This window comes from Nicotiana tabacum, chromosome 7 (assembly GCF_000715075.1).
Source record: "Nicotiana tabacum cultivar K326 chromosome 7, ASM71507v2, whole genome shotgun sequence".
NCBI classification, from domain to species: Eukaryota; Viridiplantae; Streptophyta; class Magnoliopsida; order Solanales; family Solanaceae; genus Nicotiana; species Nicotiana tabacum.
In genome coordinates this window covers 134,973,953-135,118,131 of record NC_134086.1, presented here as the reverse complement: position 1 = coordinate 135,118,131, position 144,179 = coordinate 134,973,953, and the positions used below count along the sequence as shown (strand labels likewise).

General features: G+C 36.8%; 2 protein-coding genes, 1 long non-coding RNA gene, 1 other non-coding gene and 1 pseudogene across 5 annotated transcripts; 1 reads left to right on the top strand and 4 right to left on the bottom strand.

Annotated features, from left to right (window-relative positions):
- The first annotated feature begins 45,449 nt into the window (after window positions 1-45,449).
- LOC107820407 (branched-chain-amino-acid aminotransferase-like protein 1) lies at window positions 45,450-64,743 on the top strand. Of its 2 annotated transcripts, none has more exons than XM_075217676.1 (20): window positions 45,450-45,898; window positions 46,678-46,776; window positions 46,961-47,032; window positions 48,098-48,190; window positions 48,468-48,605; window positions 49,556-49,614; window positions 51,189-51,291; window positions 53,068-53,256; window positions 53,363-53,463; window positions 55,982-56,036; window positions 56,155-56,241; window positions 56,398-56,449; window positions 57,033-57,118; window positions 58,503-58,556; window positions 60,380-60,463; window positions 60,773-60,844; window positions 61,938-62,018; window positions 63,456-63,491; window positions 63,947-64,090; window positions 64,392-64,743. In XM_075217676.1, the coding sequence occupies exons 1-19, from the start codon at window positions 45,818-45,820 to the stop codon at window positions 64,073-64,075; spliced, it is 1,671 nt and encodes a 556-aa protein (XP_075073777.1). In that variant the 5' UTR covers window positions 45,450-45,817; the 3' UTR covers window positions 64,076-64,090; window positions 64,392-64,743. The 2 variants fall into 2 exon arrangements, with proteins under 2 accessions (XP_075073777.1, XP_075073778.1); XM_075217677.1 differs by having other exon boundaries at window positions 45,451-45,898; window positions 64,299-64,743.
- A 3,412-nt stretch (window positions 64,744-68,155) lies between these two features.
- Window positions 68,156-70,273, bottom strand: LOC107827037 (GDSL esterase/lipase At5g03980-like; annotated as a pseudogene).
- A 1,651-nt stretch (window positions 70,274-71,924) lies between these two features.
- Window positions 71,925-79,753, bottom strand: LOC107820782 (aspartic proteinase 36). Its single transcript, XM_075217678.1, has 12 exons — window positions 79,365-79,753; window positions 79,060-79,180; window positions 78,071-78,498; window positions 77,808-77,964; window positions 76,889-76,971; window positions 76,676-76,772; window positions 76,461-76,533; window positions 76,172-76,384; window positions 74,523-74,647; window positions 73,710-73,811; window positions 73,533-73,630; window positions 71,925-72,444 (listed from the first exon to the last, which is right to left on the bottom strand). The coding sequence occupies exons 1-12, from the start codon at window positions 79,631-79,633 to the stop codon at window positions 72,264-72,266; spliced, it is 1,947 nt and encodes a 648-aa protein (XP_075073779.1). The 5' UTR covers window positions 79,634-79,753; the 3' UTR covers window positions 71,925-72,263.
- A 24,634-nt stretch (window positions 79,754-104,387) lies between these two features.
- LOC142161853 (uncharacterized) lies at window positions 104,388-107,808 on the bottom strand. Its single transcript, XR_012693550.1, has 2 exons — window positions 107,567-107,808; window positions 104,388-105,968 (listed from the first exon to the last, which is right to left on the bottom strand). It is a non-coding gene; the product is annotated as an uncharacterized LOC142161853 (long non-coding RNA).
- Window positions 107,588-107,690, bottom strand: LOC142162494 (U6 spliceosomal RNA). The gene has a single exon (XR_012693754.1). It is a non-coding gene; the product is annotated as a U6 spliceosomal RNA (small nuclear RNA).
- Window positions 107,809-144,179: the final 36,371 nt, after the last annotated feature.

Here is a 144,179-nt window from a genome sequence, read left to right as displayed (position 1 = left end):
ATTTTTGTATTTTCAACTATTGCAAGGTGAGTGTTTACGGACAGAACAATTATCAAAATGTCACGCATATTCTCAAAATTGTACCCGAAGGTAACTTGTTTTATTTACTTATTTTTTATATTTTTCGATTTCATTTTTTATATATTTTTCGATTTCTTTTGGAGTAGTTTTCCGTGAAGCAAAAATCACGTGCTCACAGCTGCCCCTCTTTGTCTTAAAGCACAAAGAGCTTTCGTGCAAAGATAAAGTGAGCGGATACGAGCGATTTTTGCCCTGTTGGAGTATTCTATGTGAAGCATTTTTTTTTGTTTTTTCTGATCCACTCCCAATCATTATCGAGGAGGACCAATAGAAGGTAGTTTCCTTCTCCAAACAAAGATCTCATCCCAGTAAAGGCAACCCTCATCCCAAAATCCCTACTAAGAAATTTGATTATTATGAAAACGTTAGTACCAAGGCTAAAACATCCAATGCTAATACTGGGAAGTCTACCAACACCCAAAACTTCAAATACAGAGGAAAATCTTCTTCTAATACAAACCCTTCTCCTACCTCTAAAAATCCTGTATTATGCAATGATAATAAATTCGACCTCCTTGACACGGTGGATGACAACACTCTGACACAACCCGTTACCAATAATAAAATTGGAATAAACCAGAAGAGACAAAACCGCTCTTCGACATTCTCTATGCAAAATCCATTTTGCATGGATGATAGCTCTAGCCACGTGGCAAAAAATAATATAGTAATTTGCCCTCTCAGCCACTTGGCTTCCCCTAATGCCTCCAAATCACCTACCACCCACGGTTTTAAGGACAAACCTCTGGTGAGTAACACCATGCAAACTAATCTCTCCACTCCTCAACAAATGTGAGTCGACCTCTCTTCTCTCCAAAATGATAAAAACCCTACGCTATCCCAATCGGACTCCATGCAAGTGGATACCATATCTTCCTTATCTATCAACCACGATACTATTACTCAAGTACCTCTCAATTATTCAAATTTCCATCACTCCTCACATCCTTATAATGCCTCGTCTACCACTCCTCCTTCAAAGCAGGACAAACCTCTTCAGAATACCACGCACAAATCACCCTCAAATGGACAATCTCCCTTCACTCCCACCCCACAACAATCCTCTCATCTACTCTACCACCCCACTACCAATGAATCATCAACCCCAATCTTGGTTGGAAAGAGGGTTCTGGGCCATGCAACTTCTTTTAGTCTGGATATAGAGGGACAAGAAGTAGTTATAATCCTCTAAAACTCCAACTTCTTAGCCCAACTATCACACCTCCTTTTTCCGCCCCGCGCGAGGGGTGAAGGAGCTTTTCCAATTAAAGGACAATCGAAACGGGATTTATTTATTTATTCAGAGTCGCCACTTGGGAAATTTAGGGTGTCCCAAGTCACCAATTTAATCCCGAATCCAGGAAAAGAATGACTCTGTATTACAGTCCGTGAACCAGAAATCCGGATAAGGAATTCTGTTAACCCGGGAGAAGGTGTTAGGCATTCCCGAGTTCAGTGGTTCTAACACGGTCGCTCAACTGTCATATTCAGTTTGTTTATCTGATTTTATACAATTATGAGCTCATGTGCAAATTTTAACTCTTTACCGCTTTTATTATTATATTTTAAAAAAGAATGTGAACATCGTTTAAAAACATGTCTTTGGATTGCGTCACATGAAATACACCCGCACTCCGGAACATATTTTTATTCAATGTTTTGGGATTTGGATTTGGGTCGCATGAAATGCACACCCGAGTTTAAGAAGGTAAGATTATTAAAATGTGTGCCTAAAGCGATTAGCGTATTATTATTATTTCTGGGTAAGGCCGTGAAATTTTGCTAAACGGTCCATCCCGAAGTCTAAGCAATTAACACATACATTTTTGTGAGGGCCCCGCAAACTGTGCGTTTATTTGGCGAGGCTCGTCTCATTTTTATTTAAAAGGATAAACCTACAGTGACTACATTTTTTCTATTAAGTTCGTCTCTAAAATAAAAGAAAATCTCCCGATTAATTACATGCTAAAAAACGTAACTCATTAGTTATTAGTTTACGGCTAATGCGAATGGAAAATTGCAATCGAGTTTGTACAAAGAAAGATTGCTTTCGTTCTATATTCTATTATTTAATAATACTAGAACATGATGTAAGCACGTGATTTTTGCTTCACGGACGATCGCTCCAAAAGAAAATAAAAAATAGTGACAAATGGCTTCGCTGCACAATTTTTCGATCTTTCCGTAACATGTGTTGTTGGTCATTTGTGTGTCTGCCCATTTTGCATCCAGTCACTATCAAACAAAAATACAAAACTATGTGTCGGTAAAAGAAAATTCAAAAAATATATATATGTGTGCATCGTTCGTTCTAGGCTTTTAGTTAACTTACTTAAATATTTTTGTGATAATTGTGTTAAAATGTTACATTGTTGTTTAGTTTTAATTTCGTTGTTTTATTATCTATTATTTTTATTTTGTTGTAAAAGAAAAATGAAAAAAAAAGAAAGCAAAAGAGTGAAGGATTAAAATCGATTTGGGCCCAGAAATTGAAACAAAAGGGGCCCAAAAACGGCACTCAGACCCAGTCCAAATCCAGCCTGCCCAAGCAAGGACTCAAACGACGTCGTATCGGCATCCCCATTTGAAGCCGTTGATCTGATTCAAAGGAACGGTCCAGATCAGGCTGTTCAACTCACCTCAACGACGCCGTTTCAAGCGAAATGATCTGAGACGTCTGAGCCTCTTGATCCAACGGTCCACACACGCACCCGTGACCCAACCCCTCACTTAAACCAAACGACCCCGTTTAACTATCAAACGACCCCGTCTCATTTTCCACCCTCAGATCCAAGCCGTTGAGATCATCTGATCTAACGGCTCAGATCCAATCAGCCTCCCCATATATAAACTCGACCCTTACCCCCACGCCCCAAGCCGTACCCCCCTTCAGCCACTGTTCACCATCTTCCCCAGGACCCCTTTCCTCTCAAACCCTTAGCAGCCTAGGTTTCCCCCGTGAGCCCGGTAACCATGGTTCCGATGACCACCAAAATAACATCCCCGATGCACCCAACCACCCCGAACATGAATCTGTCAACCGTTCACCTCGAATCACTCCGAATCTTCTCGAATCTTCAAACGAAGATTCGAGCAAAAACTAGATCTACACCGATTGACCCCAAACTCACACCACAACCCCTCCTGACCTCCCTCACCCCCGGAGTGGCTTTGGTTCCGTTCGAATCTGACAGGGATTGAACGGTTCCCAAATCGAACCTCAAGAGCCCTAGGATTCAGATCTATGGGTTTGTCCGAATCAGTGGCAGGATCAGGGCCTAGCAGACTTTTACCGAAGTGTTCTCAGTTGAGAACGCTTCGGTTAAAGTCCATTAGACCCCAAAATCACCTGGCCCGAGTTCGAACTTGAATCGATCTTAGTTTCATTTTTCTGAGGTATTTTTCCTTTTTCTTTTGCCCTCCTAAAATCTATCTGTCGTTCGTGTTCTGGTTTGTTTGTTCCGCGACTCGTCTGTCCATGTGTGTACGTTTTAAGTTAATAATGAGTTGGTTGTTGGTTTTATTGGTTGCTTACTGTGTATTATAGCTTGTATAGTCATCTAAATAAGTGTCGTCAACTGAATTCACTTGAAAGATGTTATAGCTTGTGTAGTCATCTAAATGAGTCTACATTTCAGTATTGATTACTATGCCTGTTTCTTGTTGGTGTTACTTGTATCGGCATGACCAACTTGTACCCTTTAATTGACACCCTGTTTGCTTAAAGTTTGAATCATTGCCTGAACTTAGGCAGAGAATTGGCAATTAGCTTCAGAAATCTAACAAATCAGCCTGAAAACAGTTTGAGTTTAATTAGCTAGTAGTCAGGTATTGGCTGAAATTAGAGAGGTCTATATACTAACTATTAAGAGTTAGGGTAATACAGTAATATGCAAGGTGTAAGGGTAATCTTGGCATAAGACAGGGTCTGATTAGGGGATAATTTCAGAATGTGTCAAGTGGTAATTAAAATAGGATTAAATTAATGCTAATGGGGGACCAGACCTAAGAGTATGGGAATTAATTGAATACTTAACTAAACTCATAACCCTTGATTAGAGTAATATAGACAGGGCATGGGGGCTGATTAAGGATTCCAAGAAAGATGCCTTTAGGCATGGGGAGTTAAGGGGTATGGGCAGTCTGCAAGTAGGAGGGAGGCAGCTTAGCTGCCCTTGGTCATGTGGCTTATAAATAGGCCATTTGATAACTTAAACGAAGCTGGACTTTTAGTCTTCAGAAAAAGAGAAAACAAAAGGCTGGAATTTTTAGTCTAAAAGCTGAAACTTTTAGTCTGAAGGAAGGTTTACTGAGTTTAAAGAAAGCTGAAAAACATAAGTTAGTTTCCAAATAGATTATAACCAAACACCATCTGAAAGTTGAATAAGAATTCATATTGGTCAAGCTGCCTTGGCCAAGTTCTGTCAGCTACACAGACTGAGTTGTTTGTTGGTTGCTGAACTGTTGTTATTTGCTGCATCGAACTTCTTTTACTTCTGGTGTTCATTACTCTTCGTCTGGAATTATTGGTTTGGCACTCGACTATTTGCTGGTTTCATTTATTCTGGGAATCATTGTTGGTTGTTCGTGGACTGTGGAAAACAATCTTGGTTGTTGGTTTGTTGCTGTGCTGTTGCTGTGTATCTGTTGATGCTGTGATTACTGCACACTACTCAACTGATCACTCTCCTTCTTCCTTTCCTTTCCTTACCAGGTACACAATTGATACCACCAATGTAACTGAGAGTTTGAGCATGAATGCAAAAGAGAGGACCTGCAGATTGTTTTTATGTATACATGAACTGTTACATTAAATGTCATAAAATAGTTACATTTTCGTTTGTATAATAGAAGTAGCCTACATGCTCAGTATATCAATGTAGGTTAATGAATGATAGTCATGTATGTATGTTGTTAGGTGAAAAACATTCCCAGGGTAATAGATTGTATTTTAGACTTAGTCTGATGGTGTAGTACATTCTATAATGTAGGCCAAAATAGGTAAACTACCCACATGAATTAAAGTTCTTTCCCCTTTTGCTAGTTTGTCACATATAAATTGATAAAGAACAAAGAATCAGTTCTAGGCCTCAACCTCAGGAAGGCCGAGCCCAAATCGAAAAATCAGTTAGGCCTGTATCGGAAAAACAGGGCCCGAGTCTGGCCATCTCGCATGAGCTAGGTTTGGGCCCATAATTTGCGGCTAGTTGTCCATAAGTGCAGTCACGTTTTATTATTCTGTAAAAGCACTTTAAATCCGGTTTTATAATCAACTAAGGCTATTTACTGCTTTCAATAGATAGAGACAAACACGACAAGAAACGTAGTTGCTATAGGATATCCTTTAAAAAATAACAACGAGATGAGCCTCGATAAAAATAAACAAAACGCAGATGCGGGGCCCTTGTTAAATGTATATTAGTAAAGCATTTAGCTTCCAGGACGGGTTGATTAGCAAATCTCACAACCTTCCTAAAATAACAATATGCTAGACTCTTTAGGACGCGCCTTAATAAATCTTACCTTCGTAAACTCGGGTGCACATTGATGTGACCCAAATCCAAATCCCAACGGAATCGAAATGTGTTTCTAATCACGGGTACATTGATTGTGACGTGGTTCGAGATGCGTGTCCATGACGTTGCAAATTTATTTTAAAAATAGAATGAGATGAGCCTCGCCAAATAAAAATACAAATTGCGGGGCCCTCAGTAAATATTTGCTTTAAAAATTATTTGGACTTCGGGATGGACCGTTTAGTAAAATTCCACGGTCTTACCCAAAATAAATACGCTAGTCGCTTTAGGCGCGCCTTTAATAACTTAATTTCCTTAAACTCGGGTGCACATTGATGTGACCCAAATCCAAATCTCAATGGAGTCAAAGGGTGTCGACGACCACGGGTACATTGATTGTAACGCGGTTCGAGATACATTTTCACAACGTTGCAAGTCCTACAAAAATAACAGTGAATGATAAAAGCGGTTAAAAGTTAAATTTTGCACATAAGTTCACACTTGTATAAAATCATATAATCAAGCCGAATATAACAGTTGAGCGACCGTGCTAGAACCACGGAACTCGGGAATGCCTAACACCTTCTCCCGGGTTAACAGAATTCCTTATCCGGATTTCTGGTATGCAGACTGTAATACAGAGTCATTCTTTTCCTCGATTAGGGATTAAAATTGGTGACTTGGGACACCCTAAATCTCCCAAGTGGCGACTCTGAAATAAAAAAATAAATCCCGTTTCGATTGTCCTTTAAATTGGAATAAACTCCCCTCGCGCCCCCTCGGGCGCGGAAAAAGTAGGTGTGACAGCTCTGGCGACTCTGCTGGGGACCTAGACCCAGAACCACTGGGTTCAGGGTTAAGAATTCGAGCTTAGAATAATTGTTATTATTCGGCTTTATTTATTATCTGATTATTACATGTTTTGATCCTAGTGTGCTAAATGTTGCTGTCACCGCTTTGATATTATTTGAACTGTATATAAACTGTGTCGAAACCTTTCTCTTCTTACCTCCGGGGATGTGCTCACTGGTTGAGACTCCTTATTCTGTTAGTGTCATACCCTAAATAAAAGAGGCTCGGAAAGTTTCTAAGCCGGCTGGCCTTTTGGTTACGGGAGCTCCTTCCTCAACTCGAGTTGTCCGCTCGGGTACACTGTCTAGAACACCGACCCAGGTTTTGAACATAGAATAACGTGACTTCATGCCGGATCCCTAGTAGGAACGTTTATTTGCATCACGTTGCATATGACTTAGGGGACTCAACACAGGGGTTGGGTCCGTCTAGGACTAGCAACCTGATATGAAAAGACCATTCTGGTGCATCCTATTGTTTTCCGTGCATTTATTTGTCTCATGCCCGCATGCTGACCGGTGTTTGAATATTTGGAATATCGTGAAAAAAAAGGGAAATAACGGTTAGGAATTGATTGTTTATTGTTGAAAAAAAAAGAAAAAAACAAATACTGTCAAAACTCTGCCAAAATTTTGAAAGGTCGTTGTTCTGTCTTTCAAAAAATAAAATATCAATAGAAATATATAGTTTGTCTTGTCATAAAAAAAATATATGTATAACTTAAAATGGTTTTTGTCTTAACTTTTATTATTTGTTAAATATATGTAAAAGTCTTATTTTGTCTTAACTTTTATTATTTGTTGCAAATATATGTATATATATATATAAGTGAAAAATTCAAAAGTTTTTCTTTACTTCAAAATGTATATATATCTTTATTTGTGGCAAAAGTATTTGTCTTGCTAAAGGTCTAGAAAAGTCCTTTCAGGCTCCCAGTTTTCGAAACAAAAATCCAAAATATTTTCTGTTATTAACTTCTTTAGAAAGTTTTTTTATATATATACGAAAATTCAAAATTCACAAAAAATCGCATATATTTTGTTTTTATCAGGACAAGTGTCGTTTGTTAAAATCTTATTAATAAATGTGCAGAATGAGCACGATGCCGAATGAACCCTTTTTAATCATGAGTAAAATTCCCCTCCAATTGCGGCTTTGGTGGAATGATTTGGGCAAAGAAGGGCATGACGAAATCAAGAAGTATCTGAAAGGCCTCACGAGTTTGTTGGATATCAGGCCACGAGGAGATATCATAAGGGCACTAGTCCCCCACTGGGATCCTGCGCACAATGTCTTCCGTTTCTCAGATTTTGAACTTACCCCAACTTTAGAAGAAATAGCAGGGTATATCGGCAGCGCTGAGACTCCTTTGAGATACAAATATCTGATTGCTCCAAGAGCTGTAGCAATACACCGGTTCCTGGACTCCTTAAATATAGTCAGAACAATCCATAACCCTGACTTGGCAAAAGGTTTTTGCAGCATGAGTTTCATATATCAAAGATATGGTCACATAGGAGGATTCGACAAGCTAGAAAACCAGTTGTGCAGCAAAGGTAATCGCCAAAAGTGGGAAGAACATAGACGGATTGCTTTCATGATAGCTTTCTTAGGACTACTAGTATTCCCAAGAAAAGACGGGAATATTGACATAAAGATAGCAGGGGTCGTCAGTACGTTGCTCACACAGAGTGATAGTACGTTGGCGCCCATGATAGTATCTGATATATTCCGGGCACTCACTTCTTGCAAAGCCGGAGGAAGCTTTTTCGAGGGTTGCAATTTGTTGTTGCAAATGTGGATGACCGAACACCTATGTCACCGAGCCCAGTTTCTGAGCCATGGATCCGCTGGAAAGACCTGCATAGAGGAGTTCTATACCAGAGTTAATGAAACCTACCTACCAGAAGGAGTCACAGCATGGACCTCATATTTCCATACCCTCAACGCCAGTCAAATACAGTGGGCGCTAGGATGGTTACCGATCGACGAAGTCATATACATGCCAGCAGCCAGGCCCCATTTTCTCTTAATGGGACTTAAGAGCATTCAACCATACGCGCCGCATCGGGTTTTAAGGCAACTTGGGAGGTATCAGATAGTGCCGAAAGACGAGGATCTGAGCATCCAGGTAATCGAGATCAGTCCCGACGGCCAGTTTCCTGAAGCAAGGGTTCGTCAAATTTGGAGCCAATGTCAATACTTAGAAGCAAATACTTGTGTAATGAATCGGGCAAAAGGGGAAGTTTCGCCCGGGTATCAGGCCTGGTACAAAGGGGAGACATCACCTGGAAGACCGACCAAAAGACCTCACCTGCAAGAATTTGCCAAATCTTCACAAGAACAGTGGGGCTGGTTGGCCAAAGAGCAGGAATATCTTGTCAAAGCAGGCAAACTGAAGCAACAAGTTCAGGATATGAGATTTGAATGCCAATTACAGTCTGCTGCCCACAAGGGAGAAAAGAACAAGTTAATCAGAGAAGGCGAGATCCTCAAAGCTCAGATCCGGAGAATGAAAAAAGAGGCTAATAGCCAGCTGAGAAGCCGGGCGGATAAAAGATTGATAGCAGGGTTAAAGGATCAGGTTGCGGAATGCCAGGAAGATTTGGAAAAAGCCAGGGCCAGCACAGCAAAATTGCGAACCAAGTGGGCAAAGGGTGCGATGGCTCGGAGGCAGCGCCTGCAACGAGTCATAAGGGAGTATGAACTGAGCATCGGGACATTAAGGGAAACGAACGCCTCTCTTCGAGAAAGGATCCTCAAGCAAACACGAGATGCCCAAGCCGACAGAAGGCAATGCTACGATGCAATGACCAGAATGGAAAGGCAAATAGAGATGTTCCAGGATCAGCTTGCCAACAATGCGCAAACACTGGGGTTGAAGAACCAACAGATAAGGCATTTGTTCGCAGAAAGGGACAACATCCGGGGAAAGATCGACGAGATTGGGCATTACATCTACATGAGATGCCTGGCATGCGAGCAAAAGCCTCGAAAGACCCTCCTCGTTTCCATCATGGGTTGCGTCCATCGAATCATGAATGAGTTGAAAAACCTGCAGAGGGACCTCACACCAAGGGCCGCGGAAAGGCCGAATGATGCCTCGCGGGTCCCTAAGTTGGAAAATTAATCTTTGGTTGAGTCCTGTTTATTTGGCTTTGTCGCTTTTCCATATGCTGTTTTCCTTTCTTTTAGTCAAAACGGGTTAAGAACTGTGGAGTCTGTACTATTGCTATTCCTCGCTTGATGTAATTTGTAATAGCAAAATTTTGAGAATGAATTTAATGATTTCACAAGAATTGTGTGTTTCTTTACTTTAAGGCAGAACTACGCCTGGTCTGATTCACGCGGGGACGTGATACGTAGGCAATCCCCATAAGATTCGACCGCTTTTAATAAATAAAGAAAAGAAAATGTAAATAAAATAAAACGCAGAGTTTCGCAAAATACTTTAAAAGAGACGAATGAACAAGCCGGGATGACGCATGTGGTTTGAAGCAAAGCATGTAGAAACAGTTAACTGCCTAGGTGCATTGCATCCTCTGTGTGTTACGATCAAATCTGTTAAGCTCTAACACTAACAAAGTTTGTTGTTGTCTGATACCAGACAGTTAGTGGTTAAAGAATTCTGGCAACACATTCATACCAAACCAGATCCAAAGGACCGGTAGCAACAAGCATGACTACTTCAGAGAATAGTAATGAGGAAGAAAGGCCGATGAGCCAGTTGCTAAAAGAGGCAATGGAAAAGATTGAAAGGATGGGACTAGAGATGCATGCAATGCAGCTAGCCCTGGCCAAAACACAAAAGAGCCCTGAGACACTGGGACACATGCCGGAATACCCTCACTCTGGCCCTTCCACAAGCCGCCCAAATCCCCTCTATCATCAAGAAAGAAGCCCTCATGATTCCCAAGCTCCACCACCCCATCAACCTCTCCCAACACCCAATATTCCCATTTTTGTGGGACCTGCATCAGCCCCTTTGCAGCGAACGACCAGTGAGCCATTGTTTCAGGCTCACGATACACAATACTATCCCCTGAGCCTACATTCCATGCACCCGAACCACAGGCTTACAATCCCCATTTGGAAGTACCGGCAGAGGTTGAGAAGCCGGTTAAGGCCCCTGAACAGGATGAAGTGTTGAGAAAGTTCAAAAGCCTGGAGCAATCCTTCAGGAACTTACACGGGCTGGGCAATCAAGTCAGCGTGGCATACAAAGATCTGTGCCCTTTCCCAGATGTCCAACTCCCGGCTGGGTTCAAGATGCCCAAGTTTGATTTATATGAAGGGCACGGTGATCCCATGGCACATTTGCGGGGATTCTGTAGCAAAATGAGAGGGGCAGGAGGCAAGGATGAGCTTTTGATAGCTTATTTCGGCCAAAGTCTGAGCGGATCTGCACTGGAATGGTATACCAGGCAGGATTTCAGCAGGTGGTACACGTGGGATGACCTGGCGCAGGCTTTTGCAGGTCATTTCCAATACAATCTGGAGATAGTCCCTGACCGTCTCACGTTATTGAGAACTGGGAAGAAACCCGGGGAAAGTTTTCGCGAGTTCGGGTTCCGCTGGAGAGAACAAGCAGCTAGGGTCGATCCTCCCATGAGAGAGGGAGAGATGGTAGACTATTTTTGCAGACATTGGATCCAACCTACTTTGGTCACTTGGTGACAACGGTTGGAAAATCTTTCAACGAGGTGGTCAAAATAGGGGTCATGATAGAAGAAGGTTTGAGGTCGGACAAGATCTTAAACTATTCGGCACTTAAGGCCACAACCCAGGCTATTCAAAGCGGCACAGGAGGTGCGCTAAGAAGAAAGAAAGAAGAGGTTGCCACGATCGAGGCAGGCAGTTGGTCCAGGGCTGGCAGGCCGCACTACAACCAACCCAGGCCTCACAGGTCAAACTACCCATACAACCCACCACAAAATTTCTATCCACCTCGAGAACCACATTGTTCCGTACACCAAGCCCAGGTATACACTCAGCCTCCGGTTCGCCCACAATGGCACGCACCGGCTCCCCAGAACATATATGCACCGCCACAAAACACCTACCCTCCACCAAGGGCATATAGAAACCCTTCAGGGGTAGGTTTCCGAGGAAATCCAGATGCCAGGAATGACAGGTTGCGAAAGCAAAGAACCTTCACCGAACTGGGAGAAACCTACACCGCTGTGTTCCACAAGCTGCGGCAATTGGGTTTGGTTAGTCCTGTCCATACTCGGGAACCAAAACCCACTGCCAGCGCACCACGAAGCTCACATGATTGAGTTGGTGTGTGAGGGAGGAGAATTAAGAAAACCCTCACAAACAGTGATGATGATCCAAGCTGCCCCGAAAGAAATCTTAACCAGTGGAGGAACGAGTGTACTGTCGCAGGGAGAAGGCGTCAAGCCGGTAGTGATATTGGGGAAGAGCCCGTCCATCATAGCAAGCAAACCCGAGCCAAGCAAGTTGGTAATACCAGGGATCCTGCCCACACCGGCAGTCATGTTGAAAGGGGTATGTAGAGAACGGGTGACCATAAAGCCGGTGGTCCAACTGCCGATGATTGACAGCAGGGTTGTGCCCTGGAAATATGAAAAGGCAGTGGTGACGTACCAAGGAAAACAGGTGGAAGAAGTCAGTTGTGAAGCGCAAGGGCTGACTCGATCATGTCGATGTTTTGCCCCGGTGGAGTTAAGAAAAACCAACCCAATGGCAACCAAGAAGCCAGTGTCAGAAGAAGAGGCTGAAGAATTCCTGAGGAAGATGAAAGTACAAGACTATTCTGTGGTTGAGCAGCTGAGAAAAACACCTGCCCAGATCTCACTATTGTCATTACTCCTCCATTCCGAGGAACATCGTCGGGCCCTGTTAAAGATATTGAACGAGGCCCATGTACCCAGTGAGATTTCTGTAAACCACCTGGAAACCATTGCCAACAAGATTTTCGAGGTGAACAGAGTGACATTCTCAGATGATGACCTGCCGGTGGAAGGAACGGAGCACAATAAAGCTCTATACCTAGCTGTCAAATGTGAAGACTCAGTGGTAACCCGAGTATTGGTGGATAACGGCTCAAGCGCCAATATTTGTCCATTATCCACCCTGGACCAGTTAAAGATTGACCGTGGAAGAATCCGAGAGAATAGCATCTGTGTCCGGGGGTTTGACGGAAACGGAACAGCCACTGTGGGGGATGTTGTACTTGAACTGACCATTGGTCCAGTCCTGTTTACCATGTAATTCCAGGTATTGGACGCCACGGTATCTTACAACTTACTGTTAGGACGACCCTGGATTCATGCAGCTAAAGCGGTGCCTTCCACCCTACATCAGACAGTGAAGTTCGAGTGGGAAAGACAAGAGGTCGTGTTGCACGGCGAGGATACAACATGCACCATGGGCGGAACCATTGTGCCTTTCATAGAGACCACTGATGACAAGGGTCCCTGGGTCTACCAGATTCTCGATACAGGGTCGGCCAACAAAATTTCTGAAGGAGAAATCATCCCGCACCCTAGGGTGGCTGCCGCAACAGTCATGATGGTATCAGAAATGCTGGGTAATGGGTTTGTGCCGGAAAAAGGCCTGGGAGTTGAACTTCAAGGGATAGTCCAACCTGTCTCCCTTCCTAAGAATCTGGAAACTTTCGGGTTGGGGTTCAAACCAACCGCAGCAGACAGGAAACAAGCGCGAAAAATGAAGAAGAGGGTCTGGTTTCTGCCTAAACCAGTGCCACGCCTCTCAAGGTCTTTTGTTAAAGCAAGTGCCAAGGGGTCAGCGATCCCAAAGATTCGAGGACCTTTGATCGGTATAAATGAAGACCTGAATCAGAGTTTTGAGAGGCTATTCGCGGATGTCAGTATGGTGGAAGCTGGAGAAGGTTCCAGCAGAGCAGAGATACGATTTGTGGGGCCTGAGGCCAAGACCAACAATTGGACGGTTACTCCTCTTCCTGTCCGAGGGGAGTCTTGGTATTCTCTTTTTACTGGTTCTAATGACATGGCATGCACAGCGGATCTTCGACCTAGTCTAATAAATCAATCTGAATCTGACTCAATGATGCAAGAGGTCGTTTGCGATGATGAATCCGAATGTGATGAAGGTGAAGCCTTCGAAGAGATAAACCGGGAACTGTGCCAATTTGAAGAGAAACCCAAGCCTAACCTAAATGACACTGAGGCTGTGAATCTAGGAGACGCTGACAACGTCCAAGAGACCAAAATTAGCATCCACATTGAGCCGAATGTCAGAGAAGAATTGATCAAAACCCTCATGGAATTTAAAGATGTTTTTGCATGGTCATATGATGATATGCCTGGATTAAGCACCAATCTAGTGGTTCACAAATTACCCACTGACCCGGCATACCCTCCGGTCAAGCAAAAACTAAGAAAATTCAAAACATAAATGAGTGTAAAGATCAAAGAAGAAGTGATTAAGCAATTACAATCGAAGGTCATTCGGGTCACTCGGTATCCCGAGTGGTTGGCCAATGTGGTGCCAGTCCCAAAGAAGGATGGAAAAATCAGGGTGTGCGTTGATTACCGCAACCTCAACAAAGCAAGTCCCAAGGACAATTTTCCGCTGCCCAACATTCATATCCTGATCGACAATTGCGCTGGGCGCGAGATCGGATCCTTTGTGGATTGTTATGCGGGTTATCATCAGATCCTAATGGACGAGGAGGATGCTGAGAAGACAGCGTTTATTACGCCATGGGGCACCTACTGCTATCGGGTAATGCCGTTCGGGTTAAAGAACACTGGGGCAACATACATGCGAGCAATGACTGCAGTGTTTCATGACATGATACACAAGGAGATCGAGGTGTACGTCGATGATGTGATCATCAAATCTTGGCGTCAGGAGGACCATGTAGCAGACCTAAGGAGATTTTTCCAAAGACTCCGGAGGTATGATATCAAGCTTAACCCGGCCAAATGCGCATTCGGGGTTCCATCAGGAAAGTTGCTAGGATTCATCGTCAGTCGACGGGGGATTGAGTTAGACCCATCCAAAATTGAATCCATCCGAGATTTGCCACCGCCAAGGAACAAAACAGAGGTAATGAGTTTGCTGGGCAGACTCAATTACATCAGCAGGTTCATCGCTCAACTCACAGCAACTTGCGAGCCCATATTTCGGTTGCTGAGAAAGGATGCTGCGGTAGGTTGGACAGCAGAGTGTCAGGAAGCTTTCGACCAAATCAAAGGGTATCTGTCTAATCCACCCGTATTGGTCCCACCTAAGCCCGGGAAACCCCTAATCCTTTACCTGACAGTCTTGGAAAATTCATTTGGTTGTGTACTGGGGCAACATGACGACACAGGGAGGAAGGAGCAAGCCATCTACTATCTTAGCAAGAAATTCACAGTGCATGAGGTCAAGTACACTCAACTCGAGAAAACGTGCTGCGCCCTAACTTGGGTAGCTCAGAAGTTGAAGCACTACCTGTCTTCATATACTACTTATCTCATATCCCGCTTGGACCCATTGAAGTATATCTTTCAGAAACCTATGCCCACGGGAAGGTTGGCAAAATGGCAAATTCTGCTCACAGAGTTTGATATCATCTATGTGACGAGGACGGCCATGAAAGCCCAGGCGCTGGCAGACCATTTGGCAGAGAATCCCGTTGATGAAAAATACGAGCCCTTAAGAACGTATTTTCCTGACGAAGAAGTGATGCATACGAATGAGTTGGAATTACCTGAGGAACCGGGTTGGAAGCTTTTCTTCGATGGAGCTGCAAACGCAAAAGGGGTTGGAATAGGAGCAGTACTCATTTCTGAAACAGGACGGCATTATCCTGTTACGGCTCAACTACGCTTCTATTGCACCAACAATATGGCCGAATATGAGGCTTGCATTCTGGGTCTGCGCCTGGCCGCTGACATGGATGTCCGGGACGTCTTGGTCTTGGGAGACTCGGACCTCTTGGTACATCAAATTCAGGGTGAATGGGAAACACGAGATCTAAAGCTCATACCATACCGACAATGCTTGCATGATCTGAGCAAGCAATTTCGATCGGTGAAGTTCAAACACATCCCGAGAGTTCACAATGAGGTTGCGGATGCCTTAGCCACCTTAGCATCAATGTTGCACCACCCTGACAAAATGTATGTTGATCCTCTACACATCCAGGTCCGTGATCAGCACGCCTACTGCAATGCCATAGAAGAAGAAGCAGATGGCGAACCCTGGTTTCATGATATCAAGGAATACCTCAGGATGGGGATATATCCAGAACATACCTCTGGAGACCAAAAAAGAGCCCTCCGGCGTTTGTCGAATGGTTTCTTCCTCAGTGGGGGAATATTGTACAAAAGAACCCCGGATCTGGGATTGTTGAGATGCATAGATGCCAGACAGGCAACAACGGTTATGGCAGAAGTACATGCTGGAGTTTGTGGGCCACACATGAGTGGATATGTATTGGCAAGAAAAATCCTTCGAACAGGGTGTTATTGGCTCACCATGGAACACGACTGTATCACTTTCGTGAGGAAATGCCATCGGTGCCAGATACATGGAGACTTGATTCATTCTCCGCCAACAGAGTTACATACGATGTCAGCACCCTGGCCGTTTGTGGCATGGGGGATGGATGTCATTGGGCCCATCGAGACAGCAGCATCCAATGGTCATAGGTTCATTCTAGTGACCATTGATTACTTCACAAAATGGGTTGAGGCCAAAACCTTCAAATCAGTAACCAAGAAGGCAGTGGTGGACTTTGTTCACTCCCATATCATCTGCAGATTTGGGATCCCAAAAGTGATCATCACGGATAACGGTGCGAATCTTAATAGCAGCCTGATGAGAGAGGTATGCCAACAATTCAAGATTATACACCGCAACTCCACCCCATATCGTCCCAAGGCGAATGGAGCAGTCGAAGCAGCCAATAAGAATATCAAGAAGATACTGCGAAAAATGGTGGAGGGGTCCAGACAATGGCACGAGAAATTACCCTTTACTTTGTTGGGTTACCGCACTACCGTCCGGACTTCCGTAGGCACAACTCCTTATTTGTTGGTGTATGGAACTGAGGCCGTGATACCAGTGGAGGTCGAAATTCCGTCCCTCCGAATTGTCATTGAAGCCGGAATTGATGATGATGAATGGATCAAAGCTCGCTTGGAACAGTTGAGCCTGATAGATGAGAAAAGATTGGCAGCAGTGTGCCATGGTCAGCTGTACCAGAAGAGAATGGCAAGAGCGTATAATAAAAAGGTGCGCCCCAGGAAGTTTGAAGTAGGGCAGCTGGTATTGAAGAAGGTCCTCCCACATCAGGTCGAGGCAAAAGGCAAATTCGCCCCAAATTGGCAAGGGCCTTATATCGTGACCAGAGTATTGTCCAACGATGCTTTGTGTTTGACAGATGTCGAAGGTAGATGTGTCGACATGGCTATCAATTCAGATGCAGTCAAGAGATATTATGCATAATTTCTTTAATTATGGCAATTATTCGGTTTGTTTGTTTGTATTTGGCATTTATTGGATAATGAGATGACGGAGGCAATTCTTTCTTCTACCCAAACACTTTTTAACCCTTGCTTCCCCCTTTGAGCCTTAAGTTATTCTTTCATACCCCTCTTTTGGAATCAATAATGGGAAAGACATGAAAAAAAAAAAAGAAGAAGATAAAATCACAAGAAATACAAAACCGTGGGAACTACGTTTGACCTGATTCCTCAAAGAGAATACGTAGGCGCCTCATGGCTCGGTCATAGTAGGCATCATAGTAAATGTAGGATGCATAATAGTGTGCATAATAGGCACAGCGTGCGTAACGCACATAACGCAACATAAGTGTAAAAAATAAATTCCCCAAGCAAGAAAACTGGGGCAGAGGTTATGTTTTAAGTTCCAACAAAGGTTTGATTCCAAAAGTTGTAGCACATCACCCTTCAAATAGTTTTCATTTTTATAGCCTTTCTTCAAACCCACACCAAAACCAACATCAACATCCAAAAGACCTCCCGATCAATGTTCGAGAGATGCCAAGTCCGGCGAATAAGACCGAGAATAATACACTGACCCCCAGCAAAGAAGAGGATCGTAAGACTGGGAATGAATTGATAGTCAAAGGAATCTCCAGAAGAGAGGGTCGTATCTACAACGCCCCGATTCATCGAAAGAAATAAAATGAGAGAGTCTCATCGGTGGAAACCGTCGCAGGCACCGAGAGGCGATGTAAGATGAGGGATATGAAATGAGAGAGTCTTATTGGTGAAAACCTTCGCAGGCACCATAAGGCGCCGGGAGATGAGAGAAAAGAGAGAGTCTCATTAGTGAAAACCCCTCGAAGGGCACTATGAGGCGACAAGACGAATCAACAAAAGCTACCACATTTGCAACAGCATGGACAGTCATTTATCATCCCCAGCAAGTCAGACCATCCGGCAAATCGATTGATACAAATAGACTGGGTCGGGAATCTATGGTGCACGTCATGATCACGGGGACCAGTCATGTCCTCCAGATAAGTTCTTTTGATTGTCTCCTCCCACAAAAAATATTGGTTCAGAAAGATTTTCTCCTTTCCGTATCTTTTATTTCTTTCCCTAAAATGTGTCTTGAAAGGATTTTTCAAAGCTTACTACCAGAAACCAAAGGGGAATTCATCAAATGCAGGATAATACAACCAGTCTTAAAGGCCGGTCCCAGGCAATGCAGGGATTGTGCCCGGAAATTTTGGAAGAAGTAAGCTCCAAAAGGGAGTGGTTTCGGGAGTTAGAAGCAGACTCCCACATCATGTGTTTAAAGAGGAAGCAGAAAAGGGGATAAATTGAAAACCAATCCCCAGCAGGCTAGAGACCCCCAACAGGCAACTTTGCCCGCCAACCAATTATGGGGACAAAGAGCAAGAAAAGGGGAAGAGAGAAAAATTGCTCGCCAGAAAGGCACCCTCTACCACCGCGATTAAAACTGACTAAATCCTTTTGTCTATTGCAGGAGAACAAAGAACTGATAATGGCGGCAAGATGCAACGCCAGGGAAGTCACCAAAAACCGGGGCAGAAAATTTCCTGCCAATTGTCGAAAATTTTCTCGGAAGAACGGGGAAACAATTTCAATATTTAAGTTCTAGGTCGCCCACCAGTATAATGCGGGAATACTTTTAAGTTCTAGGTCGCCCACCAGTATAATGCGGGAATACATTTTAAGTTCTAGGTCGCCCACCAGTATAATGCGGGAATACTTTTAAGTTCTAGGTCGCCCACCAGTATAATGCGGGAATACACTTTAAGTTCTAGGTCGCCCACCAGTATAATGCGGGAATACTTTTAAGTTCTAGGTCGCCCACCAGTATAATGCGGGAATACATTTAAGTTCTAGGTCGCCCACCAGTATAATGCGGGAATACTTTTAAGTTCTAGGTCGCCCACCAGTATAATGCGGGAATACATTTAAGTTCTAGGTCGCCCACCAGTATAATACGGGAATACATTTAAGTTCTAGGTCGCCCACCAGTATAATGCGGGAATACTTTTAAGTTCTAGGTCGCCCACCAGTATAATGCGGGAATACATTTAAGTTCTAGGTCGCCCACCAGTATAATGCGGGAATACATTTAAGTTCTAGGTCGCCCACCAGTATAATGCGGGAATACATTTAAGTTCTAGGTCGCCCACCAGTATAATGCGGGAATACATTTTAAGTTCTAGGTCACCCACCAGTATAATGCGGGAATACTTTTAAGTTCTAGGTCGCCCACCAGTATAATGCGGGAATACATTTAAGTTCTAGGTCGCCCACCAGTATAATGCGAGAATACTTTTAAGTTCTAGGTCGCCCACCAGTATAATGCGGGAATACATTTAAGTTCTAGGTCGCCCACCAGTATAATGCGGGAATACATTTAAGTTCTAGGTCGCCCACCAGTATAATGTGGGAATACATTTTAAGTTCTAGGTCGCCCACCAGTATAATGCGGGAATACTTTTAAGTTCTAGGTCGCCCACCAGTATAATGCGGGAATACTTTTAAGTTCTAGGTCGCCCACCAGTATAATGCGGGAATACTTTAGCTCTAGAGTTTGGAATCAGTAGCCCCACCTGAAGGCGGAAGGTTACAACAGAGAGTCCCAAGCAGGAAAAACAATAAAATCCCCAGCACCAAGAAGCAGACAACTGCAGAGGCAAGCGCACAATTCAAAAGGAAAAGGGAATGCGTCTCAAAAGAAGCAGTTTGGGAACGCTATGGCATGCCCAACATAACAATTCTGATGAAAAGCCATACCGCTGAAGAAACCATTGAAAGATTTAAGGAAGAGAGCCATGTTCCCAGCAAATCAAGCAAAGTGATGAGAACTGACATTCAGAAAAGGTGAAGGACCAGCATCATCTCCAAGTTCACAAAATAAAGGCGTCAGAGGAAAGCGTTAGCCGACAAGAAAGCAAGGAAACAAGAACAAGTTGAAGATGGATGAGATTTCAAGATCCTCAGTTTAACTTAGCTTCTTGTTTTCCTTTTAGAGCAATGTAATAGGGAGATCGGTTGAGCAGTAGCATCCTACAGCAACATACAAAAGCGCACAACAACAGCAAACACTACAGTCACACGGTAGTCCCAGCTACCAAAATTTCCCGAACTACATTGACCTGATTCATGTTCAGCCCAGGATATGTAGGAAACCTCTGAAGCAAAGGTTCGGTCAAATCTTTTTCAAAAAATTCTTCACACGGAGTATTCGGACGGGCAAAAATCGCTCGCTTTATCTTTGCGCGAAAACCCTTCGTGTCTTCGTGCAAAGAGGGGCAGCTGTAAGCACGTGATTTTTGCTTCACGGACGATCGCTCCAAAAGAAAATAAAAAATAGTGACAAATGGCTTCGCTGCACAATTTTTCGATCTTTCCGTAACATGTGTTGTTGGTCATTTGTGTGTCTGCCCATTTTGCATCCAGTCACTATCAAACAAAAATACAAAACTATGTGTCGGTAAAAGAAAATTCAAAAAATATATATATGTGTGCATCGTTCGTTCTAGGCTTTTAGTTAACTTACTTAAATATTTTTGTGATAATTGTGTTAAAGTGTTACATTGTTGTTTAGTTTTAATTTCGTTGTTTTATTATCTATTATTTTTATTTTGTTGTAAAAGAAAAATGAAAAAAAAAGAAAGCAAAAGAGTGAAGGATTAAAATCGATTTGGGCCCAGAAATTGAAACAAAAGGGGCCCAAACACGGCACTCAGACCCAGTCCAAATCCAGCCTGCCCAAGCAAGGACTCAAACGACGTCGTATCGGTATCCCCATTTGAAGCCATTGATCTGATTCAAAGGAACGATCCAGATCAGGCTGTTCAACTCATCTCAACGACGCCGTTTCAGGCGAAATGATCTGAGACGTCTGAGCCTCTTGATCCAACGGTCCACACACGCACCCGTGACCCAACCCCTCACTTAAACCAAACGACCCCGTTTAACTATCAAACGACCCCGTCTCATTTTCCACCCTCAGATCCAAGCCGTTGAGATCATCTGATCTAACGGCTCAGATCCAATCAGCCTCCCCATATATAAACTCGACCCTTACCCCCACGCCCCAAGCCGTACCCCCCCTTCAGCCACTGTTCACCATCTTCCCCAGGACCCCTTTCCTCTCAAACCCTTAGCAGCCTAGGTTTCCCCCGTGAGCCCGGTAACCATGGTTCCGATGACCACCAAAATAACATCCCCGATGCACCCAACCACCCCGAACATGAATCTGTCAACCGTTCACCTCAAATCACTCTGAATCTTCTCGAATCTTCAAACGAAGATTCGAGCAAAAACTAGATCTACACCGATTGACCCCAAACTCACACCACAACCCCTCCTGACCTCCCTCACCCCCGGAGTGGCTTTGGTTCCGTTCGAATCTGACAGGGATTGAACGGTTCCCAAATCGAACCTCAAGAGCCCTAGGATTCAGATCTATGGGTTTGTCCGAATCAGTGGCAGGATCAGGGCCTAGCAGACTTTTACCGAAGTGTTCTCAGTTGAGAACGCTTCGGTTAAAGTCCATTAGACCCCAAAATCACCTGGCCCGAGTTCGAACTTGAATCGATCTTAGTTTCATTTTTCTGAGGTATTTTTCCTTTTTCTTTTGCCCTCCTAAAATCTATCTGTCGTTCGTGTTCTGGTTTGTTTGTTCCGCGACTCGTCTGTCCATGTGTGTACGTTTTAAGTTAATAATGAGTTGGTTGTTGGTTTTATTGGTTGCTTACTGTGTATTATAGCTTGTATAGTCATCTAAATAAGTGTCGTCAACTGAATTCACTTGAAAGATGTTATAGCTTGTGTAGTCATCTAAATGAGTCTACATTTCAGTATTGATTACTATGCCTGTTTCTTGTTGGTGTTACTTGTATCGGCATGACCAACTTGTACCCTTTAATTGACACCCTGTTTGCTTAAAGTTTGAATCATTGCCTGAACTTAGGCAGAGAATTGGCAATTAGCTTCAGAAATCTAACAAATCAGCCTGAAAACAGTTTGAGTTTAATTAGCTAGTAGTCAGGTATTGGCTGAAATTAGAGAGGTCTATATACTAACTATTAAGAGTTAGGGTAATACAGTAATATGCAAGGTGTAAGGGTAATCTTGGCATAAGACAGGGTCTGATTAGGGGATAATTTCAGAATGTGTCAAGTGGTAATTAAAATAGGATTAAATTAATGCTAATGGGGGACCAGACCTAAGAGTATGGGAATTAATTGAATACTTAACTAAACTCATAACCCTTGATTAGAGTAATATAGACAGGGCATGGGGGCTGATTAAGGATTCCAAGAAAGATGCCTTTAGGCATGGGGAGTTAAGGGGTATGGGCAGTCTGCAAGTAGGAGGGAGGCAGCTTAGCTGCCCTTGGTCATGTGGCTTATAAATAGGCCATTTGATAACTTAAACGAGGCTGGACTTTTAGTCTTCAGAAAAAGAGAAAACAAAAGGCTGGAATTTTTAGTCTAAAAGCTGAAACTTTTAGTCTGAAGGAAGGTTTACTGAGTTTAAAGAAAGCTGAAAAACATAAGTTAGTTTCCAAATAGATTATAACCAAACACCATCTGAAAGTTGAATAAGAATTCATATTGGTCAAGCTGCCTTGGCCAAGTTCTGTCAGCTACACAGACTGAGTTGTTTGTTGGTTGCTGAACTGTTGTTATTTGCTGCATCGAACTTCTTTTACTTCTGGTGTTCATTACTCTTCGTCTGGAATTATTGGTTTGGCACTCGACTATTTGCTGGTTTCATTTATTCTGGGAATCATTGTTGGTTGTTCGTGGACTGTGGAAAACAATCTTGGTTGTTGGTTTGTTGCTGTGCTGTTGCTGTGTATCTGTTGATGCTGTGATTACTGCACACTACTCAACTGATCACTCTCCTTCTTCCTTTCCTTTCCTTACCAGGTACACAATTGATACCACCAATGTAACTGAGAGTTTGAGCATGAATGCAAAAGAGAGGACCTGCAGATTGTTTTTATGTATACATGAACTGTTACATTAAATGTCATAAAATAGTTACATTTTCGTTTGTATAATAGAAGTAGCCTACATGCTCAGTATATCAATGTAGGTTAATGAATGATAGTCATGTATGTATGCTGTTAGGTGAAAAACATTCCCAGGGTAATAGATTGTATTTTAGACTTAGTCTGATGGTGTAGTACATTCTATAATGTAGGCCAAAATAGGTAAACTACCCACATGAATTAAAGTTCTTTCCCCTTTTGCTAGTTTGTCACATATAAATTGATAAAGAACAAAGAATCAGTTCTAGGCCTCAACCTCAGGAAGGCCGAGCCCAAATCGAAAAATCAGTTAGGCATGTATCGGAAAAACAGGGCCCGAGTCTGGCCATCTCGCATGAGCTAGGTTTGGGCCCATAATTTGCGGCTAGTTGTCCATAAGTGCAGTCACGTTTTATTATTCTGTAAAAGCACTTTAAATCCGGTTTTATAATCAACTAAGGCTATTTACTGCTTTCAATAGATAGAGACAAACACGACAAGAAACGTAGTTGCTATAGGATATCCTTTAAAAAATAACAACGAGATGAGCCTCGATAAAAATAAACAAAACGCAGATGCGGGGCCCTTGTTAAATGTATATTAGTAAAGCATTTAGCTTCCAGGACGGGTTGATTAGCAAATCTCACAACCTTCCTAAAATAACAATACGCTAGACTCTTTAGGACGCGCCTTAATAAATCTTACCTTCGTAAACTCGGGTGCACATTGATGTGACCCAAATCCAAATCCCAACGGAATCGAAATGTGTTTCTAATCACGGGTACATTGATTGTGACGTGGTTCGAGATGCGTGTCCATGACGTTGCAAATTTATTTTAAAAAATAGAATGAGATGAGCCTCGCCAAATAAAAATACAAATTGCGGGGCCCTCAGTAAATATTTGCTTTAAAAATTATTTGGACTTCGGGATGGACCGTTTAGTAAAATTCCACGGTCTTACCCAAAATAAATACGCTAGTCGCTTTAGGCGCGCCTTTAATAACTTAATTTCCTTAAACTCGGGTGCACATTGATGTGACCCAAATCCAAATCTCAACGGAGTCAAAGTGTGTCGACGACCACGGGTACATTGATTGTAACGCGGTTCGAGATACATTTTCACAACGTTGCAAGTCCTACAAAAATAACAGTGAATGATAAAAGAGGTTAAAAGTTAAATTTTGCACATAAGTTCACACTTGTATAAAATCAGATAATCAAGCCGAATATAACAGTTGAGCGACCGTGCTAGAACCACGGAACTCGGGAATGTCTAACACCTTCTCCCGGGTTAACAGAATTCCTTATCCGAATTTCTGGTACGCAGACTGTAATACAGAGTCATTCTTTTCCTCGATTCGGGATTAAAATTGGTGACTTGGGACACCCTAAATCTCCCAAGTGGCGACTCTGAAATAAAAAAATAAATCCCGTTTCGATTGTCCTTTAAATTGGAATAAACTCCCCTCGCGCCCCCTCGGGCGCGGAAAAAGTAGGTGTGACACATGAGATTGACACACTTCAAAACAAATTAACTAGTCTTTGATTAATTTAATCTAACATTATTAGATGAAGAAGTTATACATATGCAACCTCATTACTCATTAATCAGTCAACTACATTTTTATACAAAGAAAGGAAAATTCTATTCAAGCACAAATCTAAACAGGAGGAATTCAACAGGAACAAAGCCTGGTTAATACTTCATTTAGCTTCAAACCGAGAGTGTACAAATGTGTACCTGGAAATGGCAGTACAAGAAGAAAAGAAGGAGGAGTCAGCAACAGTAATAACACAGCAACGCAACAGCAACCCAACAACAGCAATTCGAACCAGATTCAAGGTCCAAAAAACTTTAAAGAAAACCAAACAAACTCAATAGAACAAACCCAAAAGTTTGTAAAAAAAAAACTAAACAGCAACAACCCACGCGTGTATTAAACCCGAAACTAAACTCGTTTCTCCCTTTGTTTTTGTTTTCTCTTTTTTAACTCTCCAACACTCTTGAGATTTTCAGAATGTCTTCCTCTCTCAAAAATGTTCTCCCCAAAAATCTTTCAAGTTCAAGTCTTCTCCCCTTAGATGTGTCAAATGACTCTATTTATAACAAGACTCTTATCTTGAATCCCCAACCCGAAATATTCCCCCAATTGCATGCTTTTCCCCACTACTTAATGTTTTCTTTATTTTAAACCCTTGTCCCTCATGCTTAACATAGATAATTACATTATTCCCCCACTAATTTATGTCTTGTCCCCCATTATATTAAACTAATATATCTACCCCACCCCATTACAACTTGTCCCCCATGCTTAACATAAAGAATTACATTATTTCCACCCCACTACATTATGTCTTGTCCCCCATTATATTAAACAATTATATCAAATGTTCAATTCCAAAAATACCCCTCCGACCTTACCGAAATTACCAATTTACCCCTGAATGTACTGCAATTTACCAAACTACCCCCATCAGCTATAACCAATTCACCTAATCGATTTCAACCAAAATACGGCAAATATGACCAATTTCTAAACAAATTCAAACAACAAATCACATGAACACAGATTGAACAACATCAAATTAATGTGAATAAGTTAACCATATTGGGAACCAATCCTGGTTAACTTAGACAAAATGAATGAGCAAAGAGACAACAATATCAACAACAAAAATAAACTGAAACAACATGAATCACAATTAACGGAAATGATGCAAACTGAAATCATACCATGAACAACAAAAAGCAGGAATTATTTTGACTGAACAAATTTTTAACAACAATCCTACTTTCAGATTTAACAAAAATAACAAATTGATCATAACAACCAAATAGATTCAAATCACTAAACTTCAATAAACAATTGAACTTCAAATTTAATCTAACAACATCATAAAAAGATGAATGATTCAAACTAAACTAAACACTCGACATTATGAACACACTTGAAAAATTCACAAAGCAACAAACTTAAAAAAAATACATGAACACAAATTTTCTCCAATACAAATAAAGAACCTGGATTCGAATGGCAACCTCGACGCGCTGTAACTCGACGAACTCGAACTGTGTATGAACTATTTCGACAAACTCCGACCAAAGCTTGAATAGCGAGATGGTGAGTCTTGTTTTTTTTTTTGGACTGGAGGCGCCGGAAAAAGGGTGAAGCAGCAGCAACGCAGCAGAAGCGATGTTGGACGGGGCTTGACGTTGACGAAACAGCCGGTGAAGGCTGGCCAACGACTGTGTGTGTGCGTGCGACTCACAGCCGAACTTGGATCGAGCTTGGAACTCACGTCGTTCATGGGAGGAGCCTTTTTTGTTGGTTCTTTTTGGTTGTAGAAGACGATGACAGAGAGGGTCTCGACGAGGCAGCTGGAGGTAGCAGCAAAAACAGCTTGGTTTTGGAGTGACGGGGTCTGTTTGGACGTAACAGAAGCAGAAGCGAGAGATGGAGGAGGCAACCATTGGAGGTTCGACGATGGGGGAAGCTGGACGAAACAGTAGGGGGTCGTTTGGGCGTGAAGGAGAAGGTGGTGGAGGGTTGTTGGTGTTGCTGCCATGGACGAGGCGATGAAGAAGATGAAGCAGTGACAGCGGGGTCGTTTGGTGTGGCTATGGAGGTTCGACGATGACTGTGTGTGTGTGTGGTCGTTTGGACTAGGGTGGTGGTGGTTGTGTCGAAGGTGAAGTCTTGGAGAAGAAGAAGAGAGGGTGGCAGATGGGATTAGCTTTTAGGTTTTAGGGTTTTTTGTTTTGTAAAATGTAAGATAGGGGGTGTTGGGTATTTGGGTTATGGACCGGGTCGACCTGGTTTGAAATGGACCGGGTCATGGGGAAGGTTGGGTATTTTTTGGGCTTGTGGCTTGAATTTGAAGAAGAGCCCCATTCCGATTTTCTTTGTATTTTTGCTCTCTTTTCTTCTTTTATTTTTCTAAAACTAAATTCTAAAAATCCTTAAATTATTATTAAGTTATAAAAGCGCAAATTAACTCCCAATAACAATTAATGCACAATTAAGTAATAATTAAGCATAAAATTGTACATTTGGACATTAAATGCTAAAAATGCAAAAGATGCCTATTTTTGTAATTTTCAATTTTTGTAAAACAAACTTAATTACTAACAATTGTAGAATTAAATCCTACATGCAAAATGCGACATATTTTTGTATTTTTTATTAATTTAACAAATAAACATGCACAGACAAATACAAATAATTATCCAAAAATGTCACAAAAATTCTCAAAATTGCACACCAAGGAAAATCATTTTATTTTGAATTTTTTGGGAGTAATTCTTTCATAGGGCAAAAATCACGTGCTTACAGCTGCCCCTCTTTGCCCGAAGACACGAAGGGTTTTCGTGCAAAGATAAAGTGAGCGATTTTTTGCCCATCCGAGTACTCCATGTGAAGCATTTTTTGAAAAATATTTAACCGAACCTTTGCTTCAAAGGTTTCCTACATATCCTGGGCTAAACAGGAATCAGGTCAATGTAGTTCGGGAAGTTTTGGTAGCTGGGACTACCGTCGAACCGCGAGGTTACTGTTGTTGCATGCTATTACCACTGCTTACCGATCTCCTTGTTACACCGTGCTTAAAAGAAAAACAAGAAGCTAGGCTAGACTATGGATCATAAGATCTCATCTATCTTCAACTTGTTCTTGTTGCCTTGCTTTCTTGTCGGCTTTGTGTTTCTTCCGGCGCTTTTCTTCCGAGAATTTGGGGATGACACTGGCCTTTTGCTTTTCTGAATACCAGTTTTCATCATTTTGTTCGGTCCGCTGGGGATATGCCTTTTGCGGTTCCTTTGGGGATACGGCTTTCTTCATCAGATTTGTTATGTTAGGCATAATTTAATGTTCACAGGCCGCTTCTTTCAAGACACGTCTTTTCTTCCTTTTGACTCATGCGCTTGAATTTGTGCTAGGACCTCCTGTTGCAACCTTCTGCTTTCCGGTGCTGGGGATTTTTATTGTTTCTTGCTGGGGATTCCTGTTGTAACCTTCTGCCTTCCGGTGGGTTACTGATTTCAAGACCTGAAGTATAAGACTGGAAAGTATTCCTCTCGTTATACAGGTGGGCGCCTGAGTGCAAAAATATGAAATGTATTCCCTCGTTATACTGGCGGGCGACCTAGGACATGAAATGAAAAACAGAAACGTATGCCCGCATTATACTGGTGGGCGACCTAGGACATGAAATGTAAAGGCTGAAATGTATACCCTCATTATACTGGTGGGCGACCTAGGACATGAAATGTAAAGACTGAAAAGTATTCCTCTCGTTATGTAGGTGGGCGCCTAAGACATGAAATGAAAAAAACTGAAAAGTATTCCTCTCGTTATACAGGTGGGCGCTTGAGCTCAACAACAACTTTGATAAATAAAACGTCTTTCCTCTCTTAAGGCGGGCTCCTGACTTCAACAACAACTTTGAAAATAAAATGTCATTCCTTTCTTTAGGCTGGCGAGATTTCAACAACTTTTTAAAAATAAAACGTCTTTCCTCTCTTCAGGTGGGCTTCTGACTTCAACAACAACTTTGAAAATAAAATGTCATTCATTTCTTTAGGTTGGCGAGATTTAAACAACTTTAAAAATAAAACGCCTTTCCTCTCTTCAGGCGGGCTCCTGATTTCAACAACAACTTTGAAAATAAAATCCTATTTGAGGGCGGATGAACCCAAAATATCCTATTTTGAGGGTGGATGAAACCAACATATCCTGTTTGAGGGCGGATGAACCCAACTAGGAAGTGCGTCTCCTACGAGTAAAACTTGTATGAACCAAAATCAGGAAGTGTGTCTCCTAGTGGTAAACTCTCATTTTTAGGAAGTGCGTCTCCTAAAGAAAAATATAACCTGAACGACCTAGACTACGAAATGCATTTTCTAGGGGTGAAACTTCAGTGATTCAAACTAGAAAGTGTGTCTCCTATAAATGAACTTAAATGAAATTAGACTTAGGAAGTGCGTCTCCTAGGGGTGAAACTTCAATGATTCAAACTAGGAAGTGCGTCTCCTACAAATGAACTTAAATGAACCAGACTAGGAAGTGTGTCTCCTAGGGGTGGAACTTAAATGATTCAAACTAGGAAGTGCGTCTCCTATGCATGAACTTAAATGAACCAGACTAGGAAGTGCGTCTCTTAGGGGTAAAATAAACTTAGGAAGTGCGTCTTCTAGGGGTAAAACTTTGATGATTTTAAACTAGGAAGTGCGTCTCCTATTAATGAAAACTTAATTTAGGAAGTGCGTCTCCTATGCATGAAATCTTAATTCAGGAAGTGCGTCTCCTATGCATGAAATAAAACCTAGGAAGTGCGTCTCCTAGGGGTAAAAATAACTTAGGAAGTGCGTCTCCTATGCATGAAATTAAACTTAGGAAGTGTGTCTCCTAGGGGTAAAATAAACTTAGGAAGTGCGTCTTCTGGGGTAAAAATAAACTTAGGAAGTGCGTCTCCTATGGGTGAAACTTTAATGATTTGAACTAGGAAGTGCGTCTCCTATGCATGAAAATAAACTTAGGAAGTGCGTCTCCTATGGGTGAAACTTTAATTCAGGAAGTGCGTCTCCTATGGGAGAAACTTTAATGAAAGATATGCTTACAAAAAAAGATTTTTTGAATTTTGAATTTTCTTTTCAATTTTGAAAGACGAATGAAAATATTTTCGGATTTTTTTTTTTTGGAAAAAATTAAAACAAAATATTTTTATTTTTATTTTTTTTCTATTTTTTCTATTTTTTCTATTTTTTTTTAAAAAAAAACAATTTAAAAGACTTTCTAAAGAAATCAATAATGGAAAATATTTTTGGATTTTGTTTTTGAAAATTGGGGGTCTAAAAAAACTTTTCTAAAAAGGAAATAAAGAAAAATACTTTTTGGATTTATATATATATATATATATATATATATATATATATATATATATATATATATATATATATATATTTGCAACAAATAATAAAACCACGTTCAACGCACGACTCTTTTTATTTTTATTTTTGGCATTTTCATAAACAAATAAATAAAAAAAACCATTTTAAAAACAAGACTCTTTTTCATTTTCATTTTCATGGCAAGATAAACTATTTTCCTTTTCTATTTGTTTTTTTTTTTTGAAAAACAAGACAGAACAATGACTCTTTTTTTTCTATTTTTCCTTTGCTTTTAATAAAACAAACTAAATAAGACATTTTTTTTCATTTTCTCAAAATTTCGACAGAGTTTTGACAGTATTTGGGCATTGGGTTTTTTCAAAACAGAAGAGTAACCCTATACACTGCTATTTTCCTTTCTTTCTGTTTTTTTTTAATTTTTTCCCAATATTAAAAAACCGGTCATCATGCAAGTCCAAAGCAAATAAATGCACAAGCAGTGAGTAGGATGCATCAAGATAGTCTTTTCTATTTCGGGTTGCTATTCCTAGACGGACTCAACCCCTAAGTCAAAAATGCACATGATGCAGATAAGCGTTCCTACTAGGGATCCGGCATGAAGTTGAGTTATTCTAGGTTCAGAACCTGGGTGTTTGTTCTAGACCTGGCTTACCCGAGCGGACAGCTCGAGCCGTGGGGGGGCAGCGTACCGGGAATACAGAAGCTTCACCGGCTTAGCAACTTGTCCAAACCTCGTTCTAAATTGGGATTTGACACTATACAGAAAAGAAGTCGTACAAAGTACACCCTTCTTCTTGATTCAGAAGACTCAGAGAGGATATGGGTTTCGGCACAGTCTATATACAATTCACAAAATATCAAAGCGGTAAAAGCAGTTAGTTAGCACATTAAGTATAGATCATGTAACAAAATCAGATAAGTTAAACATAACAATTTATTCTAAGCTCAATTTCCAACTCTGAACCAGTGGTTATGGGTATCATCCCCAGCAGAGTCGCCTGAGCTGTCACACCTCCTTTCTCCGCCCCGCGCGAGGGGTGAAGGAGTTTTTTCAATTAAAGGACAATCGAAAGGGGATTTATTTATTTATTCAGAGTCGCCACTTGGGAAATTTAGGGTGTCCTAAGTCACCAATTTAATCCCGAATCGAGGAAAAGAATGACTCTGTATTACAGTCCGCGAACCAGAAATCTAGATAAGGAATTCTGTTAACCCGGGAGAAGGTGTTAGGCATTCCCGAGTTCCGTGGTTCTAGCACGGTCGCTCAACTGTCATATTCGGCTTGTTTATCTGATTTTATACAATTATGAGCTCATGTGCAAATTTTAACTCTTTACCGCTTTTATTATTATATTTTAAAAGAATGTGAACATCGTTTAAAAACATGTCTTTGGATTGCGTCACATGAAATGCAACCGCACTCCGGAACATATTTTTATTCAATGTTTTGGGATTTAGATTTGGGCCACATGAAATGCACACCCGAGTTTAAGAAGGTAAGATTATTAAAATGCGTGCCTAAAGCGATTAGCGTATTATTATTATTTCAGGGTAAGGCCGTAAAATTTTGCTAAACGGTCCATCCCGAAGTCTAAGCAATTAACACATACATTTTTGTGAGGGCCCCGCAATCTGTGCGTTTATTTGGCGAGGCTCGTCTCATTTTTATTTAAAAGGATAAACCTACAGTGACTACATTTTTTCTATTAAGTTCGTCTCTAAAATAAAAAAAAATCTCCCGATTAATTACATGCTAAAAAAAACGTAACTTATTAGTTATTAGTTTACGGCTAATGCGAATGGAAAATTGCAATCGAATTTGTACAAAGAAAGATTGCTTTCGTTCTATACTCTATTATTTAATAATACTAGAACATGAGATTAACACACCATAATATCAAAACAAATTAACTAGTCTTTGATTAATTTAAACTAACATTATTAGATGAAGAAGTTATACATATGCAACCCCATTACTCATTAATCAGTCAACTACATTTTTATACAAAGAAAGGAAAATTTTATTCAAGTACAAATCTAAACATGAGGAATTCAACAGGAACAAAGCCTGGTTAATACTTCATTTCGCTTCAAACCGAGAGTGTACAAATGTGTACCTGGAAATGGCAGTACAAGAAGAAAAGAAGGAGGAGTCAACTACAGTAATAACACAACAACGCAACAGCAACCCAACATCAACAATTAGAACCAGATTCAAGGCCCAGAAAACTTTGAAGAAAACCAAACAAACTCAATAGAACAAACCCAAAAGTTTGTAAAAAAAAAAAAAACAGCAACAACCCACGCATGTATTAAACCCGAAACTAAACTCGTTTCTCCCTTTGTTTTTGTTTTCTCTTTTTTAACTCTCCAACACTCTTGAGATTTTCAGAATGTCTTCCTCTCTCAAAAATGTTCTCCCCAAAAATCTTTCAAGTTCAAGTCTTCTCCCCTTAAATGTGTCAAATGACTCTATTTATAACAAGACTCTTGTCTTGAATCCCCAACCCGAAATATTCCCCCAATTGCATGCTTTTCCCCACTACTTAATATTTTCTTTATTTTAAACTCTTGTCCCCCATGCTTAACATAGATAATTACATTATTCCCCCACTAATTTATGTCTTGTCCCTCATTATATTAAACTAATATATCAACCCCACCCCATTACAACTTGTCCCCCATGCTTAACATAAAGAATTACATTATTTCTACCCCACTACATTATGTCTTGTCCCCCATTATATTAAACAATTATATCAAATGTTCAATTCCAAAAATACCCCTCCGACCTTACCGAAATTACCAATTTACCCCTGAATGTACTGCAATTTACCAAACTACCCCCATCAGCTATAACCATTCACCTAATCGATTTCAACCAAAATACGGCAAATATGACCAATTTCTAAACAAATTCAAACAACAAATCACATGAACACAGATTGAACAACATCAAATTAATGTGAATAAGTTAACCATATTAGGAACCAATCCTGGTTAACTTAGACAAAATGAATGAGCAAAGAGACAACAATATCAACAACAAAAATAAACTGAAACAACATGAATCACAATTAACGGAAATGATGCAAACTGAAATCATACCATGAACAACAAAAAGCAGGAATTATTTTGACTGAACAAATTTTTAACAACAATCCTACTTTCAGATTTAACAAAAATAACAAATTGATCATAACAACCAAATAGATTCAAATCACTAAACTTCAATAAACAATTGAACTTCAAATTTAATCTAACAACATCATAACAAAGATGAATGATTCAAACTAAACTAAACACTCGACATTATGAACACACTTGAAAAATTCACAAAGCAACAAACTTAAAAAAAAATACATGAACACAAATTTTCTCCAATACAAACAAAGAACCTAGGTTCCAATGGCAACCTCGACGCGCTATAACTCGACGAACTCGAACTGTGTATGAACTGTTTCGACAAACTCCGACCAAAGCTTGAATAAGCAAGATGGTGAGTCTCATTTTTTTTGGACTGGAGGCGCCAGAAAAAGGGTGAAGTAGCAGCAACGCAGCAGAAGCGATGCTGGACGGGGCTTGACGTTGACGAAACAGCCGGTGAAGGCTGGCCAACGACTGTGTGTGTGCGTGCGACACACAGTCGAGCTTGGAGCGAGCTTGGAACTCACATCGTTCATGGGAGGAGCCTTTTTTGTTGGTTCTTTTTGGTTGTAGAAGACGATGACAGAGAGGGTCTCGACGAGGCAGCTGGAGGTAGCAGCAAAAACAGCTTGGTTTTGGAGTGATGGGGTCTGTTTGGACGTAACAGAAGCAGGAGCGAGAGATGGAGGAGGCAACCATTGGATGTTCGACGACGGGGGAAGCTGGACGAAGCAGTAGGGGGTCGTTTGGGCGTGAAGGAAAAGGTGGTGGAGGGTTGTTGGTGCTGCTGCCATGGACGAGGCGATGAAGAAGACGAAGCAGTGGCAGTGGGGTCGTTTGGCGTGGCTATGGAGGTTCGACGACGACTGTGTGTGTGTGTGGTCGTTTGGACTGGGGTGGTGGTGGTTGTGTCGAAGGTGAAGTCTTGGAGAAGAAGAAGAGAGGGTGGCGGATGGGATTAGCTTTTAGGTTTTAGGGTTTTTTGTTTTGTAAAATGTAAGATAGGGGGTGTTGGGTATTTGGGTTATGGACCGGGTCGACCCGGTTTGAAATGGACCGGGTCATGGGGAAGGTTGGGTATTTTTTAGGTTTGTGGCTTGAATTTGAAGAAGAGTCTCATTCTGATTTTCTTTGTATTTTTGCTCTCTTTTCTTCTTTTATTTTTCTAAAACTAAATTCTAAAAATCCTTAAATTATTATTAAGTTATAAAAGCGCAAATTAACTCCCAATAACAATTAACGCACAATTAAGTAATAATTAAGCATAAAATTGTACATTTGGACATTAAATGCTAAAAATGCAAAAGATGCCTATTTTTGTAATTTTCAATTTTTGTAAAATAAACTTAATTACTAACAATTGTAGAATTAAATCCTACATGCAAAATGCGACATATTTTTGTATTTTGTTTTTAATTTAACAAATAAACATGCACAGACAAATACAAATAATTATCCAAAAATGTCACAAAAATTCTCAAAATTGCACACCAAGGAAAACTGTTTTATTTTGAATTTTTTGGGAGTAATTCTTTCATAGGGCAAAAATCACGTGCTTACACCAACTGATCATGGAGGGAATGCAACTGGCGATGAACAACTTTGTCAACCAAACTTGGTTAACCAACATCCTGAATCCAATAGCTCCAAATGCCCCTCCAGCATTAGTCCAAGCAATGCAGGCCCACTGGGGTCTCCCAGCTCACTTCAACCCAGCATATGGGATCCAGCCTCTCCAAAACAAGTGAACCCAATCTTCCTAGCCTGGCAAGCAGCGGACCAGGTTCAACAGGGAATAAACCATCTAATACCACAGAACCAGGACAATTATGCTCCAATGGATGTCCAACCACCTCTCAACGCACAAAACCTGGGCAATCCAATGCCAGAGCAAGGGGAGGCAACAACAATACCTTTAAGGGAATCTCGAATAGAGTTCAAAAGCCTCAGAAAAATAGCAATACTACTCTATAAGGAGAGGCAAGACAAAAAATCTATCATCAGCTGCCCAACAACATTGTTCAAATGCTCGATGGACATCCGACCTCTCCTAAACCCTGCATCAGGAAAATACGCAATGGTGCTCAACCCCTCACTAAGGGAAGGCCCACCTTTACGTTTGGAGGAAACTCAGGGGAACCACAACAGACAATCTCTCCAAATGACACACCCAATTAACTTCATAATCTGTAATGTGAGAGGGGCGAATAATGCTAATTTTCACAGGAACTTCAGTGATATCATCGATACTCATATACCCTGCCCAGTATCTCTCTTAGAAACACGCATGCAGGATCATGTTTCTATCCAACACGACTTCAACTTTTCTGAGATGGTGGAAATTCCATCAGATGGTCGATTAGGTGGGATTGCCATCGTGTGGATGCACAACATGATAACAGTAGAAGAAGTGGTTAGGGATGATCAAGAACTGCATGCAATGATCAAGGTACTCCCTGATCATAACCCTTGGATTTTAAGTACTGTTTATGCTTGTACAAATTTTTATAAACGTAAAAAAATGTGGCATAACCTTACTACTATTTATAATAGTTATAAACTCCCTTGGCTAGAACAGGCGATTTCAATGATGTTTTTCTTCTGAGGAAAAATGGGGTGGTCGTCCTATTAATTTTAAAAAAACTACCAAGCTTTGGAATTTGGTTAATTATTGCGAACTTTTTGACCTTGACTTTAAGGGTCCAAAATATACATGGACGAACTATAGGAAAAAGAAAAAAAGTGCTCATTATAGAGCGACTCGACAAGTGCTTCGTAAATGAGGGTTGGTTTAACCAATACCCTAATGTTATAGTGGATCACTTGCCAAGGACTTATAGTGATCATAATCCGCTATTAATAAAACTCAACCTAAACTTTAGCTATCCTAAAGCTAAGAATTTCCGGCTTGAGAGTATGTGGTGTTATCATCCCCAATTTCCTCAACTTGTCAAAGACTGTTGGAATAATAGGTCTTTTGAGGAGGCCCTTCCCTTCTTCCAGTATAAAGCCATGAAGTGGAATAAGGAGACTTTTGGTAATATTTTTAAAAGAAAGAGAATTTTGCTAGCTAGAATCAAAGGTATTCAAAATTTCACTAATTACCCCAATAGCTCTTTTCACCTCAACCTGGAAAATCAGCTTGTTAACGAGTATAATGATGTCCTTAGGTTAGAAGAGGATTTTTGGAAACTTAGATCTAGAATTAACTGGCTTAATAATGGGGAGGCTAACACAAAATTTTTTCACATCTCCACCCTTATCCGCAGAAAATCCAATAAAATTTCTCACTTCAAAAACGATGAGGGCAACTGGATTGATGACCCCTCCGATATTAATAATCACACTTTAGAATATTTTAGTAACATCTTCACCACTTCTCTCTCCACCTCGGATAGGATGGATATTATTAATTCCCCAAAAAGCTTTGATAATTTGAGCCTTGATTTTCTAGATATGCTTGTCACTAACCAAGAGATATCAAATGCCATCTTTTCTTTTAAACCAATGAAAGCCCCTGGTCCGAATGGCATTCACCCCTTTTTTATCAAAAATTTTGGCCAGTGATTGGTGATTCTGTCACTACTTATGTTAAAAATATTTTTCATACAAAAATTATTCCTGATAACCTTAACTATACCCATCTTTGCTTAATTCCTAAAGTGCCTAGCGCTAACCTCCTCCAAAATTTTCGACCAATAGGCCTTTGCAATACGATTTATAAAGTTGTCACTAAAATTGTTGCTAATAGAATAAAACTCCTCCTTCCCAAAATCATTAGTCCCTTTTAATCTAGTTTTATTAAAAACAGAAGGGCTTGTGATAACAGTATCATCGTCCAAGAGGTTATTAACAAATTCAACAAGGTTAAGGGTTCTAAGCCTAACATGATTATCAAGCTAGACTTAGAAAAAGCCTTCGATTGCCTTGAGTGGTCCTTCATTTATAGAACTCTTGTTTACTTCAGATTTCCTCATAAAATAACTAAGCTCATAATGAATTGTATTACTACTAGTAGTATTGTCATACTCGTCAATGGCTCTCGTACTAATTCTCATTGACTTTGGAGGCTCGTGGGATCAATTCTTGCCTTTAGCATAGTTTTCCTACAACAACAACTACCAGTCGAGCATCCAACTGGCTCCTTACGAGGCTTTATATGGTAGGCGATATCGGTCGCCGATTGGATGGTTCGAGCTGGGAGAGGCTCGGTGGTTAGGTACGGATCTAGTACAGGATGCCTTGGACAAGGTCAGGATATTTCAAGCCTACTAGGGGTATTCGCCAAGGAGACCCCTTTCACCCTATATTTTTGTTCTTTGTATTGAGATGCTTTCTCGTTTTATAAATCACCAAATTGATTGTGCATTGTGGGACCCCATCAAGCTTAGTCCTAAAGGATCGGATCTATCTCATGTATTTTTTGCGAACGATATTACGTTAATGGCCAAAGCCAATAATAAATCTTGTGAAGCCATTGCTAATACCCTATCCCTCTTTTGTAAACTTTCTGGACAAAAAATCACTTACAAAAAGTCTAAAATCATCTTTTCCACAAATTGCCCGCAATCCCTTCAAGAAAACATTTCCAAATCTCTTAATGTTTCTACAAGTAAACATTTTGGTAGGTACTTAGGTTTCCCTATTATTACAAATTCTCCTAAGCACACTGATTTCCTTTACATCTTGGAAAACATGAGATCTAAACTCGCCAATTGGAAACTAAAATGCCTTAATCTAGCAGGAAGAGCAACTCTGATTCAATCTACTCTGAGCAACATCCCTTCTCATGTGATGCAATATTTCCTCCTTCCAAAAAATCCCTCAAATTTGTTGATCCTATTCAACGCAACTTCCTTTGGGGCTCTACATCCGAAAAAAGCGTCTCCACTTAATTAGTTGGGATACAGTTACCACTCCTAAGGGGCTAGGGGGTATTGGATTAGTCAAAACAAATGTTAAAAATCAGTCCGTTCTTGCAAATCTCACTTGGTGCCTTTATAACAATACTACTGCCCCTTGGGCTAGGACACTCACTAATCAATATTTGAATAGATCTTCTCCAAAAAATGCCTCCTTTATTTGGAAAAACATAGTGAATGGGTGGAATGTTTGCAACAAAGGTTTGGCATGGAATATAGGCGATGGCAGTAGAGTTAGCTTGTGGGATAATAGTTGGATTCCAAATTTCCCCCCTCTCAGAACCCTAATCCAAGGCCCCCTTCCTTTGAGTGAGGAACACATGTTAGTTAGGAAGATCCTAATTGATCAAAAATGGAACTTCGACAACCTCTCCTTGTCTATCACTAATGATATTAAGAATGCCATCTAAAGTATCCATATAAATTACTCAACCACCCCCAAAGACGAGCCTTACTGGAAACCAACCAATAATGACATCTTTAGTATCAAATCTACCATAACACTCCTAGATCCTCCTAAGGACCCGCCCTTAAATACCTCTTGGATTTGGAAATTAAAGGTACCTAGGAAAATATGTTTTTTCCTCTGGCTATGCTACCATAGGAAACTTCCAACTAGAACTTACCTCCTCCACATTGGGCTCAATATAGATGATACTTGTTCGGCTTGTAGAAGAGGTAAAGAAGATATCTACCACATCTTCGTATCATGCCCTATAGTTCAAAAATTCTGGTCAAATTTGGGCATCTCCCCTCCATCCTTTACCAATTTACATCGGTTAGACTTGATTAGGCTCATGCAACCCTCCATATCTTTTCAAAACCTAGAATGAGAGGAGCTCTACCCCTTCTGCCTCTGGCATATATGGCTCAATCGCAACAATAACAACATAAATAATGTCTCACATGAAGTACCAATCAAAACTTCCCTTACTAAAGCTGCGGAATTTAAATACCTCACCAACTTCCAACAACCCTCACAAAATACTAAGTTTATCTCCGTCAGATGGCAAAACCCCCCAGGGGGAGCTTTAAACTCAACTGTGATAGTGCTTTCATCAACATCACTAACATGGGCGGCTTGGGAGGAGTCATTCGAAACAACAATGACAGTTGGATAAAAGGGTACCGAAAATTAACTAATGTCATCAGCAACACTCATGCATAACTACTTGGGCTAGAAATAGGCCTTAAAGTTGCACTCCAGTTTCAACTCCAGCCTCTCGAGATAGAGATGGACTCAACAGAGGTAATCTCGCTTCTAGACAAAGACCATCAAATTTTTAACCATGTTATCTCATCATGCAGGTGGTCAATGGCGCAGTTGGGGACCTCGTTGCTCAGACATAATTTTAGAGAAGCAAACTCAGTAGCTCATCTTTTGGCTAAGGATAGTATCAAGTTACAACTAATGAATAAAACAATCATCCATCATGTATATACTCAGCTGGTGGAAGTAGCCTTAAAGGATGATGCCGATGGAAGATTGTATGGTAGAATAATCTGAGCAAACTTGTAATAAACTAGCTAGTATGGGGAACGTTAATGCAGTTAATAACGTTGTTGCTTTTGTAAATCCTCTCAGTTTCGATCCCAATGGGATGGCTGGGAAATCTCCTTATAATATTACCTAATTTTTAATAATAAATTATCTCCTGCAACAACAAAAAAAGTATGTACTTATTTGCTGTTTACACAATACATTTCTTTGAAAGAATGAGATTTTTTTTGGCAAGTCAAGATCTTCTGAGAAGAAAAAGAAGACATATAAATAATTCAACATGTTTAAAATCAAGATTATCAATCAAATAATTTTTTAAGCTAATCTTAAAGACCGAAACAAAAGATTTTACTTTTATTTAGTAAATTATTTTTTGGGACAGGAGAGGGAAGGGAGTGATGAAGTATTATTTCACATGTTCGGTATAGGAGCAAGATATCAAACGTGACGTAGGGATCTAATAAAAAAATAGCTTAGTAAGTAGTAGTACTTAATTATTTGACATTATCTAATGAGTAGTCTAATAGAACCGATCAAGCATTTTACTACAAAACTTAGCGTAAAACAAAAGCAAACAGTAAAAATCTATATATTATTAAAATGAGAGGAAAAAGCCCTCTCCTTAAGCCAAGTGGCAGCCTAGAAAAAAGCCACTTGGCATAATTAGTTATTTAGTTAATAATTAGTTATTGGTTATTGTTTTTGAATTTAAATATCTATAAAAAATGAAAATAAGAAAAAAAATTAACAATTTAAATTGGGGAGTAGTTTCTTCCTAATATATATATATTCACTCATAGATTTTCTTCTAGTAGTTTCTTCCTAATATATATATATTAATTCACTCATAGATTTTCTTCTAAATTACCTAGAAATATGGAGGTAAAAAATTAATTAAAAAACTATAATTGGAAAAAATAAAAAATATATAAAAACGTAAATTGAGATAACCTATGACTATTTATACTTTGAAGTAAGTTAAAATATCTATCTATATATTATTAAAAGGAGAGGAAAAAGCCTCTCCTTAAGCCAAGTGGCAGCCTAAAAAAAGCCACTTGGCATAATTAGTTATTTAGTTAATAATTAGTTATTGGTTATTGTTTTTGAATTTAAATATCTATAAAAAATGAAAATAAGAAAAAAAATTAACAATTTAAATTGGGGAGTAGTTTCTTCCTAATATATATATATTCACTCATAGTTCTTCCTAATATATATATATTAATTCACTCATAGATTTTCTTCTAAATTACCTAGAAATATGGAGGTAAAAAATTAATTAAAAAACTATAATTGGAAAAAATAAAAATATATAAAAACGTAAATTGAGATAACCTATGATTATTTATACTTTGAAGTAAGTTAAAATATAAAATAAAACTAAAATTTACTTATGCTATTAAAGATTTATTGACTTCAAAAATTAAAATATTAAAGCAGTAAAATAAGATCTTACATAAAGTATACAATTATTTATAAGATAAGAAAAAACTTAAATATTTGTATCTTCTATATATATTATATTAAAAGGAAGGTAGTGAGGCATGACATTAAGTCAAGGGGCATATTCAGAAAATGTCACTTAACATTTTTAAGACATAATCTAAATAGATTTTTAGACAAATTTAATAAGGATTAAAACAAATTAGATTTGATCAAATTTAATTTATGATAGAAATCAATTAAAATTGACTCACATTCTTATAGTAAATAAATTTTGATAGCTTTCCAAATATAATTATTCACTAACCACTTGATCTGTTTTCTTTTCTTTCATTTCATAATTTTATTATTTTTAGAAATAGTACATAGAGAAATAAAATGATAACGAAAACATTATCATCAATATATTATTAAAAGGAGAGGAAAAGCCTTCTCCTTAAGCCAAGTGACAGCCTAGAAAAAAGCCACTTGACATAATTAGTTATTTAGTTAATAATTAGTTATTGGTTGTTGTTTTTGAATTTAAATAGCTATAAAAAATGAAAATAAGAAAAAAAAATTAACAATTTAAATTGGGGAGTAGTTTCTTCCTAATATATATATATATTAATTCACTCATAGATTTTCTTCTAAATTACCTAGAAATATGGAGATAAAAATTAATTAAAAAACTATAATTGGAAAAAATAAAAAATATATAAAAACGTAAATTGAGATAACCTATGACTATTTATACTTTGAAGTAAGTTAAAATATAAAATAAAACTAAAATTTACTTATGCTATTAAAGATTTATTGACTTCAAAAATTAAAATATTAAAGCAGTAAAATAAGATCTTACATAAAGTATACAATTATTTATAAGATAAGAAAAAACTTAAATATTTGTATCTTCTATATATATTATATTAAATGGAAGGTAGTGAGGCATGACATTAAGCCAAGGGGCATATTCAGAAAATGTCACTTAACATTTTTAAGACATAATCTAAATAGATTTTTAGACAAATTTAATAAGGTTAAAACAAATTAGATTTGATCAAATTTAATTTATGATAGAAATCAATTAAAATTGACTCACATTCTTATAGTAAATAAATTTTGATAGCTTTCCAAATATAATTATTCACTAACCACTTGATCTGTTTTCTTTTCTTTCATTTCATAATTCTATTATTTTTAGAAATAGTACATAGAGAAATAAAATGATAATAAAAACATTATCATCAGATATAATGTGTTCAAACAAATAAGAAATTAACTTTTATGATTAATACTAAAATAAGAGTGGTAGAAATAGATACTAAATTAAACAAGCTAATGAAAGCCACATAACAATGTAATAATATTATTTATTGAACAATAGAATAGCAAAAATAAGGAATAAATATAGCGAACTTAATCAAATCTTTCATCATAAAGAAAATGATAAAACTTATTTAAATTTGAGAAGATAAAGTTGTTATTTATCTATTATGATAAGAAATATCATATTGTGGATAATACCCGCAACTTATGTCTAACAGATAAAATAAGAACTTAAAAATATTTAAAATAAATTAGAAAAATAGCATGAGAATATTTATTCTAAGAATTGGTTTAGAAAATAAAATAAAGTGAAATAAAATAATTAAAAATACTATTGATAAATTTAAATAACTTAAGAATTCAAGAAATATTTTAAAAATAAAATAGATATTTATTTTAAGATTAAAAAATTTCTGGATTATCTATATTATATTAAAGGATAGTAATGGATAATAATACTAAATAAAGTGGCACCAAAAATTAAAGTCTTGCTAGATATAGAATTAAAATCCTAATATATATATATTAATTCACTCATAGATTTTCTTCTAAATTACCTAGAAATATGGAGGTAAAAAATTAATTAAAAAACTATAATTGGAAAAAATAAAAAATATATAAAAACGTAAATTGAGATAACCTATGACTATTTATACTTTGAAGTAAGTTAAAATATAAAATAAAACTAAAATTTACTTATGCTATTAAAGATTTATTGACTTCAAAAATTAAAATATTCAAGCAGTAAAATAAGATCTTACATAAAGTATACAATTATTTATAAGATAAGAAAAAACTTAAATATTTGTATCTTCTATATATATTATATTAAATGGAAGGTAGTGAGACGTGACATTAAGCCAAGGGGCATATTCAGAAAATGTCACTTAACATTTTTAAGACATAATCTAAATAGATTTTTAGACAAATTTAATAAGGATTAAAACAAATTAGATTTGATCAAATTTAATTTATGATAGAAATCAATTAAAATTGACTCACATTCTTATAGTAAATAAATTTTGATAGTTTTCCAAATATAATTATTCACTAACCACTTGATCTGTTTTCTTTTCTTTCATTTCATAATTTTATTATTTTTAGAAATAGTACATAGAGAAATAAAATGATAATAAAAACATTATCATCAGATATAATGTGTTCAAACAAATAAGAAATTAACTTTTATGATTAATACTAAAATAAGAGTGGTAGAAATAGATACTAAATTAAACAAGCTAATGAAAGCCACATAACAATGTAATAATATTATTTATTGAACAATAGAATAGCAAAAATAAGGAATAAATATAGAGAACTTAATCAAATCTTTCATCATAAAGAAAATGATAAAACTTATTTAAATTTGAGAAGAGAAAGTTGTTATTTATCTATTATGATAAGAAATATCATATTGTGGATAATACCACGCAACTTATGTCTAACAGATAAAATAAGAACTTAAAAATATTTAAAATAAATTAGAAATAGCGTGAGAATATTTATCCTAAGAATTGGTTTAGAAAATAAAATAAAGTGAAATAAAATAATAAAAAATGCTATTGATAAATTTAAATAACTTAAGAATTCAAGAAATCATTTAAAAATAAAATAGATATTTATTTTAAGATTAAAATATTTTTGGATTATCTATATTATATTAAAGGATAGTAATGGATAATAATACTAAATAAAGTGGCACCAAAAATTAAAGTCTTGCTAGATATAGAATTAAAATTTAAAAATATAAATAAATATCTAATATAAGTAATTTTATTAACTAAAATTAAAAGTCAAATTTTGTATGTTGAAACTAAAAGAGAATTTTTTTCTATTGTATGTAATACAAAAAATAAATATAAGAAAACTTAATAGATTTGGAATATAATAATCAAAGAACTTATATATTAATATTTTATACTAATCAAAGTTACAACTTAAAGTCAAATATGATATTATTTTGATTACGGGTAAAATACTAATTAAAAATTTCTTAATAGGGAAGAGACTGTATAAAGAAAAAAATAGATACAATGTGAGAATATTTATACTTTAAATTAATTTAAAATAAAATAAAGTAAATAATTGAATTATTTTCAAAAATATTATTGATAGATTTAAATAGTAAAATAGATTTGAGTAAGAGGATAAAAGCGTAAAATATATTAAATTTCAAGAATAAAAAATATATTATAATTATTAAAAGGATAATAAGCAAAATATAAAGTCAATTAGTAAGCCGAAAAAATCACATGAAAGTATAATAATATTAAATAATAAATAATATAATAATTATAAGCAAAGAACAAAAAAAATTGTGTAAAATTTAAAAGAATAAGACTTATTAAAGCTTGAGATAAAAAATAAACTAATACTGAAAATTTTATTAAAATAATATAATTTAATATGTTCAAACGAGACAAATCACCACATGACATAGTTAGTAATTTTTAATATTGATAACGAAACGAAATTCAAGTACTAAAATTAACCTATTGGATTATATAAATATAGAAAAAGAAAACAGGTTATCCACTATGAGATTTGCGAAATGGTTTCATGTCTTGCTTCTTAATTAATATCTAATGATTATCAATAAATTTTATCTGGAAGGTTTATATTTTAAAGTTATTTATACATAATTCAAATAATCAAAATCACAACCCGACATAATTTGTGTCCGCGCATCGCGCGAGTACCAATACTAGTTGGATATTAAAGTGAAACTCGTGGCTAAGCAGTAAGCAACATTGTCTAATATTTCTTGTGCATTAGCAAACTACTAGTCCAACTGGATTCTGAGTAATGGACTACTATTCCTACCTCAATTAAGAATATCTTAGTTCAACGTCCCAAAGTTTTTGACATCATTATACAAATATTATTATTTTATAATTTCTTTATTACACAGAGAAACATGAGAAGAATAGAAAGGAAAAGAACAAGGATGATAATAAAATTTATACTTATTATTTAGGGAAAAGCTCAGATACATTAATACCACAGAGCATACACTTTTGTAGTTTCATATTTATTGTCTGCATTTACACTCAATTGATTTTAAATAACCTAATGTTTAAAGAATTTTCACACAATTAATAAATAAAAATGACTCGTTGAGTAGATTAGGAGTGCAAATTTTGTATTTTGAAATAACGGGGATTCATTTTATTCTTCAACATTTTGAAACTTGAAAGGAGGAAAGTGTAGTCTATATAATAACTTAAGAAGCCGTGTATATATTTCTCTCTTAAATTAATCAAGAATCTAGTTATTAGAGTATTTTTTTATAGGTTAATTATAACCTCCTCCAGTCCTCCTATGCCAAATTTCAAAAATTGCCGACAAGGACTATGCATTGACGATTTCTCAAATACCAAACCCCTTCAAGCTTCTCAAGTAATTATGAAGCATAAATAATTGGAGTTCGACGTCAACTTTTTCTTTGTTCTTTTTTGTGCAAGGAGATGGAGTAATACAATTTGTCATTATCGTTTAATCACATTCTTGTCCTCTTCAGCAACATGTGTACTTATGTTTTTTGCTGCTAAACCCAAGAAAACTGAACTGATAGTAGTAGTACTAGTATCTTTTTAAAGACACAATCGAAAAGCAAGTTGTGTAATTCTTGGAAAAATGGGAGAAGAAATTGAGGTGATACATTCATGGTCTGCACCCAGGTCTCTAAGTACCAGCCTCATGTACTCTTTTGCCCAGGTTAGGAGTATCTTTTGGTTCTTAAATAAATGTCTGTTCTTGCAAATTTTGCAGTGGTTTAAATAATGGGATTGTTGTATTTCTTGAATTGGTTGACTTTCTCTAACAGTATGATAATTCATATAAATACTTTGTGTTAATCAGTCTTGCTATAATGATCCTATCAATTCCCTTCAAAAGGAGGATGATGAGGAATGGGGCTCGGAAAGTTTGTTTTCTGGTGTGACCTAGTGGTCAGGAACTGGGAACCTTGGGGAACTGGGTTCAATAATTGCAGCAGAGACCCTCCCCCCCACCCCACCCTCCCCCCCCAAAAAAAAAAGCATTAGGTGATTTATTCTCATTTGTGTAAGCCTTGGTAGACAGAGTTACCCGATACCTATATTGGTGGGAGGTAGTCCTGGTGAAAAAGTCAAGGTGCACGCAAGCTGGCCTAGACACCATCACCGTTATTAAAAAGAAGTTTCTTTTGCTAGTCACATAACGCTGCAAAAGAAAATAATTACTCTTTGGAACGTCTGTTTTCTAATCCCGATTTTCTGTGAAGGTAAATGGTGCCTTTTCCAACATTAATAATACTCCTATTGAATTGGTAAATATTTAGTAAAATATAGAATGTCAAAGTAACTCCGCCTTCTATGTGCTTGAAACTGATGGTTAAGACTTAAGAAGTCTAAACTTGTCTCGACACTCATATCTTTGCTTGATTAGCTAGCATAGTTTTGATGGATTTGTTATCCGTGATCCTTTTGACATAAGAGTGTCTTCTTGTGTTACAGAGAAATGATATCGAAGTTCTTGATGAACCACTCTATGCAAATTTTCTGCGGGTCACTGGAGCGGATAGACCTTACAAGGAAGAACTTATGTCCAAAATGGTATGTAAGATGATTACCACATTCATGATTTCTATCCTTTTCCAGTATCATTATTATTCAGAGCAAAGTTGCAATTTGTTATTCCAAGTATTGCAATGTTGGTTTTTCTCAATATGGTTACATAATATATGGCAATAAGTTCTCTATATCTTGGCTTTGAGTAACTTTTATATGAAATAAGCAGGAAAACGATGGAAATAAAGTGGTGAAGGAGGTCATCTTTGGTGCCGGAGTAAAGAAGTACCGCTATTGTAAGGTAATCAAGCAGCCCATAGCTGTATGTAAGAATAAAGTTATGATTGCGCTAGAAGTTATCGTTTGTTCTTTGTCTCTCCTTGTTAGATTGTATCGTTCTTTTTCCCTTTTGAGTTTCATTCATATTCACATTCTTCTAATTCTATATCATAAGACAAGACACATCATGATGGATTTGATTTACTTGTAGAAAAACAGTGGAAATGCGTATTCAAACCTCTCATCTAAAGTGGATAAATCCAATTTCGGATCTGCTTGCTGCTAAACCCCAAATTATGTTTGTGACAACTTAGGCAACATATGATTTGTATGATTGAGACTTAGCGACTGAGTGTTAAGCCGGAAGCGTATTCAAGCCAGCTTTGATATTTGTATTCCCCACTCAGTGCTGGTTCTTATTCTTCCAAAACTTCATCTTTTTGTGATTTCTCATCAAAGAGTAGTCGGAAGAGGCATGAAATAACACTGTTCCTAATTACCGATATGATCCAATGCTAGGAAATTGTTGGCTTTGTGTAAGACTTGAGTTCTTTGCTATTATTATTTTTTTGATAAGGTAAAAGCCATCCTTATGCCAGATGTACTGTACGGAGTAGTTAATAGTTATGTAGGATCTTTTTCTATTACTTGACAAACTTGGTTCGAGCTTTCTGATGAATAAGATGAAGACCCAAAAATTGTCTAGACAACTGAAGCCAAGCATTTAACACTGTGGGTGAAACACTGAGTTTCAAGGCTTTGGCCTTTGATAAGTTTCGAACACTACATATTGCTGTAGACACCTTGTACAGGTTAATGGGTTTGGTAGTGCCGTAGACACCTCGGGCAGGTTAATAGTTTAGTGCAGTCTTTCCCCATAATTCATTGGCTAGAAAGGGAAAGAAGTTTAATTTATACATCTATCCTGTAAAAGGAGACGCCGGATTTGGGCAGCTTTATTATACATTATAGACGCAGAAAATCATTCTCTTTCCTTTCTTAACATTAACAGTCAGTTTTTGGCAATAGATATTTATAGTTTGATTATTATTAAAACTCTCTCACTATTCCTTATTCCTTCTTGCAGCATATAGCCAAACAACGTGTGCCAGGTTTGACAAATGAATTGATGAAGAGAGGAAAGCACTTCATCCTGATAAGGAATCCCCTTGATATCTTGGTAAATTTGAGTTCAAGTCTTGTTGCCTATGGTTGGCTATAAGTTCCTAATTTACTCAATCTCTGTTATTTTGTTTTATTCTTGCTGAACTAGAATAATCAAATTATTGCAAAATCCCAACATTGATGCATCACTAGCAGAAAATTCTATTAACTTTGTGAACATCGCTCATCTTATATCTCTGTTTTCTTTCATTTAATTATTTTTCTTTTTCTATGTCCTGTAAAAGTTTTATTTTTGCTTTGACTAATTTACCTTTCATATGCTATGCTGGTAGCCATCTTTTGATAAGGTTGTGCCTCCATCCTTTCTTGAGCTGGGGTTGGCAGAGCTGGTCTCCATATACAGCGAGCTATCTGAATTAGGAAAGCCCCCACCAGTTATTGATGCTGCAGATATTCAAGAAAATCCTGAGGTTTGTTGTCCCAGTAGCATTATTATAATCTCTTTTTGTTGTTGGTTTATGAAAATATGGTTATCGATTCTTCTCATCCTAATTGGGATTGTTGACAAAGTTAGATACTAGAAAAACATGGTCCTTTGGCCAGTGATACCCAGTAAGAAGGTTTTAATCACAGCTACATTAGTCTTGCTGTAACATGTAATAACTGATTATTGCTTTGAACTGACTTACAAAATTGCCAGCTGGATATTTTCATACATGTTTTGAGAACGTTTATAGAGGGCTGCTCATTAGGGCTCTAGTCACAACTTCATTGTGGCTGCTCAGTCATTTACCACTGCATTCATTGGTAGTCCCTTCTGTGTGTAGATATATAGGTATTTGTGAACAAGAACGCTATTGGAGTAATGCAAAAAGAGGAAAGGAACTGTTGTGAATCTAAAATATCCAGCTATATGGTTAAACACAGCTTACAATTTTTTTTTCAATTATAGTAAGCTTAGGTCTAATTTACCTCTCTGCTCTCATTTGGTTTTGCTGTGTGAGCCTTTTGTGTGAAACTTGATTTATTTGAACTGTGTAGGGCAGGATTAGCGCCTCCACCAATTATGACTAGTTGGTCAATTGCTATTGAAGCAATGTTAAGACCTCATTTTTAAAAGTTTGTACTGCAGAGTTCTGCAGTTAGCCAATGGTCAGTCTTCTTTATCTAGTCCAATTTTTTTCGTCACTTCCCCTGGTTCACGCCTTTCACAAGGTAAATCATCTGTGTTTTAAACGTGGTGGCCTGTTATGCCAACTGAAAGAGAGTAGGAAAAAGAAAAGAGAGTAGAAGTACCTTCCGCAAGTTTTTACATGAGGAATGATCACACATCTGAGTGCCTTGATTACTTGTTTGGGTGCTTATTAAGTCACACAAGTGAACATTTTTAAGAAGCTTTCTGCCAATTGTCTTTCTGCAGGCTGCCCTCCGTGGCCTTTGTGAAGACCTTGACATTCCATTTCAAGATTCAATGCTCGGGTAAGCAAAATTTGCGTCAGTTGATATTTGAGTAGATTCTCTACTTTTTGGTATACATTTTGTATGCGGAAAATTTTCAATTATTGAAATTATGTTACCTTATAAGAAAACTCATCTCTCTGGAGTTAAACAACATCAACTATTTAGATAATCTTCTCTCTGGAGTTATTACCTTATTGACAAAAAAAAGATATTCATCTTGCTGGAGCTGTAGCAGGTTATTTTTCCACCACAATGGAAATGCAGATTCATATAGCCAACAACCACTACTCATATTGTCATGCTGCTTTCTGTCTGTGGGTCCCATAGATATTGGCATACCCCAATCTCATACTTTGAAAAGCATTTGCTTCCTCCCCTTTATTCATACATGGCCTTCCAGCTCCCACAGGCCACAACTAACTTCTCCTTAGAATACTCCAAACCTGGCTATATTTGCCCCTACCATTTGACCAACCCATGCTGATAATGGATTGAGGGTTCTTTGCATACATTTTAACCCACAGACTCAGCCTTCTCCCAAAGAGCCAAGAGTAGGTTAAAAGGAGTTCAAGAGGCGGTTCTTGTGGTAATGTAAACACTGGCAAATTATATGGAAAGGGAAGAATACATTTGCTGCTCGCTCTTGGTTTCTGCAGGCATCTCAGTTAGATAGAGATTGCAATATAGAGGAGAATGCGGGTGACAATCCTGCCCAGCCTTTTTCCTCCTGAAAATGATGGTATTAAGGTCAGCTTGGGCGCACCTTGACTATTCAACGGGTACCTGCTACATCCCACTAGCAAACGTACCGGGGGGCTCTACCCACCAGGCTCTGGCTAAATGGGAAAAAATCACCTGGTGCTTTTTTTAATCTTTTCTGAGATTTGAACCCTACCCAGGCTTGTGTAGATGAAAGTGGAGATGTGCTGTGCAAGGGGAGGGGAATAAATCTCCAGGGAGATGTGAGTGCAGGCCGCAGGGAAGCTTCTCAAGGAGGCACGGTCTTTTTGGTCATGATGGTGTTACTTGTCATGAAAATAGTTTATAGTATCCAATCATATTACACTGCCATATCATGGCTAGTTTTAATGTTTTAATTGATTCTTGAATGCTGATCTTTTATGAACACTATGTGAAAAATAGACGTGCTAGTTTGTTGGGGCGAGACATTAGAAGAAAGATGGAAGTTCCTTAAAAAGGAAAAAGAAAGAAAGAGAACATTAAGTCAGCAGAAGATATGAAGAAACCATTTGAGTTGGGCGACGAAGAAGAAATATGCAGGGCATGGCAAATGGGGGACCGGGAAGCCAAACGTTGCCCCATCCTACCACATGTATCTGTGGTTGGAATTACATCTTTTATTTGGAAAAGGCATATCCCCTGGTAATTTTTGGTGACTCTTATTTGGAAATGGCATATCCCCTGGTATTCGTGGCGGAACCTACCACATGGACAGACTTCCCTCCCCTCTGTCTCATGTGTTTCTTTAGAATGAAGATGGTAGTTTAAAATTTTGATGACTTTTAAGTATATTTACAAAAAAAAGAAAAAAGAAAAAAAAAGAAGAAGCCAACGTGACTTTGTGTTTTCAGGTGGGAAGCTGGGCCAAAATCATTTGATGGCATATGGGCACCATGGTGGTATAAAAGTGTGCATAAGTCAACAGGTTTTGCTCCAGCAAAGAAATACCCTACGGTATATGGTCACAGATCTTTGGTTAATTTCTATTGCATGGTTATGCATATTTTGTAATGATCGAACAGGTATTATAGTGACATTTTAAAAACTAGTCTTAGGATACGCGCGTTGCGCGTGAACCTCGACTCAAGGAATACGAGATTTCTAAAAAAATCACATAACGCTATTTTAAAATTCGTATTTGAGTTATATAATAAAAATTAATGAAAAAACTGTAAAACTATGAAGCTGATGATTGTTGATTTTATTTAACTAATTTAATGAAGGAAAATGTTCCGCCACGTAAAAGTCGTCAAAATCCTTAATTTCAGTTATGCCATAAATTAATTATTAATTGTAATTTTGATTTGTCCCACATGAAAAGCATTTATGAAGGGTAAGAAAATCTATCAACATTTCGTATTACAATTTCGTACTTTTAAATAGAATGTATATACACATATATTGACAAATAGATATATTTTACCCGTCTATCAAAAAGAACTAATGCAAATATAGATCATTAAATTATATTTTATTAAAATTATAATAACACTTAATTAGTTGAATTTAAAGTTTTAAAAATTAGATAAAATTTACATTTTAATATAACTGGTTAATATAGATTTATTTGTTGAAGGAATAATTTAATTTTTTAATGAGTATCGAAACTTAAACTCTATGATAATAATTGACTTCATATAAATTACTCCATAAATTTTTAGGTTATTAGGTATCTAAATATTTTTGTTATTTTGTTAGCGTTATTCTAGAATTGAAGAGTTATTTTATACTCCCAAAGTATTCAAACTTTATATATAGTAAATATTTATTTTAATCATTTAAACAGATATTGCACTTACTTTAATATCAATTGCTATTTTCCACTTATTATTCTCATTTACGTCTCATATTGCTTGACATGATGTGCTTATGCAACACACGTAATAAAGTTGCTGGAATGATTAGATTTTTAAGTTTTAATTAGGTTAGCTTGTGTCTTGAAACATATAATCATATTTAGAAAGAAAATAAGTATATGTAATGTTACGTGAGAGAGTTAACTTTTATAGGAAGAAGCATACTCATAATGATAAGTTAATAGTAATTCACTTAAATCCAAATAAGGAATATATTTATATAAGTTAAATTTTTCTTGATTTTAAATTTCTAAATATTAGGATTTTTTATACCCAAATAAAGAAAAACTTAGTAGTCAAATTTTATTTAGTTTCAAGCTCCTAAATATTAGGAAATTAGGTAAATGACGATTTTGTTTAATATAAGTTCTATTTTAAAGGGGTAAAAAAGGGGAACGACATTTCGCTAAAGGCCTTCGTGCTTTTAATATAGTATAGATTATCTTTAGTCTATTAGGTTACTATGTGAAGAAGAGGGACACTCGCCTCTTTACTTCAGTTTGTATGACCAAGTATTATTGCCATGTGATTTTTTACTGGCATTACTAGCCCTTGGCTCATACTTTTGACTGCCAGATATCTATTAGCGCTGAGTGAATTTGAAATGGGGTAAACTATTTAGCCAAAGTCTCTTTCACGTCCCATGCCTGCCAATTATCTGCTGTTTTTCCATGTGCAGTGTGACATGATGTGTCTTTTTGCAAAATTAATCACATGAAAGTTGAACATGTTACTTATTCTCAATCGTCTCGAATGTTGTTCACAGCTATCTTCTTCCCTACAACCTTCTTAATAAATTATGAAGAATATCTAAATATTGGAGTATCCCATGAAAGACATTTGCTTATATTCTTTTCCTTCTAAAACTTTTCAGCCATTTCCAACATCATTGTATGATTTGCTGGAGCAAAGCCTACCCTTTTACAACATGCTTAAGCGTCACACAAGACGATCTTCTTATATCCTGAACTCAACTTTACCTCATCCCAGTCTTCCTGTTCCTGCTAATGAAAAGCTGCTTGCATGGGTTGGTGATGAGATTGTGCCCCGTGAGACTGCCAAGGTAAAATTGTAACGAAGTTTACTGATGATATTTGAAAATTTTCTCTTCTTTCTGCTCTCCTGCTCAACTAGCTCTAAATTTCTGATCACTGCTTTGCATTTTCTAGGTTTCAGTGTTTGATTCAGTTGTCCAAGGTGGTGATGCAGTATGGGAGGGGCTTCGAGTGTACAGTGGGAAGCTATTTAAGCTTGAGGAGCATTTAGATAGGTAAGCTACAGCAAATAGTTTTAAATTACATCCCAATTAGTTAGATATAGGATGTGGATTTATCTCATCTATACTATATTAAAAGCATGAAGGCCCTTAGCAAAATGTCGTTCGCCTTTTTTACCCTTAAAAATAGATTTCACATTGGACAAAATTATAATTATATTTTAATTATTTTCCTAACATGTAAGACTTTAAAATCAACTAAATTTTGTTTATTAAATCCTTCCTTATTTGAAATATGTAAAAACTCCTAATGTTTAGGAATTTAAAATTAAGTAAGATTTTACTTCTATAAATTTTTTCTTTGTTTAAATTGTATGACTGTCACGATTAAGTTTTTAAAATGTTAGGAATAGTAATGAAAGCTTTTCTTCAAAAAATTTATCTTAGAATTAAACACTTAATCATGAAGTATATTTTTGAGAATATCTTGTATTACTTTTTTTAATATTTAGATAGATATTAGTTTTTAATTAACTTACATACGAATTAAGAGAGGTTGTCCGTCAAGTATAAAATTAATTCTGAAAAAAATTACTCCAGTAAATATGAAACCAATTGTGGCAACTTTTATTAACAATAGTGTATTACTATATGTTATAGCCTGTCATAAACTTTATTTTAGGGGTATTAAATTATATTTTATAACTTTTTGTAGTGCGGACAATTATTTTAGACAGAGAGAATTTTATATGGTCTAATTGTCACTTTTTATAGGTATTACGTACCACTTGTCACATTTTGAGAGCAAATAATTAAATAATTTGAAAAGGCTTGAATATATGTGGATGAGCATGTCTGAAGAATATTTTCACTCTAAGCCACTAAAGTTTATTAAAATCTAAAATTTTAAGGAGCCTAGAAGGTGAAGAAAAGAAAAGAAAATAATATTCATTAAACATGCCTTAAATCATTAAAAGCATAGAAATAAAATAAATATAGTAGAGAAGGAAAATCAAATTTGAAGAGGGAGATAAAAGTACTAATTAATGAGAGAGAAGAAAATTTATCATAATTTATTCACTCATTCGAACAACCTTAACTAAATCCAAAAAAGCATATAGTTTAGAACACTTGACTAAGGATAATCATACATACTATAGTATATATAATACTTAATACTTGGAGTAGTATTTTCTACTCCAAGAACATCGTCTATAAAGAGATATTAGGTCAGATGTATTTTTTACTCCGCCCCTTCCGCGTGGGCCCGGGCCCCCGGACCCGGATCGCCTAAATTTTTTCCGGGTCATTAAATTATCTTCATAAAAAAAATACACACACACACATATATGTACAATATAATTAACCTACATAAATGTTTAACCTTTGCAAGTTCAGAAGATACCTAATAAATTTGCATTCAACTATTTTGCCAATGTAACATTTATTTTTCAATTTAAATAAATATTGTATTTATCTCGACGTCAATTGCTATTGCACATAATTCATTCTTATTCTCAATTTTATTCACTTTTTTAATAGACGCAAAAAATACGTGCAACGCAAAAGTTATATAATTAACCTACATAAATTTTTAATCTTTGCAAGTTCAGAAGATACCCAATAACTTTGCATTCAACTATTTCGCCAATGTAACATTTATTTTTCAATTTAAATAAATATTGTATTTATCTCGACGTCAATTGCTATTGCACATAATTCATTTTTATTCTCAATTTAATTCACTTTTTTAATAGACGCAAAAAACACGTGCAACGCACGTACACTAAAGCTAGTGTATATTAAATAGGCGTAACCATTATCATTAAGTTATCTATTTATTCTCTTTTTCCTTTTATTATTTTCCTCATATATCTCAAACCTCTACAATGTGGTTGACTTAAGTAGCTTTCGCCTATGGCCAGGTGGTGACATGACCGAAGTTTTCTTCTTTTTCATAGTCTAACTATTGTAGCGACCATTCCAATGGCTCAGAAGTGGTGTTGTAAAATATAGAGCGAAAATCTAAGGCTTGGATGGTTTTACATGGACATTATTTATGGGGGGAAGCATTGAAGGAAATTGCATCAAATGTCTAAAGAAGATGAAGCATGGACAAGCTCTCTGTGAATGAGTAGCTCCAAAGATAATGCACTGCATACCTTGAGAATCAGATTTGTCAAAGCACGTCTTAATGTATAAAGCAAATACACCAGATAGGGCAAATTATGCAAATGAGATAACAAGTCATAAGGGTAAGATTTGTCAATGTAGTGACCTATTCTGCCACCAGCATATGAGATGAAATATGCTTAATCAATGAAGATGTAGTAAAAGGAATCAGTTTGTTTTTTCATCCGAATCAGAAAAATGAGCCTTGCCTATGAAACACTTTGTCTTGCTCTTTGTAAATCCAGCTTGCTGTGGTATATGTGTGATGCATAACAGCTTCCCCCCACCCCCCCCAAAAAAAAGAAAAAAGAAAAACAGCTTCATTGGGCTATGCATGAATATTTGGCAACTCTAAACTCCATCCGTCACTCAACTTTACATTTTAGTTTTCTTTTCTCAGGTTGTTCGACTCTGCAAAAGCACTAGCTTTCAGCAACGTACCAACTCGTGAAGAGGTAAAAATGCTGTGGCAATTCCCTGTTTGGCTCTGGGTCTAGGTCCTCTGAGATTTTGATTTCTACTTTACGAAATCTAGTAGTTGTACAACTTGTGACTTCATGCAAGAATATGCAGGTCAAAGAAGCTATTTTCAAGACTGTTTTAACAAATGGAATGTTTGGTAATGCACATATCCGTCTAACTTTGACACGTGGTAAAAAGGTAATCTTAAGAATTGCTATTAATCTATTTATTCTTGTACTCAGTAGTAATTTTTGAAATCTGATTAAACCTAACTGGACTTCTAATCGCATTTATGTTTTTTATCTAGTTCTCTTTTCACTCTCACCTTATATTTTTTCGTGTTCTTATCATTAGGTAACCTCAGGAATGAGCCCTGCATTCAATCGATATGGGTGTACTTTAATTGGTAAGATGCCTTTTATTTATATTTTTATAGTTTGAATGCCTGCTTTTAAACTCTCTCGTTCTTCCTCTGCATGAACAATGTCAGGGTTCAGCCTACACTATTGTCTTGTAAGAATGAAAATCGTTTTATTATATACTATACTTGTTTAAGATTTTATGTATCTAAGTTATAGTTGCCTGAACTTAGTCAAATATCATGGTAAACTCATTTTAAGGCAGACTAAAAAACTGTGTTCTTTTTGTGAAGTATATTTTCTGTGTAGTCTTGTTCATTACAGTTAGTCATAATATTGTTCTGTTGTGTGCCAAGTCCTTTATCTTACAATTGATGATATGCATTTACCTTCATGTATTTTGTAGCTAAAGTATTTTCTTTTTCTTTTTAAGTATGGAATTGTCTAGAACTTGGAATAGTTTTTCCTCCAAACCAGTGTACATTTGCCTCCTTGATTTTTCCTTTCTTGTCAATAAGAAGTAACAGGAAAAAGATCAAATTACTAAATTCTGCTTTCTGTATTTTGCTGGTGTAGCTAAACTCTAATCCATCCTTCTTTCTCATATTTTTATTAAACCCTCTTTTGAAGTTCTTGCTGAATGGAAACCTCCAGTCTATGACAATGAAAAGGGCATAACGCTAGTGACGGCAACCACTCGTCGTAATTCACCAAATGTAAGATATTGCTTCCAGTTGAGTTTCATGAGATTGTTATGTTATTTCCATGCATCCTCTTTACTTATTTAATTAAATTCATTTCCTTTATACCCATATATCTAAATCAATTTCCATTCATCTAAAGACTTTTATACAATTGACCAGAGCATCTTTTGAGGCAAGTTGTGGTTTTGTTGATAACTCAGCATTCCCACAATCCTTTGTTTTTTGCTGCAGGGAGGGGGAGAGTTTAACCCTGAAACTTTAGGAAAAGACTCGAGTTCATTTTCATTAAACCCAGTATCAAATTATTGCAATTTGATTATATGCCGTATATCACCCCAGATTTAAAAATTTCTACTTTTCACCTTCCATGCTTAATTAGTTAAAGTAGCTGGTTCTTATGTAATAACCAAATCAGATTTCTACTCAGTAGCATCTTTAAGTGCAAATGTCCACTGAGACAATTTTTGCCATCAGTTTATTTCTTATAATTTAGAATTAGCCTGTTTTTGTGCTTCCTGTTTTCTCTAATGGAGTTAGTAGCTTATCCGCTCATCGGTCGGGTAACCTGGTTTAATGGTACTGTGATTAGTTAATAGTGATCATGTCTTAAAATGGTAAGTGACAATGTGACTTTTTGTCTGCTACAGTCGAGATAACCATCATAAAGCATTATCATGTTGAGGTCTCCTGAGAAACTTCAGCTAGCATTAAGGAAAAAAAAAAAGAAAGGGAGAAAATCTGACATTGTGTTATTCTCCTCTGTTTTTAGTTTATCTGAACTTCACCACCATCTTGTGGGTACCTGTTCGTCCAAGACGTGAGCCCAATTTTAAAAATCATGCCCTATTAGCTTTAGCAATACCATGTTCTATAGTACCTTCAGAACAAACTTGATATTATGTCCAAGGATGACGATGTGTTACTGCAAAAAGATGCCCTGATTCAATGTGCTTCCTTCCCAACCATGTCCAGAACCCCAAAAGATGATGTTGTTCAAGGATTGTAATCTCAGCCTATATTGCTCGGACTCTTCAAAAATGCCGCCGGGTGAGTGTCGGATCCTCCAAAATTAGTGCATTTTTGGAGGACCGGACATGGGTGGGGCAGCATTTTGGAGAGTCCAAGTAACATAGTTTTCAGCTTGTGATTATGTCATATCCTTGGTTAAGGTATCTAAGTGATCTATGCTTCCTACCTAATGATGTTGAATAACTTTCTATGCTAATGCTACTATCTTATAGCCAAAGATTGAGTAAGGTGACATATAATTGCTTGAGCTATTTCTTTTAAGGGAAAAACATTAAAGTTATATTGCTCTGAGCCTTTATCATTGCTAATAAATCTATATTTGGGGTACCTTTTGTCTTAAATCGATGACTTGTTTTGTACTCTGCAGAATTTGGATTCGAAGATTCACCATAACAACCTTCTTAACAACATTCTCGCAAAGGTATCTTTTTCTCTTCTAAGTTTGAGCTATGCAAATCTATACTTTATGTATTCACATATTCTTTTTTTTTTCTAATGTTTCTGAGAAGCGGAGCCTTGGAGCAACGGTAAAGTTGTCTCTATGTGACCTATAGGTCACGGGTTCGAGCCATGGAAGCAGCCACTAATGCTTGCATTATGGTAGGTTGTCTATATCACACTCTTAGGGTGCAACCCTTCCCCGGACCCTGCGTGAATGCAGGATATCTTATGCACCAGGCTGCCCTTTTTCTTTCTATTGTTTCTGAGCAAGTCATAATTTTGATCGTGAAATTTATATTGACGGTGCTTTATCTTATATCTACTTGCAGATTCTCATCTCACCTCTTCTTCAATTTATATACTTCGTATTAAGAACTTATAGCTTGCGATATGGAGAAGTACCTTAGAGAATAAGGGTTTTAGGATGGGTAGAACCGTAGAAGTAAGACTTAGTACATGCACTGCAAGTCTAGTCGGTATGAGAAGAGCGAAATTGAGGTGAGATTAGATAGGATTGCGGTGGAAAAATACAAATAATTTAGATATCTAGGCTCGTTGTTTCAAGAGAGTAGAATGATAGATGAAGATGTTACTTATAAGATTAAAGCGAATGGTTGAAATGGAGAAGTGCTACCGAGGTATTATGTGATAGAAGGATGCCTACCAAAGTGAAAGGTAGGTTGTATAGAACAACTACAGACCGGCTATGTTATATGGTAGCGAATGTTGGACCACCAAAGTCCAACATATCCACAAAATGAGTGTTGCAGAGATGCGGATGCTAAGATGGGTGTGCGGGCCACACAAGATTAGATAAGATTAAAAATGACAACATTCACCAGAAGGTGCAAGTAACACGCATTGAGGATAAAATGAGAGAAGGTCGCTTGAGATGATTTGGTTATTTTTCCTACTTAGACCTACAGATACATCGGTCGGTAGGTATGAAAATATGGTGAATGAAGGTGTTAAAGGGGACATGGTAGATCTAAAATCATATGGAAGAAAGTTGTCTCGAAAGACCTAAAAATCCTTGTAATCAATGCAGATTTAGCTAAAGATAGGCACAATGGAAGAGAAAGATCCATATAACTGACGCCTAACTGGGAATAGGTTTTTAGACTTGGTAGGAAACTCTAATATTATTATTATTGTTACTATTATTTACATATATTTACATATTAACTTTATTTTTCGCTTTCACTTCTATTCTATTTTGGTAATGATAATGATATGAGTTGGGCTTAAAGAAAAAAGTGAGGATTTATATCGCCGACTCCAACTTGTTTGTGACTGAAGCATAGTTGTTTATATTAAGAAATTATACCAATTTCACTTCATCAAAAAAAAAAAAATCATAGCAAATTTGCTTTTGGAGTGAAATTGATTGGTTATCCAGCAAAATTTTGTTAGATCAGTTGGAAAGTTGGAAAGTACATGAAATGCTTATCCCACTCTCTAATTAAGGTTATGAAATGCTTAAATGTCAATCAAAAATATCATGGTAAGTAAAAAATTTAGACCTCAATAGTGAAGTTCTGTCACTTTGACTGTGACGGTGGAAGAATTGTTTTGGTTTGGTAGCTGGACATACTTGTTGACAATTTCACATCGTGATCACTGTATACTATGTGAAACTGCTAATGCAACTCCTGTTTGGAGAAGTCCAGAAAAAGAGGGGTGGGGTGGGGGCACATACCTTAGAAATTGCAGTTGTTTCTTGTCTTTGTCGCACTACCACACTGTATGGTTTATTGCATGGTCTCCTGACTGTATTTGACTTCAATCTCTCTTCTGGTGCAGATAGAAGGAAATAATGCTGGGGCTGATGATGCCGTCATGCTTGATAAAGATGGCTATGTGTCAGAAACTAATGCTACAAATATTGTAAGCTCATTCACCTCCTATAGTTCCTTTTGCTCTGCGGTTCCCCGGTCTATATCCTTCAGGAGGCAAGCCACACTTTAGGGAAGCTCATTGCATGTATTGTCCGACAGATTCTCCTTTTCTTCTGTACTTTCTTCCTGCTTTTGGTGGCATAACCACGAAACTCAAAAAGTGTTCTCATACAATTCTATGGTCATTTAGTTCACTTTTTAATGGTTTGAGCATTTCTTTTGCTTTTTACCAACCATCAAATCTTGTGTTTCTTGTCAATTTCCTCTCTTCGATAAAATCTATTTTTACCCTTTGCAGTTCTTAGTGAAGAAAGGGCGCGTGGTGACACCTCATGCTGATTATTGCCTTCCTGGTATAACAAGAGCAACAGTAAGTTTCAGAAGATTTCTCATTTGATATTAATCATTCTGTTGTGTTCAATATTCTGTCATCTCTCTCTCCCCTTTTAAACAAACAGTATGGATCATGTATTATCATGCGAAACTACTTTTTTTATTTTCTTTTAGGTGCTCAGTCATGTTAGTGCATTTAACATATACAAAGTTAGTTCTTGTCCAAAACTGGAGCAGAACCCAGTCTTTTCCAGACTCAGGCTATAAATGGTTGCCATCCCCCACCCCCCACCCCCCCAAAAAAAAAAATCCCCACAAAAAGAAGAAGAAGAAGGGGGAAACAGATCTGAGACACAGTACCTTTATGTATTATGTAGACTATTTGGTTAGAAAGAAACAAAGATGCTTGAGGAAAACACAGCAACTCTCTTATATGAAAGATAGATGTTTACAGAGTCTTTTCTTTTGGCGCAAGGGTAGGGATATGGAAGATGTGAAGCTTTTTCATTTTTTGGACTCTATGAATTTGACGTAGATGTTGAGAAAGTGTTGACTTTCTCCTGTTTTGTACTCTTGCAGTACTTTCTTGATAGTCATAATAAAACTTACTTTAAAAAAAGACAAAGAAAGAAAACCACCCCCCCACCCCCCACCCCCTTCCCCCCTTTCTTTTCATTTGAGCAATGACTTTCTGAAAATCCATCTCGTTTCTCTCCTGTCAGAATAATATGGATTTTGGCACAATCAGTGCCCCTGAACTATTTGATCTGTAAATCTAATTTTCAATCTACCATCAAGTAAGCCAAAAATATCTTACCATGTTAATCCACATTACATAATATTTTGTTTGGAAGCACTGGTTTAGGAAATGATCTCTGTTTGCTGCCGACCAACTTATGATACGAAGATGTCTTAGTGATGGATTCTTGGTATTACTTTCCCAATTTATTTCGAGATGACTCTTCAATTTTAGGATCAAAAATAATTTTGTCGACAACCATCCATTGTGTTTATTAATTGTTACAAATGCAGCCAGAGTGGCATGGGTCTAAATTACATGGCATTTAGTTTTTGATGAAGTAATTAATTTGTAGAGTTATCTGCTTGATGATCAACAATCCATTTTTCAGGTCATGGAGCTTGTGCTGAAGGAAAATTTGGTTTTAGAGGAGCGACGAATTAGCTTATCAGAATTTCACACTGCCGATGAGGTGTATACTCTTAACTATGAGTTTGTTCTTTTGCGAGCCTAGGAAATTTGTTGCAAGCATTAACTAACATCTTTTCTCTTAAAGACTCGCTCCACACTTTTTGAATTATCATGCTTGTAATGTGTCTAAGGCAACTTCTTAAGAAATTAATCAAATGAAGAATTTAGTTTTAGGGAGCATTTAGTGTATGCATCCTTCTCATCACACAACTCAACCTACTCCGTTGTCTGGAGAAACCATTCCTAACAAACTTTGCTTTAACTTGAATACCTTTTTTTAAGCATCTACGGCATCTGTACTATAATTGAATAAAACAGCAGTATTGCAATAATGTTTTGGGTAGCACTGATAGTCTATCATTGTACAACCACGACACCCCCATAATGAGGAAGCTTGTGGCCCTTTTCTTGTTTGCAGTTTCATAGCATATTTGGTTTTGAATATAAAAATCAGGTGAAAACCTCTTTATTGTGCATCTCTGTGCAAAATACCTGCGTAACAACATATACAAATAGTAAAAAGAGGTTATATCTATTTAGGGGTAAATTCACTAATTTCAATATTTATTCTTCATATATACACCAACAATTTTTACAATTTCATTGTGCCCAGTGTTTTGCTTCCAACATTTCTTCTCCAAGTCAATGATACTGGTGCCAAGTGTCATAATATCATTTATTGAGTCATATTTTGTTAATATTTGTAATTCATTAAATGAGGTTTCTAAATTTATTCTAGATTCGACTTTGATAATTGTGTGTATATTATGTTGAGGGACTAGGGAGCCATTTTACCAAATGTAAGATTCATGAATCATGAGGGAATTAACCATTCCATGGGAACTATGATTCAGACGCTCATCTTATCTAGTTTCAATTTGAATTTCTTACTTGAATTCATTGATATTCAAAATACAAGCTTCCTTATTCTTACGCTTGACAGTAATGAGTTAAAGATATAAGCATTTTCAGGAAAATTAAGTTTTCGCGCTTTATGACACGCCATGATTATACATGAAAATGCCCACTTTCTTGTTCTCTTCATTCTGTTGTTTTCTCACTTGAAGCAATTAGGATATTCTTGCACTGCGCTGTTTAACAACTCTTAACTCTTCAATTTGAGCATATATTGCCCGTGCTTGGAGAAACCCTTTTAGCAAAGTTAATTCCAGCACAAGTATGCTTCTTCTGTTGTATTATCGGTCACACTGCTTGCTTTAGAGGTCCCCTCTCTTCTTTGGTTTTAGTTGTTTCTTGCTATCTTAGTCTTGAGAAATGTTTGTGTTAAGCTGAAGCTTCTCTCGTCATGATCTTCATTTTTATTGTCACTAGTGAAATACGACCACCATCACCACCCCTATTCGTTTTCATTGTTGATGATTCTTGTCATTTTTCTTTTTTTTTCTTCCTCTTAATATGAATCTTGCACTTCTTGCAGGTGTGGACAACAGGAACTATGGGAGAGCTTAGCCCGGTATGTTAAAGTCTTTGACTGATTTACAACTTTCAGGTCATCTGGCTGACTCAGTATGCAGAACTGCTTCTGTTTCCTTTATCCATTGAATTTATATGTTTGAGGCTAAAGATTGTCTCTTTTGGTACCCGAGGAACCTTGGCTTGGTTTCTAATTAGGTGTCAATCCCAATTCACACACGTTTGGCCTTTCAAAGTAGATTATTTTGAGTGTGTGGGTTATAAATAAATCCCTGGATCACTATTGCACCTCTTGTAGAATACCTTGCTGATAATGATAAAGAGAGAGTTCACTATCATCAGTTATCCTCATCACTCAAAGTGTTCCAGTTCTCTATACTGGAGTCGCACCTTCCTTTTGACATGTCGCTTAGTATCAGATATTCTCGCAGGCAACTTACTCTTTCTGGTTTACTATCATACTGGAGGGCTATCTTGATTGTTTTACATGGACAGGTTGTCAAGATTGATGGACGTATAATTGGTGACGGTCGAGTGGGACCTGTAACACAGAGATTGCAAAATGCTTACAAAAAGCTGGCAGAAGAATCAGGAGTGTCTATACCAACCTATCAAAAGAGCTAAATAGATAGTTTCCAGGTTCCCATCTTCAACTTTCGTTCGTTCATTCTCTGGTTTTTGTTTATTAAAGCTCCTAGGTAATCTATAGTCAACTATTCAGAAAAGCAAAGAGTTATTATTCCTCAGCCTTTTTTCTGCTAAAGTGTCCCCGCCTCTTCCCCTAGGCGTTTTTTTTGTTTCCTTGTGCACAAATTTCGTTCGTTTATTCTTATGTTTGCAATTTCAGATGTCTAATAAAGAACTGGAGAAGGGATGTTCTTCCATCTTTACGAAAATTTCATGTAATAATGTGGTCGCCTTGTTTTCATCTCCCTTACAGGAACTGGAGAAGGGGCGTCTTCTCGTGATTTATCAATTGTTCAAGTTCGTTGTATTAGCTTATCTATACTTCTTGAATTTGTCTCAAATTGCCTGAGGAGTTTGAAGGGTTCATGAGTTGTCATTAGGAAAGCGATCCATTGAATGCCATATTAGTGGCAACAAATTGTTATTTTCCTATCATAAACGTACGAAAGGTAATAAGAACTGTGGCGTAATTTAGATATAAAAGTCATGGAATACTTGTACCCAAAAGAGTTCAAGAACAACACAAACCAAGATAATAGAGGGGAGAGGGAATAAGTCAATGTACCTGTATAACCATGTAGGATACAACTTTTTCTTCTTTTCGAGTTATGCTTTGCAACCCTTTATCGCAAAAGCGATAAAAGAGGGTAATTACCCCCCCCCCCCCCACACACACACACACACACAAAAACAAAAACAAAAAAAAACTAGAATGATAATTTTTTAAAGTTGAAGATTATTCATTTCACCTGTAAACTAGAATTTAAAATGCTTTTTTATTTTCTGAAATACGTATAGCTTCAAATAATTGATTGAGATTTAATTAAATTGAAATTGCACTTGTTATATCGACGAGATATTCAAAGCATCTATCCCATAATAAACTTCTCCATTTCTACTTATTTGAGTACATTTTTGGAATTTTTACCTCCTATAGCAAAGGTTAACACCTTATTTATTTTAAATAAATACCATTTGAATAAATTATATTCTATAGATACTTTTTAAAGTTTATAGCAAAATATTTAATTTTGGTTACTTCCTAGCCCTAAGCCACTAAATAAGCTAATCAGTTACAATATTTTCTTTCTCTCTCTACTTTGATACATTCCATTCTCTTCCCCCATCCTATTAAAATTTCCGATTTTCTTCCTCTTCTCTGTCTAGCCAACGATTCTTTCCCTTTCATAAAACAACCAAATTCCTTACGAAATATTCGAAGACCAATAGGAGTAAACGAAGTTGTTCAACTGAAGTTGTTCAAGCCAATATCTTTCTGCGTTGATTTGAAAATACAAAAGTGAGGCAAGGCAAGGAAAACCCTACATCTGTACTTGAATTAGAATTGAAAGGCTTAAGGCTAGGGCATAAATGAGTAGAAATAGCGATTTTCTCCATTTTGGAGTAGAAATTGAGAGGAAAAGAGGGAATCTAGGGAAAAAGGGACCTTTTCTTTATTGGGTTCTTGATTTGGTTATGCTTATCCTCCAGCTCGACGAGACGACATTAGGGTTGTTCTTGAACAAAGACGACGGAGTTTGGGGCTGAGCAACTTGAATTTTTTGTGAATATATCTCAATGTATCTCGTTGTATTTCCATGTATTTCACTGTATTCATTGTCTTTTTTTCATTGTATTTCAATGTATTCCGCTGTATTCTATGTATTTCATTGTATTCATTATCTCGCTATATGCCATGAATGTATTCATAAGTTTTTTTTAATTAATATAATTTACGTATTCAGATGTATTATATAATTTCTCTGAAGATTGCTATGTTTTTGGGGTATTTTTCGGTTGAGAATCTTTTTTATAACTGAAAATACAAAATTTGTGTGTTATAATTGAGTTTGTTGAGTTATATTAGGAGTCTATTATGTTAATTGATTCACTTTTCGTTTTAAAAACAGTGTAATCCCCTATTTCACACCATGAATACAGTCGAATACAATAATTTGTCAAGCTGTAATCTCATGTTTCACTCCATGAATACAGTCGAATACACTCGAATACAACAACTGATTAGCTGGACTTCCCTGATTCACGCCTATTTTTGCTACTGTATTCATGAATACAATAGCTTAAATACATCTTATAACCACAGAAAAGGTATCTATAATCCGTAATATAGAAAATGGTATCTATAGATGACTAATTACTACTAAAAGATGGTGCTTTATGAAAATTTCTCTATATTTTTCTGCAGAGGAAAGTTGTAGGGGACTGTTTGCAACAACATGAAAAGATGGATTAACCCGATGTGCAAATATGGGAATAAGACGACACAAATGTCAGGGGAGAAACTCAAAAATAGCCAGATTTACATCTGGTCATTCAAAAATAGCCCAATTTCAAAAGTAATCGAAATTTAGTCACTTTTCATATAAAGATAAATCTGAGCGAAAACACTGTTCAAACCCCGGAAAATACGCCAGTATATTATGCTGGAGTTCCAGCATAAGTATACTTGAACTCCAGCATATTATACTGGAGTTCCAGAATAAGTATGATGGAACTCCAGCATAATATGATGTACTAGAGTTCCAGTATAATATATCGGTCCAGCATAATATACTGGAGTTTGGAGCATCGGTGCTCCAGTCTCCAGTATATTATACTGGAGCCAGCAAAGTATATCAGTCTCTGTTATATTATGCTGGACCGGTCTTACACAGGTGCACCAAACTCCAGTATATTATGCTGGACCGGACTCTGTTGCAGCAAAATAGTGGCTATTTTTTATTGACTTGGTAAACACTGGCTATTTTTGAATGACCAGTCCAACAACTGGCTATAACGTGCTATTTTTACAAATTTCAGTACCGCCCACTTTTGCATGTGATTTGCTCGATTCCAGGGATATTTTTTTCCTGTTTTAAAATACTTAACTCATAAAACTCTCCTGAAATTTAAAGCAATGAAAATGGTGAGAAATTTGTTAAATCAAAAACATTGCATGTTCACGTGATGACATTGTGCAGATTGATTATTCTGTCTCCAGTACCAACTCTGATAAATGCTTAACTAATGCTACGATGAATTATTATAAGTTCCACTAGATGCTTTTTGTCCCTAAAGATATTAAATAAAATTGAATAGTTTACTATAATGGGTGTCGTCTATAAATGCAACTACTAATCAAGAGATAACAACACTACCATAAAAATAAATTCTTCCCCATTCATCTGTAGCATCAGAAATGGTTCCACAACTGAAATTTGCATTTTTCTTGATTGCCGTCCTTGTTGCAACTACTGGTTGATAACTTTAATTTACCTTCCTTCTTTCATCGCCATTCAAATTTATACAAGCATATGTGTCTTTTCTGAATTTCTTTTTTAAAACTATTCTTGCAATTAATAGTACTGGCAGGCGGCTCACCAAAAGTGCAAGTAATGGCAATGCGAGACATTATACGCATGGATGTTGGAGTGATTGAGCTGAAACTTGTTCAAGTTGGTAAAAAGACAAGGTGCAATAGACCATGCGGATCAGACGTTGATGTTCGTTGTGCATGCATTAGGTGTAAGCCTACTTCTAAACCGGGGGATTAATTGGTCTTGTCAAAAGTGACTAAGAACTGGACTAGCTTAGCTAAAGATTGGCAATTTTTGCAGTTGGCTTTGCTGCTTACTGCAAAAATGTATCTCTTGTTTGTGTGATAACATCACCATGTCAATGTTTGAGTGTACGCTTAATAATTGATATCCTTAACCAGATCTGTCTTGTTTTGTTTATTACCTATTTCCTTTTTGGACTTTAATTCGTGTAACAATGTAGTAACTAGTGACCTTATTTTCCACAGCACATGGGAAAAATAAATACTACTATATGTTTCTACCAGTTCAAGCAAGACTATGGTCGATTGCAATTGGTACGATAATGTGTTAACTGAGATACAAGTGGAAAAAGAGAATATAGGCGTCCAACCAGGCCAATTGGTACGACAAAGTAGGCGTCCAACCAGGCCAATGTCAACGATCTAATTGACTCTTACTACAACTAGGAATAGTACTACTAGTGACTAGTAGTTAGAACAATTCTGCTTACATGAATTCCGTCCCAACTGATGTGAGCATTAGGGTTAGCGCATGCTACAACTCCTGGAGCTCCACACATTAATATTGCACTTGCGTCATAATTGTAATCTACTAATCCACAACAAGCTTTCTGTAATAAGTTTTTGTCAAGTCCTGCAATGTGTTTCAATCAAGATTTTTTTTTTAAGACATATAAAAAGATATAGTAACAAACTGATATTTTGAGCACTTACCAAGACTTGCAGCATTTTGTAAAAGCCACAAATAGGCATTGCCATAAATCAGTGTAATGTTTGGATAATCTTTCTTCAGTTCATCAATGGCTTGTTGCAAGTGATGATTGTAGAAGATTGCCAAATTATTTAAAATTTTCAAGCAATGATACTCATCGTAGGCAGTTGTGTTATTGGTCATGAATTTCGCTAGGTAAATTGGTAAACAACCAATTGGAAAATTGCCCGGGACTACCATTCGAGTTGCCCCAAAACCAATGACCCTCTGAATTCATTAGAATTTCAACAAAAAACAGAAAAATAGTCAAGAAATTAAAGTGGTAACTAGAAAACCTTTCGTCACGTAGTAATTATAAAATATAAAACTATATTCAAATACAAGAACATAACTTAAAAGGCTATCCCAAAATTAAAGTGAAAGCAAACTCACTTTAACAAAATTAATAATGGTCTGAATATTTTCTGGGACCATGACTCTCAACTCTTCCACCGTTTTACCTTCAAATAAGCCAAAATTGAGATCGTTTCCTCCTATTTCTCCAACTAGAAAAAGAGAGTTCTTTAGGTTTTCATGGCAACCTAGCAGCCAGGACAAACAAAACACAAAAATTAATGCTACTTGCTGTTAATTTCCTTGAAGTGTTTAACAAAGTAGTAATTAATTGCCAGCGGGGAAGGTGGTTTTGAAATGAGAAGACATCCGATCAAGCTGCACATTTAATGAACTATTTGTCCCCCAATCGACAATCTTATTCTCTGCCATGACTTCAGCTGGTAAAGCAGTAGTATAGCTCCTGCTACTGCAAAAAAAAAAAAAAAAAAGACTTGTATTTCATTAGCGAAACGAAAAAACCTTTTTCTATTACGTACCAATTTTTAAGAGTTTAAGTTCTATACATTAATTGTATAAAATGTATATATAATACTATCATAGATAAATCTCTATAATAAATTTTACACTAGCAATTAATAACTTGATAAAAATGGCAAGTAGTCTGAAAACTATTACTATAGGCCGAACTACATATAGTCATAGATAATGTAAAAAGTGTATATACTTAGGTGTCCTTTGGTTGAGGTTTGAAGGGATTCAATGCAGGGGCGGAGTAAGAGTGTGGGATGCGATTTCGGCTGAACCCAATAGTTTTTGTTCACATCCTATATTAATCTTAAAAAATTCATTAAATATGTATAAATTATTAATTTAGAACTCAGTAACTAAAAAGAATACAGTCCGAAACCCACAAGGTTTAAATCCTCGTTCCACCTCTGATTTAATCCCAACATTAAAGTCTAGTATTATTTTGTAGGGGTATTGCTTACTTTTGTTGTTCTCGTAAATAATACATGCATAAGTTATGTTAGGAGATATATATTATATTATGTGAGATAGAATGGAATAAGAATGTAAATCACAACATACCTAATCCCAACATGACTTATCTCTAAACCAAATGACGTTCCCTTAGTGTACTTAATTTAAGTCAACTTAGTTTATAATATTCTTGAAAACATAAGCAGAGAAGAATGAAATATCGCCAAGGAAAAAAAAAACTATATACCTATGAAATCAATCATGAGTATGCCGTTAGAACAACGTCCAGAAGGTCCCCCTGGAAATCCATTCCATAAGGAAGTCTTGCATATATTGATTGAGCACCAATGAGGCTTTCTCTAATGAAGTTGCCTGTATCAGAAAGTGACTCACGAAACTGATATATTTTATCAAATTTGCGTTGTATCAATAGTGGAGCTTGAAGCATTAGTACTTGAGCATCGATTTTCTGAGAATATTCTTGAATAACCAAGAAAATAATCAAAGAAAGAACAAAGAGATCAACAACTCTTATGGTTAGTGCCATGCTCAATTGTAATTGCAAAGGAAATTGCACTACATAAGAAAACCAAAACTCCAACTTTATAAATACCACAACGCAGCATGCATGGTCCAGTACCATTGCTAATAATAGTAGAGTATTAAATTAATTACTTAGTGTACTGTCGTTGCTTTGTCACGGGTGGGATTTCTATGAATAAATATATTGACAAAACTATGAATAAAATATGGAAGGATTTAAGATCGATGTTAACAAATATCTCCCGTTGTACATGCAATAGATCAATCAGTGAATTAAGAGATGAGGTAACAGTCGTTTTTTATAGGTAACAGTTGTTAATTTCTATTGTAAAGCCACATGAGTATGCAGTGGACCTATACATGTGAACTAAGAGATAATTAAATGTAATAGTTGAGGGACAGCAGCCTAGAGTTGGCGTTTGCATGCAAGTCTTAGTTGAAAGTATATATGCAATGTCATTCCAAATTCTTTTTTTCAATGTCTTTCAAAAGCGAATGTTAGAAAAAGACACTCATCATCAACTAGAGATCTTAGTTCCAAACTGAACAAAAGAGAGAGATACAGGAAAGTGTGATTAATTAATGGCTGTAGGTAAGCCGAGGGGCAGACTAATTAATAAATAGGGACTATATGACTGGAGAATTTATAAATTAGTGTACGTATCTGAGAGCTTACAAATTGAGCTACATCCGACTTGAAGACAACCACAGCGTGATGGAGAAACGCAATACATTTAAATATATATTCGAGCCTATGAAGACACTGAAAAGTGCGCAATTTATAAAAGACACAATATATTTGAAATGTTCACTATTTAAAATGTTTATATTGAGGTTTAAAAAAATGTTCATATTGGAAGACGAGATTATAAACAATGGCATTCAAGATATTAGCTAGTGTCGTTTGATGCACTTCGCATACAAAAAGAAAGCACTTAACTTGAATGGTACTCCCCGTGTTCCATTTTATGTGATATCTATCTCCTTTGTGTAGTATATTTCACTAAGAATGATACACTTCTATTTTTGACTATTTGATCTTAGCATTCCATTTTACCCGTAGTTATATAACTTGTTAGGATTTAAAGTTCATTTTTTTCAAAAAGAAAGAGAAATGGAACTCTCACCAAGATATATTCTCTAAAAAGATAATTCTGGTACTTGGTATATATTTGGCTTACAAGTCAAAAGTTCTCTTTAATTTTTTAGATCTCATATTTAGTCAACCATCTCCACGTAAACTGAAACGAAGGAAATACTATTTTAATTCAGCCAGAATGTAGTCAATCAGTGATCTTGGCTATCAACTAGTATATGCTTTTTCTATCATATTCCGTGCATACATGATACGTCCAAACGACGACAGCGTCTTCACTTTGCTTAGCTATATGTATTGTTACTACTACTACTGTATTATAAATGGGGAGTTAGCAACGTGTAAGGGTCGATATGCTTAAAAACTTTGGTGGCATTTTCAATTCTCAGGTTATTTGTGCTTGGCTGCTTTGCACATTAACATTTGAAAGTTTTGGACTTTTTGCTGCATTTCGGGCAATTTTGATGAATAGGCCTAGAGCGGAGAGAGTGTCTGTGCATGCGCGTGATTAGAGTGACCCTGAAGTAGAGAGAGGAAGAACGTTAGAGTGAGCCTCAAGTAGAGAGAAGAAGAGTATCCTCAACAAGCTGAAGAATGGAACGGAAGCAACACAGAATGAGAGAGAGTACAACAGCAATGGCAACCTATTTCGTGTCATCTAAAATATAAATCTAAAACATTCACATATGGAAGTGACATTACTCGAAAGCAGCAGTTCCTTTTCTTTTCTTTAACAAGAATACATCTATTCCCGAAGGAACACTGACATCTGTGACCAGGTATAATTCTTCACGTTTGACCATATTTGTCAACATGTAAACTAAGGTTCAAAGATCGGCACTTCCACTTCAAAAATTCCTTTTTAGCATGATGAACCATCCGAGGCAAATAATTCATTTCATTTTAGCGGCTGCAGTTCTTGATCATGAGTAACAGTTTCAACTCTTCCTACTGGTCCATATGGAAGAGTGGGTTCTTGCCTCCGCCTCCAAATAAACCATCCAACTGGAGCTGCTAATCCAACTACCAAAACAACTAATGCAACCACTAGAACCAAGTAATTTCCCGGCCAAAGCTTCCTAAAACATTAGAACCATGTCAAATCAAGAATGTTATATCATACTTAGTAGTTAACTTACATAGGCCACTCTAATTCTCACCAAAATATTCACGGACAATGCAAAAGGACAGCCCTGATTTGCACCTAGTTTTGTGATTCCAATAAATCCAGATTTTTAATGCAATATTATCTCTAATTTCACTGTTCTTGCAATAATAACACAAGCAGCACTTAACAGAAACAATGTTAATTGAGAGACACACTCTTTAGGGAAAATGAAAACATAGAGGAGGAGAAGATAAAACAAAGTGCCACATCCTCAACAGGTAATCATTCCATTTGAAATTAATTAAATTTAGTGATTTCAATATGGGCCTCAAGATGCTGTCCAATTTCTTTACACAATTTTTATAATACAGCTCAAAGCATACATCCTATTAGAGTCCCTAATATCTGAAATTCACAATTTAAACTATGGCCTAACCTTTTATTCAACTTCATATTGACCATTTTACTAAAATTAGAACTGGTCAACTGGGAACTAGGAATACACGTTAACATATTTCTTCTTAGAAATCAAGCTAAATCAATACTCCAAGTATTCAATTTCAGTCAAACCTGATAATCATCGTTGTGGCTGAAAAAGTATACTTCTCATAAAATACTAGAATCAATTAAGATAGCATGACCTCTTTTATGCCTTCATGTCTATTATATAAGTTCCATAGAAATAGTTTAATGTTACAGCATAGAGAAGTACTGGACAATCTTGTTTTTTGTCTGGCCTAATTTACATGATAATAGTCTAGCAATATTTTTAATGAAAATTTCAGACAATCTCTTCCGAGTTACTTTAATGTTTGTAGACAAAAGAGGATAAACAAGAATGCAGATACCCAAGCACACAAAATCATCTTAACCTGCACAAACAAGCTTTAAAGTGACAATTTAGCAAGTCAACTTCACCACTTCATATTTATCTCCTGGAGAAGGAGATGGATCTAACATGGAAAAGGAAGGGTAAACAACACTAAAAGAGAAAAAAGACCAGAAGGGGAAGACAAGCAGATGAATTAGTGAGAGAGGCAGCAGTAATTGCTTGTATACCTTTTTGGTGGAGGTTCAATGACCCAGTCAAACAATTTATAACTTCCGAAGGAATGCTGTAGATGGGGATGATTTTCAGCCAACCTGCCAATTATTTCCTGCGTACAGATATCAATGAATAAATAAACATTCTTCAACTCAAAGGATAGCAATAAATATTCTAGAATGCTGAGTCACCATTGCAGTGGCATTTAGCATATAGTCTGCAGATCCTGCTGGAAAAATGGCCCATTTAGTGAGGGAATCATTTCCCTTCGTTGAAAAGTTCATTAAGCGAACCTGCAAGGTAAGTGACATTATCATGTGTAAGAAAGCTAACTGCACTTACTTGAAAGCATAATCAGTCCAATCCAGTAAAAGAGTTGAGTTGCTGAAGGTTAGTCAATCTTTGATAACTACTCTAACCGATGGTTACAGAGGATTCGTACAGCTTTCCAAACTTTGCTTGAGATTAAGGCATAGATGAATGCCATATCAGTTGTAACAAAGTTAAAACTCAAGACTAGTTGAGCAACATAAACAAAACTAGACATTCATAGTTAAATTGCACCACGATAAGATAAGGTAAGCTTTCAGAGGCTCTAGTATTGAAGAACCAAGCTATACCATACTAATAAAAGAGGTCTTCTGAAAACTAACTTCACAAACTACTAGTTCTGCACAGCCCTTTTCTGCGCTATTGTGCCATAGGTTGTCAAAACTTGCTTCTTAACGCTTGAGAGAAAGAGAATTTACCTATTCAACCCCCCCCCCCCCCAAACCTCACTCCCACAAACTTCTATTAGAAACTCTTACTTCTCAGTCTAATTTGGACTACTCCTATAGCAGCGCTGTGAAGAGAGCCCAATTCTAGACCCCTTTAGAAAGAAAAATATCTGAGACATTCAGCTTATGTCAAAATATCGGCAACTCCATAATGCTGTTTGATTAAATAAAAGTTTACTTCACAAAAACAAAAGTTTTTGCCAAAATTATCACAATAAAACCAACCTGTGAGACATTAACATCCAACTCTTGGGCAATGAAATGGGCAAGTTCTGGAATGCGAGGCTTCAACTCTGAGCAGTTGACACTTAGTGACAAGTAAAATGTAATGAGCCCAACTTTAATTTCCACTGCAAGTCGACATAAAAGATGAATGTGATTACAACCATAAGTCTTTGTAATGGAATTATCTAATTTCAATAGCCATCATATCTGCACCGAAGCCTAGCTCAAGTTTGTGAGAATAGATGTAGTGAAGTAGAAAAAGGGGACTAATACTTGCAAAACTAAATTGAAATCTTGAAAAGTTTTACAGCAGATAAAAGTCAAAGCATTTGAGATTATGCAAACCATTGAAGAGGTACATCAAATTGAAATAATACAAAACAGGGCTATGTTTCAACAATGCAAACAGGAAATATTAGGCAGGAAAAATTTTGCGATTCTGTCATTACTTTAAGGTCTTGCCACAAATTTCTCATGCTTGTCGTTGTCCAGTCACAAAATTCACTAGAAATTTGACAATTGATTACTATAACTTAGTGGATGGATTTTCAGATAGTCGGTATATGGTCAATGCATGTTCAATTGGTATCAGTTGTCGTAGTCCTTAGAAATAACTTTTTGGTCCCTTGATTATACCATATTTGTACTTTAGATCCCTCAACTATTCAGCTTTACACATTAAGCCTACAATTTAACGAACTTTACAGATGTAGTCCAATAATAAACAAAACTAACTAACCCACGACATATTCATATTTCAAGTCTCCTTTTTTAATAATACAAATTTCAAAAGGAGCATTAATGTTGTAAAAGTACCGTTGCCTACTAAAATATCCCAAAAAGATGAACACGCTGCTTTGGAAATGGAACGCACCAATCACACGAGTTGCGGATTAACAAAATCTAAAAATTCTAGTTCTAATTAAGATCTGACTAAATCTGCAAACTCGACAAATTAAAAGGCAGATGTCAAAGTCGGAGAGTTGGACTAAAAGTGGAAACAGGGGGATAACAGGGGACCAAAGATTTTCTCAGTATTCCTTGAAGTTATTATAATAAATTTCCAGTTTAAGTAAATCTTTCTCAAACTACAAGAAGGCTGAGAATGCTGTGACATCAGTACAATTTTATGCAGGCAGTTGCTTCTTAGAAATTTTAAAATACCAGGGAAACAAGATGATTACAAGATTAATTTCAGAGAAAGGTCAGATGTCAACTTGAATAGGATTATAAAAAGGGATCTTTACACAAATAGCCGGCTATATTCATTGTTTACTTTTTCTAGCCATATACATAGATTATACACAATTATGCACATATAATACATAAATTATGCATTCACACAAATACCAGCATTCTGGACATAAGAGACAGAATGTTGATTGCCCAAAAATGATCTAATCGAAGGCAACACATCAAAATCAGCATGATGCAATTCTAATTTTGATTCTCATTTTCATAAAAGAAACCACAAACCATTATAGTTCAAAATTGAAGGGAAAATTGAAAAGGGAATTGTATTAATCTATTAGAAAACAGAGCTAGTAGAGATGCGAAAAATGAAACCAGTTCAGGTTATGACAGCATTCTAATGGGCAGAGTAACCTTACAGTAAAAATACTATGTGAAGAAAAGCTGTCCCTTCATACCAGGTGTGTTGTACCCAGGGGGTCCACTAGGAGCTGATGAAGGAGACAGGTGCGCACTGGAGTTTGTGTTATCCAAGCTTGAGACCGATGGTGAAGGTGGAGATGGAGGGGATAAATTGAGTCTGTCCCATAACTCAGAACAATTAGTTTTCCAAAAACCAATTCTTTTATTTTCACGATCGTAAGTAACAAGAGTGTTGCGAACAACGATTCCTGTTGCAATTAAAAGCACGCATGTTACAGCACCGAAGACCTAGGACGATGAACTTTGTCAAGTAGTTAGAAATACCTCCAAGAAGACTAGCTGGATTCTTTCCATTCGGGAAAATTCCTAGGCAATAAGCACCACGTACTTTGAAGTGCTTTATAGCATACAAGTTACAATGAAGAAGGGGGAAATTAATCAATACTAAATCTTATAAAGAAAAAGAAGCCAGTAGATGTGACGCCAAAATAGTGTCGGCAGATAGTTAAGAAAGAACTAAAACAGAATAAAATGCCTACCTGAAACAAGTAATTTTCAGGAGAGAGAGTTAGTTTCTTTCCATCGCTGAATACCATATCGACACGCGGAAAGTTCTTTGAGAGTTCTGATATGTTGCTGGAATATATAAGACATTAAATAATAAGGGTAACACCAACAATAGGAAAAAAAAACAAATTTAGACAAGAAAATCATAGACGTCTAATTAATTTTGGAACTCTCCTTATAAATACCTTCCAGCACCAGAAAAGCAGATATCTTTAAAACTAGGATCTGGCCCTTCAATCTGTTTTAAAGAATGAAGCTCTTTCACTACCTGAAAAGAAAAGTTGAAGAGGTTAATCCCAAAAAGGAAAATACTTAAGTTTATCTAAAGATAATCGCCACAAGTTACATACTGTATAAATTCACAACCAGTGACTCCACTTTTCCTTCGCTAAATGTAACATAGCAAAAGCAATGAAAGACAACATCAAAGATATGCAGAAACTTGCAAGGAACTCTGTATATGTAGATAATTACTACCTGCTAACATCATTGGAAGAAAATGTTGTGTGGTGTATTACCAAATTCAGAAGTTTAAAACAGGAAAAATCAACTATTATAAGTGGTTAAGCAATCTAATTAGGTCCTTTAATAGCAGAGAAACTAACAACAAAAGAAGGGATAGAGGCCATAATATAGCCTTCCTTTCTTTTGATAAAGTACATAGCCTCCAACTCATCACAGGAATAAGTTAGGTGGCAGAGTTATAGGATCACAAGATACCTGGTTCTTACTTTTCTTCAAAAACATGTTCTAGATATCAAAGTGTTAGCTCTCAAACTATTATTGACCAAGATGTTTTAGTTTCAGTCCCACTCATGTACAGGAATCTCCAACTATATATTTGATCCACGTCACAATAGGACATGATGGTTTGTTTCACCAATCAGTGGTGTAAATAGAACTTTGAATGGCAAGAAAAATTTAACAGATTGAGTTACATATAGAAAACACATTATTCAAATGAATATCTTTTCACATCTAATTTCTTCTAGGACATTCTGCTCATCAATAGCGTGCTATTCGCCACTAGTCACTTTCTCAGACAGAACGAATCAAACAAACAGACAGAAACATTGGCAGATATGTAGATAAACTATATCTTACAGCATTCTTGAAAGCTGCAAATGCTGCTTCTGGAAGGTACGCATAGGTGGTACCACTATCAAGTATAGTCCCATGTTTTCCACCAAAAACCCGTGGATTTAGGTTTAGCGGCTTCCCAGCGACATGTATCTCCTTCAGGTCAATATTGTAGTACGGGCTGTTGCCATCCGAGACTAAAGTAAATGCGTAAGATTTATCAAGTGTATTTGCTAGGAGGAGACCTAACATCACTGTGTCTCTAAACAATTGTTTCCTATACATACCTGTGACCAAAATCTGATTTGGTAAATGCCATGTCAGCAGGGGGTTTTACTCCACCAAGAACCATTGCCCCGCCACCAAAATCCATCCCTCCATAGCACAAGGAGAAAGAGTCACTAATTACATGTTTCTCCACAAGTTGATCAACTATACTAAGATCACCTCGGCCCAAGCCCATTATACCATCAGCACGTTGGCTGTAAAGATCACCAGTTTCCGCAATTTCACATCCAAAAACAGCTCGTTGTGGTGCAAGCTCACTTAGATTTCCAAAAGAAATGATGTCCTCTCCAAGCAACCCATAACTTGCACTCATCTCAGCATACCGTCTCTCATAAATACATTGCTGCCTCTTATGGTCGCAGGGACAAGCCTTATTGCATTTCACAGATTGATAAGTGCTTGACATTTCCGGCTGAAACTTAGGATCCTAAATAAGACATCATACAGAGTACCACCGATCAAAAGACAGAAATCTAATGCCAAGCAATTCTAAGTGCTATATTAAGCATTTCTCACAAAATTAATAGGCTGACTCAAAGTAAAATTACTAGTCATGAAGTTTCTTAAGCGCTCATATTTTCTCCAATTAGGAGATCCTTTAAGATTACAAGGCAAATTGAGCAAGAATCACATTTAAAACATCATGAAAATATACAATGGATTTGTACAGCTTATCAACAAAGAGAGGCTTAGAACTATTTGTATCCTACTTAGATTGGTCTGTTCTTGTTTACCTATCCATCTCCTCTTTTCCTTAATCCTTATAAATAAATGTATCCTACTAAACGAGTTCCTTCCAAACAAAAAGTATCTTAAAGTAATGTTTATGAACTTATACCTATACATAAACATTTTCAAATTTTAATTTCCATATCTAGCTACCAAATACACAACTGAAAAGTTAAGATAAATATGTAAACCTTCAATATTATCCAGAAAAAGAAAAGAGGGAAAGAAGGACAAAGAGATAGTTGAGAAATGAGCAAACCTGATGGCTGCCACACTTTTTACACTCAGAGCAAGGGACATAGGTAACTGTACTCCCTGTATCAACAATAAGAGCGAACTTCTGCGGTGGTGTTCCAATCCAAATATGAGTTGTATAGTATCTGCATCACAAGTTACTTGGAACCCATTCAACAAAATAAAAAATACTAATAAAGAAATTAGTCTGAACTAGAGGTGTAGAAATATATTCCACAGTGAAAACGCAAAATACACATGTGAATCAGTAGTCAAAAGAGTTAGTAACAGTGAATTTAAATTTTCTGAGCAAAATCTGCGAATTCGAACCCGTTGAGGAGGAGATCATCATGGAGAGACATGCGAGCACTGGCAGGACTCTTCTGGAGGTGGCGACGGGAGATTTCCGCACGGCGTGAAGTGTCTTTCGGAGGAAAGAGCGGCAGCAGCATGGTTGTGTGACGGCTGCCGTCGGCCGGCGAAGGGAGGAAAACGGAGCTGCCGTTAGTAACATCAGATAATCGGAAGCCGGAAACGACACCGTAATGGATCAACAGAGAGATGATCGCGAGAATAACGGTGAACTGTGGCCGTGCCATCTGAGATCAAATTATCAGTAACAGTTGACCTATCAAAGTGATGTGATGTTATTACCAAAATATAGAGGGATTAAGCTTTAAGCAAAGGCGCGAAGGAGATGGTAGTGGGTCGGTCATGTGTACGTTTGACTTCAGATATTCTTTTTTCTATCTTAAGTCGAATTAATTACGCCTAGTATTTTGGGGTATCATTTCCTTCTCTCCGATTTTTTTTATTTGGTAAGATGAACTATGAAATAAAATTCTGACTCCATCTGAATTAATGCACATTTTTTTGCTTAAATTTACAAATTTTGTTGGTGTTTTGGCCAATATCTATAAGGTGGCCAATATCACTTTTGCTTAATTCAATTAAAACCGATTAAAGCAAAAAAGAGAAATAATGTGGATATGTTTCTTAAGTGATCTGGCTTACAATTAATATCCACACAATTTTATGGAATTAAAGGGCATCAATAAGTGGTGCTTTTCTTGCAATTTTTAACGGTTTCAAGCCTCGGTTTAGGAGTAGCATTAAAGTTGACCCAGATTTCCATAACTTTATTAGTCTGCCTATACGTATTTCATACACTTTGTAATTCACTTTTTATTCGTAATTTATTGTTTAAACTGCTTGCTGACGTAAAAGCAAAGGGAGCACATGTCATCCAATATTAATGACCGTTGACCCTTGGATAGGATATTAATGCCACTGTGGATGAGACTTTGAAGTCCTTATTCGAGGAAATGGTTCGAGTGCATTTAATAGCTGCCTATATCTGACAAGGCTTTGTGCATCCTATATACTCATTATAAGAGCCACATTTTGAGGTATCGATTTGTCTTTTTTACTCGAATCTAGTAATGATATATATTAAGGGTGTCATACGGGCCAGGTTGACCCGTTTTCGGACCGGTCCGAATCAGTTGAAACTCGGACCAGACCGGACCGGTACTAAGCGGAGTGGGTGGGCTGGGTTAGGGGTTGGTTCATTCACCTTAATACATCCGGTTAATCGGATCGGTCAACCAAAATTTCTGTTGAACCGGTTAACCGGCCCGGACCGGTTTAAGGCTAGATTTTTTACTTTCTTTTTTTACATTTTAGACCATTGGCAACGGTCAGCTGGCTTTTGGCCGTTGCCCAACGGCTGGATTGCACAAATAGCCCTTTTTGGGCAAATTTTTTTTTAAAAAATACTTCTTGTAATTACTAATTTAGCTCTTTGAAAAAACTATAAATACACCCTCCCCCTCTTCTTCATTTCTTCACTCATCTCTCATTTCTCAAACTCATATTCTCAATTATCATTCTCTCATTCTTCATCTAAAGTGCAATCAACTATTTGGCTCTTATTTTTTTGGAATTTAATTTATCCTATTATTTATTATTTGAAGTTTGAACAATTGAACTTCAAACTTTGAACAATTGATGTTTCTTCATGGTAACATTGGAGTTGCGAAATCATCAAGGGTTCAATTTACTGCCGAATTCGGTGCACTCCCTCTAACTCTTTTTCTTTTTTACTTTTTTATTTGCATATTTAATTTTTGCTAGTAGTTAAATTTTTACAATATGTTTAATGCTGCAAAAAGAGTTTGTAACAAGGTTACTAATCGGGGTAATCGGGGAAATAGAAAAAGAGCTACTACTTCAACATCTGGTAGTAATTTTAATGACTCTACACATGTTTCTGAAACATTACCTGATAATACTATAGATTATGAATAATTACAGGAAGATTTCGATATAGAAGATGATGAATTAGAAATTGAAGATGAGACACCACTTACACCTAGTAGTGTTGGAGTTGGTAGCAGGGGTGGTGGTCATGGTGCTAGTAGTAGACCACATGTGGCCCCGACTACTAATCGGAGAAAAAGAAGTAAGGTTTGAAATTTTTTTGACAAAATAGTAGGTACTGATAGAGTTAAATGCAGACTTTGTGATGATGATTTTAAACATAATACTAAAGGACAATTAGGGAGGACTCACCTAGTAGACATATGAGAATTGAGCATCCTATAGAATGGGGCTCTGATTTAGATCAAATTCAAGCAACTCTAAACCCTACTACTAGAGGACTTATGAAATATGATAAAATGAAGGACCGTGATGAGTTAGCAAAAATGATTGCTTTGAGTTATCTACCTTTTTCTTTTGCTTCTTTATCATATCTTATTATGTATATTCAAAGGATTTATAATCCTTTATTTAAAGGTATCCCTAGAAGTACTTATAAATCTGATATCTTTAGACTTCATGGACAATATCAAACATACACACGTTATTTATTTGACCACCTTCCTTGTAGAGTTTCTCTAACTTCTGATATTGGTCATGCTGTTAATAGAAATGATTATTTGACAATCACATGTCATTGGATAGATGATAATTATTGTATGCAAAAATGTATTATCGCTTTTAAATATGATGAAGATCAGAGTCATACTGTTGTGTTTATAAGTACTACTATTTGCGAAGTTGTTGAATTTTATAATCTTAAGAAAAAAGTATTGTGTATGTCTTTGATAATGTTTCTAACAATAATGCCGCAATTTCAATATTAAACTGCATTTGCAACCACCACTTGACAAATTTTTCATGTTAGGTGTGTATGTCATGTTTATAATTTAATCGTTAAAAGTGGCCTTGATTTATTTTCAACTGAGATTACACATGTTAGAAGAGCAGTTTGTGTTATTCAAGGAAATAATAGACAATCTAGAATTAGGGAATTTAAGAATAAGTGTACCGAGCATAACCTTAAGCCTAGATTCATGCTAGACGAAATTGTTACTAGATGGATATATATAATGTTGCTACAAATATAGATTGCAATAACTGAAGTTGCTAATGCGCACTGTACAAATCCAAACCGTATGTTAACAACTACCACTTGGGAGGCCATTAATGATGTTGTTAAATTTTTACATAAATTTTATACAGCTACTGTTGAGTTCTCTAGAGCATATTACCCTGTTGTTACTATGACTTTAGTACATATAGATAAAATTTCTTTTCTACTCTTTGAATATAAGAAGAAAGAAAAATATAAGGATGTTGTTCAAAAAATATTTCTTTCGAATTTCTCCGATTTACTTAATTGGTGTTATTTTAAATCCTTCTATTAAGATGTCTGATTGTCACCAATTAATCAATACTTTATATACTTATATGGAGATTGGACCAACTGAAAACTTTTCTTTCTTCTTATATTCAAAGAGTAGAAAAGAAATTTTATCTATATGTACCGCCCGGTCGTGAAGCTTATCCAGGAGATGTTTTTTATTTGCATTCACGCCTTTTGGAAAGAGCCGCTAAATTAAGTTCAAGTTTAGGTGAAGGAAGTATGATCGCCTTACCAATAGTTGAAACCCAATCGGGAGATGTTTCGGCTTATATTCCTACTAATGTAATTTCCATTATTGATGGACAAATCTTCTTATCCGCCGACCTATTCAATTCTGGAATCAGACCTGCTATTAATGTGGGTATCTCTGTTTCCAGAGTGGGGTCCGCAGTTCAAATAAAAGCCATGAAACAAGTAGCTGGTAAATTAAAATTAGAACTGGTACAATTCGCAGAATTAAAAGCCTTTGCACAATTTGCTTCTGATCTCGATAAAGCTACTCAGAATAAATTGGCAGGAGGTCAATGATTACGTGAATTGCTTAAACAATCCCAATCAGCTCCTCTCACGGTATAAGAGCAGATAATGACTATTTATACCGGAACAAACGGCTATCTTGATTCAATTTCTTAAGCCACGATCTTAATTCCTTCAGATGTGTCAATTGGGCAAATACGTCCATAGTGACTAGGATGGATATCTCGTATCCGAAAACTAGCAGTGAATAGGATATATATATATGTGTGTGTGTTTGTATCAACAAGCTAAATGATTATTTACAATAATTATATAATTATTATGCAAATATATTTGATGATGATGCTCTTAATGTAGGCAATGTTAATCCCACTTGTCACACCTCCTTTTTACGCACCCGAGGGGCGCAGGGGAGTTTTTTCCAATTAAAGGACAATCGAGACGGGATTGGTTTAATTATTTCAGAGTCGCCACTTGGGAGATTTAGGGTGTCCCAAGTCACCAATTTTAATCCCGAATCGAGGAAAAGAATGACTCTATATTACAGTCTGCGTACCAGAAATCCGGATAAGGAATTCTGTTAACCCGGGAGAAGGTGTTAGGCATTCCCGAGTTCCGTGGTTCTAGCACGGTCGCTCAACTGTTATATTCGGCTTATTTATCTGATTTTAAATACAATTATGAGCCATGTGCAAATTTTATCTTTTACCGCTTTATTATCATTATTTTTTAGGAATGTGAACATCGCTTAAAACATATCTTTGGACTGTGTCACATGAAATGCACCCACAATCCGAAACATATTTTATTTGATGTTTTAGGATTTGGATTTGGGTCGCATGAAATGCACACCCGAGTTTAAGAAGGTAATTTAATTAAATCGCGTCTAAAGAGGCTAACGCGTTATTATCTTTAGGGAAGGCAGTGAAATTCACTAAACGGTCCATCCCAAATTCTAAGTATTTATTATGACTAATTATTGAGGGCCCCGCAATTTGCATTTTTATTTGGCGAGGCTCGTCTCATTCATTATTAAAAAAGGGAATTCGCAACGTCATGGAAATGCATCTTATACCACGTCACAGTCAATGTACCCGTGATTAGAGACACATTTCGATTTCGTTGAGATTTGGATTTGGGTCACATAAATGTGCACCCGAGTTTAGGGAGATAACATTATTAAAGGCGCGCCTAAAGCAACTAGCGCATTATTATTTTTGGGGAGGGCCATGAAATTTGTTAAACGGCCCATCCCGGAATCTAAGTATTTAATACATATATTTTGTGAGGGCCCCGCAATTTGTCCCTTTTATTCGGCGAGGCTCGTCTCATTTTATTCTTTATTATTATTATTATTATTTTTTATATTTTTAAAAGGATGCCATTTTTACGTCTTTAACAATACTAAACTTACGGCCTCTTTACAACTAAAATCCCATGACTTGTTAGAAGTTTAATAAAAGGAGTTTAGTGAATGAGTGTTTCGGGAGTAGTAACAGCATGCACTAATACTATTTTTTCCGAATGACCTAACCAAAGGAAAGGACGAACAGATTAACGTCAAACTTGTGTCATAGAACGACTAGTCCAACTTAATCAAATGACATCAAATAAACAAGAATAACATAACATGAAAATGAACCAAAATTCAGACAATGAAACATAGGCAGAAAATTTCCATACCAATTTTATATTGCATCTCAAACATTCAACGTAAAGTTTATTTATCTAATACATCGAGGTTTACTGACCTTTGCACCTCGACAAACTCAGAACGACAAACACGATTCCGACGGAACTCAAGCCGGACCTCTCTGAACGAAGAACAACGACGGAACCTCGGACAACACCTCAACGTACCAGACCTCGACGAACCGAAGTCGACCTCGACGGAAAACAGAAAACTCGGCCAAGCAAGATCGCAGCAACCCACCGCTGCTCGGAAACGCAGCTACGACTGCTTGGCATGCAGCAATAGCTGCTCGTCGGACTGAAAATGGCGGGCTGGTTCTTGGCTACGGCGAAGGAGAAAAATGGTCGTGAGGCTGCTTGGTTCGGCAGGTGGTGATAGAGGTGGGAGTTGGTTGTGACGGGCTGGGGTCAGCTGGTGGTTATGGTGTCATTTGGTTGGTTTACCGGAGGGGTCGTGGGGGTTTCGACGAAACAGTGTTTGGGTGTTGCTGGGGCGTGGACGCAGGTGGTTTTATGGGGTAGGGTTCTCGTCAGGAAGAAGGGAAGCTGGTGGTTCGCCGGTGGTCTTGAGGCAGCAGGTTGGGTGGTTGTCGACAGTGGGGGTTTTCGTTGGTTTTGGTCCGGTGGACTGCTTGGCGACGGGGGTGCGACGGGCTGTTTGGGCAGTGACGAACGGAGTTGGGAGGAGCCGGGGGGTATTTGGACGGTGTCGAAGGGCAGTGACGAACAGGAGGGAGCTGGGTTTAGGCGCTGGGGGGGTCTCCATCGTTAGGGTTTTTAGTTGTTCTTCTTCCTTTTTTAGGAAGAAGATGAGTGAACAGTAGTCTCCACAAAAATTCAAAAGTCCTCCTGTCAAATGTGTTTGTCCGTGTTTTGTAATGTTTTTGCCAAGAAAAATGAGCCCCACGCGTGGTGGGGTTCAAGGTTTATGTCCCCCACACGTGGTGGGGTTCCCCATGTGTCCTGGACACGGTTTATTATGGGTTAGGTCCGAAATTAGGCCTAAAACCGGGTAGTTTGAACCCGAATATTATTCTTTTGCCCGGACCCGAGAAATAAGAAAACGTTGCTTAACTAGTCCTATGTAAACAAAATAACTACCAAAAATAAGACTAGTATTTAAACAATACTATATCTTTTTAAATATTTTTCAAGATTTAAAATAGCTACAAAATATTAATAAAACTATTTTTGTAATTTTTTTTTTAAATATTAAGATAAAATAGGAAGCAATATTTTTTTTTGTATTTTTCAAAGTTAAAATGACTATAAAATATTAATAAAACTATTTTTTTGTAATTTTCGTTTTTTAATAAAGACAAAAATATAAAGTAATATTTTTTGTATTTTTCCAAAGTTAAAACGACTACAAAACATTAATGGGATTATATTTTTTGTAATTTTCGAATTTATATAAAGTACCAAAATAAAGTACAATTTTTGTATTTTTCAAGTTTACTTGAAATACATAAACTAAAATTTATATATATATTTTTTGTAATTTTCTTTTTGCAACGAAATAAAGTAAAAATAGTTAAAATAGCTATACTAGACCCAATTTCACATATTTACGCTAAAAATGTGAAAATTCTCGGGGAGGGTCAAAAATCACGTGCTTACAGCTGCCCCTCTTTGACTGGAAATACGAAGAGTTTTCCAACAAAGAACGACTAGACGTGTTTTTGACCCGACCATTACTTGGACGGACTACACTTAAGGAAAGGGAGGGAATGTGACCGAGCCCTGGTATCTGAGCTGCCTACATATCCTTGGTTATACAGGAATCAGGCCACGTGTAGTTCGGGAATGGGAGAGATAGTGAAGTGTACCGAGGTGAAGAGCCGATCGAGGTGCCGTTCCGTTGAGGTTCCGGTCCGCGGTCCTGTCATTACAACAAAAATGAAAACTGAAAAAGACTAACTAAGCCTATCAGCTACTAGTTACAAGGATTCCTATATCTTAAGTCTTCTGAAACTTGGTCTTGAGTCTTGAATGGTGCTTCATACAGACTTTGGATTTGAACCTTGATACTTGCTAGTTGTAGGTGCCAGTTCTTGAGCAGACCACATCTGTTCTCAACTTCCGTAATCTGGGTTCTTTCTTTTTCTTTTTTTTTCTCTTTTTCTTCTTGTTTTTGTTTTTTTGGTGACCAGCTTCTGTTGATCATCCCAGACTGTTGACTTGCATTCTTGGGGCGAGCTTCTTGTTGCTTCTATCTTGGATTGAGTGTTGGGGATTTTTGTTGTAACCTTCTGCTTTCCAGTGGGTCACTGCTTGATTTTGAAAAATGTTTCTCCGTTCTACAGGCGGACTCCTGACTTCTTCTATCTTCGACACGCAACAACCTCCGTTCTACAGGCGGGTCCCTGACAATCAAAACAAACAAGACAAACAAAATTTCCTAACCCAGTTTGTACTGGGAAGATTTGTGAGTCGTTAGCAAAATTGTAACTCACTTACACCACTGATGCAATGATGAGAGTAAACTAAAGGCTAGGATGTGCATCTCCTATGAGTAAAACCAAAACTCTTGCTAGCAAATGTGTCTGCTAAAATAAAAACCTCAATGACTCAAACTAGAAAGTGTGTCTTCTATGGTTGAATCGGAATGAGCTAAACTAGGAAGTGCGTCTCCTAAGGGTGCAAACTTCAGTGACTAGAACTAGGAAGTGCGTCTCCTATGAATAAAATTTCGATTAGGAAGTGCGTCTCCTATGCGTGAAATCTTAATTTAGGAAGTGCATCTCCTATGGGGTAAAAGTAAACTTAGGAAGTGCGTCTCCTATTGGATACAATAAACTTAGGAAGTGCGTCTCCTATGGGTACAATGAACTTAGGAAGTGCGTCTCCTATTGGGAAAAACTGTTCTTAGGAAGTGCGTCTCCTACTGGGTAAAACTTGCTTACGATGTGCGTCTCCTTAGGAAGTGCGTCTCCTATTGGTGAAACTGAACTTAGAAAGTGCGTCTCCTATGGTAAAACTGAACTTAGGAAGTGCGTCTCCTATGGTAAAACTGAACTTAGGAAGTGCGTCTCCTATGGTAAAACTGAACTTAGGAAGTGCGTCTCCTATGGTAAAACTGAACTTAGGAAGTGCGTCTCCTATGGTAAAACTGAACTTAGGAAGTGCGTCTCCTATGGTAAAACTGAACTTAGGAAGTGCGTCTCCTATGGTAAAACTGAACTTAGGAAGTGCGTCTCCTATCGGTGAAACTTATCTTAGGAAGTGCGTCTCCTACTGGTAAAACTTGCTTAGGAAGTGCGTCTCCTATTGGTGAAACTTGCTTAGGAAGTGCGTCTCCTACTGGTGAAACTTGCTTAGGAAGTGCGTCTCCTGTTGGTGAAACTAACTTAGGAAGTGCGTCTCCTATGGTGAAACTTATCTTAGGAAGTGCGTCTCCTATGGTGAAACTTATCTTAGGAAGTGCGTCTCCTATGGTGAAATAAACTTAGGAAGTGCGTCTCCTATGGTAAAACTGAACTTAGGAAGTGCGTCTCCTATTGGTACAACTATTCTTAGGAAGTGCGTCTCCTATTGGTGAAACTTCTTAGGAAGTGCGTCTCCTATTGGTACAATGGATCTAGGAAGTGCGTCTCCTATTGGTAGAACTGAACTTAGGAAGTGCGTCTCCTATGGTAAAACTGAACTTAAGGAAGTGCGTCTCCTATTGTAAAACTGAACTTAGGAAGTGCGTCTCCTATTGGGTACAATAAACTCAGGAAGTGCGTCTCCTATTGGTAGAATTGAACTTAGGAAGTGCGTCTCCTATTGGGTACAATAAACTTAGGAAGTGCGTCTCCTATTGGTAGAACTGAACTTAGGAAGTGCGTCTCCTAATGGTGAAACTTATCTTAGGATGTGCGTCTCCTATTGGTGAAACTTAACTTAGGATGTGCGTCTCCTCTTGGTGAAACTATTTTTAGGAAGTGCGTCTCCTTAGGACGTGCGTCTCCTATTGGTGAAACTTTTCTTAGGAAGTGCATCTCCTCTTGGTAGAACTTACTTAGGATGTGCGTCTCCTTAGGAAGTGCGTCTCCTATTGGTGAAACTAAACTTAGGAAGTGCGTCTCCTATTGGTACAATGGATCTAGGAAGTGCGTCTCCTATTGGTGAAACTTACTTAGGATGTGCGTCTCCTTAGGAAGTGCGTCTCCTATTGGTGAAACTAAACTTAGGATGTGCGTCTTCTCTTGGTGAATCTTATCTTAGGATGTGCGTCTCCTTAGGAAGTGCGTCTCCTATTGGTGAAACTAAACTTAGGAAGTGCGTCTCCTATTGGTACAATGGATCTAGGAAGTGTGTCTCCTATTGGTGAAACTTACTTAGGATGTGCGTCTCCTATCGGTGAAACTTCTTAGGAAGTGCGTCTCCTATTGGGTAAAACTAAAACAAACTTAGGAGGAAATGCATCTCCTATGGGTAAAACTAAAACAAACTTAGGAGGAAATGCATCTCCTATGGGTAACGACGTGGAATGTATGCCTCTGTTATCTGGGCGGGCTCCCAACTTCAATACTTGAAACGTAAAGACTGAATGTATGCCTCTATTATCTGGGCGGGCTCCCAATTTCAACACTTGAAATAAAAAGACTGAATGTATGCCTCTGTTATCTGGGCGGGCTCCCAATTTCAACACTTGAAAAGTAAAGACTGAATTTATGCCTCTGTTATCTAGGCGGGCTCCCAACTTCAACACTTAAAAGTAAAAAGACTAAATGTATGCCTCTGTTATTATGGGCGGGCTCCCAACTTCAAAACTTGAAATAAAAAGACTAAATGTATGCCTCTGTTATCTGGGCGGGCTCCCAACATCAACACTTAAAAGTAGAGACTGAACCCAACATATCCTATTTGAGGGCGGATGAACCCAACATATCCTATTTGAGGGCGGATGAACCCAACATATCCTATTTGAGGGCGGATGAACCCGACATATCCTATTTGAGGGCGGACGAACCCGACAGATCCTATTTGAGGGTGGATGAACCCGACATATCCTATTTGAGGGCGGACGAACCCGACAGATCCTATTTGAGGGCGGATGAACCCGACATATCCTATTTGAGGGCGGACGAACCCGACAGATCCTATTTGAGGGCGGATGAACCCAAACATATCCTATTTGAGGGCGGATGAACCTGAACATATCCTATTTGAGGGCGGATGAACCCAAACATATCCTATTTGAGGGCGGATGAACCCGACATATCCTATTTGAGGGCGGATGAACCCAACATATCCTATTTGAGGGCGGATTAACCCAACATATCCTATTTGAGGGCGGATGAACCCAACATATCCTGTTTGAGGGCGGATTGCCCAACATATCCTGTTTGAGGGCGGATGAACCCGACAGATCCTATTTGAGGGCGGATGAACCCGACATATCCTATTTGAGGGCGGATGAACCCAACATATCCTATTTGAGGGCGGATGAACCCGACAGATCCTATTTGAGGGCGGATGAACCCAACATATCCTATTTGAGGGCGGATGAACCCGACATATCCTATTTGAGGGCGGATGAACCCGACATATCCTATTTGAGGGCGGATGAACCCAACATATCCTATTTGAGGGCGGATGAACCCGACATATCCTATTTGAGGGCGGATGAACCCGACATATCCTATTTGAGGGCGGATGAACCCAACATATCCTATTTGAGGGCGGATGAACCCGACATATCCTATTTGAGGGCGGATGAACCCGACATATCCTATTTGAGGGCGGATGAACCCAACATATCCTATTTGAGGGCGGATGAACCCAACATATCCTATTTGACTTGAAAATGTCTTACCTGGAAAACTTGATGGGGATTATTTACTTACCTGTTGGGGGTAAAATGTTATCAGCTGGGGGTACCTGACTTCCAGAAAATTTTCTAAATGGAAGGAAAATTTTCTGCCCCAGTTTGATAATATCCCTTGTGGCATGCGTTTCTGCATCAATGCCATTTCCTTTACCTATTTCAAACAAGATTTGTTAGTTTAAAACATGGTGGTTGGTTGTGATACTCCCAACGGGATGGCTTTTCCTTTTTTCCTTCCTTGCTTTGCGTTGCACAACTTGTTGGGGACGATTTTATTTGCTGGGTACAATCCCTTTCTGCTGGGGATATCCCTCTTCTTTTGTGGCATAGCTCGGAAACTGGCCTTTCCCCGACCTTTTAGTCTAGTATGGATTTCGCCAAATCATGCTCACTGCTTTCCTTGCTTTGTCCATGGGCCTTGGCCTTGAGGTTTATAACTTTTGATAAAGGCAACGGTATCCCTCTTGACGCTTGTCAATCCTTCTGTCAATTCCCTTTTGCTGGGGATATCTTTTTGACACTGGCTTCGCGTTTGTTCCCTGCTGACTATACCACTTGGATGTACTAGTCAGATCTCATTTTGGAAAGTTGATGGCCTATTTGAAGTCATTTCATACTTGTTCTGACCAGACAGACTCTATTGGGGATTTTCTATGAAAGGAGATAGATAAAAGGGGACAAAATAAAAGACAAAGGAAACGAATGACTCTTTTACAAAAGAAACTATAAATAAAAATCTATCAAACGCAGATACCGACTCTAATGGCCATGACATGCGTATGTGGCCTATCCTCTACCGTCAATCATCTTTCAAGATCTTCAATTGGCGATTCCCCATCTGATTCTCAATCTTATTCGACTTGTAGTGCCCGGAGGGTTTTCACTATCAAGTCTCTCTCATTTTTGGGTTCTTCTCTCAGCTTTCATCGCCTTATGGTGCCTGTGAAGGTTTTCACCGATAAGACTCTCTCATTTGTATCACTTTCCAGCTGGGGATTTGGAGTGTCGCCGGTATGACTCTTTCTGCTGGAGATTAGAGTCATTTCTGCTGTGGAACAGAATGTTATGTTCGCCGGTAAGACTCTTTATTTGTCTGTTTTGGCATCTTTTGAAGACTGATCGGAAGGTCTTTCTTTGGACCGTAATGTGGGTTTTGGATAGGGCTAGAAAGAAAGGGTATTAAAGGCTAAAAAAATGCATTAATTTTGGGTTATTAATTACAACCTTCGGAATTAGATTTATTTACATCAAACACAACTTTTGCCCCAGTTTCTTGCTGGGGGATATTTTACTTAATTTTTTTCATTTTTCAAAACTATGACCGAGCCGTGAAGCGCCTACGTATCCTCTTTGAGGAATCAGGTCAAACGTAGTTCCCAATTCCTCTTTTTGACTTTCTTTTTTTTTTGTTACCATTTTCTTTTCTTTTTTTCGTTTTGTTGTTTTCTTTTCTTTCTCTTTTTTTCTTTTGTTTACCTGCCGCGCTTGCGTATTCTATTCGTTGCTACTAATTCCGAACGAGGGGTATGAAAGGAAAATAAATAAGGCTCAAAAGGGGTTAACGAAGGATAAAGTGTTTGGGTAGCAGAACAAAATGCCTTCGTCATTCCAGTCTTCAAAACATGCCAAGTGCAAACAACACAATTAAACAATAGATTTATAGTCTCTTCCGATGGTGCTGGACTTGACAATTATATTCAACATATGTTTGTTCATTTGTCACTTCTAAAGCACCGTTGGGCGACACTCTCATTCTCATTATTATGAACGACCCTCACGCCAATTTAGGCGAATCTTTCTTTAACGGTTTTCTTTGTGTTTAACTTGCCCCAGTTCCACATGACTCGGGCTCCAAATAATCTCAAACCGTTCTTATTTCCTTTAAATGCCTTGATCACCTTCCCAGGGTTTTATGATTAACTTTTAAGACTAGGCCCAAACTAGGTGTGCATGTCATGTCCCTAGAATCGGCATTGAATAAAAATGATAAAAGGACTAAACAAAAGAAAACTGGAAATAAAAAGGACCGGATTTTGCATTAGATTACCGGTGAAATGGTTTGAATGACAAGACAAACAAAACAACCAGAATAAAATTCTAACACAGCCTCGACAAAACTTAAACAAACTTATATGACAAAATGGAAAGATAGGAAGGTTTGACACAAGACAATACTCGGATTACAACCCTAAGAATAATCCGAACAACAGAAATGACAACAAAATAAGCCACCAACAGCTTCTCTCTTGCTAACCAGGAACGGAGCGGCCTCCGATTTTATCAAGAACTGGCATCTTAGCCACTGAGCTTTGCATCAATACTGCTGAGACCATTACCAGCTTCAATATCATCAACCTCCTTCAATAAGTTCCCAATAGGATTCTTTGAGTGCTTCTGTTATCAGGCCTGATCCTAGCAAAGTGCGCACCATGATGTGCAGGTAAATGATTCTGGGTGTCATTGTCCGGCTTACCACGAACCAACCACCTTAACTTTGTGATTCAAAACGAAACAGGTTAAAATGGACTCAGTCGGTCCCCATTATTAACACATCTTTTTTCATTTCTTTTTCTTTCTTTCTTTTTCGATTTTTTCTTGTCTCTTTTTTTCATTTTTCTGTCTTTTTTCATTTTTATTTTTTTTCTCTTTTTTCTTTTTTATTCTCTTTTTTTTTTCTCTCTTTTTTTCATTTTGCTTTTTTTCCTTTTCTTTTTCCACTTTTTTTTTTGTTGTGGTCGAATCTTATGGAGATTGCCTACGTATCATGACCCCGCATGAATCAGACCTTGCGTAGTTCGGACCAATAAAAGATAAACAATAATAAACACACATTTTTTTTTTGGAATTTCCAACTTTCAAATTAAAACAAACTTGATTACAAAAGTTTAAAAACTAACTAACAGACTTTTGACAAGAGACAACAAACGGACTCGAAACTTAAAATAATTCGCATACTCTAATCAACAATTACAAACTCAAAAACGAACGACCAGTTCCTTTCCCCGTTTGCCAAATGCAACCAAACGGTTATTCTTTGCAAATGTGGCCCCTTCCAAATTTCATATAAATTTTGAGGTCGGGGAGGATTATTTTATGACACTTTACAAATTTGTCCATTCTTTTACGAAAATAACCTTTCGACAACTGAAAGATACTCTAAGGCTATTTTGGCAAGAACGGTTTAAGACGCGGCCGAAGCTGGCTCGGCTTATTATGACAAAAGACGGTATTCACATGACCGCTGACTCTTTGATTTTTTTCTTTTCAAATTACAATAAAAGACTTGGCGTTGTAAACACGGCCCTTCAGCGCCTCGGGGACGAAGATTTATAAGGCTGTGTGGGTCAACTTAGACCAAAAATTCTAAACATGACCCGAAGGTGGCTATTTATGCAAAGTCAGCCTTCCGGCATCCCTTTCGGGAACATTCGGCTATTTATGACAAAACATCATCACCTGACTTATTTATGACTCTTTTGTCGTTTTTCAAATTAGGAAACTCAATATTGCAAACACGGCCTGTCAACGTCTCGGGGACGAAGATTTTTAAGGCTGTGTGGGTCAACTGGACCAAATCTTAAAACGACCCAAAGGTGGCTGTTTATGCCAAGTCAGCCTTCCGGCGTCTCTTTCGGGAACATTCGGCTATGTCTTGATAAAACAGCATCACCCGACTTCTTTATGAAAGTTGACATATATATTTTTGCTATTTTTTTTTTTTTTTGCAAAAGGGGAAGTTGGACATCACCCGACTTATTTATGAAAAAAAATCTTAACCTGTTTTTTCATTATTTGTTTGTTTTTGGCTTTTTTAGCAAAAGGTGGGGTTGGACCCGATGAGGGTTGCCTACGTATCTCACATCCGGTGAGAATCAAACCCGCGTAGTTCGGGCAAGTAAACTATTTTTGAGAAAACCCTTTTCCATTTTCTATTCTTTTATATATATATATATATAACAAACAAACAAACTATTATTTTTCATTCATAACGAACAATCTAACTAACGTAAAACCTAAAACATTCCTTCTTTTTTCATTTGTTTTTCCTATTCTAAAGAAAAGAAAATGTTTTTTTTTGGAGTTTTTACCTTTAATAAAAGAAATGCTTGCACTTTTAAAGAAGAGTCAAAATATTTTTGCATTTTTTTTTTGGATTATATATATTTATTTTGGAACAAATAATAAAATCACGTTCAACGCTCGACTTTTTTTTTTTTTGGCATTTTCATAGACAACCAAAATAAGAAAAAAAATATTTTAAACAACCAGACTCATTTTGATTTTCATTTAATGGCACAACAAACCATTTTCTTTTTTTGAAAAAAAAACAAGACAGAACAATGATGATTTTTTCTTCTATTTTTCTTTGCCTTTAATATAACAAACTAATAAGACCTTTTTTCATTTTCTCAAAATTTCGGCAGAGTTTCGATACTACTCGGACATTGATTTTTCTCTAAAAATAAGTAGTCATATCTCTACACTGTCATTTTTCTCCTCTTTTTCACGATTTTTTTAATCTGTGGAAAATAATGAAAACATACAAAATCTTTTTGAATTTTCATGCTTTGTTTTATTTGTAATTTTTTTTTTATATATTTATTATTTCTTTCAAAAATGTGGCATGGGAGACATAATGATTTCCAAGACTTCTTGGATTCCGCGAATGCTCCCCATGCGCTTTTCCCAACATATGAAGCGTGGGGACATATGGGAATTCCAAGACTTCTTGGATTCCACAAATGTTCCCCATGTGCTTTCCCAAAAAGCAAGCGTGGGGGACATAGGGAATTCCAAGGCTTCTTGGATTCCACACATGTTCCCCATGCTTTGATTAAAATAACATCATGCTGGAAATGACCAAATGACCCATTCGCCCTTGACTGAATACAACATGTAGCATATAGCATGCCGAAAGATGGTCTATTATTTTCAGGTTGCTTGTCCTAGACGGACCCAACCCCTATGTTGAGTCCCCTAAGTCAAATGCACATGATGCAAATAAACGTTCCTACTAGGGATCCGGCATGTGGCTTTGTTATACTAGGTTCAAAAGCCTGGGTCGGTGTTCTAGACAGTGTACCCGAGCGGACAACTCGAGCTGAGGAAGGAGCTCCTTTCCGGGAACCAAAAGGCCAGCCGGCTTAGAAACTTTCCGAGCCTCTTTTATTTAAGGTATGACACTAACAGAATAGGGAGTCTCAACCAGTAAGCACATCCCCGGAGGTAAGAAGAGAAAGGTTTCGGCACAGTTTATATACAGTTCAAATAATATCAAAGCGGTAAAAGCAGCATTTAGCACATTAGGCTCAAAACATGTAATAATCAGATAATAAATAAAGCCAAATAATAACAATTATTCTAAGCTCGAATTCTTAACCCTGAACCAGTGGTTCTGGGCCCAAGATCCCCAGCAGAGTCGCCAGAGCTGTCACACCTCCTTTTTACGCACCCGAGGGGCGCAGGGGAGTTTTTTCCAATTAAAGGACAATCGAGACGGGATTGGTTTAATTATTTCAGAGTCGCCACTTGGGAGATTTAGGGTGTCCCAAGTCACCAATTTTAATCCCGAATCGAGGAAAAGAATGACTCTATATTACAGTCTGCGTACCAGAAATCCGGATAAGGAATTCTGTTAACCCGGGAGAAGGTGTTAGGCATTCCCGAGTTCCGTGGTTCTAGCACGGTCGCTCAACTGTTATATTCGGCTTATTTATCTGATTTTAAATACAATTATGAGCCATGTGCAAATTTTATCTTTTACCGCTTTATTATCATTATTTTTTAGGAATGTGAACATCGCTTAAAACATATCTTTGGACTGTGTCACATGAAATGCACCCACAATCCGAAACATATTTTATTTGATGTTTTAGGATTTGGATTTGGGTCGCATGAAATGCACACCCGAGTTTAAGAAGGTAATTTAATTAAATCGCGTCTAAAGAGGCTAACGCGTTATTATCTTTAGGGAAGGCAGTGAAATTCACTAAACGGTCCATCCCAAATTCTAAGTATTTATTATGACTAATTATTGAGGGCCCCGCAATTTGCATTTTTATTTGGCGAGGCTCGTCTCATTCATTATTAAAAAAGGGAATTCGCAACGTCATGGAAATGCATCTTATACCACGTCACAGTCAATGTACCCGTGATTAGAGACACATTTCGATTTCGTTGAGATTTGGATTTGGGTCACATAAATGTGCACCCGAGTTTAGGGAGATAACATTATTAAAGGCGCGCCTAAAGCAACTAGCGCATTATTATTTTTGGGGAGGGCCGTGAAATTTGTTAAACGGCCCATCCCGGAATCTAAGTATTTAATACATATATTTTGTGAGAGCCCCGCAATTTGTCCCTTTTATTCAGCGAGGCTCGTCTCATTTTATTCTTTATTATTATTATTATTATTTTATATTTTTAAAAGGATGCCATTTTTACGTCTTTAACAATACTAAACTTACGGCCTCTTTACAACTAAAATCCCATGACTTGTTAGAAGTTTAATAAAAGGAGTTTAGTGAATGAGTGTTTCGGGAGTAGTAACAGCATGCACTAATACTATTTTTTCCGAATGACCTAACCAAAGGAAAGGACGAACAGATTAACGTCAAACTTGTGTCATAGAACGACTAGTCCAACTTAATCAAATGACATCAAATAAACAAGAATAACATAACATGAAAATGAACCAAAATGCAGACAATGAAACATAGGAAGAAAATTTCCATACCAATTTTTATATTGCATCTCAAACATTCAACGTAAAGTTTATTTATCTAATACATTGAGGTTTACTGACCTTTGCACCTCGACAAACTCAGAACGACAAACACGATTCCGACGGAACTCAAGTCGGACCTCTCTGAACGAAGAACAACGACGGAACCTCGGACAGCACCTCGACGTACCGGACCTCGACGAACCGGACCTCGACGAACCGAAGTCGACCTCGACGGAAAACAGAAAACTCGGCCAAGCAAGATCGCAGCAACCCACCGCTGCTCGGAAACGCAGCTACGACTGCTTGGCATGCAGCAATAGCTGCTCGTCGGACTGAAAATGGCGGACTGGTTCTTGGCTACGGCGAAGGAGAAAAATGGTCGTGAGGCTGCTTGGTTCGGCAGGTGGTGATGGAGGTGGGAGTTGGTTGTGACGGGCTGGGGTCAGCTGGTGGTTATGGTGTCGTTTGGTTGGTTTACCGGAGGGGTCGTGGGGGTTTCGACGAAACAGTGTTTGGGTGTTGCTGGGGCGTGGACGCATGTGGTTTTATGGGGTAGGGTTCTCGTCAGGAAGAAGGGAAGCTGGTGGTTCGCCGGTGGTCTTGAGGCATCAGGTTGGGTGGTTGTCGACAGTGGGGGTTTTCGTTGGTTTTGGTCCGGTGGACTGCTTGGCGACGGGGGTGCGACGGGCTGTTTGGGCAGTGACGAACGGAGTTGGGAGGAGCCGGGGGGTGTTTGGACGGTGTCGAAGGGCAGTGACGAACAGGAGGGAGCTGGGTTTAGGCGCTGGGGGGGTCTCCATCGTTAGGGTTTTTAGTTGTTCTTCTTCCTTTTTTAGGAAGAAGATGAGTGAACAGTAGTCTCCACAAAAATTCAAAAGTCCTCCTGTCAAATGTGTTTGTCCGTGTTTTGTAATGTTTTTGCCAAGAAAAATGAGCCCCACGCGTGGTGGGGTTCAAGGTTTATGTCCCCCACGCGTGGTGGGGTTCCCCATGTGTCCTGGACACGGTTAATTATGGGTTATGTCCGAAATTAGGCCTAAAACCGGGTAGTTTGAACCCGAATATTATTCTTTTGCCCGGACCCGAGAAATAGGAAAACGTTGCTTAACTAGTCCTATGTAAACAAAATAACTACCAAAAATAAGACTAGTATTTAAACAAAACTATATCTTTTTAAATATTTTTCAAGATTTAAAATAGCTATAAAATATTAATAAAACTATTTTTTTGTAATTTTCGTTTTTTAATAAAGACAAAAATATAAAGTAATATTTTTTGTATTTTTCCAAAGTTAAAACGACTACAAAACATTAATGGGATTATATTTTTTGTAATTTTCGAATTTATATAAAGTACCAAAATAAAGTACAATTTTTGTATTTTTCAAGTTTATGAGAAATACATAAACTAAAATTTATATATATATTTTTTGTAATTTCCTTTTTGCAACGAAATAAAGTAAAAATAGTTAAAATAGTTATACTAGACCCAATTTCACATATTTACGCTAAAAATGTGAAAATTCTCGGGGAGGGTCAAAAATCACGTGCTTACACCACTATGTATTGTACCACTTCTACTACTATGGATGATGATGAAGGCCTTGATAGTTTTAATATTTTTCTACATTTTCTAACACTCAAACCAGTAGCAGGAACATTGGTGAACTTCAATTATACTTGCAAAAGCAAAAAGAGCCTCACACAAAGGAATTCTCACCGTTGGGATGGTGGATGAGAATGAAAAGCAATTTCCTGTTCTTTACGCTATGGTTCGGGACGTGCTGAATGTGTCAATTTCAATTGTTGCATCAGAGAGTGCATTTAGTCAAGCAAGACAACAACTTGGAGACACCCGTCACTCATTGGGAAGCAATGCTTTGGAAGCTTTAGTATGTTTCAGAGATTGGATTAGACCGAAACGAAGAAATCAGGGACGTGAAGATGTTGATAGCCCAGAAAACGAGGAACTTAGAGATATATTAACACATGGTAACTCATCTGAATTTAACACTCCAGAAGATTGCCAAGAGTTCATATTGATTATGAAGAACTTACAAAGGCAATGCAAAACCTTTGAATTTACGCTTTTTTTTCGTTAATTTACTTGTTGTTAAATGTAAACTTTAATTTGTAAGTTTGAATTTTGAAATAAAAAAGCACTTGCAATTTATAAGTGCAATTTTTTTTCAATCTTCATTGTATTTTTTTATATTTTTACTTTATATCAATAAATTACAATAGTTATACAAAATACAAAAAAAAAATACTAACCTGGCCCGGCCCCGTAACCCTTATGGTTCATTTTTTACCGGATGGACCCAGACCGTTAAGCCCGGTTAAGACTAACCCTTAACCGACCGGTTTCATTTTTTTCCAACCTGGACCGGTCCGGCTCACCCGTTAAACACCCTTAATATATATACACTTTATTTTTAAAAGAAGAGTGTGAGATACTAAATGGGGACTGAACATCCGCTATTGAGGGATGGGATGATCTCTTTGTATGATCTTGAGCAAATTTTTGGGATAGATTTAAGTTCAAGGTTCTCTTTTTTTAATTATGGTATCAGAATCAGGATTGCCTCAACTTATTGTTTACAATGTTGGGCCTCTATATAATATTGTTGACGTCTACATGTCTAATCCTGGGTGTTCAGAATGTTGAGTCCTACATCAACTCTTTAGGGATGAGATGATCTTTTCATATGATCTTGGGTTACCAGCATCTCATCATCTAGCTTTTGGGGTTGAGTTGGACCCAAAATCTCACTTTCTTTAATTTTAACAAGCATAAAAAATGTTGTAAGAGATAAAAGGAGTTTTTTATTTATATCACTAGTAAATGTAGCTTATTCAAATACAAGCATAAATGTGCAAAAAAAGATAAATGTATTTCTTGACTAAAGAGATATGCCACAACATCTTTTCTAAACTCCCTTTTATATATATAGACGATAAATTTGTTCGCGCTTCGCGTGATCATAAAATTTATTTTAATAAAATATTAAACCCTAATAAGTATAGACATTTCTAAATAATGAGTGATATATATTTATTTCAGCACAATCGCTTTCTCTAACATTGTGATCATATGGATAGATATGTAGTTTTAGGACTGCACCTGCCTCTTTTCGTATTTTATATTTCTCAAAATTTCAATCCTAAAGACAAATCTAACTGCGTAAGTAAAATTGGGCCATATTATTTCTGATATGTATAATCTAAAAGGTAAAAGACATTTCCTTTCTTTATCATTTGAATGAACCACATGGTAGTTGAAACAACCCTCTTAGCAGGGAAGGAACAATACATCGTTGAAAGGAAAATTACAGTGAAATCGAAAACTAATCAAATAATCAATATCTACTCAAACTGGGTTGAATTTTTTAGATTATTTTAAATTACTAAAAAATACCAGATAGTGCACAATTATCAATATCTCTTGTATGACACTCAATATCATACGCGAATGTCACTCAATTTAACATCTTGAGTAGAAAATTAAATTTTTGTTACTAATTCAATATTTAAAATGTATGATTAATATTATATTGTTGTAAGAATCCAAAGAAGTTTTCATGAACACGCGAATTTGTGCATGTTTGATTCAACTATCTGAAAGAGAAAAAAAATCACCATTCTCAAGCAAGGGGTAGCCGTTCTTCAAATGGAGAGTTGCATTTTCAAGCATGGGTATGTGCAATAGAGGAACGTAAAGATAAATTATAGGTGTAACATAAAGCAATAATAATACTTTGCAAAATTAGCCAAAAAAACAAAAAAGGCACAAAAAATTTAAATTATGGTTATATCGTCTGCTCATCTATAGATAATCAACTAAAGCATTTTTGCCAACCATATTTTACATATATAGTTACATATATGTAAAATGAATCCTTTGTTTTACAACTTCAAATGAAGTCTTTCCTTGAGATGGTGGCCTTTCATTGAGATATTATTGCACTCCATGGCAGAGGAAGATCACAACTTTCCATGATTGACAATCTGTAGGAATAAACACGTGTAAATAGTTTTATCCCTCTAAAATTTAGTATGCATTCCTGTTAAACAACCCCAAATATTAGGATATATTATATAAGGTGAATAGACAAATACTTGAAGATTCAACAAAAATTATAAGAAAAACCTTACAGAAAGTTAAATAACAAAAGTTACAAAATGAACTCTTTACTTACCTCTTCATATCGAACACCTTTACATTAGCGTGGAGGAAAATATGAAAATGAAACAAAAATTTAAAAAGGAAGAACATTCAAAGGACACATAATCAATTAAAACCATAATAACTATGGTGTAACAGAAAACACAATAAAGAAGAAGGGGATGTTGAATTATGTCAAATTTCCATCCCACATCGGTGGGTTAAGGAGTTGGTGGGAAACTTTTCCCCTATAAAAGAAGGCTTAATGTTTAGAATTTAAACACACCTCTCATTTGCCTTCTCATCTGTTTAAGACATTTGTATCTTCTCTCTTTAGTATTATTTCACTTGTATTTTTGGAGTGGAATAAAATATTGGTTGTGTCCGAGGAGTAGGCAAAATTAGCCGAACCTCGTAAATTCTGGTGTTCCCTTTATTGTTGCTTTATTGTCTTATTTATTATTTGGTGGCTGTCATAATTTTTGGTATAGTAGTTGTGACTTATTCACACTATATACATTTGGCTTCCGCAACAATTGGTATCAGAGCCAAGGTTCTGTCTTATTCAACAAGGGCTAGATCTGGCCATTGAAGAAAAGAAACCAGATGTTATTGGAGAAGAAGATTGGAAGATTCTCAACCGTGTTGCTTGCGGTACCATTCGATTCTACCTTGCTAGAGAGCAGAAATATCCATACACAAAGGAAACTTCTGCAAGTAGATTATGGAAAGCACTGGAGGTTAAATTTTTGAAGAAAAACAATCAAAATAAATTGTACATGAAGAAGAGATTGTTTCACTTCACCTATATTCCTGGTACCACGATGAATGAACATATCACCAGTTTCAATAAGTTGGTTACAGATTTATGCACATATATTTTGCAACACACCGCAAGCAACACGGTTATTAGCAGATACATGCACAATCCAGGGAAGGAGCATTGGCAAGTTGTGAAGTGGATTCTACGGTATATTCATAATACTGTAGATGTCGGGTTAGTTTTTGAGCAGGAAGACAATCAGTCTGTAGTTGGATATTGTGACTCAGATTTTGCGGGTGATCTGGACAAACGAAGATCAACTACTGGTTATGTGTTTACTTTTGCAAAGGCACCAGTTAGTTGGAAGCCTACTTTGCAGTCAACAGTTGCTTTGTCTACAACAGAGGCAGAGTACATGGCTATTACAGAGGCTGTGAAGGAGGCAATTTGATTTCAAGGATTGCTAAAGGAGCTTGGTGTTGAACAAAAAGGTATCACAATTTTTTGTGATAGTCAAAGTGTTATTCAATTAGCGAAGAACCAAGTTTATCATGCAAGGACGAAGCACATTGATGTTCGGTATCATTTTGTACGAGAAATCATAGAAGAAGGTGGAGTCACGGTGAAGAAAATTCATACTACGGAGAATCCTGCTGATATGCTGACAAAGGTGGTGACTGCGGTCAAGTTTCAACATTGTTTGGATTTGATCAACATTGTTGAACACTGAAGATTGAAGATGAAGACACAACCAAAATTTGTTACCGAGAGAAAATTGAAGATGTGGAATTTTGCCAAGGTGGAGATTTGTTGAATTATGTCAAATTTCCATCCCACATCGGTGGGTTAAGGAGTTGGTGGGAAACTTTTCCCCTATAAAAGAAGGCTTAATGTTTAGGATTTAAACACACCTCTCATTTGCCTTCTCATCTGTTTAAGGCATTTGTATCTTCTCTCTTTAGTATTATTTCACTTGTATTTTTGGAGTGGAATAAAATATTGGTTGTGTCCGAGGAGTAGGCAAAATTAGCCGAACCTCGTAAATTCTGGTGTTCCCTTTATTGTTGCTTTGTTGTCTTATTTATTATTTGGTGACTGTCATAAATTTTGGTATAGTAGTTGTGACTTATTCACACTCTATACATTTGGCTTCCGCAACAGGGGAAAGCAAACGGTCATCATTAATATTTTTTTAATACATATTGTGCCTTTTAATAAGTTGGATTGAATGAAAAGACAAAAAGAAAAAGAAGAAAATTCAAAAAAAGGAGAAAAAAGATAAATGTATTTCTTGACTAAAGAGATATGTCACATCTATCTTTTCTAAACTCCCTTTTATATATATAGATGATAGATGATGGGTTTACATCAGATGGAAATTTTGTGTTGAGCCTATAACGTTATTTGCCTTAGTTATGGAACACCTAACAAATATGATGAAAAATGAGTTGTAGTGCATGCATACTCTATTTGTAGATAATGAGGTATCTATTTGGTCGTTGAGGTGTCGATATATCGAATGCTGTGTACATCATCGTTAAACCTTGTGGTCACTGATTCCACGGCAACCCAGTTCATGGATCTCAGTTTTCCATTCAAACGTCACATTAGAAGCTAAATTATACAATAGTTTGAAAACCGTGGCTCAATTTTTAGTATGACACCACTAGGATAGGAGTAACTGAATTCATTCAGTTATTACCACAAGGTTTAACGATGACCACTATGAGTTGGTTTCTAGCTGCTGGAAGAAGTTGGTTAAAAGAAGGCAGAACGATGTAAATGGCGCTTGCACAAGTCGTACCTCTAAATTCACACTTCCTTAATAAGCTAGTAGTAGAAATTGGAAATTAATGGAGTATCTCATGGGCCATGGCTATGAAACAGCAGAAAGTGAAAAATTACTTTAAAATAAAGGGCTGAAGAAATTATTTTTTTGCGATAAATTACGAGATGAAATGGTCCAGTAAAGTTCAAAGTTTTCAGTCAAGAAAGAACAAAGAAAATAAAGAACCAATGGTTCATCTCATTCGTTCTCAGAACTTGCTTAAATAAGATTACAACACAAAGACAAGCTAATACTTGACAGTAAACACATCCAATACTGATATTGAGTCTCCTATGGTATTGGAGCTTCAACACCCCACTTTTCCTATGCTTATTGCCTTTCCTATCTTTGTGACCATAGCTGTGAAGCTACGGAAAAGATCCAAAGTTAGATAAAATTGCCTCCAGGCCCTAGAAAGCTTCCACTTATTGGGAACTTGCACCCGTTATCTAGTTCATTGCCTCACCGTGATTTAAGAAACTTGGGGGAAAAATTATGGTCCAATCATGCACCTGCAACTTGGTGAAGTATCTGCTGTTGTTGTATCATCACCAGGAGTTAGCAAAAAGAGGTAAAGAAAACCCAAGACTTGGATCTTTTACACTAGGCCAAAAATTCTTGCTTCAGAGATTCTAGGCAACAATGGCCACAGCCTTGCGTTCGCTCCTTATGGACCTAACTGGAGACAACTTAGAAAAGTATGTGTCATGGAGCTCCTAACTGCAAAGTATGTTCAAAAGGCACAAGCTGAGGTGGAATAAACTCATCTTTATGCTTGCATTTCTTATCAAAAGCTGCCCTGGCAGTTATGCTATTCATCATTGAGAAGAACATTTTACTTGATGGAAAAGGCACAAGCTGAGGTGAGAAAGGTACTTGAAGGGAAAAGTAAAATGGCAGAATCAGAACTTCAAAAGCTTACATGAAATTGGTTATCAAAGCAACGGTGCAAATGCATCCACCTTTACCTTTGTTACTACCAAGAGAAGCTAAAGAAAAATGTGAAATTGGTGGCTATGAAATACAACCAAAAACTAAAGTCATCATCAATGCATGGGCAATAGGTAGACATCCAGAGCAGGGGGGAAAATGCTGAATGCTTTGAACCAGAAAAATTTCAAGATTCTGCGTTTGATTTCATAGGGACTAATTTGAGTACATACCATTTGGAGCTGGCAGAAGGATATGTCCACAGAAATTATTTGGAATTGTACATGTTGAACTTCCACTTACCAAGCTGCTATTTCATTTTGACTGGAAACTCCCCCGATGGAATTTAACTTGACATGACTGACACTTTTGGGGCAACAGTTGGGAGAAAGAATGATTTGTACTTGGTTGCAACACCTTATATTTCTAAATCCTAAGAATTACTGATGCCCAAGTATGCACATGGAACTTCCTTTCATTTTTTCCTCTGTTATTTATTACTGTTATATAACTGTCAGTCTGTAACACAATGAATAGCAACACTACACTTAGTATTTAACATTTCTTATAGTCAATAATATGCCCAAGTGTAAAAAAAAAAGCACTCTTATCTAAGTGTCTGCAGTAGTATATGCTGGAATACAGAATAGGACCGAAGATTACCAGTCCATTTATTCCCTGCTCCTATATGCTCGATCTCAGGTTGATACATCTAAAACAACTTAAGAAAGGAATAATAACAATATTAATACTTCTTGTTTCCCAATCAACTGCAAGTTGCCCTTTATTTGGATATACCTATCTAGAACTGGAAACATGCAATAACCTAAAATAAACAAGCAGCATTGAGAGAGCAAAGATCAGATTTGCCAAGAAAGGGAAGCCGCAAACAAAATCTAAGATAATATGGAAATTATTGTAACCTTCTCTTGCCAAAACAGAGCACTTTGAAGATTACTACAGAACTCTAAATACATTGCTCTTAGAAGCCCTTATGAAATAAAATCTGAACTTCCCAAAATACCAACATTCGTATATGTAATTGCTGATATTAATCCTAGCAAAATAAATTAAGATAGCATAAAAATGCTTTAAAAAGGTTAAATCGTAAAAGTCTATGAAAGCATCTTCTGTCTAGATCTCTAGTTTCCTTTCTAGACCTATAAGCTTTAAACTTTAGCTTATTTGTGCTAATCAAACACATGCTTCCTCTGTTAGTGATCCCTTCGACAATATAAGAATCCTCTGTGCTACTCTCCTTACTTAAATTAGTTCATTTAAATTAGTTGTCAAACATCATAAGGAACTTGCCAAAGAGGAAGACACTAAAATGAGCAAGGTCTGTTACATTGTCATTGTGATTTACCGTGATATAAGTTCTTAGAAAAATCTGCAAACTTTGACCATAAGAATAGGATCCCTTCTCCAGAGGATCCTACAAGGACAATATTCCTACATTGCAGATTCAAACATTTATATCGTGTCCATTTGCAAGTGAAACATTACTTTGATCACACCTGATGCTGACAAATGACAGTCATCATCCTAATTCATCACACAAACAATTTTTTTTCCACAAACAAATTCCTATAAGAATTCTATATGCATTTTATAGGCATCATCCTACTTGTGTGGCAAAGATCGATATATGCAAAGTATACGACATTGTGAGCTACATATGTTTATGTGTCTGTTGTAAGTGGGGTTTGAATGTTTTTAATATAGTTTCTTTGCTGGAGGACGAGCAAGAAGTTCAAGATGACTTTGCATAAGCTTCACCTTTTTTATTTATTTATTTTAAATAAACATTAATGCTAACTAAATTCCAAAAAAAAAAAAACTTTACTCATGAGGTGGTGAATATTTCCCAATACCATATAATGTAATAACAACTCATTTCATCAACAAATGTGACACATAAATTGTACTATACTGTGACTCAACGTATGAAAGACCAAAAAAGAGTAAGAAGGAAAACTACAAAAGGGAACATCTAGCTAATAAAAACAAGGATCAGAGAACCAATACGAAAATTTATTGTCTCCTTTATGCCTTACTTTCCGGTGATAGCAATTGTACACTGCTCTTTCATTATTTAATTTGATACAGCCATATCAAATTGCAAGAATAGCTATCTAATCTACCTTCATTCTGTTCAGAATACTCATTTTACCCTAATTACAAAAGCATTATCAGTAATTACGTCCAAAAAAACATAATGATAAGCCAAAATCTGCACATGTAAGTTGAAACCTTGTACTAAAGATGAAAACTTTGCCAACTGCCCCATCTTCCTACTACCCAAATGTCATACACAACAATTAGCAGGAACCCATATACCATATAAAAACAAGAAGCTTTTACATATACACCCACAGGAAATAACCATAAACAAAAAAAAACGCTAAAACTTGAGAAACACACCGTGAATCGGAGAATGAAGAAAAAAATTTGGACCATTTCTCGATTTGTGCGTGTCATCCTTGCGCAGGGGCCATGCTAATCTTCTCTGTATCGTTCCAATTTTATCGGATGTCCCCGAAGGGACGAGCTAGCTACTCTGGTCTGAGCTGATAAACTCTTAAAAACTTTGTTCATAGACGGTGTGGTAACCAGGTTAGTTGGATCCCAACTGGACTCTTTAGGTTTCCGGTTACTACACTTGCTCAGATGGGCCGGCCTTTTTCACTTGCTGAATGGCCTTTCCTTTTGGGTTTTACGTCCAGTTCTACTAACTATATGCCCATTATTGAATACAAAAAGTTGGATGATCTTGGTTAAATAGCCACTTTTTAGGTTGGCTATTAGAGTTTAGTTATATTTTACATTGTCTTGGCAAAGTAGCCACTTATTAGGTCGAATGCTGGTTCAAAATTCAAATTTTATGAGTTCAATATTTAAAGTTCTTAGCATAAACCCATTATAGTTTTGAAGTGAAAGAGTCATATTTACTATTTGTTACAATCTTAATGAATTTTTATATATAATATATGATTCACGTTGAAAGTATAATTAGGTTTAAATAAATTCGGTACTGTAAGGTGGATTCGCCCCTGCATGGAGGTTTAAGTAATTTGACAAAAACACACCACATATCAGAAAGGAGCATCGAATTTTATAAAATGGTCAACATTTTTTAAGTTCACATCCCTCGGTGGATCAAAAATTAATTAAAGGGTAATTAGTGCGTTAAGTTTCTTGTGTACACGGGTCCGGAGAAGAAACAAATCACATTGATGCAATTTTACTTTATATTTTTGCAAGAGATTGTTTGCAATAATTTGAAAAAAATAATATTTTACTCCCATGGAAACAACTCTTACTATTACGTCAAAACTTTCTTCTGCAACAAAAATTAATTATTTACTTAAAATGTTCAATATTTCTACCTGGTTGGAGAGTCGGAAACCAGTCTACAACAACAACAACAACGACCCAGTATAATCCCACAAGTGGGATCTGGGAAGGGTAATATGTACGCAGACCTTACCCCTACCCCGAAGGATAGAGAGGAAAGATTAAAGGAAATTGTAGCTAGTGGGAATTGACCAGTCTAATTAACCAAATCCCGTAATAAATTTTTCAGCATTGTATGAAGTCCCAGAACATCCTCGAGAATCTAGTTCATTATTAAAATTTCAACTTTATATTATTGTATCCTCACTTACAAAACTACTGCAACTTGAGAGAGACCAAAGCCCTGAGAAGAATTTGCACAGTGAATGAACATAATAGTCCTGTTAGATACACTTATTAATAATGCAGATCAAGAAGATTATTGTGAGGAATTTTTTCCTTCCTATACTATATATAAAACTTTATTACCAAATACGTGCATAGTATCTAAATTACCGGCCTAGTCCACATTTTTCCTTCAATTTCTGTACCACTTGTTTATTAGGAATTAATAAGCCAGAATCTTCCCCTAATAACGCGCGAAAAATCAGGAAAGAATCTTGGGATTGATTGATTCTACATTAAATTCAAGTTTTGAAACGGAAAGGAGATTTTGCAACAATTGCAGAACATATCTTAGAGATTCAACAAACTGAATTCAAATCTTCGAGATCAACAACTCAACATTGCTATATTATGTTCTTCGTCGTTTTCAGAAATAAAATTGGCGATCATATATCTGTTCTTCATCTTTTTTTTTTCTCTCAATCTAGAAATCCAAAAAAATGAAAAAATTTAGAATAATACATCAGCAACAACACGCAATCATGTCCAAAATCGCAATCATGCTACAATTGAATGAGAATTGGGATAACTATGGCAGATTTAGAGATTTTGAAGTTGATGCCATTGTGGTAGATGAGAATGCAAGCTACAGTATTCTGATTTCTACAATTGCAGAACAACTATCGATTGATACTTCAGAAAAAATTGTAGAAATTAAATACACGGTGAACGACAATTGTCCCCCAATGGAGATTAGGAATGATATAGGGGTTTGTGTGTATATGGAGACCAAAAAGGAGAATAAAAATTTAGGTTCATATCCGTTATGTATAAGTGTACGAGATTTCAATATGGAATTGGCAATCACCAACGATAACACAAGTGCAGGTTTGTATAGTTCGAAATTGCATAGAATTATGGTTTTACAGTATTATCTACAAAATTACTACATTTACCTACAATTAAACTACAAATCAGTTTAATGAAAGAATAAAGCAATGTTGTTTTCAAAATTATCTACAAAGTTACTACATTTATACGACAAAATAAACTACAATCTATGATTAGAAATTATTGATTTCAAAATGTTATCTTCAAATAAAACTACAATCTATGTTTAGAACAAAATCTAGTCAAATAAAATACAAATCAGTTTAATTATGTACGAAACAGTATTGTTTTCACAAATTTCTACAAATTGCAACAGTTATAGTGCAATTTAACTACAATGTCTGATATCCTAAAATGGATGACTACAAAATTTTTACTATATCTACAAATTATCTACAAAGATTCTACAAAATTATAATGACACTGTTTATCTTTATTTTGATGTATGTTCGTCTGGATCCCTAAAGTTACTTGATATGTCATCCTCTCCAGCTATAGAGGAATATCAAAGTGAAATAATAACAGAATCTACGCAAACTGCTATTGAAGAAGGACAAGTGTATCAGGACAAGCCAACTATTAGCAAGAAGTCTATACCCAAGAATATATTCTGCAACATCATCATCGGGTTTAACAATCGAGTACTTTTTTTCTGGCGGAGAACTTATGAACTTCTCATAGATTTGTTTAATCTTTGACTTGAACAAGCAATCGGTTGTTGTAAACCTAGTGTTGTTGTTGTTGGGGCCATATTTGCCCCTTTTTCTCAAGTAATACATAATAACATCAATGTGCTACAAAATAAAATAAAATCTATTATAAGCTATAGTGTAACTACAATTATCAACAAAGCAGCTACACTTTAAACTACAAAGCTAGAATTCAAATAATCTAACAAATAGCTACACTTTAACTGCTATACACAGCAACAAATGGAACACAACAACCACCATAAGGTCTCAATAATATCTACATTCAAACTACAGTTAATATTATAAGTCTTCAACTTGCTCTACAATTTAACTACAATCATGAAATACAGATATACCAATTCTGTCCAAATTACCAAATATACAATTTTTACATACAATTCATCATCAAATATGGTACATAAGGTCAAACCTAAATACAATCACACTCGAAGGTCATGGAGTTCCTCAAATACAGCCTTCCTAAAATCCTCCAACTTTCCATCAACCTAAAAGTTAAAAATATAGTTAGTTGGTAATTTTATTCAAATAAATTAAAAATCAGTTTAATTATGTACGAGGCAATATTGTTTTCACAATTATCTACAAATTGCTACAGTTATACTACAATTTAACTACAATGTGTGCAATCCCAACAGGGATGACTATAGAATTATACTACAATTTAACTACAATGTATACTATATAAATTGTTATAAAATGTAGATAAATTGTAGCAAATATGTAAATATATTGTAGTTAATAATATTACCTGCTCAATTCTCTTTTCTAGCTTCCTAAGTTTCTTAGCCACAGATTCCTTGTCCTTTTGACAATCTGTATGTTTGGGTTCCAATGTTGGAGAATCAACATTTGGAACCTCTGATGATTGTGCACCTTGTTCATCTTCATACTCAATCTTGTTTGGCAGAGTAAGCACTCCAATCTCTTCTCCAGATTCAGTCACGCTTGTGAACTGAATGATGAAAAAACAGTTAGTTCCACTAAGGCAGAAAATGTAGACTAATTGTAGATATTATGAAGGTAAATGTAGCAACATATAAAACTGAAAAAATACCTTAATCCACTCAGGCTTGATCATCTTCTCTTCAAATGCAGCTAACCACATCTGCCCCTTAGTAGATGACCATCTTAATATGCGAGGTATTGAGTCAGAACACCTTGTAGCAAGCTTCGTGCTGACGGTCGAGCAACACTCATAAAGCCACACTTGCAAGGCTAATGAGCATCCCCGTATGAGATAAGAATGTACACGGGGATTTAGACGATGCCTAACGGATTCCATAACCTGATTGAACGATTTAATACCCCATGGGTATGACTCAAACTGACCAGACTCTACCAAATAGAACCTAAAGTGGTCTATAAAAGACACATGGTCTTTGTCATAAGAGCGAACAAAAAATTCCAAAAGTTAAAGAATGCACAACTTGACTTCATCCTCATCGTTTACCCAAGATCTATTTGTTACTATGTTTTTCAAATACCACTTCTCTACTCTTTTTTTGTTAGGAAAATAGCTATTTATTAACTTGCTAACATAATTAGAAGTACATCCATAATCTATAAACTGATTCACACAATTTAAACCGGTAATTAAACCAAACTCTCTCAATGAAAAATCCAATTTTTTCCCTTTCAAGTGGACTGAAAAAAATGATTCATTAGACTGAGACAGTTCATATTTCATCAGAAGATGAATAACTTGGTTTTGCATGTAAATGGAGGGGAGAGACAGTAAGTAACCAAAACAAGTGTTTTTAAAAAGCTTTAAAGCATTTGGAGACAATAACTCTTTTATCTGGCTAAGAATGCTAGGATCACACAAAGTGTGGAATCTAAGCACCCCATAATCCACATTATGTGGGGCAAAATAATGTTCATTCTGCACAAAATGATAAATTATTTCACATTAGTAAACTGCATAAAAATGAAGCATTAATCTACATATTATCTACATATAACTACACAATTACTACACAAATAGCTAAAAACAAATCAGGAAGAAAAAATACATACAAATCTGCTTCAAAAAAATACAGCCTACCCACACATATAACTACAAAACACTACAAGACGTCTACAAATATAAACATTATCTACAAAAATGCAGGAAGAAAAAAGTAACTACAGCTCTGTTTCAAAATTTAAAAGCTAACGACAATATAACTACAAAACGACTACAAAATAACTACAATTATAAACTGTAGAAAATCACAACTACAAATAATCTACAAAATTAAGACAACTAATCTACAATTTACCAAAACACTTAAAACAGAGATTTTTACATCCAAAACAAAACTAAAAACTGGAAACGAAAATAATAATGTTTACCTTCACTAAATTTTTTTTCTGAACCAATTTTGGGAGTTTTTTGGATTGTTACTTCGTTTTTTGTTTTGAGGAAGCAGGAGACAACTTGAGTTTTTTAACAGTTGGAATTTTAGGGATATTTTCAACAAAGTCGTCATCTACACATACCTCTTACCCCTTTCTTTTGAGTTGTTTGCCGCCTGTTGTAGCACTTCCTCCAGCATCTACATCGTGCATTTGCTTTATTCTCATCTCGGCACGGATTTGTCTAGGAGATGAACTGTGAGTAGTAGGTTCCATTGCATGTGTAGATTTTACTTGTTTTGTGGTAATTTTGGTGTTAAAACACCCAAATCGAAAGAGGGGATATCACCTACTGTAGATTTTTTAGGTATTTTTTGGGGAGATTTGATGTTCTTCGTGGTTTAACTTCAACTTGACTAAAGATGGGAACGAATTTTGTAGAATGATAACTTCAATATTTGGTGAATTTAAATGGAGAATAATGAAGAACGTAGGTAGCTTTTGTTCGGTAAAGAAGAAAACCGACGCTAAACATGGGAGAGTGAAGGGTAAAGGTAAAACATGGGGAGGGGGGGTTACGAGTAAAGGTAAAACGTGGGGAGGGGGGGTTGAGCTGAAAGGAAAGAGAAACGTGGGAATATACGGTCCTATAATTATGCCTCATATAAATGCCCCATTAATTATATCCCTATTTTAAATTATGGTATATAAATGGTAATTTAGTATACTAAATGTAATTATCTCTAACCTTAAACATTGAGGATAATGTTTGGAACTGAATGTTGGCCGGTAAAGAACTCACACACCCAGAAGATGAAAGTAGCAGAGATGAGGATGTTGAGGTGGATGTGCGGGCATACGAGGATGGATAAGATTAGGAATGAATATATTCAAGAGAAGGTGGGTGTGGCCCCCATGGAGGACAAGATGCGGGAAGTAAGACTCAGATGGTTCGGGCACATTCAGAGGAGGAGCATTGATGCACCTGTGAGGAGGTGTGAGCGACTGGCTGTAGTGGGCACGCGGAGAGGTAGAGGGCGACCTAAGAAGTATTGGGGGAGAGGTGATCAGACATGACATGACGCGACTTAGGATTACTGAGGACATGGCCCTTGACAGGGAATTATGGAGGCCGAGCATTAAGGTTGTAGGTTAAGGGAAAGTTGTGAATATTTCTACAGCACAATAGAGTGAGACTAGCTAGTTAGGAGTTAGACTAAGAATATAATTGGTCGTCTATTGATGCAGGGCTTTACCTGCTAGTTTTACTATACCAGCCATTTATTTCGTATTTCGTATTCTGTATTTCATATCTCTTATATTGCTGTTATTGTATTATGCATTTTTATGGTACTAATATATCGGCTCCTATTGCTTTTTTGAGCCGAGGGTCTCCTGGAAACAGCCTCTCTACCCTTCGGGGTAGGGGTAATGTCTGCGTACATATTACCCTTCCCAGACCCCACTTGTGAAATTATACTGGATCGCTGTTGTTGTTGTTGCTTAAACATTAAGGATAATAAGGTTTTATATGTGGCATAGGAAGGTAAAAATTCCTTATTTGTAAATGCCTTGAGCTTCAGAATCAATCATGATTAGCAATTATTTCCGTACCCGACCAGATTAATCTGGAAAAGGGTGATATGTTTTTAATAATTTAGCATGATTTTTTTCTCAAGATTGACCCATATGAGTCAGATTCAGTGAGATATGGCTCCTTATATCTATCCAATTAGAACGATAATATTCTCGGTGCTTGACATAGATATTCACACTAGAAGATAATATTTCATCCGTTTCAATTTAAATAACACATTTCACTTATTAATAGTTAAATTTCATCTTTTTAATTATATTGACAAGAGAAAAAGTACAACTTATAATAATTTTCGTATAATTATTGAATATCTAACTTTAAATATTAAATTAAACTAATTCAATTTAACTTAAAAAATTGTCTAAGTTAACTCTTTAAATTGAAACAAGGGGAGGGGCAGTAATAGGTTTCAATTTGAAGGGGAAAAAAGAAAAGAATTTTAGACCCCACAACAACTTTTCACATGAAAAAGTGCATTGGCTTCTAAGGTAGAAACTTTACTAGGTATATGGTCGGTGAAATGTCCCAAGTTCAAGATTGCTTATCATGTGTAGGGGTTCTTGGTGGGCGCTTGGACATAAGAATTGTAAGATTTCAAAAAAATTTAAAAAAAATATTCAAGTGAAAATAGTATTTGAAATTTAGAATTGTGTTTGAACATAAATATAATTTTGGGTTGTTTTTTTGAAGTTTTGTGAGTGATTTGAGTAAATTTTTTGAAAAACAGTTTATTTTGGAGTTTTCAAATTTTCAAAAATTTCCAAAATGCACCTTCAAGTGAAAATTGAAAATTATACGAGCAAACACTAACTTCGGAATAAAGTGAAAAATTTTTGGGAAAAAGGAATTTTTTTTTTTAATGTCCAAACGGGCTCTTGATTAGAAAATCTACTCTCGCAATTTATATAATTGAGAAAAATTGTATTTAATTTTAAATCGTTAAACTCTGATTAAAAATTTGAGCAGGACTCTCACTACTATTTAATGAGCTTTTGCTTTGTCACTGCTGAAATTGCTGGATAATAAATTGATATATACTTAACAAGCAGAATTTATTGATCCATGGGCTGTACAATTTATTGATCTATATATATTCTGATAATCAAATGTAGGGGTGTACAAAGAAAATCGACAAACTGTACTAAACTGATAATCCGAATCAAATCGAGAAAAAAATTCAATTATGGTTCGATTTAATTTGGTTTGGTGTTGCAGGAAAAAATCCGACCATAATTGGTTTGGTTTAGTTTTAACAAAAAAAATAAAAAAATAAAGTCAAACCGAAATCATCCTAACCCGACATTACATGTATAGAATTTTTATATATTTAATACCTAAAAATATTTATTGTAGCGTAGTTTATAAATACGTCTTAAATTTTTTCATAATTTTATCTTTAACGCATTATTTCAAGCTTGGACTTATAATTTTTTAATGCTCCAACAAGTTGTATAGTCCATAAATATTAGTAACTCAAAAAAAATCTCAAACCAAAATTAAATCAATACTAATGCTAACAAAAGACATTCAATTTAATTGTATTTTTGGATATAATTTTTTTTAGTTTTTTCATGGTTTAGATAAAATATATACCTTATTTTTTTAGTGTTACTTCATGTAAATAATAATATTTATTAGTCGTACTTATGTTAATAACTTAACAATTTTAGATTATGTTCATTTTCATTATGGCTTATTAATAACATTTATTTTATGCGATTTTATTATTTTTGTCGTTGAATATTTTAGTACAATGCCATGATTCATCTTATATTTTATGTTATTTTCTGAAAAAATACCTTATATAGTTCTGTCTTAGTAGGATTAAAGAAATATTTGGAGCACAAATTCTATGTTTTATGCGACGAAGACTTAATGGGAAAAAAATCCAAAAACCCGAGATTAAAAAATTCGATTTTTATTAGTTTGGTTTGATCTTTAAATTTAATAACTCCACAAAATTGATTTGGTTTGGTAATTAAAAAAATTGAACAAACCCGACCTATGTACATTCCTAATCAAATGTAAATGAACGTTAGAGAAAATCAAGATTCGTGGCCCGAGATGAATGTTAATAGTATTTGAGATTGATTAAGATTAACTCTCTTGTTCACTTTTAGTTGTCAAGTACTTTAAAAACAAATTTTTTATTTTACTTGTCATTTTTCATATATAAAGAGAAATTTTTTTATTTTTTCTGTTTTGCCCTTAGCATTAATTGCTCATTCCAAATCCATTTAGACTATACACCAATTAATATGGATATCATGATAAATTATGCATTTTATTTATTACTATTTCTTAAGGGTGTGCAAAGTTAATAGTGGACACGTAAAAGTGAATGAGGTGTACTAGTTTATTTTTTCTTTCTTTCTCTTTCATTCCCCTCTATTTTCTCGTTTCTTTATTATGTTTTATTTTTTCTTTCGGTAGAGATATTAAAGGACTCGAGCGACTGCAGAATCTTGTATTGTTCAAACTTAACAATCATGGTTGAACACTGTATATGATATGGATCTATATGATTACTTAAGTGATTACTTTGATTCACGAAGAGTAACCCCACAAATAGGGATCGTTAAAGCTTAGTACGTTGTCATGAGAACTTTCTAATAAATTATTTTTTTAAGCAATAAAAAAATTATAATTACCTGGAAACATGCACGAATTCATTGAACATCACAAGTTAATTCAATGACTTAAAAATTATCCCTGTACAATTACCTAGTAGGAATTTCGTTGACGGATGGGAAATGCACTTCTTAAAAGAAACGCATAAAGGCAGACAAGAAATTTGAAACTTTGTACATCTCTGGGTCGAAATAGCTGGCTACTTAAAATTAGTAAGGCAGTCACATCCAATTAAACTCGATCAAACCTTAAAATTCATATTGGTCCACAAATCTTGGTAGGTGACACACCAATTATTATTAGTAATTAATTTATGTCACTTAAATATCTCTAAACTATGGGCAGAATAAAACCACTGGTGTCAATTCTAATCTTCTTTTTCTTTGGTGGGGAGGGGGTTGTTGGGGGGTGGTGAAAGGAAATAATATATATATAGTTAATATTTACAAATGAAGTGCTGAGGTGAGCACTTTCTTGGTCCAAATTACTATTATCGTAGTAATTTAATAAAAGAATTTCCTAATTTGCTGTTTCAACTTTTTTTTTTTATATGCAAACACAGGAGAAAATACATAATAATAATAGACAAAAAGATTAAGCTTCCATTTTCTAATAAGTCATCAAGCAAAAATGGAGCAAAGACGAAAAGAGCAGAAGTCACGTAAAGTTGGTAAAAATGTGAAGATAATGGATTTTCTAATAACTCAAAGTGCCTTTTAAGGATAAAATACAGAGTACTATTAATATATTTCAAATTCACATGTAAGCGCATAAAGTAAACTGGACAGAATTTTCGAGAAATTAGGATAAAAAGAAATATAAGTATCTTTTGCAACATGGAAGTTAAAAAAACAATCTTCAAAAAGGCAAAATTCGGTTTTATTCAAGCTATTTGTTAACATTTTGTTTACCCTTGAAATTAAAATGGATACCAATTGAATTTATACGCGATTTTAAGGATACGTGGATTAGTCCAATGCAAATATCCAACAACGTTAGATGAGCAAATTAAAAATAAAATAAACAGCCAAACCAGTAATAGTGTTGATTCCGGGCTCGGTTATGAGCTTAACAATTAGCCTGCCTTCGGTTCAGAACCAAATACTTATCAAGAACTACGAGCAAAGATAAGAACTTCGAACAACTTAGAAGCAGAGGAAACAAACGTATATTGCCTTGGAATACGTGTTACAATGTGTTTCTTGAATAAAAATTATCTGCTAATTATATAGCAGGAGAGTTTCATCCTAAGTACCATTCTAAGAAAGGTAAAAATCTTCTTTTTTATTAATCACTGATCCGCTGTCGACGTAACCCGAGATTCATGCCGTGATACCGGTCGGACGCGGATATCAGGGCCCTCCGTTAGTCAAGCACAACCGTTTGGTTATGCCTTTCGAGGTCTTGGGGCCCGAATCGGATCCGAGGCACAGTCTCGATGACTCCGATGGCAAGTGCTTTGCTCGAGCCCTGATACGAGAAGTTCCTAACTTCAACTCCAATTTTTTGTGGTTATATCCTTGCTTTGTTTGCTTCACCGTGAAACCTAGGTTTCTTATTAGACCCGGTTTTACCCGAACACACCTTTAATTTCAGACCAGGACTCCAGAAGAACTGCATAAATCAAGTAGTGGGAATTTGTGAAACATGGCCGAGCTCTTTCTCTTCCATAACGAACAATGTTGAGAATATTGAGCCACAATATTATACAATCTTCTTTTGATAAAAAAATTACTTTTCTCTTCTACAAGAATATATTGAAACTTTACATTGATGAAATTATATTATTTCCAGAAAGAGTAAGTGCAGGAAGACTATGAGCTCCTTCCCACCCAACGAAAGACTAGTTTGACTGGTAATTACCTCAACTGATCATCTTCAGGTGTAATAATAATTAATATTGCATTTTTTTTTATATAAAAAATCTATAATGGAAAATGATTTGGGTTCTATATTTTGTCGTTCTTACGTTGGCATATATAGCTCTGAGAACGGAATTTAAAATTACAGCTTCTTGGTAGCTGGGAGCTAGTGTTTTACCCACCTTAATCTGGTCATTAAAGTAAAATTTTACACAAAAAGAATTGGTCATTTGAAACTGGAATTAAGGCAAAAATCAATACAGACAAATCTTACAGTATCCCTGTGGAGGAGGCAATTGAAACTGATCCATGTGAAGCTAGCAGGCTAGGTTTTAAAATGTATATATACTGATAATCAGATAATGAATACACTGACTCTTGATCATGTATACGCATCTGGAGCATCTCTTCATCAGTTGTTAAGTTGGCCGCCACTTAAACTAAATAAGGATTTCTTTTATTATTTTGGCATGAATATTTTTTATAGAGCTACTTTCCTAGACATGGTGCTAATTAACCGGCCTAAATATAGATTTGAAAATAATTAGTAGCTCTAACAACTCCAACCGTGTCGGATATAAATCAAACGCAAATCCAGAATGCATATATAATGTCCAGAGTCATTGCTTCTTTGCTGTTTGGTTTATGAAAATTCACAGATTTCAACTCATGTCAATTAATCACAGCTAGTCCATTAACCTCTAGCTACCTGATAATCAAATTTCAAATAACGTGGTTCTGACATTATTTTTTCCCTTCCAATTCAGTAAAGTTATCCTACTTTCCACGATTGTTTTATTACCGTTATTACGTAGTGAAAATAAGTACGTAGTTAAAGTGTCTTATTTGCTATGTAATTAAGAAGAGTATACAAGCTAAGGCGAAATGGAGAAGGTTGCTTTTTTTTTTTTTTTTTGTTTTTTGTTTTTCAATTGATAATGAGGCTCGTTCTTTATTTTTCTAGTTTTAGTGGTTCCATGAACTTTAGGATAAATGGCAGTTACATAAAACTACATTGTACCATTTGAGTCGAACAGGGGTCGTCGATTCTTTTATAATATCTGTCTTCATAATTGTTCTTAAGCTGTATTAGTTGCTTAATTATAAGCTGTCTAATTTAAGTATATATATGGGGGTCATTTTTTAACGCGTTGTTTGATTCAGTAAATGACAAGTAGAGTTGAAAAACGCCTGCCGAATTTTTTCATAAACTAACATTAATTTGACAAGTCATAACAAATTTGTCTTTAATTTGCCAATATATACTAAGAATCCACACATATAAAAACTGGTTTTAAAAATGCATTTTTTGGATTTGCTTGAAGACTTGGTTCTTCTCCTACCTCTTCACTAAAAGTTTAAAAATAGAGTTCACATTGAGAGCTGAAGGATCTAATTATTATTTATACAGTTCTTTGGAAGACTGAAAGCATTTATCTATGAAGTAGTTGATGCCTATATTTGGATGGGGACATTTGGCTAGGGTTTAGCCATGTGGCATAGGTGGGTTCCCAACTTGTTCCTTGTCACTCTGCGTTTGCTTATTTATGCACTCTATATGCCATTGGTCCTCCACGTAATATTATTGTACCCTTTGATACTTAAGTACCATTAATGCGGATCTAGGTATTCACTCTAAGAGCCTCTTTAGCCAAGTTTATGAGAGGTCAAAAGTATTTTTTTTCCCTCAAAAAGTTCTTCTTAAAAATAGAGAAGTACTTTTGGCCAACAACATAAGTAGTTTTTTTACTTTTGGGAAGAAGCAGAAAATTATAGCTTCTTCCAAAAAGCAAAAGCAAAAGCGGAAAATTAATTTATTCAAAACAAAACTATCCTCACTATATACTTATATTTTTCAATTATCCCTTATTGATTTAAGTATTTTTTTCATTTTTGTTTTTAGTTTTTACCATTCTTTTAAATTTAAAGATATCACATACATAAATCATATTGTAACTTTCTAAATTCTTTATTGACTTTTCTTGTTTTTGATTTTTTCTTTGTATAATGTCTTGTACTTTCCAAATCATCTTCTCTTTTTTCCACACTAAAGCAAATTATCTACATCCTTCTTTAAATTATCAATTCTCTTCTTACAAGTATTCATTTATAATTTCTTCTCTTATAGGTTATTAATTCTCGAATCTTTAAAACCGTTATCAAATCTAATTTATGAAAATTTCCTACAAAAAGGTAATAAATTTATAAATGTATCGCATAATCTATATCTATATATTAGTAAAAGTAGAAGAAAAAACCTTCACATTAAGTCAAGTGGCAGCCTCACAACAGATCACTTGACAATTTAAGACAAAGTTAGTTAGTTAGGTTAGGTAATAATTATTATTTTTGAATTTAAATTTTAATAAATAAATAAATAATGCATTATGTGTTGTTAATAATTAGCTACTCTTTTTGAATTTGAATTTAAACATACCTCACTTTTTTTTTTTTTTACGAAAACAATAATTTTTTATGTATTTAAAATTATTTCTATGTTATGCTCAATTCCATCTTTTAAGTTTGACACTAGAATCATCTTGTTGCAGCTACCATAGCTATACAAAATTTCATCTGACGACATTCTTCTACCGATAAGGAATTCAACTATTATCCTAATGAAGACACTATTGCATAGGTTGTGGAAGGAGATGAGTCTTCTGGCATTTCTTTAGAAATGGAAGGCAAGTCTTCTACTAATATGGAGGCGTTGTGTGATAGAATTAGAGATGAAATTATTGAGAAATATTATCACGTGTGAGTGACTTTGCTTATTATTTTAGGTGGATTATCAATATATAGTAATTGGTGGAATAGACTTCTAATTCATACTAAATAATGTATTTTGATTACTCAAATCATCATGTAAACAATAAGTAATTATCTAGATAACATTATATGCTTTGTTATAACTATATATGTTATATTGATTTAAATTTTTAATATGTATGTTAACTTTATATTTTAATTAAATAAAAAAATAATAATAAAAGTCTCTTACGTTAAATATTTAAGTTTATTTTTCTCTTTACAATAATTATAATACCTTGGTACTATCTTTTTTGGTAATTTGACATTTAAAAGTACTTTTTAGAAAGATCAGCCAAACACAATTTGTTTTTCATATGTTGCAAAAAGTACTTATTAAGTGAATTAGACAAACACAAACTGTTTTTTTTCAAAAGTATTTTTGGATAAAGCACTTCTGAAAAAAAGTACTTTTCAAAATAAGCTTTTTTTGGCAGCTTGGCCAAACAGGCTCTAAATTAAAAAGAATACAACATAGGTAAAATATACAACTTCTATCATCTATCTATATTTGAAGAGATTAATAGATGTCATATTAAGAAGAGCCAAAATTTATAGAGCAATTGATTTGAGCAAATAGGCTGATTTTATATCAGTGATAAGAGCAAGTCTGTTATTGTATGTGAAAGAAAGAAAAGTAGACAAAATAAAAGAAAGAAAAATCAATGAGAGAAGAAAAATGATAGGCGGAAGAATTCATCTTTGAATTCTTTTCTTTTGAAGTAAGCGCTTACGTCGACAGGTTGAATTCTTTTCTTATAACGTAAGTGCATACGTTGGCAGGACATTCAAATACCTATAAAAGGGGTCTGCATTTTCATTTGCACATCATGCCTCAACTAGACCCGTCAAATGGGTCGGGTCGACCCACGAACCGGCTCAGATAACACATTAAAATTGACCCTTTAACATGCCCATGACCCACGAAACCCTAACCGAACTAAGCCATTAATTTAAGGGGCCTAGGCCAAGCTATAATATTTTAACCCACTAAACCGGACCGGACCTGAACTGGTAGCTAACCCATGGGTCAACTGGCCCGGACCATCTCACACAGGGGTTATGGGTTACGGGTCCGGGTCAGGTCAAAATGTTTTGATTAACGGGTCAAATCCGGACCAGCCCCTATAAGAAAGTGAACCGTACCAGCCCGGATAAGGACCCACGGGTCAAGAGTCAACAGGTTCGGGTACGGGTCGGGTCGACCCATTTAACAGATCTACCATCAACTCCTTTTTTCTCTTGAATTAATAAAGAGTTATTCTGTGTGTGGCCGTGTAGTAGGCAAAAATTACCGAACCCGTAAATCTTGTCTTGTTTTGTCTTGTGCAATTTATTATTTTTCTCTTTTAAATATTTTTTCCCTTCTATTATAGTAACACGCTGCCCAACAACTGGCATCAGAGCACATACAATGTAATTTTGGTAGAAAAGTATGGTATTGGTGCAGGTACTATTCACAAGAATAGTGCAACACCGTTGATTATCATTACTAATACTATTCATTAATAGTGATAGTACTATTCATCAATAGTTATTGTTGTCTATCTTATACAGTTGAGATATTTTTTCTTATACGAAATAATATTCGTCGTTACTATTCATAGGCACTATTCACATAAATTTATTTTGTGAAAAATGGCATTGGAAGAAGGGAAGGTTAAGATTAACAAGTTCAATGGCAAAGATTTTGGATTATGGAAAATGCAAATAGAGGATTATTTGTACCAGAGAAAATTACACTTACCTCTGACCGAGGTAAAACTAGAGAATATGGCCAAAGTGGATTGAGATCTATTAGATTGCCAAGCTCTTGGTGTGATTCGTTTGACGCTAACATGAAATGTGGCGTTTAACATCATTAACAAGAAGACCACTGCAAGCCTGATGAAGGCATTATCAAATATGTACGAGAAGCCATCTGCTTCAAATAAGTCTATTTGATGCGTCGATTGTTCAACTTAAAGATGACAGAAGGTGGATCTGTCACAGAACATATATCAATGAGTTTAATGTAATATTAACACAGTTGAGTACTATTAATATAACATTTGATGACGAAGTCAGGGCGTTGATTCTACTATTATCTCTACTAGAGAGTTAGTCTGCAACAGTAACTGCAGTTAGCAGTTCACCGGGAAGTACCAAACTCAAATTGAATGATATTGGAGACTTGGTTCTAAGCAAAGATATTCGCCGAAGAGAATCAATTGATTCCTCAAGATCTGTTTTTAATACCGAAAGTAGGGGTAGAAGCAACCAAAGAGGACAAAGTCATGGTCGCGGCAGATCAAAGCCAAGGAGAAAAAGGCAATCCAAAAATTGCAAAGACATTACTTGATGAAATTACGATAAAAAGGTCACTACAATAGTCAATGTAGAGAACCAAAGAAGAAGAAGGAAGAAAATTCAGCAAATATAATTCCTGAATAAGTCAATGATGCATTAATTTGTTGTGCAGACTGTCCAGTCGAATCTTGGATTTTGGAATCAGGTGCATCCTTTCACTCTAAATCATGCAAAGAATTATTGCATAATTATATTGCTGAAAAATTCAAAAAGAAATTATCTAGCCGACGGTGAACCTCTGGACATTGTCGAAAAATATGAAGTTCATATAAAGACTTCACAAGGCACACTAAGGAAATTACAAAATGTCCTACATGTTCCTAGCCTCAAGAAAAATCTAATATCTATGGGTCAGATTGACAGTGAAGGATATACAACAACATTCGGTAACAAATTGTAGAAGATAACCAGAGAAAATTTGGTTGCGGCACGGGGCTTCAAGAAGGGAACACTATATGCAACTGCAATACAGAGAGATACTATAGTAATAATTAATCATGATCGTGCTACAACATTGTGGCACCAGAGGCTCGGGCATATGAGTGAGAAGGGAATGAAGTTGTTGGCATCCAAAGAAACGTTGTCTAGCCATAAAACATGTTGAATTAGGTTTGTGTGAAGATTGCATTTATGGGAAACAAAAGAGAGTTAGTTTCTCAAAGGCGGAAAGGATACCAAAGAAAAAGAAGCTGGAACTAGTACATACAGATGTGTGGGGACCAGCTCCTGTAACTTTTCTGGGAGGCTCATGCTATTATGTCACGTTCATTGTGATTCCACAAGAAAGGTATGGGTTTATTTTCTGAAAAATAAATTTGATGTGTTTGTTACCTCTAAAAAATGAAAAGTAGAAGTTGAAAATTAGACAAGTCTAAAGTTAAAATGTCTGAAGTCTAACAATGGAGGAGAGTATGATAGTCAAGAGTTTAAAACATTCTACTATGAGAATGAGATCAGAATGATCAAGACAGTTCCTAGAACACCTAAACAAAAATGACGTTGCTGAGAGGACGAACAAAATCCTGAATGAATAAACCAAAAGTATGAGATACATTCTGGATTGCTTAAGTATTTTGGGGCCGAGGCTGTTAACATGGCAGCTTACATCATAAACAAGGGACCCTCTGTACCACTGAATTTTGAAATTTCTGAGGAGGTATGAACAGGAAATGAGGTAACTCTCTCACATCTGAAATATTTTGATTGTGTTGCTTATGTGCATGTAAAATTTAATAATAGAGATAAGCTTGATCCTAAAGCCAAAAAATATTTCTTTATTATCTTTGGTGATGATAATTTGGTTATCGATTTTGGGATGATCAAAATAGAAAGATCCTAAGACACAGGAATGTTACATTTAATGAAAATATGATGTACAAAGACAAGCTTGAAGTAGAACTAACCAACACCAGCAAATAGGCATCTGAAATAGTTGAGTTAGAAGAAATCACAGAAAATAAAGTGGCTAGAGGGATTACAACAGATTTTAAAATTGAAGATGAAGAACCAAAAGCTAAATCTGGATCAGAACCAGAACCGGAACTAGAGATAGAATCAAATAAAGAACCAAATCTGGAGTGGGGACTTGAATCAAATTCGAGATCAGTGACTCTTGAACCTATATTAAGGAGATCTAAAAGAGTCAAGAATGCTCCAGATATGTTAGCTTTCTCTCTTCACTATTTATTTCTGAATGATGCTGGAGAACCAGAGTATTTTGTTGAAGCAATGCAGGTGATAGACTATGATAAGTGGAAGCTAGCCATGAAAAAATCGATGAATTCTCTTCAAAAAATAAAGCATGGATATGTACAGAGTTACCAAAAGGAAAGAAGGCATTACAGAACAAGTGTGTGTATAGAGTCAAGGAAGAGCATGATGGTAAGAAGAGATACAAAACACAATTAGTAGTAAAAGGCTTTCAGCAGAAGGAAGGAATTGACTACAACGAGATCTTCTCTCCTTTAGTCAAATTAACTACTATCAGGTTGGTGCTAAGTATCATAGTTGCAGAAAATTTGCATTTGGAGCATCTAGATGTTAAAACTGCTTTCTTGCATGGTGACCTTGAAGAAGACATCTACATGAATCAAACTAAAGGTTTTCAAGTTTCTGGTAAAGAAAACCTAGTGTGTGAGTTGAAGAAGAGTTTGTATGGTTTGAAACAAACTCCCTGACAATGGTACAAGAAATTTGATGGATTCATGCATAACAACGGTTTCACACGATGTGAGATATACCATTGCTGTTATATCAAAAATCTTGATGAATCCAATATCATTTTACTGTTGTACGTTGATGATATGCTAATTGTATGATCTAGCATAAATGAGATCAACATGGCTAAACAATGACTGGCGGGGGAGTTTGAAATTAAAGACTTCCAACTAAACAAATTCTTGGGATGAGGATTAACAGAAATAGGTCTGAAGGAACCTTAAAATTTTCTCAAGAAAAGTACATACATAAGGTATTAAGTAGGTTCAGTATTTATGATGCAAAGACCAGAAGAACTCCACTCGAAAGCCATCTTAATCTGTCAAAGAACCAATCACCGAAGACAAATAAAGAAACGAAGACATGTCCAAAGTTCTATATGCTTCAGCAGTAGGAAGTTTGATGTATGCTACGATTTACACTAGACATGACATAGCCCATGCAGTTAGAATTGTCAGTAGATATATGTCAGATCCCAGAAAGGAGCATTAGGAAGGTGTAAAATGGATATTGCAATATCTTAGAGGCACATCAGGTATGGCACATTATTTTAAAAAGAACAATATTATCTTTCAAGGTTTTGCTGATGCAAATTTAGGCGGCGATTTGGATAGTCGAAAAAGTACCACAGGCTACGTGTTTGCCTTGAGTGGTACTGCTGTTAGCTGGATGTCTAGGCCTCAGAAAAGTGTTGCTCTATCTACCACTGGAGCAGAGTAAATGGCAATCTCAAAAGTTAGAAAAGTGATGATTTGGCCCAAGAATTTTCTTAAAGAGCTAGGTAAAGAGCGGGATAATTGTGAGCTTTTCAGCGATAACCAGAGTGCAATTCATCTTGCCAAGAATCCAGTATTTCATGCAATATCAAAGCACATCCAATTGAGGTATCATCATATCCGAGAGTTGATAAGTGAAAGAACTTTTTCCTTGCAATATCAAGATCAAAAAACTCGCCAAACATATTGACCAAAGTTGTCAGTATTGACACACTGAGGCTGTGCACTGCTTAGTTAGCCTTCAAGACTAATAGAGAGAAGGCGCCACTAGAGAATAACAAATCTTTTTTTTTAATTTCTTTCTTAATGTAACATAAGTTTGAGGGGGAAGATTGATAGGAACAAACATGTTGTTGTATGTGAAAGAAAAAAAGTAGACAAAACAAAAGAAAGAAAAGTCAAAGAGAGAAGAAAAATAATAGGCGAAAGAATTAATCTTTGAATTCTTTTCTTATAACGTAAGCTCTTAGGTAGGTAGGTTGAATTCTTTTCTTATGACGTAAGTGATATCATGGGAAGCTTTCTAGCCATGCCACATGACCCCTTGGACATGCCCCATGGCGTCCTAGCAAGCCTCCCAACGCCTATCGCCATGGACGACCCTGTGGTCTTGGCTATACCAAGTGACAAGCGCGTGTGTGCCTCATTCACCCCACCGATAACCCTCGCCAGCGCCCAACCGCAGGAAGGTTCCAACAGCACCGCGCGCGCAGACAACGTTGTGCGTGTAGACTGTGATGCCAAAGACAAGGTTGCCGACAACAAACCCGTTTATACCTTGTAGAAAACTAAGTCATTTTCATTGTAAATATAGAGTATTTTTATTTCATTTACTTCCATTATGATTCTCTAGCTTAGTTAGGTCATGTCTTGTAAATTTGGTTTATTTTTTTAAGCACTATTAGGGAGGATCAAGCAATCAAACGTTCTAGCAAGCAAACAATTCTCTGTATTGGTGTCTCTCCCCCTCGACACCGTGTTGCTTTAATGTAAAAGCTTTCATTAATACAATCAAGCTTTCTTTCATTCTCAATTCTTATTTCTGTTCTCTCAATTGCTCTTGACATTGGTTTTTCCGTACGACACTAACAATCTCGTCTAGCATACAGAGGGTACATCAATTGGCGGATAGTAACTACACTGACATCAGTTCCTTAGCATTATGTCGCCCTTCTAAGGAATCTAAGGAAGGCGCCACGTAATAGTGCTTACGTCGGCAGGGCATTCAAATGCCTATAAAAGGGGCCTGCATTTTCATTTGCAGACCATCCCTCAACTTCTTCTTTCTCTTCAATTAATAAAAGCTACTCTTTGTGTGGTCGTGTTGTAGACAAAAATTGCCAAACTACATAAATATTGTCTTTTCTTGTCTTGTGCAATTTATTGCTTTTCTCTTTTAAATATTTTTTCCTTTCTATTAACCTAACACGCTTCCCAACAATCAATTTTGATTTGATTATATTGGGAAAAATCAAGTTAACATTTGGAATTAATTATGTGCTGATACATCAAGACACGTGGATCAATAAAAGAATGACATGCAAAGAATAGTTAAAGAGACACAAGCCTTAACAGGCACGGGCAAAGATTCAAGAAAACAGGAAGGAACGATTACTCGGACCTCTTGGTAATTCAAAGAGATATTGGAGGAATGAACCTAGATATCAAAAAAGATACGTATTATCCATAATTAATGAGCATCAATGATGGAAAACGTTAGAGAATCTTCACGAAACAGTTATGATTGCCAATTATAGCGTTACATTAATGCCATTAATTGCTCATAATGACTCTGTTATGAGAGGAAAGAAACATATTACTTAGAAATAGCTATAAAAAGGAGAAATAACATTTGTAATGACACAGAATATATTGGAATACACTGATTTACTTTGCTTTCTTTTACTTATTCAGCTATTGTTTAAGTCAATTCTTCTTATTTATTTCATATTAGATTATTAGTAACCCGAGTTCTTCTAAAATTAAGCTTTGACCGAAATTCCTATTTTCTGGTTAAACAATTTGGTTATGTTACCGGGAATCTGATAATCTTCTGCTTTCCAAATCGATTCATTTGTCAAAAACAATCATGTTGAATGTCAACGACAATAACCAAAAAAATTCACCACACCAAGGAGATCCACAACATCAGCCGAACCAACAAGGTGACAGAACTCCAGCTCTGTCGCCACAACATTCACCTCGACAATCATGAGAGGGGACTCCTGACAGATCTAAATCGAATGAAAATGATAGACTTGCGAATGATTAAGCTATCGATGAAGCTTTGAAAAAATTAATCGCTCAACAGGTCAGCAATGCTCTTCAGGCTTTTACCAACCAGTTGTCGGTTGTACTACCAACACCAATTCCAAACAACAACACCCTAGAAAATCCTCGCTCAGGACTTGTTAATTCAGGTAGTAGAAGAACTCCCATCGAATCTCGTGATGTAGAACCACGTAACCCAGTTAATTCTAATTTACAAAATTTAGTACTAACTTTGCAGAAACAGCTCAAGGAGCAGAGCGACCGCATAGAGCAAATAACTAGAGTTCCATCTGTAATCAAGGGAATAAATATGGACAAATACTCACAACAACCTTGGAAGCCAAGTGCTGCTCCTCTACCAATTTCGAAGAAATTCAAGATGCCCGATATTCCAAAATATGATGGAACAACTGATCCATGGGTTCACGTAACTGCATTTACAACCGGTGTAAAGGGCAACAACTTGACCAAGCAAGAAATTGAATCGGTATTGGTCAAAAACTTTGGAGAAACACTCACTAAGGGAGCATTAACATGGTACTCTCTTTTACCCAAAAATTCTATAGATTCTTTTGCTGAGCTTGCAGATTCATTTATTAAAGCACACTCGGGAGCTCAAAAAGTTGAAAAAAGAATGTAGGACATTTTCAAAATAAAACAAGGAGATACGGAGCTGCTCAGGGAATTCGTAGACAGATTCCAGCGATAAAGGATGATGTTGCCACGTGTACCTGATAACTGGGCGGCTATGGCATTTGCCAGTAATCTAATGAAAAAAGTTCAGAAGTCACGGGGAGACTCAAGGAATGTATACGAGAATTTCTAGCAACAACTTTGAATGATGTTTATAACAGATACAACACGAAGCTGCGGATATAAGAAGATACCATCACTCAGTCTCGAAAAGATGAAAGGGTAAGTTCAAGACAAGCTAAGACTGAAAAGGTCCGGTAAAAATAGGTACGAGCCTTACATGGGACCAGTAAGAAGAGACTCACATTCAAAACAAGAAAACCCAAGGTATGATTATAGGTCAAGATATAGAGAGTCACGTTCATCATCAAGGTTCAGAAAAGAACGAAACATGCGAGAGACGCGAATGATGACAGAAGCTCGAAGGCAAAGATCGGCGGTTGCAGTTTTAATGTTAGCACATCCAAGTTGGTGGCTATTTTAAGGAGCATGGGAGACAAGGTACGGTGGCCAAAGAAAATGAGATCAAACCCGAACAGACGAAATCCAAATTTTTGGTGTGAGTTTCATAACGATCACGGTCACAAAATGGCGAATTGTAGATTGCTGTAAGGTGAAATTGAACATTTATTAAAATAAGGATATTCAACCGAATTGTTTAGTGAAAAGGAAAATCAAGCATATATGAAGAATAGGCAGGAGCCCCCAAAACCTCCTTCACCAAAAAGGACGGTTAATGTCATAAGTGGTGGAGAAGAGATCAATGGCGTAACATATATGATAGCAAAGAAAGTGTCAAAATAACAGTTACACACGGGAAGCGAGTTCGACAAGTTTTGGAAAAAGATATTATTACATTTGATGATGCAGATGCAGATGGCATGCTAACCCCGCATAATGATGTACTGGTAATATCTTTACTTGTACATGATACCAATGTAAAACGTGTTTTGATTGATCCAGGTAGTTCTGTGAATATCATTCTGGTAAGAGTGGTAAACGAGATACAAGCTGATGATAAGCTGATACCCAAGACACACACCTTGTCTGGTTTTGACAACTCAAGCATCGTAACAAAAGGGGAGATAATACTTACCACATTCGCAGAAGGAGTGGTCAAAGATACGAAATTTCAGGTGGTAGAAAATGGATATGGCTTACAATATGATTCTCGGCAGACCATAGATTCTCGAAATGGACGCTTTTCTATATACCCTACAACAAGTTATCAAATTTTCATCACAATGGGGGATACGACAAATCCATAGTGATCAACAATCTTCACGAAGCATTAATTCCGTGGTAGATTCAAAAGCAAAAAGTGACGAAAAATAGCAATCACAGAATGCAATTGAGGACGCATCAACACGAACCTCAACTGAAGATGTGCAAACAGATGTAGATTCGAGGCCCGATACTATTCAGGAACTAGAGGAAAATGAAAATATCAAAACAATGATCGAGGAACTAGAGGCTGTGGTGCTATTTATACATTGGCCAGACAGAAAAGTCTACATTAGAACCAACCTCAGCCCAGAAATGAAACGTAAGTTGATTGAATTTTTAAAGGCTAACGCAGATTTTTTTGCTTGGTCCCATTCAGATATGACAGGTATACCACCAGAGGTAATGACCCACAAATTAAATGAAGATCCATCTTTCCACCTATCAAACAAAAGAAAAGGAAGCAAGTCTCCTTCAAGAACCAGGTGATTCAAGATGAGGTGCAAAAACTTTTAAAAATTGGGTCTATCCGTGAGATTAAAACTATTGAAAAAATTCCGGACATACTCACGAGCAAAAAAGAAGTACAAAGGCTGACAGGGAGAATAACAGCCTTGGGTAGGTTTATTTCCAAGTCATCCGAAAAATGCTTCGAATTTTTTTCAGCTTTAAAAAAGCAAAACCAATTTGAATGGTCTGAAGAATGTCAACAAGCGCTTAAAAGGTTAAAGGCGTACCTGTCAAATCCACCATTGCTAGCCAAACCAAAAGATGGAGAGAAATTGCTTGTCTAGCTTGCAGTTTCAAAAGTGGCAGTAAGTGCCGTATTAGTTCGAGAAAACCAAGGTAAACAATCACCGATTTATTATGTTAGCAAATCTTTGCTAGATGCTGAGACTCGATATCCTCATTTAGAGAAACTTGCATTAGCTTTGATTATGGCATCTAGGAAATTAAGACCTTATTTCCAATGTCATCCTATTTCTATGGTAACCGCCTACCCCTTACGTAATATATTGCATAAACAAGAGTCATCGGTTAGATTAGCCAAGTGGGCTATAGAACTAACTGAATATGATATTACATATCAACCTAGAACTACAATAAAGTCACAAGTTTTTGCAGATTTCGTGGCAAATTTTAGCCAAAGGATACAATTAGAAGCAGAAAAAGAACTACATATATTTAACGGATCTAATCCAGGTACATGGACCTTATTTACTGACGGTTCGTCAAATGTAAAAGGAGCAGGTCTGGGTATTGTCTTGGTATCACCTACGGGTGAAACCATAAGACAAACAATAACGTTCCATCCAATCACTAATAATAAGGCAAAATATGAAGCTGTGATTGCAGCTTTAGAGTTGGCACGGGAGCTCGGAATAGAGGAGATAGTAATTAAAAGCGACTCACAGCTTATTGTTAACCAGATGCAGGGGGCTTATACAACCAGATAGGTAAGGATGCAGCAATACCTGGAAAAGGCATGTGATTTGGTCAGGCAATTTCAAACTTGGAAAGTCATGCAGATACCAAGGGAAGAAAATGCCGAGGAAGACGCTCTAGCTAATCTTGCGTCTGCTGTAGAAGTAATAAATGAAGAAAATGCTCCTGTGATTCATTTGTTTCATTCAGTACTTGATCAAGACAAAAACGAGCTAAATTACAATAGTCTAACTTGGGATTGGAGGAACGAGATTGTCAATTTTTTGCAGTATGGAATTTTACCTAAAGATAAGAAAAAGGCTCAAGCACTTTGCAAAAAAACTGCTCGCTACTATTTAAATCATGGCAATCTTTATCGAAAAATGTTCGGTGGTCCTCTTGCAAAATGCCTCGGGCTTTCTCACATAGAATACGTAATGAGAGAAATACACGAGGGACATTGTGGAAATCATGCCGGAGGAAGATCTTTGGTAAAAACCATGATTAGAGCCGGCTATTATTGGCCAAAAATGAAAGAAGACGCAGAAAATTTTGTGGCAAAATGTGACAAGTGCCAAAGATATGGTAACAACATGCATCGACCAGCTGAATTATTACATCTGGTCGTTCCACCATGGCCTTTTATGAAGTGGGGGATGAATATCGTAGGTCCACTACCACAAGCCAAAGGTAAGGTAAGATTTTTATTAGTGCTCACTGACTATTTTACTAAGTGGGTATAAGGGGGAGTTTTTAAATAGGTACGCGAAAAAGAGGTCAGAGACTTCATCTGGTGGAATATCATATGTCGATTCAGGGTACCAAAAAAATCGTATGTGATAACGACATGCAATTTATAGGTGCACATATCACAGAATTTTTCCAAAGTTGGCGAATTAAAATGATTACTTCAACGCCTTACCATCCGGTGGGTAATGGACAAGTTGAATCAACAAATAAAGTCATTATCAACAACTTGAAGAAAAGACTAGAATAATTTAAAGGCAATTGGCCAGAGATACTACCTGGAGTCTTATGGGCTTACCGAACAACAGCAAAAACAAGTACGGGGGAAACACCATTTTCACTTGTATACGAGGCTGAAGCCTTAATTCCAGTCGAGATAGGGGAACCAAGTACGAGATATACACAAGCTACTGAAGAATCGAACGAAGAAGAGATGCGGGTAAACCTGGATTTACTTGAAGAAAGGAGGGAAACTGCACTAATAAGGATGACAACACAAAAACAAGTTATTGAGCAGTATTACAATCGGAAAGCTCGTCTCAGATACTTTAAGATTGGGGACTACGTACTCAAGAAAGTTTTCCAATCCACGAGGACAGCCAATGCAGGAAAGTTAAGTCCAACTTGGGAAGGGCCTTATAATATTCATGGTATCGCAGGAAAATGAGCATACGAGCTTGAAACATTGGATGAAAAGATTCTACCTTCAAATAGGAATGATGTTCATCTAAAGAGATACTACTTCTAAAGAAAGGAAATACCAATGGACAGGTATCCTCACTAACGATTTTTATTTTTGAATTATTAAAATTTTACTAACGATTTTAGATGATAGGTGTCACACCTCCTTTTTCAGCTACACCCCCGTGAAGGGACGTAAAGGGAGTTTTTCCAATTAAAGGACAATCGAAACGAGATTTATTATTTAATTCAGAGTCACCACTTGGGAGATTTATGGTGTCCCAAGTCACCGGTTGAATCCCGAATCGAGGAAAAGATTAACTCTGTTTAACAGTTTGCGCACCAGAAATCCGGATAAGGAATTCTGTTAACCCGGGAGAAGGTGTTAGGCATTCCCGAGTTCTGTGGTTCTAGCACGGTCGCTCAACTGTCATATTCGGCTTAATTATTTGATTTCTATACAATTATGAACCTATGCACAAATTTTAACTTTTAACCACTTTTATTATTATCATTATTATTTTAATAGAGAATTGCAACGTTGTGAAAACGTATCTCGAACCGCATCACATCAATGTACCCGTGATTATCGACACAATTCGACTCCGTTGAGATTTGGATTTGGGTCACATAAATGTGCACCTGAGTTTAAGAAAGTAAATTATTAAAGGTGCCTAAAGCTTATGTATTTCGTTTGTCGAGGCTCGTCTCATTCATTATTTAAAAAAAGAATTGCAACGTCATGGAAATGCATCTCGAACCACGTCACAATCAATGTACCCATGATTGTCGACATATTTAGACTTCTTTGAGGTTTGGATTTGGGTCACATAAATGCGCACCCGAGTTTAAGAAGGTAATATTTTTTAAAGTACGCGCCTAAAGAGACTAATGCGTTGTTATTTTGGGAAAAAGGCCGTGAAATTCGCTAAGCGACCGATCCCGAGTTTTAAGTAATTAATATATACAATCGCGATGGCCCCGCACTCTATGAGTTTTACTAAGCGAGGCTCATCTCATTTATTTTTAAAAGGACAATCCTAAAGTGACTACATTTTTTCTATTTACCTTTGTCTCTAAAGATAGAAAAACGTCTAATTAATTACAAGCGTGCAATGTCCCAGCTTTTGTTGTTCGAACCAACAACTTAATGATGACGCACCTCGACGACAATGCATACCTTTATTTTAATTGACAGGCATGAACTCCCAAAATTCCTAAACCAATTTATCATACCCATTTACTATTACGAACTATGGGTTTTAATAAACCAATTTAGTGAAATGAACCTTTCTTTTCCCGACTTTTAACTGTTTTCAACACTAATCAACCAACAACATTTCAGGTTTTGCTTACTATCGAATTCAGAAACTGTTATTCAACGGAGACATCCTAATACACTAGCATGATTAATGATCAAATTACTAGTGAGTAGGGTGAATATTACTAGATTAGCTCATGAATTGGAATCCTATTACAAATTCATTACCCTTTTGACCTGACATTAATCTAAACCCGCCTGTTACTGATGACAATCGAGCTCCTCCAAACTGAGTCAACAATCCCATTTCACAAACCTATTGAACGGACTATGCCATTCCAAGGATTCAATTTAACAGTTCAATGTTATACAATGATTAATAGATAACCCACCTTAAGAAACAGTTTTGATTATACACATAACTACCATCTATATAACAGGAAAATATCTAAAATAACATCAATTAAAATGCAGGCAGTCCTCCGTTGAATAATAAATGTGTTCGAACATTTCCTTTCAAACATCAACGAGCCTACATCAATGTGGTTTAGGGTAGTGTACCTGGATATTAGAATACAAGAAGAAGAAGATCAGTAGAGTAGCATGTAACCCAGCGACAGCGACAATAACCAGCAACAACCAGCAGAAATAACCCAGTGACAGATTTAAAAAGAACCAGCAAAATTCCAGCAATACCAACAACAACACAAACACCCAGTAACTGACCCCAACAACTTGGTAGCAACCAAATACCAATCAAAACACAAGCAGACACACCCTTAGAATTCAGTAATCAAGAGAAAACTCGAAAACACAACCCCACAGTTAAAGATGAAGCTCTTTTCAGTTTCAATGGAATAATACTAGTTGAATTAGGCTCACTCTTAAGACTCTTCTAGTTTTTCAGAATGTTCAATGCCTAAAGTCTGCCCCAAAAAGAAAAGGCCAGACCAAACTAAGAAAGGATAAAGAGAACTGTTTCTCTGCTCCCAAAAAAACCAAACCTTTACTGTGTAAAAAACCTGTACTGTATAAAACCTGTCCTCTCTAGATTTTTAGCCCCTTAAGATTTCCAGAATATTTTCCCTCTTAAAGCCTGGCCAAAAGAATAGCCCGACCAAACTCAAAAGCTTGGAAAAGAAACTGATTTCCTATCCCAAAAACCAGCCTTATACTCTGTCCCTTCTCACAAAAAACCCCCCTCTATTGTCTAAAAATGACTCTATATATAACCAAAACAGACCTGCCCTCTCCACCCTCAAAAGCACTTTAGGCAGAATTTTAAAACTCCTCCTGCCCATCAACTCTCCAACCCACTATATTATGTTTTCCCTTCTTTTAATTCACTTGTTCCCCACTACCCTTGTCTTTTCTTTCAAATAGGTATGGGCACCTATTTCTTAATCCATTTCCTTTAAACCTTTTCCCCCACCATTATGTTTTGTTCCCCATTAGCGCTAAACAATTGCATTAGTTTAATGGTATTTTAGTACCCTATTGTCAACCCACTTAAACTAGCCAATTTCTGAACTTTTCAATCCCCCAATTACCCCCTTAACCCCTGTGTATTATCCTACCTCAGCCCCTTTCAACCAAATCCATCAGCTATAACCAATTCAAATAAGTTAGAAATCCTAACAATTGACTAATTAAACAAATAAAACTAACTCCCAATCAACAACAATAGAACAATTCAACAACCAAATTCATATCAGAATACACTTAATAGAACCAACAAGTAGATCCGAGTCATTGAACTTAATCAACATTTTAAGCTTGAAACTCAATTCAGACCAAATACGATAAAAATAAAGATTCAGTGATTAAACTAACACACTTATAGATTAAACCTAAACAAGAACAAATGAACATTGTCAACATACTGAATGAACCAAAATTAAACTATTATCATACTAATCTAACACTCGAGCATACCAGACTAATCGACGACACTTATTCAATCGATTACACAAATTATAACATATAACAATCGACAACAAACAGAAGTAATGATAAAATTGGACCAAATAAAAGGTCTGGTGGAGAAGGGCAGAATCAATCGACAAAAATTGAAAAATCGATAAAGCTATACTAAAGCAAATAGAATAAACAAACACAAACATGGAACAAACAGGAAAGGGAAAATACCTCAAGAACTCGAGACCTGGACGACCCTGATTCGAACTCAAACTCGAATTGTTTGAGGTCGAACGGACCTTTAATCGAGTGTTCTCAACTGAGAACACTTCGACTAAAGTCGATTAGACCCCAAATCATCCTTTAGTTGGGAGAAATCTCTGGCTTTCTAGGGTTCTTGGGGGTTTGATTTGGGGTTCAGATGGTTCTAGCAAGATTCGAACGAAACAAAGTGTGTTTTGGGTATGAGGGAGGTCAGGGGGTACCAGGGTGTGAGTTCAGGGTTCATTAGATGAACTAGGGTTTTGGGTCCTGAGCTACTATCGAAGATTTGACAAAGCCGGGGATGATTCGAGGACAACGGAGTGGGGATTTAGGTTGAGGGTGGTTAGGAGGTTCAGGGGTTTTATTTTGGCGGTCATTGGAGCCGGAGCCGCCGGGTTTACGACAAAGGAGTGGAGGGGTGGCTAGGGTTTCGGAGGGGATTTGGTCTCTAAACTTGGAGACGATACAGAGGGGGGGGTTTGATGGGTTTAGGGGCATTGGGGGGGGGGTTTGATATATTAAAAAAGGGTCAATCAATGTGAACCATTGGATTAGAGGGTTCAGATCAACTTGGGGAAGGGAAACGGGGTCGTTTGGTTTAGTGCTGGGGTTGGATCGGTTATTGGGATGGACGGGTCGGGGTCGGGTTGGGTCAAGGCTTTAGGACCGTTGATCAAGTTAATTTCAACGATCCCGATTGAAATGCCTGAAACGACATCGTTTGGTTGAGGCTGGAGACGGGCTGGATTGGGGTGGGTATTGGGCTGACTTGGGGGTGACATTGGGCCTGTACTTTTTCCTTTTAAAACTGGCCTAGTCCGAAATTTTTACCCTTCCTCTTTTGTTTCCTCTTTTCCCTTTTACTTTCTTTATTTTCTCATTACCCCAAAATTCTAAAAATAAATTGTAAAGCCAAAATTAACCTAGAAAATACTAATCAACCCTTAATAATAATAATTATCACATACAATTAAATATCAATTAAAAATAAAATCACACAATTTGACCTTTAAATGCTAAAATGCAAAGTAAATTATTTTTTTGTGATTTTTTTGTTTTGTAGAACAAACTTGTTTGTTTAATTAATTCCTAAATTGTAAAATTAAATCCTAAATGCACATGCAACACATATTTTTTGTATTTTTCTTAATTAAAATAGAAATAAACATGCACAGATAAAAATACAAATAAATCACAAACAACACCAAACCATTTTATTTTGAATTTTTGGGAGTAGTTCTCATAGGGCAAAAATCACGTGCTCATAACTGCCCCTCTTTGTCCCAAAACACAAAGAGTTTTCGTGCAAAGATAAAGTGAGCGGATACGAGCGATTTTTGCCCGTTTGGATACTCCGTGTGAAGCATTTTTGAAAAGATTTAACCGAACCTTTGCTTCAAAGGTTTCCTACATATCTCTGGCTAGAGGGGAATCAGGTTAATGTAGTTCGGGAAGTTTCGGTAGCTGGGACTACCATGAGACTACATTTTTGTTGTTACTGCTGCTGCATGCTGTTGCTACTGCTTTTCGATCTCCTTATTACACCATGCTAAAAGAAAACAATAAGTTAGACTAAACTATAGTCTATGAATTACAAAATCTTTTCTAGATCTTCAGTTGTGCTCTTGTGTCTTCTTTCTGATTTCTGAGCTGAGGTTCATGCTGGGAGTATTTTTGTTGTAACCCTCCGCATTACTGACTCTTGACTTGATTTTGAAATGCATTCCTCTGTTCTGCAGGCGGGCTCCTGACTTCGAATATTTTTTAAAGATATAACACCTCCATTCTCCAAGCAGGCTCTTGACTTTAACTACTTCTTAAACTATAACACCTCCATTCTCCAGGCGGGCTCCTGACTTCAATAAACCTTAAAATATAACACCTCCATTCTCCAGGCGAGCTCCTAACTTCAACTACTTCTTAAACATATAATACCTCCATTCTCCAGGCGGGCTCCTGACTTCAATAAACCTTAAAATATAACACCTCCATTCTCCAGGCGGGCTCCTGACTTCAACTACTTCTTAAATATATAACACTTCCATTCTCTAGGCGGGTTCCTGACTTCAACTACTTCTTAACTATAACACCTCCATTCTCCAGGCGGGATCCTGACTTCAATAAACCTTAAAATATAACACCTCCATTCTCCAGGCGGGCTCCTGACTTCAACTAATTCTTAAAATATAACACCTCCATTCTCCAGGTGGGCTCCTGACTTCAACTATAATTTAAAATATAATTCCTCCATTCTCCAGGCGGGCTCCTGACTTCGACTATTTCTTAAGACATAACACCTCCATTCTACAGGCGGGCTCCTGACTTCAACTAATTCTTAAAATATAACACCTCCATTCTCCAGGCGGGCTCCTGACTTCAACTATAATTTAAAAGATAATGCCTCCATTCTCCAGGCGGGCTCCTGACTTCGACTATTTCTTAAGACATAACACCTCCATTCTCCAGGTGGGCTCCTGACTTCAATAAACCTTAAAAATATAACACCTCCATTCTCCAGGCGGGCTCCTGACTTCAATAAACCTTAAAAATATATTTTATTGATGTTGTTCCTTCCTGGCTCCCGAACCATTTTCCTTCTAACTTGAATCATCTTCTTTCAACTGCTTCTCTCAAAACTGGTGTCTTATTCCTCCGAAAACTTCTGGGGATAACACCAGTGTTTTATTCAAAAATATGTCATTTTCCTTCTTCAAAAACTACTTTCTTTAAAGCTGACACTTTCCTTCCACTGGAATTACTTCCCTCCAACTAGTGTTTTCACTTCTCTGAAACCTGCCGGGGATAACACTGCTGGGGAATTATCCTTCTTCTTTAAGACTAGTTACTTTTCTCCCTTTAACAATGGTGGGGATGACACTGATTCAAGGACCACTACCTTTAAAACTCGGGTTATCTTGCTTCTTCCAAGATTGATTTCTTTAAAACTTGTATCGCCTTCTCGTATACTGCTGGGGATTTCACTTCCTTCAAAACTTGTGTTATCTTCCCTCTTCCCCAAGTGGCTATCTGATTTCAAGAAAATTTTCGCAATGAGAGAAAATTTTCTACCCAGTTTGATAATCTTCTTTGTGGCCATGTCTTCCTGCTGTCAATAATATTTCCTTTCTCTGCTTCAAATCAAAGAAAGATTTGTTAGTTTAAAACGTGGTGAGTGGTCGTGCCACTTCTGCCGGGGATGGTTTTTCCCCTTTTCCTTTCCCTGCTTTATTACAAAACTTGTTGGGGATGATATTCCTGCTGGGGATGATTTTTCTTTTCTCTTACTTCCCCGCTCTATGTTGTCCGACCATCGCGGAACTTGGTTGATAATCTGTCGGAGTTGTTCCTGCATCTCGCAAATCTGCTGGGGATCCTCTTGGAATTTGATCCATAACTTCTCAACTGTTATTTTTTTTGTTTTTCTCCAACATCCCCTGGAAATTTGGTCCTCTTGGAATCTAGACCCATTCATCATTTGGTCTTGCAACAAACTTCTTTTCGCTTTGTCGCCTTATCTTTGGCCTGTCCTATTCACACTGTGTTTTTGCACAATCTTGGCAACTAGTAATAAGCTTTGAAAAATCCTTTTCAAAAACAAACTACTGTGGAGATAAAGTCTTTAGACCAAGAAATGAAAAAGTGATGATTTCAAAAGATAGAAAAAGAAGAAATCTTTCTGAACAAATGCTGGGGAAAAGGAAAGAAAAGAACTTATCTGAATGATATAACCGATCCCAACGATCATGTCGTACATTCCGGATTAATCCACCCAGTCTACTTGTATCAATCAATCTTTCGGACGGCCTCAACTTGCCGAGGATAAACATGCACTCAACTCTTTGCCAAATGCGGATCCTTTCCGCCAATCTTGTCTTGTCGCCTCATAGTGCCCTTCGAGGGGTTTTCACTAATAAGACTCTCTCATTTCTCTCAACCCTCGTCGCCTTATGATGCCTGTGAAGGTTTTCACCGATAAGACTCTCTCGTTTTATTTCTCTCAAATTCCGTCGCCTTATGGTGCCTGTGAAGGTTTTTACCGATAAGACTCTCTCTGTTGGAGATTCTTTCGGCTATCTATTCATTTCCAGCTTATGATCCTCTTCTCTTCTGGGGATCAGAGTGTTATTCCTGACTTCCGTTTGCATGACTTGGAACTTCTCAGATACTGATCGGAACGTCTTTTTTGGACATCAATATGGGTTTTTGTGTATGGCTAAAAGGAAAAGGGGTATCAAAAGTTCAAAATAATTTTGATAGATAAAACAGTACAACTCTTGGAATCAAACTTTCTTTCCAAAATTACAAACACAAATTTCTGCCCCAGTTTTTCTTGCTTGGGGATTTTTATTTTTTGTTACACTATGACCGAGCAGTGAGGCGCCTACGTATCTTTCTTTGAGGAATCAGGTCAAACATAGTTCCCAATTCCTTTGTTTTTTTTTCTTGTGACTTTTCTTTTGTCTTTATTATCATTATTTTTCTCTTCTCTTTTTCTTTCATTTTCATTACTGATTCCAAAAGAGGGGTATGAAAGAATAAATAAGGCTCAAAAGGGGAAGCAAAAGTTAAAGTGTTTGGATAGAAGAAAGAATTGCCTCCGTCATTTCATTCTCCGATAAATGCTAAGTACAACCAAACAATAATTACAATTAAAAGAAATCATACATAATATTTCTTAACTGCATCAGAATTGATAGCCATGTCGACGCATTTCGTTTCGATATCTGTTAAACACAAAGCGCCATTGGACAACACTCTGGTTACAATGAATGGCCCTTGCCAATTCGGGGCGAACTTGCCCTTTGCCTCAGCCTGATGTGGGAGGATGCGTTTCAGCACTTGCTGGCCCACTTCAAACTTCCGGGGACGCACCTTTTTGTTGTATGCTCTTGCCATTCTCTTTTGATATAACTGGCCATGACACACAGCTGCCAATCTCTTTTCATCAATCAAGTTCAACTACTCCAAATGGGTTTTGACCCACTCGTCGTCATCAATCTCAGCTTCAGCGACAATCCGAAGGGACGGAATTTCAACTTCCACTGGTATTACTGCTTCAGTTCCATATACCAACAAATAAGGAGTCGCACCTACTAAAGTACGAACAGTAGTGCGATAACCCAACAATGCAAATGGTAATTTCTCATGCCATTTCCTCGAACCTTCTACCATTTTCCGAAGTATCTTCTTTATGTTTTTGTTGGCCGCTTCAACTGCTCCATTCGCCTTGGGACGATATGGTGTGGAATTGCGGTGTGTAATCTTGAACTGTTGACATACCTCTTTCATCAAATTAGCACCATTATCCGTGATGATCACTTTTGGGATCCCAAATCTACAAATGATATGGGAATGAACAAAATCTACCACTGCCTTCTTGGTTACCGACTTGAAAGTTTTAGCTTCAACCCATTTAGTGAAATAATCGATGGTCACCAGAATGAACCTATGACCGTTGGTAGCTGCCGGCTCAATAGGTTCAATGACATCCATGCCCCAGGCAACAAATGGCCATGGTGCTGACATTGTATGCAATTTCGTCGGCGGAGAATGAATCAAATCTCCGTGTATCTGACACTGATGGCCTTTTCGCACAAAATTGATACAATCACGCTCTATAGTGAGCCAATAGTACCCTACTCGAAGAATCTTCTTCGCCAACACATATCCGCTCATATATAGCCCATAAACTCCAGCATGTACCTCTGTCATAACTGTCGTGGCTTGACTAGCATCTATACATCTCAACAATCCCAAATTTGGGGTTCTTTTGTACAACACTCCTCCACTGAGGAAAAATCCATTTGCCAATCGCCGAATGACTCTTTTTTGATCTCCGGTGGCCTGTTCCGGGTATATCCCCCTCCTGAGGTATTCCTTGACATCATAAAACCATGGTTCGCCATCCATTTCTTCCTCTATCATGTTACAATAAGCATGCTGATCACGAACCTGAATATGCAATGGGTCAACATGAATTTTGTCTGGGTGGTGCAACATCGATGCTAAAGTGTCCAAAGCATCGGCAACGTCATTGTGAACTCTTGGGATGTGTCTGAACTCCACCGATCGAAATCGCTTGCTTAGATCATGCAAACATTGTCGATATGGTATAAGATTTAAATCCCATGTTTCCCATTCACCCTGGATTTGATGCACCAAGAGGTCCGAGTCTCCCAATACCAAGACGTCCTGGACATCCATGTCTGCAGCTAACCGTAAGCCCAAAATGCATGCCTTATATTCAGCCATGTTATTGGTATAATAGAAATGCAGTTGTGCCGTAACAGGATAATGATGTCCTGTTTCAGAAATAAGTACCGCTCCTATTCCAACTCCCTTCGCATTTGTGGCTCTATCAAAGAAGAGCTTCCAACATGGTTCCTTGGTCATTTCCAACTCATCTATATGCATCACTTCTTCATCAGGAAAATACGTCCTCAATGGCTCATATTCTTCATCAACAGGATTCTCAGCCAAGTGATCGGCCAATGCTTGGGCCTTCATGGCCGTCCTCATCACATAGACGATGTCGAATTCTGTGAGTAATATCTGCCATTTCGCCAATTTCCCTGTGGGCATAGGCTTCTGGAAAATATACTTCAGTGGATCCAAGCGTGAAATGAGATAAGTAGTATATGATGACAGATAATGCTTCAATTTCTGGGCCACCCAAGTTAGGGCGCAACATG

Coding starts and splice junctions, on each gene's coding strand:
- LOC107820407 (XM_075217676.1), top strand. CDS start 45,818: ATGGGAGAAGAAATTGAGGTGATACATTCATGGTCTGCACCCAGGTCT. Junction 56,037..56,154: donor ACGTACCAACTCGTGAAGAG/GTAAAAATGCTG, acceptor AAGAATATGCAG/GTCAAAGAAGCTATTTTCAA. Junction 60,845..61,937: donor CTGGTATAACAAGAGCAACA/GTAAGTTTCAGA, acceptor TCCATTTTTCAG/GTCATGGAGCTTGTGCTGAA.
- LOC107820782 (XM_075217678.1), bottom strand. CDS start 79,633: ATGGCACGGCCACAGTTCACCGTTATTCTCGCGATCATCTCTCTGTTG. Junction 76,385..76,460: donor TCCAGCTAGTCTTCTTGGAG/GTATTTCTAACT, acceptor TAATTGCAACAG/GAATCGTTGTTCGCAACACT. Junction 74,648..76,171: donor CCCTGGGTACAACACACCTG/GTATGAAGGGAC, acceptor GTCGACTTGCAG/TGGAAATTAAAGTTGGGCTC.